A 144,179-nucleotide genomic window follows, 5' to 3' on the forward strand; every position below is an offset into this window, starting at 1 on the left:
CTTATGAGAAATTTCCAACATCATTGAACTTCCTGAGAAAATGAAAGAGGCAGTGGGTTTCAGTGGTGGCAGGTCGTCTCTCCTTCGAGTTTTAAGCAGTATAGGTTTCAAATATAAAAATGTAACGATAGACGTAAGATGTTAATGGAAGTCAGTGATATTGCTGCAGCTAGAACGGCATTTCTAAGGACCATTCATGACATAAGACAGGAGGGTTACCCAACTATATTTTATTTAGACGAGACTATCGTACACCAGAATCACACAAGGAAGTAATGTTGGGTAATGAGCAACGGGACCGGAGGGCTTATGTTTCCTGTGGGTAAGGGGGAACGGCTTATCCTGTGTCCTGTGGGATCAGCGTCCACAGAATTTGTACCGCAATGCAAATTAATTTTTCACTTCAAATCGGAAAACAGTTCCAGTGATTATCATTCGGACATGAATTCCGCAATGTTTAAAAAATGGTTCCTAAAACAGTTACTTCCTAATATCCCGCCGCATTCAGTAATTGTTATGGACAATGCATGCATTCCTTCGTTTCAATTAGATAAAGCACCAAACAATAGCACACGAAAGGGAGACATCGTATCCTAGTTGACTACGAATAAATATCCTCACAAAAATTCACAAACCCGAGCATAACTGTTACAGATTGCGAAAGCACAAAAACCCAGGTCTGTAACGTACGAATTGGATTCCATCGCCACAAAAAAGGTCATAGGGTTGTCCAACTGCTGCCCTACCATAGCCAGTACAATCCAATTGAACTGGTATGGGCTCAGGTAAAGACACACGTAGCAGATTAGAACAAGACTTTTAAGATCGCTGATGTTGAAAAGCTCACTCACGAAGCCATAGGCAGCATTTCAACAGAGGTGTGGAGTAACTGTGTTGCACATTCAGTGAAAGTAATTTTTCATTTGTAGAGTACAAAAACAAAAATTCAAGTAATGCATCTTCTCAGTGCAAGAGCGAATCAAGTGTCTCAGAGAACAAAACAGCTCACGAAAGGACCGACGTGAGTAACTTGTACCCAGGACCTTCAAGTACCGTTCTGATATATAATCTTAATCAAGAATAAATTTTACATTCATATTTTGATATGGCGACCGAGCCAACAGAGTACTTTCAACTAATTTTTGATACCGAAATTTTTACATAATTCACCAGGAAACAATAATTAAGGGAAACAATGTAAACAACAGGCAACAACTCCAGTGGAACATGTAGAATCAAAGACTGGTCATCTCCAACACTATTTGCTATAAGGGCTTTGATTGGTGTAATAACTTATTTGTGGAATGACTCTTATGCATTTTTATTTTTGCACTAACATGCTGCCGCAAAAAAAAAAAAAGATATCCTATGGACCTCTACAATGGAGTACATCCAATATTCAAGGTAAGTAATTATTATTACGTACATATGCATGTTTATAGGTAGTGTTCGATAATTCTGTATGAGTTTTAATTTGCCAAATTTTCAGTCCGCGTACAGACATAAAATGTTTCCGCCCACGTAGAGTTAATATCTGGTTTTTGGGACTCCATACCATAGAGTTGGTGGATGGTACACTGGAGGTGTCAGTGGCACCACCGTCTATGAGAGAATCAGTGTAGCGAGCGGAGGATGTTGAAATCACGGCTGTTTGGCAAAAAGCTCACTCCGCTGTACTCATCAATGTAAATAGGGGACTTTTAAAACTGAGTGGATATAGATAAGAATGGAAATACTTACATGTAAATATTCTCAGATACTACAGTATACTTGTGCGATGCTTCTCTCCAGTAAACAAGGAAAGACCAAAAAGCATGAATACAGGACTAAATCCGTGATTACTTCATTGGGGTAATCACATAAATATGATTGTAAATAAAGGGTACAGATCTCTGCACATGGTTATGAGAGTATTTAGGGGTTGTAGTAAGGATGTAAAGGGGAGAGCATATTTGTCTCTGGTGAGACTTCAACTTGAGTATGGGTCCAGTGTATGGGACCCTTACCAGGATTACTTGATTCAGGAACTGAAAAAAAAATCAAAGAAAAGCAGCTCGATTTGTTCTGGGTGATTTCCGACAAAAGAGTAGCGTTACAAAAATGTTACAAAGTTTGGGCTGGGAAGACTTGGTAGAAAGGAGACGAGCTGCTCGGCTAAGTGGTATGTTCCGAGCTGTCAGTGGAGAGATTGCGTGGGAGGACATCAGTAGACGAATAAGTTTGGATGGTGTCTTTAAAAGTAGGAAAGATCACAATATGAACATAAAGTTGGAATTCAAGAGAACAAATTGGGGCAAATATTCGTTTATAGGAAGGGGAGTTAGGGATTGGAATAACTTACCAAGGGAGATGTTCAATATATTTCCAATTTCTTTGCAATCATTTAAGAAAAGGCTATGAAAACAACAGATAGGGAATCTGCCACCTGGGCGACTGCCCTAAATGCAGATCAGTAGTGATTGATTGATTGATTGATTGATTGATTGATTGATTGATTGATTGATTGATTGATTGATTGATTGATTGATTGATTGATTGATTGAAATTACAGGAGGAGGATTTCGCAAGGGAGATTCCAATGGACAGCATAATGCAACCCTTCATTGAAAATCTTAAAGATTCTGAGTCCGAGTCCCAGGAATCCGACACGGAGAGTGATCGAGTGATTGGTTAATTGAGAATCTTCCCAATGGAACGCTTTTCACACATTTTCTTATGCGTATTCTTAATGTGTTATGGTTTTTGTATGTGGACTTAGTCTATATCTCGCACTTTTCTATCTTTACTGTACTGTACTGCAATAAATTGTATGATGTGCTGTTTTTACTGTTGTAGAATACAATTCCATTGAAGGTAGCATGTTTTATTTTTACTTTCGAAGTTCTAGTAATTATTAAGATATTATTACAACCTGGTGTAATGTTGCTATTATTATTATTATTATTATTATTATTATTATTATTATTATTATTATTATTATTATTATTATTATTATTATTATTATTATTATTATTCCCGCTCGCATGGAAAGTATTACCAGCTTAATAATTATGGTGATTTCTGTACCGAAGAATGCATTAAAACATCAATAATGGCTAAGATTAATCAGTCATTCTCCGCTCGCTGTAACTCTGCCTCTGGCCACCGTAACAGTTGCAACAGTGGACGTGTATCTCTGTCTCTCTCTCTCTCTCTCTCTCTCTCTCTGGGCTAACGCGGAGAGCCCTACCGCCTTCCCGGCTGGTCCGCTCTATACCTCGTTGCCCCATTCGCCTTGAACGACTATCGCGAATTCCTAGAAATTGTGATAAGCACCGAGTATCAGTTTTGCGCTGCACGCCTTCCCGGTTGGTGTGTAATATAGCTCGTTGCACCATTCGCATTGAACGACTATCGTGAATTGCTGGAACTAGTGAGCAGCACCGAGTATCAATTTCCCTGCATATTATTCCATGATATTCAAAGAGTTTCTACATAAGTGAGACTATCATTTGTTTTAAGCCTTTTACTTTATTGTTTTAACATTTATCAATATCGGTTCGTATTTTAAAACTGAAAACAATCCTTCGATTAATTTGATGCGTTTTTAGTGACGTACAGACTGATAATGAACTGAATTTTCATTTCATCTTGTGACATTCCTGGTTTTTTGACTAGGGTAGTTATTATACTATTGGAAAAAAAAAGTGGAAAAAAAACCGAAGAAGAACGAGGAGGAGGAAAAGGAAAAAATCATGTCGGTGTAAAATCAGGCTGTGATCACCGAGAAATGAATTCTTCTCCATGTTGTGGGCTGTGTGGAACATGCGGTAATTTACTCCGTTGTTCTAGGTGCAAATCTGTGTTCTACTGTTCGAAAGATCATCAAAAAGAGGACTGGAAGAAGCACAAAGTATTCTGTGGGAAAAATCGAGTTGACAAGAGGAAAGAAGTAGAGATACGGCATGGTGATTCTCCTGTAACTCCTGAAATTCGTGCTCCGGATTTGTCTTCTAATGTCAGTCGTGAGACAACTGTTAGTTGGAAGCGAGATCTCAAGGGAAAAGCCGAGGCATGGAGCACTAGTCCCATAACCTATGAAGGTAGTTCTGAAAGTGAAATTCTCAATTCAAGTGCTGAGATTCTCAGTCCTACATTTGAATTTAGGGACATTTCATCGTCTAGCTCATTAGACAATAATAAGACTAATGCGAGTGGTATGCCAAAGCAAGAGACAAATCGTGTGATGGCCCCAAACAGCACTAATGGTTTCAGAGAATTTCCCGAGATCAGTTTGGTTGGCGGTGACTCGCCACCTCCTTACTTACATCGAAATACACTAGACCAGCAAGGGTATATTGAAGACGTTTGTAGGATAGTTATTGAACACATGAATAAGTATGGTGTTTGTGTTGTGGACAGTTTTCTGGGTCCTGAGAAAGGCAAAGCAGTTTTGGAAGAAGTTACCAAAATGCATAGTGCAGGACTATTTAAGGATGGGCAGTTAGTAAGTGATAAAGCAAAAACTGATTTGAAGACAATTCGTGGAGACCAAATAATGTGGACTGATGGCAAAGAAAGTTCTTGTAGAAACATTGGTTTCCTGATTAGTAAGGTGGATGCTATTATCATCCGTGCCAATAAAATGAGTAACAATGGTAAGATGGGCGATTATACTATCAACGGTAGAACAAAGGTAAGATTCGTTTTGTTCTTACATAAATTGTAAGAAACACTCTTACTACCATTTGCCTTCATGTGGTTAGTGCACACCAAAGTTAATAAACAATGTTAATGAAAACATTTCTGAAGATGTTACAATAAACTTTTCGTTAACAAACTTCTTCAACATTGTGTCCACACCAAAATAGCTGTTTGTGAGGTTACAGTTGATATGGTCAGAAAGAAGAAAATACTTACAGCTGCAGATTTCATTATTTTAGTGAGGACAATTGGAGAAAAGCGCAGACGCAAAGTGTTGCAAAGAAAAATACTGGAAAGGCGGGTAGAATTAAGTTTGGAAAGAACCCTTATGTCTGAACCTTTAATTCATGATGCAGCAGGCTTTCAAAATTTTCTTGAGAGTGCCCCCACATGACTTTCAGTTCTTGTTGACAGTAATTGCGTCTGAAATTGCAAGTAATGATGCAAATTATCGGAAAGCCAGCTCCACTAATGACAGGCTATTTTTTATTTTATAGATAGGCTGCAACTTTAAAGATTCCTAGCAACTTGTGACATTTCACTTATATACCAATTTGTCTTGAGTATCAAAACAAGCAATTTCAGTTATGTCTGAGTTGTTTGAATATTTATACAACAATATCAAGGAATGTTGATGATATAGAAGTGATTTTGGGAGATCAGGTTATTCAGCGAGGTGCAAAGCTAGAAATGAAACTGCATTAGAACACGGCTAAAAGGATATCATACAGAATTAAAGGTACTGTAGGCCTATATTAGAACTTGCAATTTGATAGTCAATTCTTAAAAGTAGTAAGAAGTCATCGTATTCCGCGCTGTCATTCTGCGTGCTCTAAGTGCGTCCTTGCGCATCTGCGAACCAAAATGTTAACGAAAACATGAAATGTTAATAAAAAGTTTCATTCCCAAAAGTTAAAGAAATTTTGTTTATCATCTTCATCAATGTCCCACTCAAGTCGCCCGGGTGTGGTTGACAAGCCTCCTCCACTCCTTTCTGTCCTTCCACTTTTCCTGCTCCATTACTTCCGCCACATCCAATCCAGCTTTCATGGCCCAAAATAATAGACGTGGTATTCATTTGGGGTTATGCTAGGCCTATATGAAACAGTTCGCAGGCCATGGTTCTCATCTGAGGAACAGAATAAAGGCCTTGAGAAGTGATGTTTTTCTAAAGATTGTCTTGTTTCTCATTTTGTAGGAAATATTCTCATGTTGAAATTTGATTTATGAACTAATACTCGTATAGAGGGAAATGATGATTCGCATAGAAAAATAGAATAGTACGTGTCTTCTTGGCAAATGAGATATTTAGTTGTGTTCATTCTTAGAGGTCTTCAGAGTGAATGCCTGTTCTCAACAAAGTTATATGAAATTTCAATATTTAGGTCCACTTTTATAAAAGATAAAGGGAGATCAGAATAAAGTGGGGGAGAAGGAAGGTTTATTGTTTGAAAGAATTATTATTTAATAATGTGACATCTTTCTTAAGGTGTGCCCACACCAAGATGTTTTTGTTAATTTTATTAATAAACACTGCTAACCAACAATGTTCACGAACATTTTTGACTGTTAAACACAATAACGTGTTTGTTAACTTTTCAAGCATGTTGATAAACAAAATATCTTTAACTTTTGTAAATGAAACATTTCATATCTTTTCGTGTTTTCATTAACATTACGGCTTGCACATGCGCAAGGACACAATTAGAGCACGCAAAATCGTAGTGCAGAATACGATGTTTCCTTATTTCTTATAAACATTGACTACCAAATCGCAAGCTTAAGTTCTGATATACAGTATTTTTAATTCTGTATGATATTCTTTCAGCTGTGTTCTAATGTAGTTTTATTTCCCTGTCATTAATGGAGCCGGCTATCTGATAATCTGTATAATTGCTTGCAATTTCAGGCTCAATTACTGTCCACGAGAACTGAAAGTCGTGGGGGCAAATTCAAAAAAAATTTGAAAGCCTGCTGCTTCATGAATTAAAAGTTGTGATAAGTGTTATCTACAAACTTAATTCTGAACACCTTTCCAATATTTTTCGTTGCCACACTTTGCGTCTATTTTCTTCTTCCTGGCCCTATGCTTCGTAACCTCACAAACAGCTTTTCTAGTGTGGACATCATGTTGAAGTTCATTAATATTGTTTATTAACTTTGTTTTGTTAACGTTGTTTATTAACTTTGGTGTAGACTAGCCATTATACAGAGGAACTGTGTTTGAATGTGTCATCTGCCAACATTGAATCTAGATCATTCTTTGGATAGGCATGGAATGATTTGGTCATGCACTCAATCCACATGACCTAGTCTAATTCTATTTATTCTATGTGTATATGAGAAATGATTGTATGATAAAATGATACAATACCACTGGCCTAAGTTCTCGTAAAACTCTCAGATGGTGGGTGGCACTTCATTGTGGTGATGAAGTCTTCATAACGCAGTCATCAAAATTATGCATAAGGGTGTGCGTGCGTGTGCGCGTGCCTAGCATTGATCTGCTTGTTGCATGAAGAGTTTTACTTTGTTCAAGTTTGTTTATAAATTTATTTATTTATTCACAAAGCACAAGATACAGCTACACTGAGCAAATTTCACTTGCACTGCCAACAGACTATTTAACCAACGTAAACTTTCATAATAAAATATAACAAACATAACAAAATATAACAAGATCAGGTACACAGCCTACTAATAACTGTCCAAATTGAAAACCATAAGAATGTCCATATTGATAGCCAAGTCGTCGTGGGTCAAGATGGCGGTATAATCCCTTCACATCAACTTATCTTTAAGAGGCTATTTATACACCTCTCGAATACACTTTTATTTGATGCTATATCGAGTTCTTGTCTCCTGTTAATATTGTTAAAGAGTGTCGGGAGGCGGATTAGGAAAGATCGTTGAAGTATTGAGTGCTGAGTGTGGGGAATGTGGAGAAGGTCTTTGGTTCTGGTGGAGCGGGAAGGAACACGGAGAGAGAAGAGTGAGACAAGATGTTCCGAGCGGTCATGTCCATTGAAGATCCCGTGGAGGAAACTCAGGTCAGCTACCTGTTGCCTGATGTGCAGCGGTGACATATTAATTGCCATTAATACCTGCTGCGTAGACAGATTTCTGAGCTTGGGGTTTCTGTTCCTTACAATTGCAGCAAAGAAGGACACTGCTCTGTCTAACTGCTTAGTATTGGAGGGGGAGGCTGTTGTCCAAATAGGAGAGCAGTAGTTTAAGAGAGGTTGAATGATCGTGAGGAAGAAGTGACGAAGAGCAATGGGGTCAGAAATTTCTGTGAAGCGATAGAGAATGCCTAGTAATTTCATAGCCTTGGTTGTATATGTTTCTATGTGGGTCTTAAATTGTAATTTTGTATCAAATATTACACCTAGGTCACGCTGTTGCGTAACTACGGTGATGGGCTTGTCAAGTAGGTAATATGATGTCGGTAGAGGAGATTTACGTAGTGTTCGAGAGGGCATTAAGTGAGGACTGTAGCAGAGCTGCATCTCCTGGATTCCTGATCTCCCTAAATATCTTGCAGTCGTCAGCAAAGAGTAGGGTATTGGCTGTTTCGTTGAGTTCGGACGGCAGATCGTCCATAAACAAAGAAAACAGCAAGGGGCCAAGAGTACTGCCTTGTGGGACACCGGACGTGACTGGTAACCATGAGGATGAAGTGCCTGATATTACCACTCTCTGCCAACGGTTATGTAGGAAGCCAGAAAGAAGGGCCAGAAGACTGCCATGTATATTAAATCGTTCGGAGAGTTTATGAAGCAACAGAGTATGGTCTACAGAATCGAAAGCTTTCGAAATGTCTACGTAGCAGATATCCAGCTGCGATTTAGCTGCAATGGCGTGTGATGCAAAGCTATGCAGAGTGGCTAGGTTTGTTGGACAAGAGCCACCTGGTAGAAAACCATGCTGCTTGGTTGAGATATACGGCAACGTGAATGCGAGGAGACGCTGGTGTATAATTTTTTCAAAGATAAAGGATAGTGTGGGGAGAATGGAAATTGGTCGGTAAGATGAAACATTAAATTTGTTGCCTGATTTGAGAAGTGGAACAATATTTGCCTGTTTCCAGGTATTAGTAAAATAGCCCGCAGCAAAACATCTGTTAAATAATTTAGATAGAGGGACGCAAAGAGTACTGGCAGTATTTTTTAGGAAAAGAGGACCTATAGTGTCGGCACCGGTAGCTTTGTTGGTACGGAGAGTTTGAAGAAGGTCATGAACTTCACTTGGTGTGGTAGTTATGCTTGATAGGGTTCTGTTTGAGGCTGTACCAACGGATGGGAGCGGTTGGTTTTGTAAGGGAGGAGAGAAGTTGGAGAAGAAATACCTGTTGAACAGTTCATTGCGATCGGCGCCGTCTGCTGTTGTATCGTTGTGGTTCACGCTGACAGGAATCCGCTCCGTCCTTCTTCGTGTGTTGATGAGACTCCAGTAGCGCTTGGGATTGCTGCGGACGTTTTCAGTGACAGTGTCTACGTGTGTTTTGTAGTCTCTTCTGACCATAAACCTCGCGTGGCGGCGGATTTTAACGAAAGTATTGTGAGTGTGTGGGTTAGGGAAGTCTTTCCACAGGCGCCAAGCTCTCTTTTTATTAAATAGTATCAGTCTGGTCTCATGTGATATCCAGTGTTGATGTTTGCTGGTAGTAGCCCGTTGTGCAGGTACGAAGTCTTTAATTGCAGCTTGCAGCCAATCGTACAGCAGGTCAAGAGCCGATTCGATGTCAGCTATTTCGAGCAGACTCCAGGGAAGGCATTCCAGGGCGCGACACATTGCAGGCCAGTCGGCACGTCGCCAGATGTAGGTAGGGCGGTAGGATGTCCTGCTGTGAGGCTATGAGGAGGGGTGGGGAAGGAGGAGTGTAGCATCGAGAGACTGGTGGTCGTACAGGAAAAGGTTTCTGCCTGGGGTTATTGTTTTAAGTTCTAATGAGGAGAGTATGAAGTCCAGGGTGTTGGGTCCACGGGTTGGGTACATATTAAACTGTTTCAGTCCGAGTACTGATGTGTATTGTAGTTTAGAGAGGGTAAATCTGGCCAGCAAATGGATTAACCAACTGGTTTTGCATATCTTAACAAATAAGCTGCAGATATGTATGGTCGAAAATGTTGTCAAATATGTGGGGTATGTATAGTGATGCTCATTTACATATGTCCCTTTTACCAATCTGCTGTAACAGTATGTTTAGAGGTATGGTGGGTTATTCTGCTTATGATATAATTGCCTATAAATGATACATATCACATAGGCACTTCTGGTTAAAACTTGATACCATTCTTCACTTTTAGAGAGAACATAATTGAATATGAAATTGTCATTGTACCAGATTTCTCCAGAAGCTTCTACCTAAGTACCATTATGCTCTTGAATTTCTTGTAAGTAGATTATCATTAGTGCCTGGATAGTTTGGACTTGAGAACACATTTCTTGTCTTGTGTATTTATGTATGTACTAGCAAGATACCCGTGCTTCGCTACGGTATTATACTGAAATTTATAATCGAATGCTCAGCGTTTTACATATAATCCGCCAAAATTCGTTATCTGACATGTTTTCTGAGAGAATCCGCCAAAATTCGCAATTTGACTCGTTTTTTGAGAGATTATGGCAAAGTTCCTCCCATTTTTCAATCTTTCTAGCAATCGATTTCGTACTTCCCGGGCTAGGTCCAGGTATTCCACCCGAACAGTTGAGTCCCTAAATCTTTGCCATCATTTCCTATAAACACTTTTAATATGGATGAAATCTTTGAGGAGATCCGGCGTGGTGTCATCTTGGGTGCCTTGGCGGTACTGAACCTGCGGCCGGACTGCATTCGTAGTCATTACCCGGTCAGGACCCGTTTTCAGCGCGGTCCGCAAATTTTGACGACGGTCCAGAACATTATTATTATTAGGGTGGGCGATTTTAGTTGAATTTAGGTTATTATTATTATTATTATTATTATTATTATTATTATTATTATTATTATTATTATTATTATTTTATTATTATTATTATTTTATTATTATTATTATTATTATTATTATTATTATTATTGATGATCTGGACCCCACAGCAAGATGCAAGACCGCTACTTGGTGGTAAATTACATCTGCTGCCATTGTCATTGCTGACAATGTGACTAGCACCAAGTGCACCAACTGCAAGTGCGCAGGATTTCTAGCGATACGAATTATATACTTCCGTGCATTATTGACCTTATTATAGAGGTGAACAATTGCACAATCAACATCATTCCTATCGTTTATTTCAAATGTGTTTAAATTTTTATTTATATGCCAGGAGAATCTACTGTAATCTAACTTTAAGTTCTCCAAAGGAAAAATGGCTCTTGAAAAAGAACCCAGGAAAGGTGATCGGTTTATGATCAGAATAAGTACATTATGAACAGTAAAATCAATTGGTCTCAAGTCCTTTTTCACCCCACCACTGTTAACTTGATTTAACCCCCCCCCTCCCCCCAGGATAAAAAAGGCATGTTTCTTTATTTTTAAAGGAGATTCCACACCCCCCCTTAAGTGAATTTTCCAGCAAAAAACACTTGTTTCTTTAATAGTAAAGGATCTTCTAAATACCAATTATCACGACTCTAACATCTTCAGTTTTTGAGATATGTGTCCTCATAAAAGGAATTCAAGTCCTTTTCACCCCGCTCCCAGGATGATTTCCCCCAAAAAACATGTTTTTCTTTGTTTATAAAGGAGTTCCAAATACCAATTATTCACGTCTATAACAACTGTAGATTTTATTAGATGTAAGTATCCGCAAACAGTTAATTCAATTCTTCAATTCTTTCACCCCCCTCCCCTCTTTGGATTTTCCGAGAATACGTGTTTTTTACTTTTAAAGCAGATTCCAAATACCAATTTTCACGTCTGAAAAATCTTTCGTTTTTGATGATGATGATGCTTGTTGTTTCAAGGGGCCTAACATCGAAGGTAATCGGCCCCATTCGTTTTTGAGATAATAGTATCTTCATACAAATAATTCAACTTATTTTTCAATTTCCACCCCCCCACCTTTTAAGTGGATTTCCGAAAACAAAAAATATGGATTTCATTATTTTTAAAGGAGATTCCAAATAACAAATTTCACGTCTGTAACATCTTCAGTTTTTGAGATATCTGTATCCCAATTAAAAGTATACAACCCCATGTGTTTCTTTTGAAAACAAAACATACGTGTTTCTTTATTTTTAATAGAGATAGGCCTAAAGAAATACTGTTTTTCATTTCTGTAACATGTTAAGTTTTTGAGATATACTGTAGAAACGCTCATTTTAAAATTCCACCCCCTTTTTGGTTCCCCTTAAGTGGAGTTTCCAAAAACAAATCACCTATTTTTCTTTACATTTACAGGAGATTCCAAATACCAATTTTTAACGTCTGTAACGTTTTACGTTTCTGAGATATACTGCAGATATAGTCTTCCAAAAATTCACCCCAATTATTCACTCCTGTTTAACCCCCATTAATTGGATTTTCCAAAAACAAAAAAATACATTATTCTTTATTTTTAAAGGAGATCCCAAATACCAATTTTCAGATCTGTAATATCTTCAGTTTCTGAGATATAAGTATCCTCATTAAAGGCATTCAATCCCTTTTTCACCCTTTTCACCCCTCCTATTGGGATTTTCCAAAAACAAAAAATACGTGTTTATTTTTAAAAGAGATTCTAAATACCAATTTTTACCTCTGTAAACTTTTCAAGTTTCAAAAATTCTCCCTTAGCGAGCACCAACATTGTAATATAAATGTATCCTCAAAATTTAAGTTCTTTATGTCCAGTAGTTTTGGCTCGGCGATGATAAATCAGTCAGTCAGGACGTTCTTTTATATACCCAGATTGTACTTTTTGTCGTCTTTCCATCAGTATTGTAATTCTGCATGTAAAAGTCATGTGATAAATAAATACTAATCATTATGTAGCAGGACTTTTAATAGTCACTATTGTAAATTTTAATGTTCAGAGGGCTTGCTTGGGGTTTTGGACATGGTACTATTTACATTTTATCCAGTGTAGATTTTCAAGGCTAATATGCTATTTAGCCTGTTCATTTGATACATATGATTCAGACTGCTCTTTTTTTTGTGGCGAGGGATGAATTCATTTCATTTTGGGCTACTCAGATATCTTATTTTCAACCCATTACTACTTAGGAATGGCGGTATTGTAAGAAACATTGAATGAGAGGTTTAAGTTTTTAACCATTGCTGAAATGGATTTTACCATTAAGCTCATTTTAACAAAACTTGACCAATGAACAATATGTATGATACTGTCCTAAAAGTAGTTGCTGCTAAGAAGCAACATTTATCGGTACACACTGTGTCAGATACTCGCTACATAATCAACATAATAATCCCAGTGACCCTTACATTATCGGTAACTAAGGAATGAAAAAGTAAGAGTTCAGTAGAGACCCTAGTATGAGTATTTTCAGATATTATGCCATTGTTTATGAAAATATGCATTTTGTAATTCCTTATGAATTTGTCACCAGGGAAAATACCCCATTTGCAAAATAAATATTTACCTAACCCAACCTAACTTAACCTTACATAATCATGCAGTATTGATATTGCATCTTTCATTTTAGAAGTCAAATTATGATCATACTGTGAAAGGAAACAACCTAACACTTACTGCTGTGTAAGGTGCCATAACAGTTTCTTCTGTTAACCTCTGATTTACTGACTTGTGATTTTTGATGGATGTTCTTTCTTACATGGATCATCTGCTGAAAGGTATAAAATGCCAGGGAGGGATTCAGTTAGGTGGAAATGTAGTAAGCAGTCTGGCCTATGCTGACGACTTGGTCTTAATGGCAGATTGTGCCGAAAACCTGCAACTTGGAACTTGAAAATAGGTGCAATGAGTATGGTATGAAAATTAGCTTTTCGAAGACTAAATTGAGTCAGTAGGTAAGAAATTCAACAGAATTGAATGTCAGATTGGTGATACAAAGCTGGAACAGGTCTATAATTTCAAGTATTTAGGTTGTGTGTTCTCCCAGGATGGTAATATAGTAAGTGAGATTGAATCAAGGTGTAGTAAAGCTAATGCAGTGAGCTCGCAGTTGCGATCAACAGTATTCTGTAAGAAGGAAGTCAGCTCCCAGACGAAACTATCTTTACATCAGTTTGTTTTCAGACCAACTTTGCTTTACGGAAGCAAAAGCTAGGTGGACTCAGGATATCTTATTCATAAGTTAGACGTAACAGACATGAAAGTAGCGAGAATTATTGCTGGTACAAACAGGTGGGAACAATGGCAGGAGGGTACTCGGAATGAGGAGATAAAGGCTAATTTAGGAATGAACTCGATGGATAAAGCTGTACACATAAACAGGCTTCAGTGGTGGGGTCGTGTGAGGCGAATGGAGGAGGATAGTTTACCTAGGAGAATAATGGACTCTCTTATGGAGTGTAAGAGAAGTAGAGGTAGACCAGGACGACGATGGTTAGACTCAGTTTCTAACGATTTAAAGGTAAGAGGTATAGAACTAAATGAGGCCACAACACTAGTTGCAAATAGAGTATTGTGGCGACGTTTAGTAAATTCACAGAGGCTTGCAGACTGAACGCTGAAAGGCAGAACAGTCTATAATGATGATGTATGTATGTTCTTTCTAGAAACTCTTTGGGCCCATGTCTGATAACTTTGTAATCCAATTTTTTAATTGTATTAATCTTGTGTAAAATAATGTAGATCAAACTAGTTAGGAATTTAACCTTTGGTGAAACTTCGCTGTTTTATTCCTCCACAAATTTAAGTGAATGTGATATACCAGGTACGACTGATTCGTTTCACCTCTAGTGAGGTCCTCATCATCCTGTAAGTTAGTGGTGGCAGTGCTGATTATTGTTTTTAGGCAACCCATCTTCTATTAACATTAATCAGAGAAAGAAAAATGGAAGGGGTCCGACACTTCGAAAAATGAAGGTATCGGCCAAAGAAAGACAAGAACCATGAAGGGTGTGAAAATGGAAGATTCCCTACTGGTAAGCCTTGAATGCTTTAATCCCAGCGGGGTCGGAAAAGAACAAGAGTTGACTATGGCAGGTCAGATAGGATATATGAAAATGAGGAACCTGACACAAGTGGAAGCAATGCCAGAATTCAGCTAATTACCCTGTTGTTGCCAACCCACACCGCCAAGTAAAGAGCCCCTGGGGCCCCTTTTAGTCACCACATATGAGACAGGTAGGGGATACCGTGGCTGTATTCTGCTGCTCTCACCCACATGGGGATTCCTGTAAGTTACAGTATACTGATTGTTCATAGTGAAAGGTGATGTGTAAACAAAAAAACACAAAAAAAAGTCTGTCACCTGATCCCTGTCCTTGTAGTAATGGATAGGTAGGTTAATTAATTAATTTATTTATTTATTAACCACAAGTACCACACCCGGGAAACTGGAGATGGTTTAGGATGATTATTAACCACAAGGTTACTCTTCCATCTTTACATTCATGCCTTACCATTAGCTAGAGCCACCAAGTTTATCTATGTTGATGATGCTCTGGTGGCTTAAATCAGGTATATTGTAAATGGGGAGAATATTCTTTTGGTAGACTTGGTGAAAATGTCAACTTTCTTTTAAGTCTTGGAGGCTGATTTCAATTTCCATGAAGATTGAAGTCTCCTGCTTCCAATGCATTAAATGCCTTAAGAATGCAGAGTGCAAAGTAAGCATAATTCATTGTCTTGCTGGTTAACACTGAAATAATGTCGAGATTTTCCCTACAATTGTTTCGGATGTCGTGTGCAAATGTTGCTTGTAAACATATCTTTTCTTTTTACAATAACTTGTTTCAGATAAATATCATTGTTTTATGGAACATAAGGTAAATCTCTTTTCAGAACTTTCAGCAGCCCTACTGATCTCATTCCTCACAAGGGAGGGTCACGATATGTTGACACTCAATATATTAATATATAGTGCAGTTATTATGAAACATAATGTGTAAACAGCATATCAATTTTAGCTGCTATGGAATATTTCAACTTAAGATATCGGTCATCACACTGATGATGGAAATACTGTAACTATGGAGACATATTAATTGTTATGAAACAAGTGGATTATTTGCGATTAATAGTCAGTAATATATCAAACACTCAACAACATGGTTTTCAGACCTGACCGGACGAACAGAGACAAAAGTATTCAAGCCAACAACAAAAGCATGGTCTATGACTCCACATTTCTCGCAGTGTTCACATTTGATGAAAGCAGTTTGGTCACTTTCCTCACAGCAGTGCACTTCCGTTAATCCTCCTTTGAAGCAGTACTTCAAGGGTGTTTGAAATACACCATGAAAGTAACTGCATTGTAAAAAAGCAAATTTGATTAAGTTGGAGAAACTTGCTGCTAAGAACTGAAAATACACAAACAATTGAAGGCGTAAGAAGTGATCTCTGTGTCATTGTCAGACGATACCATGATTGTATCTGTGATAAATTTCACAATATTTTTTGTATGGAAAAAAAAAAAAAAAAAAAAATGTTGTCAGGCTGTATATTGCCTGTACACTTTGCTGGAATTAGTTTTAGATGAATTCAGTGCTTTCAGTAACTGATGAATAGTATAGTTCGTCATCTGTATTGGCTGCCCAGGAGTCAACCAAACAAGAACTTCAGTACGTGCCTGTATATCTGACCATATTGCGTATTCTAGGAAGACTTTTAAAATCTTTCTTGGTCATATTAGCAGATTTACTTGTACTTTACTTTGGTAAATTGATGGTCGTATTTGCAGGAAACTGGCCAGTGGGCTCCATTACAAGGATTTAAGAATGGGGCAGCAGCATTTCATCCATCACAATCCCTGGCATCCAACTGCACCAAAGATGTGCTTGCTTCCCTTCATTGCAAGCGTTCGTCCAGATCACAACTCTTTATCAAATCATGAATTAATGAGCTCTTTGTTCAGTATCTTGCTTGATGCTTGTTGTTTTAAGGGGCCTAACATCGTTGGTCATCGGCCCCATTGTTCAGTATCAATAGCTTGCTAACTTTGTTGGTTATTTTCCAACAAACGATCATATTATTATTTAAACTTTTTTACCCACGGTTTGGAAGGTCTCAGAAGTAGGGAATTGTGAGGTTCAATTCTCTTCTTAAATTTCATTGCCCACTGTCTCAATATGTGGTCAATATTGTCGTGGTTACCTGTCTTTTAGCTATAAAATGATTGTGCACTTCATGGTTTATAATATCCTACAGGCTGTTTTGGTCTGACGAGTGCCATTGTTTGAGCATGTTTTGAAGTTTTGTGACACAGTCCAACTCTTTTTCTTTTCTGTGCCAAGACTTTTGTAAGTTTTAGGCAAGGTGTCATATCAGTTGCTAATCCAGGATGACACAGATGGGAAGGATCAACATTTCCATCATTTCCTTGGGTCGTTTTGTCCTATATACAGATATACTTCTGGAAACTTTATTTTTCTCAGAGGTGATGGCTGATATGATGAACTTCTGCTGCTTTTCCTGACATCCACCACTGGTGACATTGTTTCATCTCTCATGATATCTTCCATGACTATCACTTGTTTCAACTGATGCATCCTCAACGATCACAAGTGAACTCACCTCTGATATTTCTGCCGAGTGAATTGGCCATGCGGTTAGGGGCATGCAACTCTGAGCTCGCATTCTGGAGGTAGTGGGTTCGAACCCCACTATCGGCAGCCCTGAAGATGGTTTTCCGTGGCTTCCCATTTTCAAACCAGGCAAATGCTGAGTTAATTGAGGTAAGACCACGGCTGCTTCCTTCCCACTCGTAGCCTTTTCCTATCTCATAATTGCTGTAAGACCTATCTGTGTCAGTGTGACATAAAGAAAATTGAAAAATTCTTCTTCCAACTGGTTCTTTATTTGTAACATGGTCTACACATTTTTCCTCAATGAGAGACCTGATTTCTCTTGTGAATTAATGAGTTCTGTATTCAGTATCAATAGCTTACAAACTTTGTTGGTTATTTTCCAACAAACCATTTCATTTAAACTATTTTACCAATGGACTGGAAGCTCTCAGAAGCAGGGAATTGTAAGGTTCAATTCCCTTCTTAAATTTCATTGCCTGGAATTTCAATGTATGGTCATATATTGTGGTGTTTACCTGTCTTCCTTTCTGCCTTTGTGGTCCTCTGAGATTGAACATGTTCTTGGTAAAACCAAGTATTTATCCAAGAAAGACTGGAAAATTCACCATAGTTGGGAACCACAAAGTAATGGGATTTCTGTAGCAAAATTTCTTCAAAGTAATCCACCAACAGTTTCACAATTACTGCCTGTCTCATTGCCAAGGGCGACTGTACTGTACTGTACTGTACTGTACTGTACTGTACTGATTTGCTCACTCTGTAAACACACTTCCACACCACATAGAAGTTGTGATCTACTGTAGCAGACAACACAGACCTGTCGTGTGAATTGTGACCATTACACCACTTGCAGATAGATAGGGGAAACCTACACCATCCTACCTATTCTTCCCTCTCCTGCCCACACTATTGCACCACAGCAGCTAAATTTTTGGATGGTATTTGTGTTCCTGATTATTAAAAAAGCAAAAACAGTTTTGTTCTATTTTTCAAAACAACTGCCATCACCCTTTCTTGTCAGAGCTGTCACTCTCTTCATCTTTTGTTTCTTTCATCTTTATCATTTAGCCCTTGACATATTCCATGTCTTTTTTCCTTCAGTTTATCTACATCCCTTCCTTGATATTCTTTAACTTCATGGGCATTTTATGATCCAAGTTGTGATTGGACTACTCGTGTGCTCCTGAGAATATTTTCCAAGTTGTTGTTTGGTTTCTGAATATTTGCTTAATGACAGTGTGAAGTCTTCCATTATTGCCAGGTCTTGTCCTTATATACAACTGTCTCTTGCAAATTTTGAAACAAGTGTTAAGTTAGCATGGGCTAAATTATGATGAGTGTACAATTGTACCACCAGCTTTCAATTTTTTCCACTATTCCAGTCCATATTACATTAGTACAGCCTATGGTCTGCAGTCCACTAGTGGTTTTCAATGTCTGCCTTTGTGGTTCTCTGAGGTTGAACATGTACTTGGTAAAACCAAGCATTTATCCAAGAAAGACTGGAAATTTCACCATAGTTCAGAACCACAAATAATGGGGATTAGGCTGCAAAATTTTTCGTTCATGAAATCATGGGCCCAGTTTATTCAACCTCAGTTGACATTTAACTGGATGTTAAAATAATTTAACAGTGAATTAACCAATTTAGCATTTAACCAACATTGGTTATTCTTATTTCTTAGCATATGACCCACATACTAGTGGGGTCTGCTTTTTTTTTTATTGCTTTGTGTCGCTACTTTACACGATTGTGTGCCATGTCAGCATGATTGCATGCAGTTCTTAGATCTTCATGTATGGTGTCAAGGCAGCACTGTCTCGGTTGTTCTACTGGACTTTTCCCATCAGTCAACAATGTCAATCCAGTCTTTGCAACTGTTGTTTCAGCAGCTTGAAGTATGTGCCCACACCAGCAGAGACAGCTTTCCCTCATCTTTTCACTGATTGGTGCCACTCCATATCGTTTGCAAACTTCATTGTTGCTGACATGATCGTGAAGTGTTAAGCCAGATGTGCATTGGACCATCTTAGTTTCCATTACTCCAAGTCAGTGTTCCATCTCCTGAGTGGAAAGCCAGCATTCTGCACCATACAGAGCAACTGGATGCACTACAGATTGATAAACTTAAGACATTAGCCAGTCTGGAATCTTCTTATCACATAGGACACCAGCCACTAAGCACCATTTAAGCCATGTGCTACTCACCCGATTTGATAATTTAGGATTGGGGGTTCCATCTGCAGTAATTGTCGTGCCAAGATATTTAAATGACATTGTCTTTGGAAGGACAGCACCATTAATTTGAATTGAATTCAGATCAGTTAGATCTGTTATATATTTAACCAAGATCGGTTAAGGCTAATAATCTACAATCTATAGGCATGATACTGTATAGGCTTTTGGGCTTATGCCGTGTCAAGAAAAGGTGAAATTCTTTACGTTTTGCAGAGAACTATGCTCTGCATCAAAAGAAAATCTCTACTGTCCATGAGAAAGATGTCATATTCCAAGATGCTCAAGTTCTTACCCACACTAGACACTACAGGTCCAGGATTATACGGGAAGCTGTGGAAATTTGCATACCGGTACAAATTTTTATTTTTCTATTCCAGCTATTCAATACAATTGATTTTGTGCTGTTAGAAATTCATTTGACTACAACATTACATTAAAAGGGACATGTTTTGCTCGGTTTCCAAGCATTCTCAGCCTTTGTAACTTGTCTCAAGGTTAAGACCTGTCATTGTTAATTTGCATTTAACTAACACACTGACGTCTAAAACACAGTAATATCCTCACAGCAATGAGATTTGGCTAAAATTCCCAAGTTCTTTGTTTTTAAAAACAATTATTCATTGATTTATGTTGAATACATTAAAATTTGAGTCATAAATCCTGTTGAATCTCAATAGTGTAATGTCTTAATATGCGTGTTAAAGGGGTTAGAAATATTCGGCATCATGTATTGGTTTGAGGCATGCTTCTGTAATTTATTAATGGTAAACAGTAAAATGCAACATGTTGGTAGTTTCCTCGAACTGGTCTTGATTTGACGAGCAGGCTTTACATTGGAAGCAGTTCATTTTTATGAGTGCTTTGTCAAAAGGGACGTCAATCTGAAAATCTTGAAATGTTGGTATATTATCCTTATTCACAATCTTTAAGTGATGGTGCATCCCTTTGCTGCTGCTGTAATGCCTCGCGCTGCTTGTTACATCACAGTGACTTACAAAGGCTGAGGATGCTAGGAAACCAAGCGAAACATGTCCCTTTTAATGTAATGTAGTAAAATAAATTTCTGACAGCACAAAATCAATTGTATAGAATAGGTGGAATAGAAAAATAAAAATTTGTATGCAAATTATAGCAAATTTCAATACGGGTTTAAACATGAGAATAGTTACATGTAAAGCTGTGGAAATACGTAGAAAATCCTAACAGTTTCAACAGGGACGCTGGCTATCAATTAAGTAATACCTGGTTGCCAGCCATTAAGGATTTAAATAGGTAGTTCCCTTCCCTGTTCCTTCACTGTTCTTATTTCGTCTCGGTGTTTTTCCAAATTCGTACGTTCCTTATTGCCAGATGTTTCATTTCAGGCTTGTGTCAATGTCATACACCTGTTACGTACACATGTTATGTGACTCTCTTAGACTGATTCTGATGGTTCGGTCAGCTTCCGCTTCGAATGCTAGAGCTGTGCCACGTCCGGAGAGCCATCTGGTGACGAATGAACATGCCATTTCCACTTCTATTATAACGTCTAAATTTCATAAAGTCATTGTTTAAGAAGCCTTTCTCGTGGACAGTAGAGATTTTCTTCTGATGACACAGAACACAGTTCTCTGCGAAACGTGAAGTATTTCACCTTATTTTCTTGACATGGCATAAGCCCAAAAGCCTATACAGTATCATGTCTATAAGTACGGGCTGTGAAAGCATCAATGGCAACAAATCTACAATCTGTTAAATTCTTAGTTAGCTAAACTGATTAGATTAAAGCAATTCAATCCTTCTTGTTAGCTCAGAAGTATTTAATATGGCAGGTGCATTAGATGCAGAACTTCTGTCTCTTGAATATTTGAAATAGATAAGCCTTTTCAAGAAGGAATTAAGAACAGAAGAATGATTTCAGTGATTTGACAGAACATCAGCTCATACGTCTCTTCCATATACCATCCATCCTTTCTACACAGTTACCAATTCTTATGTGAGTTCTATTGTGCCTTATTTCTGCTTTCTGTTCTTATTCTAGTACTTAATACTGGAGTTAATTGATACTTTCTCAAGGGGTAACCATTATCATGGAATACCTTCCAGTTTCAAATTGTGTTCTCCACGAACCTGCTACGCTGGCGTAGCAGGGGGAGAGGTGATACTCCCACGTGGCGCGTCCCAGGTGGCGGATAGGGGGGTCCTAACCGGCTTGCCGGCGGACTTGAGGGAAATAAAATACCTCTCGCGGACCAAACACACTACCCCCTGCGGGTGGGGGATGCTCATGTAGAATACACCCGCGGTATCCCCTGCCTGTCGTAAGAGGCGACTACAAGGGGCGACCAAGGGATGCTGGTATTAGAACCATGAAACAACTATTGATTAGTATCATCACGTGGGGAACACCATGGGTCGCCTTTACTTACGAGTAGTACCACTATATTTGGTACACAATAGGTTTGTGATTAGTAGAAGCAGAGAGTGGTTCCCCTGTGGGTTTCCAGTACCCGTGCATCGTACCCATGTGAGCAACACTGCGGGTCTGGGCGTAGCCTGTGAGTTGTACCACTATATGAGCGACACCGTGGGTCTGCGTTGCCTGTGATTAGTACCCCCTATGTGAGGAACACCACGGGGCCCGTGGGACCAGCACCCGTGACTAGTACACCTAGGTGAGGAAACTCATCGGTTTGCATTGGCTATGAGTGGCGCCATTGTGTGAGAAACACCGTAGGTCTGTGTTACCTGTATGAAGTACAATACTTGTGATTAGTACCATCTTGTGTGGAACACAGAGAGTCTTCGCTACTTTTGATTAGTACCCCAACATGACAAATAGCATGGTTCTACTTTACTCGTGCCGGGCTGAGTGGCTCAGACGGTTAAGGTGCTGGGCTTCTAACCCCAGCTTGGCAGGTTCGATCCTGGCTCAGTCCGGTGGTATTCGAAGGTGCTCAAATACGACAGCTCCGTGTCGGTAGATTTACTGGCATGTAAAAGAACTCCTGCGGGACTAAATTCCGGCACCTCGGCGTCTCCGAAGACCTTAAAAAGTAGTTAGTGGGACGTAAAGCAAATAACATTATTACTACTTTACTCGCGACATGTACCATTCTGTGGGGCCTTAGACATGGATTTTGCACCCTTTTCGACATCAAGCATCCTCGATTCATGATTCTGCCTTATGACTGGAACTTGGTCAGTAATAAATTATATATGATCTTTTTTTTTTTTTGAGTTGAATCCAATAATTCTTTTGTTTGCTCGTTTTTTGTTGTTTTTTTTGCTACATGTCCATCCATTCCTTCTTCATGACGATTTTTTTCTTCTTTTGGTCAGTTTATGATTTTCAATTTTTTGTTGGCATTTCATTTTGTACCATTAGGGGCCGATGACCTCGATGTTTGGCCCCTTTAAACAACAAGCATCATCATCATCATCAAATTGTGTTCTAACCTAGCAGTTATTCAGAATAGTGCTGCCATGTACAGAACCATGTCATTGTGCAATAACATGTCTAATACGTGTTTTGAATCAGAAACATTATTCATCATACGCCAAATAAATAAATAAATCAGAAACATTTAGTATATTTCATAGACTTTTCCGTTAATTTAGGCTGGTATGTTCCTCATGATGACACGGTGGAGAGGTGGGATTTCAAAGTTCTCCATACCGAGGTCGATAGCTGCAGTCGCTTAAGTGCAGCCAGTATCCAGTATTCGGGAGATAGTAGGTTCAAACCCCACTGTTGGCAGCCCTGAAAATGGTTTTCCGTGGTTTCCCATTTTCACACCAGGCAAATGCTGGGGCTGTACCTTAATTAAGGCCACGGCCGCTTCCTTCCCACTTCTAGCCCTTTCCTGTCCCATCGTCGCCGTAAGACCTATCTGTGTCGGTGCGACGTAAAACAACTAGCAGTCCACCGTGTCATCAGCATTTTCTTTCTTTGCGTTTCTTTTCATGTTTTCGTATAGTTTTTTTATTTGCTTAATTGTATATTGGTTGAACTCGGCTTGCGCATTAAGTTCATTACAGATTTTCTGACAAACCTCACTTTTGGCTTTCAGCACAGATCCATTGGTTTGCTTATTTTCTGTATTAGATATATATTTGGAAATAATTTCCAAAAGAAGAGAAATTTGAACCACACATTCTTGTACTTGCGACTTATTCATGTTCTGTTGGTCTAGTCAGCAAGAGCAAATTCACAGTCAAGACAATCTCTTTCAGTTGACTTCATGCTCCTTGGTTTGCAGCTGTATTCAAACAAAAGTGCATCACAGTGCACTCAAAAGCCACATGGTTCTACCACTGCTTTCTACATTCGCACTGATTGTGACTCGTAAGAGTTAACAGCATGTTGACTAACATTTCCTAGGAAATTCTTGGATAAACGCGAGAATCTTAACATCATGTTTAATTTTTAACACAGTGTTAACAAACAGCTTGTTAGACGTTCTTTTAACTGAGTTCGAATAAACTGGGCCATTGTGTTAATGGATGCATCTATCTCTTTCTCTTCCAGTATTTGGCATTTTGTGAAATTTATAATGGTACCTGTTTTACTGTCACCTACATCATCATCATCATCATTTCCTTTTATCCAGCTGTAGCCGGATAGGGGCAAATATGGTTCCTCTCCACTTTCTTCGGTCTTTCCACCACTCCTTCTCCAACACTGTGTCCCAGTTCAGGTTTCATTCCATAATACTGCATTGGATTGTATCCTTCCATCTCAACCGTTGTCGTCCATGGCCTCTCCTTCCTTGGATTTGCATTTCCATCACCTTTTTTGGCATTCTTTCATCACTCATTCGCTTTATGTGCCCAAACCATCTTAGTCGGCTCTTCTCTGTTCTATCATTCATTTTTTCCACTCCAATTTCTTCCTGGATTTTGTAATTCCTTATTTTGTCTCTTCTACTCTTCTGTATCATACTCATACTTCATTTCGGCTGTCTGTATTCGACTCTCATCCTTCTTTGTCATTGTCCAAGTTTCTGCTCCGTAAGTTATTATGGGTATGTAATACATCTTGTACATAGTATCCTTTGCTTCCATTGGCACATCTTTGTCCCATAACATGTTTCTTACACTATGATAGAAACAACTTCCAGCTTGAATCCTCTTATTAATCTCAGCATCCAGTCGAGCATTCTCCTTTAATTCACTCCCCAGGTATTTGAATGTTTCCACTACTTCGTGGGGCTTGTCTGTAAGTCTAATCTGACCTTTCCCTTCTTTCTCCCTTCTAGTCATAAGAGTTTTACTCTTTTCTTTTCTTTTCTACACTTATTTTCAATCCACATTCTTCGATCTTCCCATTCACCACATTCAACTGTTCTTGAACCTCCCTGTCGTCTTCTCCCCAAATCACAATATAATTTGCAAATAACATCATGTTCATTTCTCTGCCTCCATATGCTACATATGTCACCTACAATGAAAGGGAATTACCATTGCAACAGTTCCTTACATGTAAAAATGTGTTGGAGACAGTTAAATGTTTATTGGTGTGTCTCTTCTTGACTCGTCGACAAAGAATTTGTTAGTTGTATCTCTGTTTCCACCTCACTGAGAAAGGAAGGAGGTTGCTGTTGCAAATATTTTATTATTACATGAGAACATGTATTGTACACAGTTTAGAAATTAATGTTATTGTTGTCTCTCTTCTCAACTCAATAGGTTTCAGTTAGAAAATCTTATGTTATGGATGTTGGTAGTTCACTGTGACCTGTGTTAAATAGTGCACAATATATGTAATGGAAAACTTGCTATGAACAAGGTCATTGAAAAGAAAGATATGACCGAGCTCGATAGCTGCAGTCGCATAAGTGCGGCCATTGTCCAGTATTCGGGAGATAGTGGGTTCGAACCCCACTCTCGGCAGCCCTGAAGATGGTTTTCCATTTTCACACCAGGCAAATGCTGGGGCTGTACCTTAATTAAGGCCACGGACGCCTTCTTCCTACTCCTAGACCTTTCCTTTCCCATCGTCGCCATAAGACCTATCCGTGTCGGTGCGACGTAAAGCAGCTTGCAAAAAGAAAGATATGTGATCGTGATGCACTTCCATGTAGGCAGTGCTAATAGTGCAGAAGATGCAATTGAATTTGATATTAATATCAGCAGTATTAGTTCCATTAAAGAATAGCTAGTGATACTAGTTCGAAGAAAAATATTTTTGAAAATCAGTCGCTACTGATCTGCATTTAGGGCATTCGCCTAGGTGGCAGATTCCCTATCTGTTGTTTTTCTAGCTTCTAGCCTTTTCTTAAACAATTACAAAGGAATTGGAAATTTATTGAACATCCTCCCTTGGTAAGTTATTCCAATCCCTAACTCCCCTTCCTATAAACGAATATTTGCCCCAATTTGTCCCCTTGAATTCCAACTTTATCTTCATATTGTGATCTTTCCTACTTTTAAAGTCACCACTCAAACATACTCCGGTACTGGTCATTCCACACCATTTCTCCATTGACAGCTCAAAACATACCACTAAGTCGAGCAGCTTGTCTCCTTTCTCACAAGTCTTCCCAGCCCAAACTTTGCAACATTTTTGTAACGCTACTCTTTTGTTGGAAATCACTCAGAACAAATCGAGCTGCATTTCTTTGGATTTTTTCCAGTTCTAGAATCAAGTAATCGTGGTGTGGGTCCCATACACAGGAACCGTACTCTAATTGGGATCTTATCAGAGACTTATATGCCCTTTCCTTTATAGCCTTACTACAACCCCTGAATACCCTCATAATCATGTGCAGAGATCTGTACCCTTTATTTCCATCATTTATGTGATTGCCCCAATGAAGATCTTTCCTTGACTTATAATGATCCCCAAAGGGAACTTTCACCCCATCAACGCAGTAACTAAAACTGAGAAGACTTTCCCTATTTGTGAAACTCACAACCTGACTTTAACCCCGTTTATCATCATATCATTGCCTGTCCATCTCACAACGTTATTGAGGTCATTTTGCAGTTGCTCACAATCTTGTAACTTATTTATTACTCTGTACAGAACAACATCTGCAAAAAGTCTTATCTCTGATTCCACTTATACAATTTATTTTTAATTTGGATGTGGCAATGAAAGTGAACTGAACCTCAGTGCACTGTGTTATGAAGTGTTTTTGAATGCGTGTGTGAAATCCATGCAATTGAAATTATGCTCAGAAATACAACATGCAACTATGAAAAGTAAACCTGTTGACTTTCTTTATTGATGTTTGTACAAAGAAATGAAATATGTTTGTAATGCAGGCCTGACAGCTGAAAGACCTTCGAAAATTCATATAATTTTAGTGTTCATATCGCGAAGAGCGTCAAACTCCATTGTATAGACAGGGCCTTATTACTTCCAACTGTAAAAGTATTGTTAAAACAATTTTTTTTTTTGAAAATTTTTCAAAAGACAAAGGTTTAATACCTCTCTCAGATGTTACAGTTACTTTCCAAATTAATGACATGGCTAATAATATAGAATCTCAATAGAATAAGAAGGTTTGTTTTATTCACTTCAAAAAGACGAGTCAACAGGTTTTTCAAACAAACATCAGATACGAGTTTAACACATTGGGTGCGACATGCCGCCATATGGTGTTACGCTGGTCTTCAAATTTGAGATGGCGTGACGCCATATGGCGGCATGGCAGAGTTTTGGCCGATGCACTGTAGAAAATCAGCTGTGACATCTATGCACGTAAAATTGGTCTACTTGAAGAACGGACTACAGGGTCTATTCCAGCTATGTATTGCTACTGTGTGCCACCACATGGCACCACAGTATTCTTCCAAAATCACTGACTGGCCAGTGTTCATTCTCCCAAGTGAAAGCTCGCCAGGCATTATTTTTTCCTCATTTACGTGCAAATTATCATTCGGTTTGTATAGTTGTGCAAAAATATAAAGAAATGGAAGATATTGGTAATATTCTTGGTGGAAATGGTAAGCGACTTACCAAGAAGAGAATTAGTGAATTGGATATTTGTGAATTACTGATGGATTCTGATGGAGTGAAAGATGTGTTGATGACAGTGAATATAATGCTAGTGACAATAAGTGCATCCACAGCACGTGACGGATGTATTGAGTGATGCGGAAGACAATGGTGATACTGATAGTGATATTGTAGGTGGGGATGGTGCTGGTGCAAATGGTGTATACAATCATGTGAACAATGATGACTGGGGGGGTCCTTGTGTAGGGGCACAGAAAGATATTCCATTTACAAGCCAGGACCACCTAAATCTTCAAGTCGATACTTCTTCAGCCACAGGAGCACACACATCAAGAATTTTGAATCGGTCTACAACAAACCCTCAAAAAAATAAAGAGCAGACCGATGGCCACGTGACGCTTTTAGTTGCCTTATACGACAGGCAGGAATTACCTGGGGATGTATTCAACCCTTCCCATCAACAGGGGGTCGAACACATGGTACCAAACTATAATCCGTGTCTGCGCCTAGGTTGCCCCTCTTATTCGCCACTTATGACAGGTAGGATATACCGGGGGTGTATTCTTTATCTGGGTCCCCCACCCACAGGTGGTAACAATATGTAATGTAATATAAGTACTTGTTTTGCATTTCAGTAGGTTTTCATAAATATTGTGTTAGTTTGAATTAGCACATAAATTTGCCGTATTTGAAATTTGTGTTGTACATTCCGTATAAAGCATCAAAAAATTCTGTGACATCATATGGCGTTACACTATATTGTATGTTTTGTAAAAATTGATGTGACACTATATAGCCTTGGTATGATGAGATAAAGTTTACTTAGTACATCATATTAATATATCCCAAGATTATATAAACAGCTTACAAGGCGTACAATTGCTGTGGTACCAGCGGAATACTATTGAAATTCATGCCTGGCACCATTGGAATAGTGTGCTACAATCGGCTCGGCACTCAACGTGTTAATAATGACATTCATGTTGATGACCTATCATACTTTTATTGAGTGGTATATATGAACTCTGTTCATGACACCTCGATTACAAATATATCCCTTTTTATTTTTGCATTTTTGGGGTTTTACCTTTTAAGAGCATGTTTTAAATTATGGAGAATTGTTTGGTCATATTTTGGAGAATTTTGTCTTTTTAGGTCATTTTGTCCCGTTTGTTATGTTACCATATTTTATTTTATGAAATATCATCTGAAAGCCTTAAGTAGTAGTTAAACATTTCAATATAATATAATAATATTATTTTTCTAACGCTAACTGTTGGTGGAAATGTTTTACGGTGCAGAAGGTTAAGTTACAGTAGATGACTGCACAAGTACAGGCCTAAAATGTCTGTGGCGCAGCAATGAGGTGAGGGGAGCAATTATTTTGCACCCATGAGCGGATGATAGCTGTCAACATTCTTTTTTTCCATGATACAGACTTTATACACTCGTTTTCCCAGGAAGCAAAGTTATTTGGATGCTGGAATTTTACCTGGAGTTGCCAAGACTTCTCTGACACCTACAGCGCGAAGGGGAAGTTTTGGATTTTCCGTGAACAGTATTGCCTCAGTTTCACACAGTTCACAGTGTGCAGTACTTGCAAGCATCCAAGTATAAATTTAAAATTGCCTAAAATTAAACCACACGTGTCAGTTCATTTAAAAGAAATAGTAGCTAAGTGTGGTGATAGTGTGTTTTCTACTGATGGAAGCTGTGCGAAAACATGTTATCGTCTAAAAAAAGGGTTTGCTGTGATGCAGCATATTGGTTGTGAGAAGCATGTGCATGCTTTTGAGCGTTCATCAAAGAAAGCTGCAATTCAATGCTTGCTACCTACTGTTGCTTCGACACACACCAAGTCCTCACAATTTAGTAAGGAGTTGTGCGTTGTGTTAGCGTTAGCAAATATTCTACTATTTAAACTCCCTAATCCAAAATTACGTGCATTTGAAAAAAAAACCCATACAAACCAAGAAATACTAGACGAGTCGACTTTACACAAGAATTATTTACCACAGTGTTACAATGAAACATTAAATAAAATAAGGTACAGTACTCATGGGAGGAAGCTATGGGTTTCTACCAATGAGACAACTGATGCTGTGGGGCATTATGTAGCCAACGTTGTGATTGGAACATTGAAATGCAGTAGATGAGGTGAAATATTTTTATTGACTGCCAAAGTGTTAGAAAAGGCCATGTACTCATAGATATCCAAATTGTTTGACAGTGCTATGTTCCTTCTGTAGCCTGATGGCATAAAACATGATAGTGTGCTTTTATTTTTAAGTGACACAGCACCATACATGGTACGAGCAGGAAGGAAATGTACTCTAAAATGGTACATTAGGTGCCTAGCGCATGACCTACATGGAGTTTGTGAAGAAGTGCGAACAAATCACCCAACGTGATGAACGTTAAATAGGTTTCCTTAAAAAAACTCATGAGTTACACAATTCACAGCAGAAGTTCTGGACTTTGCATTACCACCACAACCTACAATCACACGCTGGGGCGTGTGGTTAAATGCGTGCTTATATTATGGTGAAAATTTCCAAGTAGTAAAAACGAATAGTACAGAGTTTTGATTGTGAAGAAGCTGCTTCAATACAGATTGCTCAAGATATGCTCTCTTAATCAAACATGGAGGGAAGTTTGGCATTTATTAAGTCAAACTTGCATTATTGTTGACATCTATCACTTCACTGGAAAAGGAAGGTGAGTCAGTGGTAGATTCCATTTCATTAATTAAAAAGCTGGATAGCCTGGCTGAGTGTTTCAGACAGTTGAGGTGCTGACCTGACCACGGCTTGGAAGGTTTGATCCTGGCTCAGTCCGGTGGTATTTAAAGGTGCTCAAATACGTCAGCCTCGTATAGGTAGATTTACTGTCATGTAAAAGAACTCCTGTCGAACAAAATTCCACCAACTAAAACTGTCAAAAAAGCAGTTAATATGATGTAAAAAAAAAACAATAACATCATTATTAAACAGCTGGAGTCTGATATTAACAGCTCTTGTGGTGAAATTGCTACAGCTGTTGCATTTCAACTGAAAAAGAAAAAAAATGCTGGACCAAAAATACTGGATATAAAACTTTGTGTCAAATGTCAGATATACTGTGTGGCAAAAAATACTCCATGGATGGGATTGAGGAAGATTTAACAGCCAGTGATCTTCTTCACTTCAAGTACGCTCCAGTCAGCTGGTGTAGAACACAGCTTTTCGAGGTATAGAAACTTGTTGGCAGATAACTGGGAGTCCTTCACTTTCCAGAACTTGAAAATTTTGTTTAATAGTTCAGTGTAACTCATATTAAGGTGAATTGAAAGAACATTGTCATATTCTTTTGAGTCATTTTTTCCAAATCATATTTATATTTTTAATTTTGTAGAAATAATTTATCAAGTACTGTAGTTTTGTATTATTTTTAATGTTTTGTAGACTTTAATTTCATAAATCATCTTTTATTATTTAGAGATCTTTTCAAACTACCGTATTTCTTTTTCAGTCAGTATTCATTGTATTTATTATTTGCCTTCAAGCAGCCTCCAGATTAATGTCCTATATTATGTACTTTGTGTTTAACCTATTATTTTTGGAAGGAATTTTAAGCCTCATTTTTTACATTTTATGATGCATTTTTTTAACATTTAGATCATTTAATAAAGTAATTTTTAACATTTTTAAGTGAAATTTTTAATATTCTTTACATCATTAACCTCAGGCCTTATTCCAAGACAGCCAACTCTTCCAGCTGGCGAGCATATGTTTAAAGGTCTCAGTGGGGAAATGCAGGAGTATGAAATTGTTTGGAAAAGATGTGTGGGGCTTTTTGCTCAGATAGTGTTCGTGTACTCACCAGTAGGCAAAGTGGCATTGTTGCTAAAGTCAGGAACATGCTCCTGATGTTACTTGGACGCACTGTTTCATTCACAGGAAAGCCTTGTTGGCCAAAGATATGTCATCTATATTGAAAGCTGTGTTAGAATAGAATTTGTCATTAAACAGTGTACATTGTAATGGACAAAAGTCTAACAATCCATAAAAAATATGATCTTAAAAATCATGACTATACATATACTACAGTATTAAGCATCGTTCATTCGTTCATATACTGTACTGTTAAAATGATCAACTTTGCTTTCTGCACCAACAACAGAAATATGGACATTCTCCACAATTCCAACCTGGTCAACAAATTGAACCCTTTCACTAAGTCAGGAGTTTACAGGTTTCAGTGCAGCGACTGTAGAAGTTCATATATAAGGCAAACTGGCAGGAGCTTCAAGATTAGATGTGCCGAACCTCTCAGTGTAATTGAATACAATAGGTTTTCCGCCGTTGGTCAGCATATGCAAGATTATAAACACAAATTTAATGGATTAGATCAAGATTTAACAATATTAGACATGTTGAACAAAGGCTCCCTATTAGATATCATGGAAGCCTGTTACATACATCTAGACCAATACTTCAATCCTAATTTCAACTTGAACGACATTTCTGAAAAGCCCAGAATTTTATTTGATTCTCTTATTTCAGTTCTTAACAGTGTTCAACTCCCTAAAAACAGCTTGTTTTTCAGATTATACGTCACGCATCACGTTATCCTTCCCTACCACGCCCACCTGACTCCATCCCCTACATCACCCCCCCCCTTTAACGATGTTCTACGCTTCCAGCAAACTCTAGCACTTGCTCCTTGCCACTCTCCACGCATACATCAGGCCGCTCAAGGTGAGTCTCCTACTTAACTTTATATTGTTTTGCCCTATTTCCAGTATTCATTTTAACTCTTAACTTTCTTTTCATACTTCAGGTTCCCAATTGGATCGAGAACTTTCTGCACCAGGCCTCTCCGGAGGCCACACGACATTATTATTATTATTATTATTATTATTATTATTATTATTATTATTATTATTATTATTATTATTATTATTATATAATTTGCTGGGGCCATCAAGGACCACGTTAAGTCTTGTTGCATTTGACATTATTATTTACTGTTTTTAAACAGAAAAATGAGTGAAGAGTTGTAAAAGGGTAGTGTGTGACTAAGCATAAAGCACTTCTTTGATCTAAGTGCACTTATTGATAATGTAAACAGCGATCAACATGATTTCTAGCATTGAATATATGTATTACACTCAGTTTTATACACCCATGTTGTTCCTTATAAAATTGAAACGAAACGTTATTGAAAATGATATTGTCTTATAAAAGCTCAAACATTGTTGAGGTTCAATAAAATGATTATTACCAGGACTTGTTTCCATTTCTTTAAAATATGACACTACCATACGCAAGGTTATTAGAACGTGGTGTGAGGAGGCAGGGTTGGAAAAACTTGTATCAATCTTAAGTATAAAATGAAGAAGAATGTAATGAATACAGTTTTAAAAGCTTATCCCTTTCAGACCTGAAAGAAAACTGGAGGTGTGAATTTTTGTTTGTACGTCAAGAACTGACTAAAATGCTCCTCAATACACATATTAATAGTTTATTTTACAAAATAAAAACTAACATCCGAAAAACAGGACCCACACAATTGTGCGTCTCAAAATTCAAAACCTCGTATCACGTACGATGGTGTAGCTTCAAAATTTACGTTCACTAACCAATGTACACACTTCATTGAATATATTCCGGTATTCAGTAAAGCTTCTAGATTAACATAAACGCAGTAAATAAATACTTACTTTCGGCACTACTGCTTCCTGCCATCTCGCCGATCAACTGTGCTTTTTAAACTCTTCTTCCTTCGCCCTGGCGGTCAAGCGCATACTAAAATCAATTGAAATACACGCCACGTGTCCTGCACAATCACTGCAGTCCGGTGTAGCGCCGAAAAAACATCAAATACGGTCAGGGATAACTAAAATACGAACCCGCACAATTGTGCGTACTCGGTCTGAAAGGGTTATAATAACTAACATATAACTAAAACAAGGGGAAAAAGATGATAAAGTTGTTTTGAAATGCCAAAAGTAGTGTGGTCTGCAGAACATTTTAATTTATGAAAGTAGTGTCCACTTGACAAAATGTCTGATAAATGCTGCCTTTATAAAATAGGTAGGTACCTTCTCTTCCTTGCCTACCACTGCATTACAGCCTCCCATTATAATTAGATTTTCATCTCATTTTATGTTACTGTATTAATATTTTCTCTCCTAACATACCCTCTGTGGGTGGGGGACGTAGACGAAGATTACACTCACGGTATCCCCTGCCTGTCATAAGAGGTGACTAAAAGGGGTGGCCAAGGGATGATGGACTTAGAAACATGAGACTACTTGTGATTAGTACCATTACATGAGGAACACCATGTGTCAATCAACGTTACTTGTGATCAGTACCACCATTTGATGAACACCACGGGTCTACGTTACCTAGGACTAGTACCATTATGTTCAGAACACCACAGGCCTGGGTGTTGCCTGTGATTAGTTATCGTGTGCATCCCACCAAGGCAGGGGAGTGGGCACTCGGATACACACTTTTGTCTAGCAGGAGGTGCCGAGCATTGCACTCGAATGTGTTGGTTCCACTGTGTTCAGAATGGGTCTGTGTTACCTATGAGTAGTACCACTATATGAGGAACACCACGAGTCTATGTTGCCTGTGATTAGTACCACTATGTGAGGAACACCACAGGTTTGCGCATTTCCCATGACTAGTACCACTGTCAGGAACACCATGGGTCTGCATTGCCTGAGAGTAGTACCATTATGTACGGAGCGCCATGGGTCTTTGTTGCCTGTGGGTTGTACCATAATGTATGACACACCATAGGTCTACATTGCATATGATTAGTACCAATATATGAGCAACACCATGAGTGTACATGGCCTGTGATTAGTACCTCTATGTGAGGAACCTCTTTAGGAGGAACACCATGATTCTGCTTTACCAGTGATTAGTACCATTATGAGGGACTGGCGACCTGGATTTTGGACCCCTTTCGACAGCAAGCATCATCTCAGAAACTAAGACATTGTGAGTTGGATCCACTGATTGTTTTGGATTCATGATCATTTCTTCATCATTCATTTTAGATTCTAGTCATTGGATATATTTTGAAGTTTTAATTATTGTTTCAATTCATAGCATCTTGTACCATTAGGAGCCAGTGACCTAACTGTTAGGCCCCTTTAAACAACAATCATCATCATCACATTATTTTGATTACGGTTCATGTTTGTGGGTTACTGTAGTCACGTCCTAGTTCGTGAGCCATGGGCAACGGCTGGGTGGCCTAGTAAGTGGTCCTGAGAGTCGGGATACCAGTTGCTATGGAATGGGAGTGGGCATCTCGGACATATTCTGAGTCCTGGCCCTCCTTGTGCTCAGGCGGCTAGGACTATACAATTCACCGGTGGTCCATAACCCGTTAGAGGAGAGATCCTCTCTTGGACTATGTGCAAGTAGGGTAACATCCTGCTTCATGAATTTACCGAGCTCAGAACATTTTAAGCAAGCCTCGGACCTATGGGAGTAATGGAGTCCCACTCCCATTTGACAGGCGAGGGACTCCTTGGAAACAACTTTGCGAACGAAATGGAATTCGATGGGGAGCTATCAATATTAATGGGGCTTATGGAAGAAAGAATGTAGAACTGGCTGAGTCAGCAAAGAGGATGCATCTGGATGTGCTAGGAGTAAGTGATATTCGGGTAAGGGGAGGTAATGAGGAAGAGAGAGGAGATTATAAAGTGTACTTCACGGGTGTTAGAAAGGGAAGGGCAGAGTCTGGGGTAGGGCTCTTTATCAGGAATACCATTGCACGCAACATAGTTTCTGTTAGGCACGTAAATGAGCGAATGATGTGGGTACATTTGTCAGTTGGAGGAATTAGGACAAGATCCGTGTATTCACCATGTGAGGGTGCAGATGAGGATGAAGTTGACAAGTATTATGAAGCATTGAGTGACATTGTGGTCAGGGTCAACAGCAAGGATAGAATAGTGCTAATGGGCGATTTCAATGCGAGAGTTGGGAATAGAACTGAAGGATGCGAAAGGGTGATTGGTAAATGTGGGGAAGATATGGAAGCTAACGGGAATGGGAAGCGTTTGCTGGACTTCTGTGCTAGTATGGGTTTAGCTGTTACAAATACATTCTTCAAGCATAAGGCTATTCACCGCTACACATGGGAGGCTAGGGGTACCAGATCCATAATAGACTATATCTTAACAGACTTTGAATTTAGGAAATCTGTTAGGAATGTGCAAGTTTTTCACGGATTTTTCGATGATGCAGACCACTATCTGATCTGTAGTGAAGTGCATATCTCTAGGCCTAGGGTAGATAAAGTGAAATCTGTCTGCAAACGAATAAGGGTAGAAAATCTCCAGAACGAGGAAATTAGACAGAAGTACATGGATATGATTAGTGAGAAGTTTCGAACAGTAGACAGTAAGCAGGTTCAGGATATAGAAAGTGAATGAGCGGCATACAGGGATGCTGTAGTAGAAACAGCAAGGGAATGTCTAGAAACAACTGTGTGTAAAGATGGGAAAAGGCGAACATCTTGGTGGAATGATAAAGTGAGAGCAGCCTGAAAACGTAAAAAGGCTTATCAGAAATGGCTCCAAACAAGGGCCGAGGCAGACAGGGATTTGTACGTAGATGAAAGAAACAGAGTGAAACAAATAGTTGTTGAATCCAAAAAGAAGTCATGGGAAGATTTTGGTAATAACCTGGAAAGGCTAGGTGAAGCAGCAGGGAAACCTTTCTGGACAGTAATAAAGAATCTTAGGAAGGGAGGGAAAATGGAAATGAACAGTGTTTTGAGTAATTCAGGTGAACTCATAGATCCCAGGGAATCACTGGAGAGGTGGAGGGAATATTTTGAACATCTTTTCAATGTAAAAGGAAATCATCCTGGTAGTGTTGCAAACAGCCTAGCTCACGGGGAGGAGGAAAATAATGATGGTGAAATTACGCTTGAGGAAGTGGAAAGGATGGTAAATAAACTCCATTGTCATAAGGCAGCAGGAATAGATGAAATTAGACCTGAAATGGTGAAGTATAGTGGGAAGGCAGGGATGAAATGGCTTCATAGAGTAGTAAAATTAGCGTGGAGTGTTGATAAGGTACCTTCAGATTGGACAAAAGCAGTAATTGCACCTATCTATAAGCAAGGGAACAGGAAGGACTGCAACAACTATCGAGGTATCTCATTGATTAGTATACCAGGCAAAGTATTCACTGGCAACTTGGAAGGGAGGGTGTGATCAGTCGTTGAGAGGAAGTTGGATGAAAACCAGTGTGGTTTCAGACCACAGAGAGGCTGTCAGGATCAGATTTTCAGTATGCGTCAGGTAATTGAAAAATGCTATGAGAGGAACAGGCAGGTGTGTTTGTTTCGTAGATCTAGAGAAAGCATATGACAGGGTACCGAGGGAAAAGATGTTCACTATACTGGAGGACTATGGAATTAAAGGTAGGTTATTAAAATCAATCGAAGGCATTTATGTTGACAATTAGGCTTCAGTGAGAATTGATGGTAGAACGAGTTCTTGGTTCAGGGTACTTACAGGGATTAGACAAGTCTGTAATCTTTCACCTTTGCTGTTCGTAGTTTACATGGATCATCTGCTGAAAGGTATAAAATAGCAGGGGGGGATTCAGTTAGGTGGAAATGTAATAAGCAGTTTGGCCTATGCTGACAACTTGGTCTTAATGGCAGACTGTGCCGAAAGCCTGCAGTCTAATATCTTGGAACTTGAAAATAGGTGCAATGAGTATGGTATGAAAATTAGCCTCTCAAAGACTAAATTGATGTCAGTAGGTAAGAAATTCAACAGAATTGAATGTCAGATAGGTGATACAAAGCTAGAACAGGTCGATAATTTCAAGTATTTAGGTTGTGTGTTCTCCCAGGATGGTAATATAATAAGTGAGATTGAATCAAGGTGTAGTAAAGCTAATGCAGTGACCTCGCAGTTGCGATCAGCAGTATTCTATAAGAAGGAAGTCAGCTCCCAGGCGAAACTATCTTTACATCGGTCTGTTTTCAGACCAACTTTGCTTTACGGGAGCGAAAGCTGGGTGGACTCATGGTATCTTTTACATAAGTTAGAAGTAACAGGCATGAAAGTAGCAAGAATGATTGCTGGTACAAACGGGTGGGAACAATGGCAGGAGAGTACTCGGAATGAGGAGATAAAGGCTAATTTAGGAATGAACTCGATGAATGAAGCTGTACGCATAAACTGGCTTCGGTGGTGGGGTCATGTGAGGCGAATGGAGGAGGATAGGTTACCTAGGAGAATAATGGACTCTGCTATGGAGGGTAAGAGAAGTAGAGGGAGACCAAGATGACGATGGTTAGACTCGGTTTCTAACAATTTAAAGATAAGAGGTATAGAGCTAAATGAGGCCACAACACTAGTTGCTAATCGAGGATTGTGGCGACGTTTAGTAAATTCTCAGAGGCTTGCAGACTGAACGCTGAAAAGCATAACAGTCTGTAATGATTATGTATGTATGTAATCATACACTAAACTGATACGCATGTTGATCTGTAGGCCCTACTATTGTGGCAGAAATTGACTTTATGTTTTATCTCTACAAAGACAATTGATTTTGCTGTGTTTTTATTTATAATCAATTGTTGCCATATATTCTTTATTAAATAAACTCCTGCATTACTTTTGCTCAATTGTGTTAATTTTGTTGGCAGCTGACCAGAAATCTTACTCTTCCTGCCAGTGTACCTCACTTTTACTGACTATGTCTAATATTAGCATATATGTTTCCCTCTACAGATTTTTTGGTACCAGTTTAGTAATAAAGTTGGTTTAACACCCCACTATCTAGTTGTGCGGTTTTTGCAGATGCCGAGGTGCTACAATTTTGCCCTACAGGTGTTCTTTAATGTCCCATTAAATCTACCGACACAAGGCTGACATATACCGGGCTGAGTTGGGATCGATCCTGCTAACTTGGGCTCAGAAGGCTAGCGCTCTACCATCTGAGCTACTCAGTCTTGTTTGTAGCAATTTAACATCACACTAACTCAGATAGCATTTTGGTGATGATGTGATAGAAAAGGGCTAGGTTTGGGAAGGAAGCAGCCATGGCCTTAATTAAGAAACATCGGGCAAGTTGGCCATGCCATTAGGGGCGCATGGCTGTGTGCTTGCATCCGGGAGATAGTGGGTTCAAATCCCACTGTCGGCAGCCCTGAAGATGGTTTTCTGTGGTTTCCTATTTTCACACCAGGCAAATGCTGGGGCTGTACCTTAATTAAGGCCATGGACACTTCCTTCCAACTCCTAGGCCTTTCCTATCCAATCATCACCATAAGACCTATCTGTGTTGGTGCAACATAAAGCCACTAGCAAAACAAAGAGAAAACCTAAGAAACAGCCCCAGCATTCACTTGACATGGAAATGGCAAACCACGGAAAACTATTTTTAGGGCTGCCAATGGTGAGGTTCGAGCCCACCATCTTCCAAATGCGAGCCTACAGCTATGCGGCCCATACCACACACCCAACTTGCTTGGTACTTTTGTTATTCTTTAACCAACCACATTGATCAAATTTCTAACATTTTACACTCTAAGTAGTCGAATGTTAGTATTCTTAAGCGATAGTGTTGTTTGCCCATATTTTGAAAGCACAGTGTTTTTTTTCCCTTGATTGACAAATGTAGAATTATTTTTTTCAAAACAAGCATAACATTGAAAATGACTCATCAAATGTATTATATTACTGCTCTGCTAATTTAAGTTAGAAGAAAGTAATGTATTACAGTTTATATAGTTTCTCTAATATTCTTAGTTGGAATGGGTGTGGAATATTTTTGGAAGATATGCCTTAATAATAACTGTTGGAAGTTGCTATGGTCCAGAATTAAACCATTTAGGTATGGTTTCTAATCATAGCATGCATGGATATAGTTAGAATAGGTGCTTTAAGTGGTCTTCTCAATTTGTCACATTTCTTGTGGCCAGACCTTTACCCATCTGCTGTTTGGAGGACATTCAGCAAGTGTCTGGCAGTAAAATTGGTTTTAACGTCCTACTAACTACTTTTATGGTTTTCAGAGACGCCAAGTTGCCGGAATTTTGTCCCACGCGAGTTCTTTTACATGCTGGTAAATCTACCAACACGGGGCGACGTATTTGAGGACCTTCAAATACCACCAGAATGAGTCAGGATTGATCCTGCCAACTTTGGCTCATAAAGCCAGCTCCTTAACTGTCTGAGCCTTTCAGCCCGGCTAAATGTAGGCCCATAAGTGATGTACCGGTATATTATCATCGTCTTCTACCGCTTTTCCCACACCTTGTGGGGTGCGAACTGTGTAGCACATGTGGATTTGCCCCGGTTTTACGGCCACATGCCCTTCCTGACGCCAGCCCTATGCAGAGGGATGTAATCACTGTTGCGTGTTTCTCTGGTGGTTGGTAGTGTGCTGTCTGAATGTGAAGAGAGTATTGGGACAAGCAGTTAAGACTATTATTATTCTAACGGTACAGTGTTTGGAGTGGAAATATGTAGATTTAAAATTGTCTATGCATCTGAAATATTCGGTAGAGTTTATGTAGGCCTGTACATGGAGGCACTTGCGTGTATGTGGGGCTTGCCCTTTCAACGTCTACCACTCCTAGATTGTACATGAACAGTTTAAGGAAAATTAATAATAATAATACATATATCTTAATAAAATACGCACTGCTGTCCATAGTTTTCAAGAAAAGCAAACAACGAACAACAAAGGGGATAAATAGCATTTTGAAATAAATTAAAGTACGGTAGTTATACAGGTTTCAAATAGATAGCGGATAACATCAATTTCGAATTAAGATGAACGGGGTATTTTCAATAATTCCATAATTATTTGCCGGTACTCGCTAATCTTATGCCTATAGGAAGTACCGGTCCATTACAGTTAATTTTGACATTTATAATGTGCATATCGGACGAGTGAGGTTTATCGTTGTTCGTGACGTGACTGTAAAGTGCAAATTAACGGATGTGTTACATGCTGCAACATTTCCGTCATTACACGAACTGGATTTCGGGCTAGCTGAATAAGCGGCTCACGCCACTGCTTGCTGAAGGGGGTAATCGTTAACCGCAATCATTTTTGTATGTGCTAAATTTATATGAAACTTCAGGTTAGTAATCGGTTTAAAATTAGATTACCGGGAACCAATGGCAAATCGAACTGGTGAATATGTGCTTGCTTTGCCCTGCTTTGCTAAATGCTAGTCATTGTGTGGTATCGTGCTACAGTGCACGTAGTCCACTTGCTCGATAAGAGATGCTATCACTCCCGAAAATTTATCACGTCCAGCCAGTGCCTGCCGTACGCCTGAACTGATCAACTGATTTATATAACATATTTCTGTAATCCTCAAAATGCGACAGCGAAATATCAGTATTGTGTTCAATGTTCTCGGAAATATGAGTACAGTTTCTAGAATGATCCAAGGTCAACGAATTAAAAGATGTTCGAAGTCAAAATGTTGCATTCCACCACCGTTAACTTTGCCTTCTCGGCATGGGATGTCACTTTTCACATCATGCAATTTTCTCATTGCCTTTGCGAGACTGAGCCTACGCCTTTCGAGAACTACTCATTTGAAGTATTTACCTCTCTGTCAGACAGCTGCGTAAATTTTAAGTGATCCTAAAATACACCAAGCTCTCCGAGGAAAATATTGTAGTCTCGGTAGTTTCACTGGTGGAACTAAGGTACAATATTCTGTATAATCTAAAGCAGTGTTCCGCAACTTTTTTCTACTCATGGCACAGTCACGACTCGGCACGGCACACCAAAATGCTATTCCTCTCAAAAACGTTACTACGAATATATATACACTTAGTATCAAATTATTATTATTATTATTATTATTATTATCATTATTATTATTATTATTATTATTATTATTTCTTCGTTATGTCCGATTAAAGAGTACGATTGAACTTATTTAGCTGATGTCGTTGCCTTTTTCTTCTCCTAATATCTCATCTTCTCACTGTGGCATTTCTTGCTATCTTCTGACCAGGATTTTGTTGGTGGTTGTGTAAAGCGGATTGTCGACTACATTTCTGAACTGTTTAACACAATGTTATCTGTGATGCCTCTTTCCTGAAGATCTTTTCCAGCTTCGATTAGCCAATTGTTATTTTAGGGAAAGTTTCAGAATTATTTTGTTCAATCTCTGATTACTCATTCTGAGAATATGTCCATAAAATTTCAAATGTATTTTCCTAAATGTGTCTGAGATTTCTCTGAGTGTTGGTACAGGTGGTACAGGTCATGAGACTTCCTTATAATCAAGATTACCCCTGCACTGACTGGTCCAAAAATTTCTGTAATAGTTTTCTTTCTTTCTTTCTTTCTTTCTTTCTTTCTTTCTTTCTACATCTTTAATCAATGATCTGTCCCCAGTGATCAGTGTTTCAGATACATATAGTGCTTCAGGCTTGATTACAGTGTTGTAATGCCTTAATTTTGCATTTCAGGACATGGATCTTTTATTATATCTGTTTCAAATGAGTCTGACACACTTTGTAGTTTAGAGATCCTTATTTTTTGTTTGCTTCACAATTCAGTCCTGAAGGTTGTTGGACTTCTCTCAGATATTTGAATTTAGACACTTGGGTTATTTTGCCATATTGGGTTTTTATTGGTTGTCCATCGAAGTACTAAAGAGATACTTCCATGTAGTTGGCTTTTACATGTGAGATCTGGAGTCCTATTCTGGATGCAGTTTCATGGAGTTTTTAATGGATGCAATTGGTTCCTGTTTGTTATTGGACAACGCTGCTAAGTCATCAGCAAATACCGTCCGACTCATTGGCTGAATGGTCAGCATACTGGCCTTCGGTTTTGAGGGTCCCGGGTTCGATTCTCGGCCGAGTCGGGGATTTTAACCTTCATTGGTTAATTCCAATGGCCCAGGGGCTGGATGTTTGTGCTGTCTTCAACATCCGTGCAACTCACACACCACACATAACACTGTCCTCTGCCACAATAACACGCAGTTGCCTACACATGGCAGATGCTGCCCACCCTCATCGGAGGGTCTGCCGTACAAAGGCTGCACTCGGCTAGAGATAGCCGCACATTATTATTATTATTATTATTATTATTATTATTATTATTATTATTATCATTATTACAAGCAAAAGCGGACTCCTGTTTTAATATCAAATTGTTCAGACAATTCTAAGGATTTAACCTTTGAAGTGCATGATTAATTCTCGCATTTTCCCGCGTGCTTTGAATTCTTGGAGTCCACAGACTGCTTTTACAAATTTGTAGGATGGTCTTGAGGTTAAGAATCTGTTCTGCACACGAACTGCCTTTCCTGAAACCTGCCTGATGTTCTCCTAACAAATGATCTGTTTGCACTTCAAGTCTCTTGAGTAGGAGTTTTGAAAGAATTTTGCAGGCGACTGCTAGTAGGGAAATACCTCTGTAGTTATTTATGTTGGTTTTATCCCCTTTCTTATGTAATGGCTGAATTATTGCACACTTCAAGTATTCAGGAATTGTTTCACTGGTCCAGATGATGTTGTGTTGTTTGCGTCATCAGTCCATAGACTAGTTTGATACAGCTCTCCCATGCCACACTATCCTGTGCTAATCTGTTCATTTCTATGTAACTACTACATCCTACATCTGCTCTAATCTGTTTGTCATATTCATATCTTGGTCTACCCCTACCGTTCTTACCACCTACATTTCCCTCAAAAACCAACTGTACAAGTCCTGGGTGTCTTTAAGATGTGCCCTATCATTCTGTCTCCTCTTCTAGTCAAATTTAGCAAAATCGATCTCCTCTCACCAATTCGATTCACTATCTCCTCATTAGTGATTTTATCTATCCATCTCACCTTCAGCATTGTTCTGTAACACCACATTTCTTTCTGACCTAGTTATCGTCCATGTTTCACTTCCATACAATGCCACGCTCCAGACGAAAGTCTTCAAAAACATCTTTCTAATTCCTATATCAATGTTCAGGGTGAACAAATTTCTTTTCTTAAGAAATGCCTTCCTTGCTTGTGCTAGTCTGCATTTTATGTCCTTACTACTACAATCATTAGTTACTTTACTACCCAAGTAACAGGACTTCATTTCCTAATCTAATCTAACATTTCCTCCATCACCTAACCTTGTTCGACTGCACTCCGTTACTTTTGTTTGGGACTTATTTATTTTCATCTTGTATGTCTTCTCCAAGACTCTTTCCAAACCATTCAGGAATTTCTCCAGATCTTTTGCAGAGCCAGATAAAATAACAATATCGTCAGCAAATCTCAGGGTTTTGATTTCCTCTCCTTGGATTTTGATTTCCTTTCCAAATTCCTCTTTGATTTCCCTTATCGCCTGTTCTGTGCAAACATTGAAAAGGAGAGGGGACAAACTGCAGCCTTGCCTCACTCCCTTCTGGATTTCTGCCACTTTTCCAAAGCGCACGGTTCTTATCACTGCAGACTGATTTTTGTATAGATTGTAGATAATTCTCCTTTCTCGGTCGATCACCTTCAGAATCTCAAACAGCTTGGTCCAATCAACATTGTCGAATGCCTTTTCTAGATCTACAAATTCCATATACGTGGTCTTGTCTTTCTTAATTCGGTCCTCTAAGATCAGACGTAAAGTCAGGATTGCTTCACGTGTTCCAACATCTCTTCTGAAGCCAAATTGATCTTCTCCCAATTCAGTTTCAACTTGTCTTTCCATTCTTCTGTAAATAATACGTGTTAAAATTTTGCAGGCGTGAGATATTACACTAATGGTGTGGTAGTTTTCTCACTTGTCAGCACCGGCTTTCTTGGGAATAGGTAAAACAACATTCTGCCAAAAATCGGATGGCACTTCTGTATCATACATCTTACACACTAAACGGAGTAACCTCTCCATGCTGGTTTCTCCTAAGGCAGGCAGTAATTCTGAGGGTATGTTATCACTTCTAGGTGCCTTGTTCCTATTTAGGTCTCTCTCAGCTCTGTCAAACTCTGACCACAAAATTGGGTCTCCCATTTCATGATCAACAACAGCCTCTTCTTGTTCCAGAACCAAATCATCTACATCTTTACCTTGATACAACTGTTGGATATGTTCCTGCCATCTTTCTGCTTTGTCTTCTTTCCCTAGAAGTGGTTTTCCATCTGAGCTTTTAATATTCATTACAAGATATTAGAATCATTCCATATTGACGGTTTTCACTTTACAAAGGAGTGTCGTCCTAATTCAATACATCATATAAAAATGTGAGTATCCTCCTAATTCAGTAATCATATGAATATATGAATATATGATGTATTGAATTAGGAGGATACTCTCATTTTTTCACCTTTGTAAAGTTTTAATATTCATTCACCTAGTTTTCCTTTCTCCAAAGGTTTCCTTGATTTTCCTGAATGCAGCATCTACTTTTCCTAGGACCATACAGCCTTCAACATCCTTGTAAAGCTTCCTTAGCTGTCCTGCACTTTCTATCTACTTCATTCTTTATTTGCCTGTATTCTTTTCTGCCCTTCTCATTTTTTTCATTATTGTACTTTCATCATTCGTCAATCAGGTCTAGTATCTCTTGAGTTATCCATTGTTTCTTTGTTGATCTTTCCTTTCTTCCTAACTTTTCTTCAGCAGCTTTACTGATCTCATTCTTCATGACTCATTTTTCCTCTACTGTGTTTCCTTCAGCCTTTTCATTTAGTCCTTGTGTTACATGTTCCTTGAAACAACCCCTCACATTGTTTTCTTTCAACTTGTATAGATCCTATCTCCTTGCATTCCATGCTTTCTTCAATTTCTTAAATTTCAGATGGCATTTCATGACCAACAGGTTGTGGTCAGTGTCCACATCTGCTCCTGGGAAAGTCTTGCAATCCATCACCGGGTTTTTGAATCATAATGAAGTCTGTTTGATACATTCCAGTGTCTTGTACATGTATACAGCCTTTGTTTGTGGTGTTTAAACCAAGTGTTATCAAGGACTAAATTATGATCGGTGCAGAATTAAACCAGCCGGCTCTCTCTTTCATTCCTTTTTCCCAGTCCAAATTCTCCTACTATGTTACCTTCTCTTCCTTGGCCTACAACTGCATTCCAGTCTCCCATCACTATTAGATTCTCGTCACCTTTTACATATTGTACTAAATTTTCTATCTCTTCATATATTATTTCGATTTCTTCATCTGGTGAACCAGTAGGCATATAGACCTGCGCTATTGTGGTGGGCATTGCCTTGGTGTTTATCTTGACAACAATAATCCTTTCACTATGCTGGTTGTAGTAGCTTACAAAGTAATGAAATGGAATAATAAAAGGATCCACCTATTCAATACTAAATTATGTGAGAGATTCTTAAATCACCACATAATCATTTATTTCATGGTACCTGTATTGGCAAAGTGATTGCCATCATCAGCCATAGGGAGTTTACAAAGACATAAAAAGTGACATTGACATGTTAGACCTTATAGTTAAAATATACTAAATAACTAAAATGGATATCCATATAATGGCTGAATAATGTTATTTACAAGTGTATGATTTGCTAGTCAATTAAGTACATTTTACAAGTTTACAACTTGAAAGTCATGTTGTTAAAAGAAAATTAACAATCTGTAATCCAATATTAAATGTTATAAAGTATTATGATTGCACGTTTTGGATAAAATGTGGTGTATTTTCCGTCTATAATTCACTAGTAGTATGATGAGTACAAGTGACTAAGAGTTTTTTCTTCGTTAGAATACAACTTTAGTCAATTATATGTAGTACATGGATATTGTAGTCATATTTCAGTAATAAAAGGCTGGTATAAAAATAACAGAAAGGTTCTTTATAAAAAAGTAGTTCCTCAAGTAACATAAGCTTGCGTAATAGTATAAAGCATTGGGCTCAAACTTCGTACTGTGGTGTGTTAACGTAACGGGAGAATGGATCTCGTAAAAAAGTTGGTTGTTACAGATGTTGTATTGGAATGTTCTCGATCCAAGACAGAACTTGCGAGGAGAATGTTCTCGAATTAGAGTTGTGAATAAAGAAATGGGGCAAGAAGGTTTTTTAGGTAGAAGGCTCACCTTGACAAGTTGTTGGTTGTAAAGTTGAAAAGGAACTAACCGGCTGATCATACAGGCAACGAACCGATGGAGAGAGCGGGAAGGGGTGGGGTGTACTAGGATGGAGGAGGGGAGAACGGGGTAGCGGAGAATGTGCAGTCAGGTGGGCGTGGGGAGCGGTAGGGGTAACATGCGAGCATGTTGTGTCTTATCTGAAAAATTGATTGGTTTTTAGGTAATTTAATATTGTTTAAAATTGTAATAAGCATGTCAAACAGAATTTTAGGTTTTTCAGGTAAATCGTTGAGATTTAGATTTGAATTGTAATATTGATCAAGTTGAATATAGCATTGTTTGGTAAAGTCAAGTAAGAGGACCTTGTTTATTATTTCAGTGATATCTATGCCGTAGAATTTGTGTTTGTAGTCATGTACATGTTGACCTGCCGCAGAGAATCTTTTATATTTGATTACATTCACATGTTCCATGTATCTAATTTTGAACGACCTACCATTTTGTCTGACGTATGTGCTGCTGCAGTCGTTGCAGCGGAATCTGTATACACCCGATTTTTCAAAAAGATTATAAGCATTAATTAAATTGGAGTTGTGTAAGATGTCTATATTTCTATTGTTTGTTCTAAAGGAAATGTTAACGTTCTGCTTCTTGAATAAATTTTTGTGACACTATAAATATTACTATTGAATGTGAATGTTGAGAGAATTTTGAATTTAGCTGTTTCTTTAATTAAATTTCATTTTGGGCGGTGTTTAAACTTGTTGATAATATGTTCTATAAAGATTTTATTGTAACTGTTATGATAAGCGATATTACGTATAATGTCTCTTTGTTAAGGTCCGACTTCGACATAGGGACATTAAACGTGTGGTTCATTAAGCTATTATAAGTGGCGTGTTTATGGTTAACAGGGTGTACAGAATCTTTTTTTTGTGTGTGTGTGGTTTTCCTGTAGATTTTATACTTAAAAGAAGAAGGGAGCGTGGTAATAGTTAAAGCTAGGAAATTGATGGAACTATTAACTTCGGATTCTAGTGTGAATTTGATGTCCGTATCATTCCTTTGCTGGCAGGACCTAGTGTTTACAGTGCACTATGTCTTCTCGTATGGGCTAGAGTAATTTTGTTACTTTCATTGATCTGTCTCTGTCATATACTTGCCTTTGACAATATGAAAGTGACTGAGGTATGAGCGGTGCTAGTAATGCCATTCCTTCTGCAGCCAGTCCCTGCTATGAATGGTGTGAAAATGTTGCTCATAGGATCGGTTGGTGCATGCATTTCAGTGGGCTTGGCAGACTGATATGTAATAGCAACTTCTGGCTCGGTGTGGAAGGCAACGGGAAATTACCTCACTCCTCATTTCCCTAGTACACCTCTTCAGTGATACCTAGGCCATCTATAACAGCTGATGGCGGAGCTGTTGAGGATCCAGCCAGCCTTAGGGCTGAAGACCGAGCATACATACACATCAATGTTATTGAGATATGTTAGAGTAGCAGCTGCGTCGGTAGAACGTTCATCTAAAATAATGAATGTATCGTCTACATATCAGGACCAGAAGTGTATATTATTGAATTTTGCATCTTTATTTTTGTATGTCTAGAAAGTCCAAATATATTTCAGTTAATATACTGGAAGCCGGTGACCCCATAGCTAGACCATCTTGTTTGTACACTGTCTTATCAAAGGTGAAGTAGTTATTGTTAATTAACAGCTTCAAAATGGATATAAAATCTGATATTTCTAGTTTACTTACTGGAGATGATGTGTATGAGTTTTCCTGTTTGTATACTCATATACATATTAGTAATATCAAAAGAACGTATGGAATGGTACGGTTGGTATTTGAAATTGTCTAATTGTTTAATAAGTTCTAAAGTATTCTAAATAGATTTGACTGGAAAGTATAACATTTTTTGAGAAATTGTTGGATGAATTGTGCTGTTTTATATAGGGGACTTGGTCTAAAGGTTACGATTCGGTGTATGGGAATGCTGGTTTTATGAATCTTAGGTTGTGCCTTAACAGTGGGTAGTCCTGGGTTCATGTAATGAGTTTGTGTTTTTCAATGTCCGTAGTACCTTACCCACTGCCCTTTTCTCTTATTCATATATCTGTAAGAATTTTATAGATTTTTGAGCAGGATTTCTGCCACTTAGTTTCCACATTTCGGCGATTATACCATCTACCCTTGGAGCTTGCTTGTTTTTTAACTCTTGTATTATTTATTCAGCTTCTTCTATTGTTGGAGTTTTTTAATCTTGATTTGGTTCCGATGTTTCAAAAGTGAGTTGGTCAGTAGAAGGTTCAAAATTTAGAATGTCTTTGAAATGATCTGCCAAAAGTTTACAGTTTTCTTCATTATTTGTTTCTAAAATCCCATCTGGTCCTTTAAAACTGAGAGTGGGTACGCAATAACTCATCGGTTCTCCTTTAAAGGTTCTGTAAAAGTTCCTAGTAATTTCTTGAACCTTTGCTCGGTTTCTGCCAGTCTGATGTGACCATGGTGACATTTTTGGAATCTTAAAATCTTTGATGTCCTCCATCTAAATTTTAATGAAGGCATACCACTTCTCAGTAGTTTTCCCGCGAATTCCAGTCTTGCCATGCTTTCATGCGGAGTTCTGACACCTTATCACAGGTATCGTTCACCACTTACATTTCCTCAGTACCATGTTAGTGCACTTGGCTGCTTTTACAAGTTTAAGTTTTAACCAACTAGTAGCATTTTGCTCAGAGATATTGGCTAAGAAAAAGCTTGAGTTTTGCTTCAGAATCTCTGGGTCGTTTTGTGGGTTTTGTCATGATCTACATTTGAGTCTTTTAGGTTGAAACTTCACTTTCATTAGATGTAGAGTGGATGATACCCTTCTTGACTTTACATTTATGATCCACTTTTGGTTTCTCTTTGGGATAGCCACATAGTCTATCTGAAATACTCCTAAATATATGTTCGGGAACCTCCAGGTTCTTTTTTTTTCTATGGGCATGCTTGAAAATGAGTTGACATTAGTTTCAGATCAGAAGTTTCGCAGAAGTTATTAATCTTTCTCCATTTCTATTTGTTTTGCGGGGAGGGTAGAGCCCTACAGTGGCTTTGACTTCTTTGTTGTTGGCTTTTTTTTTAAATCTCCCATCAAAATTTTGACATGATGTTTAGCAATTTGTGCTGCTATTTCTTCTAGTAGGTCCCAGAATTATTCCACCTTTTCTGGGTCTTTTTGGTTAATTATTTGTAGGTGCATGAGCATTGATTAGTGAATAGGCTTTGTTTTCTAATTCGATTGCTAGCACTAAAAAATGTTAATAATAATAATAATTATAATTATTAATAAACAGAAATCGACTCATGGATTTATGAAAATTTATGGATAGCTGCAATAGAACTGAAATAGTTGCAAGTTGCAAGACCTATACTCTTCAAAGGGAAATCTAACAATGGATCAGTGAATTGGTACAGAAAGAAATAAATAAAGTTGAAGCACTAGCAAACAGGGACATGCACCAAAAACAGCATAATAAAGTTATAAAGGTCAGGTGAAGTTTTGCTAATTCCAGCAGTTTTGGGAAAAGCACATATTCAGAACATGTGATCTCACATAGCACAGAGGTAGAGGCAAGAAATAAAAATATACCAATAAGCATAACTACTATATAGCAACTATGAGCAAATCATTTACATGTAATTTCTTGGAATACATACAAATTAGCAGCATGTAACGAAGAATAAACGTCATCTTATTTCATCAGTGCTGTGGCAGTGAATGAAATGAAAGCATATAAAACAAAACTTTTGTGATAAAATAAATAATACTCTATAATTAATATGTAAAAGTTCACGTCATACCTTTCACTTTGTGACGACACACCGGTGGTTGCAGAACACTGATCTAAAGCCTATTAAAGAAAACATATAGTAGCGTGCAAATTAATCTGACCAGGACACTGTTACAGAAAAGGAATTCTACAATAAACTTAATAAAAATTATATGAAATAATTTCTGCAACTACAGAAAAATCATACTTTTATCACATTATATCCCTTGTTTCTTAGAATAATACTGACATGTTTTGGCATGGATTTCACTAGTTTTGCACAAATATTCTTCATTTCTCTATCATGAAACTAATGTCAATAAGGGAACATATCATGTTCAGTTTTGTTCATTTGTCCAGTTTTGGCATACTTTTCTTACAATTGACCCATAAATTAGCCCACCTGGTTGCCATGATTGTTAAAGCATTAAGTCTTTTCTCGGGGACCCGTGAGAGAAATCTTGCATGTTCATAAAGTATGTGGTGGAGTAGCCAACTGGTGAACTAAGGAATACACAAATCAGTACAATATTAGACAGTCTTGCTTATCACTTAATGTAATCTTTGATTTTTTAACATTTATGGTATCCACTTCAATGAAGCAAATGCAAGTGCATTATTATACGGACGAATGTTCTGGAAGCAATTTTTGGTTTTACTATTATTCTTTTAACTGATAGTTACAGCATATTATAATGACATAAAACAGGCATCCCAGTGGCCAAAATGTGAAGTGGACAGCAACGATGGCGCGTATTTTCCTAGAGCAACGGTGTTTGAAAATTGCAAATGGTGTCTTCATTATTTGTTTCTAAAATCCCATCTGGTCCTTTAAAACTGAGAGTGGGTGCCCTATAACTCATCAGTTCTTCTTTAAAGGTTCTGTAAAAGTTCCTAGTATTTTCTTGAACCTTTGCTCGATTTCTGCCAGTCTGATCTGACCATGCTGACGTTTTTGGAATCTTAAAATCTTTGATGTCCTCCATCTGAATTTTAATGAAGGCATGCCACTTTTCATTTTTTAAAGAAATTATCGATATTTATGAAATGAGAGCGCAATTCGTCACTGCTAATGTCTATTCTCTTTCTTTTGGCCGTGCGATTAGGGGCGCGTGGTTGTGAGCTTGCATCCAGGAGATAGTGGGTTCTCGAGCGAAATAAAATAGCTCTCACAGACCAAACACACATCCCGCTGTGGGTGGGGGATGCAGGCGAAGAATACATCCACGGTATCCCTTGCCTGTCGTAAATAGCAACTAAAAGGGGCAACCAAGGGTTGATTGAATTAGAACCATGAGACTACTTGTAATTAGTACTACCACGCTGGGAACCCGATGGGTCGCTTTTACTTGTTCGTAGTACCACTATGTTGGGTACACAGTAGGTTTGTGATTTGTAGCGACAATGTGTGAATCAGGGTGAGTTTTATAGTACCTGTGATTAATACCACTCTGAGCGACACCATGGGTCTGCCTTGCCTATGATTAGTACCCACTATATGAGGAACACCACGGGATAGTACGAGTCCCTGTGATTAGTACACCTATGTGAGGAACATCATAGATTTGCATTGCCTGAAAATGGCGCCACAATGGGAGAAACACCATAGGTCTGTGTTACATGTGCGCATTACATTACCTGTGACTAGTACCATAATGTGTGGAATACAGCGAGTGTACGCTACTTTTGATTAGTTCCGCAACATAACAAATACCATGGTTCTACTTTACTAGTGATAAGTACCGTTATGAAGGACCGATGAACTGGATTTTGGACCCCTTTAGACTACAAGCATCATCGATTCAGGATTGTACTTTAGAAGCAGTCCCTTGGTGTGTAATACTATTGTTCAACGCTAGTTTCTGAGAATGTGGGGCATTATGTGTCGGATCCACTGATTAGTTTAAATTCATATCAATCCATTCATTCTACATCATGTTTTGAATTCTGTTCAGTGGATGATTTTGGACTTTTAAATTGTTATTTCTTTTAGTCTCATTTCAATCAATCAATCAATCAATCAATCAATACTGATCTGCATTTAGGGCAGTCGCCCAGGTGGCAGATTCCCTATCTGTTGCTTTCCTAGCCTTTTCCTAAATGATTTCAAAGAAATTGGAAATTTATTGAACGTCTCCCTTGGTAAGTTATTCCAATCCCTAACTACCCTTCCTATAAATGAATATTTGCCCCAGTTTGTCCTCTGGAATTCCAACTTTATCTTCATATTGTGATCTTTCCTACTTTTATAAACGCCATTCAAACTTATTCGTCTACTAATGTCATTCCACGCCATCTCTCCGCTGACAGCTCGGAACATACCACTTACAAGTAATAAATCTCATTGTACACCGTATTGGATATCAGATATGAACATTAAAACAAGAATTATTTTCGGCTGATGATGCTTACGACTGTTAAGCGAAACATGTCCCATCTTATAACGCCTGTTGTAATGTTTATTTCCTAAATATAAGGAAAGATAAGTATTGGAAAGGTGGTGTTAACTATTATTCTTGTTTTAATGTACATACCATTTAGTCGAGCAGCTCTTCTTCTTTCTCTCAATTCTTCCCAACCCATACTTTGCAACATTTTTGTAACGTTACTCTTTTGTCAGAAATCACCCAGAACAAATCAAGCTGCTTTTCTTTGGATCTTTTCCAGTTCTTGAATCAGGTAATCCTGGTGAGGGTCCCATACACTGGAACCATACTCTAGTTGGGGTCTTACCAGAGACTTATATGCCTTCTCCTTTACATCCTTACTACAACCCCTAAACACCCTCATAACCATGTGCAGAGATCTCTACCCTTTATTTACAATCATATTTATGTGATTACCCCAATGAAGATCTTTCCTTATATTAACAGCTAGATACTTACAATGATTTCCAAAAGGAATTTTCACCCCATCAACACAGTAATTAAAACCGAGAGGACTTTTCCTATTTGTGAAACTCACAACCTGACTTTTAACCCCGTTTATCAACATACCATTGCCTGCTGTTCATCTCACAACATTTTCGAGGTCACATTGCAGTTGCTCACAATCTTGTAACTTATTTATCACTCTATAGAGAATAACATCATCCGCAAAAAGCCTTACCTCCGATTCCACTCCTTGACTCATATCATTTATATATATAAGAAAACATAAAAGTCCAATAATACTGCCTTGAGGAATTCCCCTCTTAATTATTACAGGGTCAGATAAATCTTCACCTACTCTAATTCTCTGAGATCTATTTTCTAGAAATATAGCAACCCATTCAGTCACTCTTTTGTCTAGTCCAGTTGCACTCATTTTTACCAGTAGTCTCCCATGATCCACCCTATCAAATGCTTTCGACAGGTCAATTGCGATACAGTCCATTTGACCTCCAGAATCCAAGATATCTGCTATATCTTGCTGGAATCCTACAAGTTGAGCTTCAGTGGAATAACCTTTCCTAAAACCGAATTGCCTTCTATCGAACCGGTTATTAATTTCACAAACATGTCTAATATAATCAGAAACAATGCCTTCCCAAAGCTTACATACAATGCATGTCAAACTTACTGGCCTGTAATTTTCAGCTTTATGTCTATCACCCTTTCCTTTATATACAGGGGCTACTATAGCAACTCTCCATTCATCTGGTATAGCTCCTCTGACCAAACAATAATTAAATAAGTACTTCAGATATGGTACTATATCCCAGCCCATTGTCTTTAGTATATCCCCAGAAATCTGATCAATTCCAGCCGCTTTTCTAGTTTTCAACTTTTGTAACTTATTGTAACTGTCATTGTTATCATATGCAAATTTTATTACTTCTTTGGCCTTAGTCTTCTCTATCTTGTAACCAACAATCTTTACATGCTGCTGACTGAATACTTCTGCCTTTTGAAGATCCTCACATACACACTCCCCTTGTTCATTAATTATTCCTGGAATATCCTTCTTGGAACCTGTTTCTGCCTTAAAATACCTATACATACCCTTCAATTTTTCACTAAAATTTGTATGACTGCCAATTATGCTTGCCATCATGTTATCCTTAGCTGCCTTCTTTGTTAGATTCAATATTCTAGTAAGTTCCTTCAATTTCTCCTTACTTCCACAGCCATTTCTAACTCTATTTCTTTAGAAATACCATTAGGGGCCGATGTCCTAGATGTTGGGCCTCTTTAAACAACAAGCATCATCATGAAGGGATTACTGAGATGTTATTGTCATCAACAAATTGGATGTGTGACATGGTGCAAGGTCTTGTTGAATGACTCCATCACTGTCTGAAGGGAGCTTATTGTAACTCGCTATTCTTCTTTTAAGGATTTCCCTGTACTGGTCACCGTTCGGCACTCAGGGACAAAAGTTGTGGTCCCTTGCGGGTAAAACATCTCCTGAACATCACTTTTTGAGGATGTTTAACTGTTTGTTGAATATGGGCAAGTAATATTTTCTCTCATTATTCATTACATATGAATGAAATAAAGTGACCACTAGCTTTCATCAGAAAATACAACATTCCTCCATTGTTGTACAGTCCTATCTTCATGGAATTTAACCATTATTAGTGACCTTTTACATATTACGTACATCAGAATTTTTTTCTTTGCTGATCTAAACACTCATCTTTCAGCCTCCAACAGTCTGCAGAGAAACAGTTGTACCATGATAATTTTTTGCACTCCAACTTAAGTCTAGGTTTAGGTTGACAGCAGGAAGTCTCGGACTTGCTTTACTCTTCCTGTTGAATAAGCAATCTTCTTTCGGTATAGCCTAATCTTGCACTTCTGACCAACAGTTTCCTTCCTTCAGTGATAAAAGGGACCCAGTTTTTGGGAATTGCTTCAAAATTGAATTAACTGTAGCCACACCAAAACCATATTGTGAAGGAAATTTTTTTTCATGTCAGCGTTTTTCGGGCTTGTAGGCCGTTGTCCAGGAGCGAGTGAATGTCCTCACGTTTCACCGAAGACTGCGTTCGGCAGCCATTTGGAATTGCTAGGCGGGCATTAATTCCATTGTGGAGTTTTATCTCTTGTATGCAGTTATCAGACTGTGCCACATAAGAGGCTTCTGATAAGTTCACCTGCATACACCCCAGCATCAGTGGGTAGGGTCTGACACATCCCACTCTGACGAGTCTAGTGTCAGACCTAAGACGAAATGCTGGTTAATAGAACAAACGCCTGAAAAGCCAACCTCTAATTTTTGATCTGATTATTGTCAGGGGTTCCGACTGACTTCGATAGCAGCGAAGCTCTCAGTGGAGATTCACTCGTTCCTGGACCACGGCCTACAAGCCTGAAAAACGCTGATATGATTTGTAATGCCGGCCATGAAAGCCTCAATTGCTACACAAAAATTTCTATTTGCCGCACATGTATGTTCAGCTAAGTCATATTTTTAACATTTCCGTGGGCATTTACCGAATTGCAGTACAATAATAACCCAATACAATTCAACATGAGTGTATACATTTCATAGAATTTGCAGAATATCATTTAGATTTAATAATGTTATTGGTTTTATGTCCCACTAACTAAATTTTTAAGGCTTTCTCAGATGCAGAGGTACAGGAATTTTGTCCCGCAGGAGTTCTTTTACATGCCAGTAAATCTACGAACATAAGGCTGACATATTTAAGTACCTTCAAATATCATCAGAGTGAGCCAGAATTGATCCTGCCAAGTTGGACTCTGAATGCTAGTGGTCTACCGCCCAAGCTACTCACCTCGGCATGCCATTTGTATATAGTTTGTAAATGTTGGTCATTTCCTTCTCACCCCTTCTCTTTCTCTCTTAACACAAAAATGGTATAGTTTGAACCCTTCTTGGCATACCATCCTCTTTTCTGTCGCTTTTGTTGCTCCAATTAGTCCTATTACTTCAGTAGCAAAATGGCATAGGTCTTGCAGATTACAGGACTAGTCAGGATGTGCATAATCCAGTGGCAGCTGGTGGCTTTGACATATAGGGAGTCGCATATTTTCAGTTAAAATTATTTACATTAGGGACTTCCACTTTCATAAAAGTGCACAAATATTATTACTTTGCTAAGTGGTAGTTCAGCTACGATGCCTTTTGAGGTGAGAAATATGTTCAATAGTCTACTTTTAAGAACTCAGATATGTGACTCGCCTATTTGCAGAAAAAGTCAATTTCCCTCTCCCTGCTGGCAGCAAATTTATCAAAACATTTTAATTTGGCTAAATTTGACGAGAAGAAGAGAGAAAATGGTAGGACACATCTTAAGACACCCAGGACTAGTTCACTTGGTTTTTGAAGGAAGTATAGGTGGTAAGAACGGTAGGGGAAGACCAAGATATGAATATGACAAGCAGATTAGCAGATATAGGATGCAATTGTTACGTAGGAATGAAAAGGTTAGCGCATGATAGGGTGGCATGGAGAGCTGCATCAAACCAATGTATGGACTGATGACTCAAACAACAACAATATGAAAAACAAAACAGAGCATTCTTGACATTACTATTACACAACCAGTAATGTTCTTTGTACATAACAGTATTAAAATTACAATTGATCGTGAAAGTTTAGTAGCTGATGTTGGTCTTCCAAGGTTTTATAATCTCTCTTTTCTTCTGTAACGGCCATGATGAAATGTTTGCGATTGGAAACTAATTATCAAATTCTTCTATTCACTTGAAATAAAGTTTTCTGTTATAATAAGCACTGACAACAAGGAGTAAGACAAGAAAAATGCATTACCGCATAAGAATTTTAGAAGGTCTACTATCGTGCTGTAATATTGGCAAACAGTTTTACAGAACGTGATGCACAACAAGGTAGTTGAGCGCAGAGACCAAACAAATTTGATCTAGAAGGCAATGATTTTTTTGTGCAGAGCACGGGTGTAGGCAGTCATTGTGTATACTGTACACTTCCACAGTACTTAGTGCAAGCAAAGCCATGCCTCCAAAATCCCCTGCCCCCCCCCCCCGCACCTACACCTCATCTACCTAAAACTCCCGTATCACAAGAAATGCTAACAAGGCTGGCACAGTTGGACTTGTAAGTCTTCTGCAAAGGTAAAATAATTTATTAATAAGTTTGGACAGAATTTGTTTAGTTGTTAACAGTTATTGCACACAGTATTGGTTAAAAAATTAAATGGGAGTAGCACTAACTTCTAGAGCTGCCCCTACCAAAACCATATTTTAATAAATCCCACCAAGCTCAATAGCTGCAGTCACCTAAGTGCGGCCAGTATGCCATATTCGGGAGGTAGTGAACTCGAACCTCACTATCGGCAGCCCTGAAAATGGTTTCCCATTTTCACCTTAATTAAGGCCATGGCTACTTCCTTCACACTCCTAGCCCTTACCTGTCCCTTTGTCATCATAAGACCCATCTGTGTAAGTGTGATGTAAAGCAACTTGTAAAAAAAATGTATAAATTAAAAAAAACAAGTCCCATGCATGTTCAATAGAAATAATGTGTGGTCAGCAAGGGAGCCATTCTAGTTGAATGATATCATCATTGTTAAGAAAAACATTAAAATTGTTTCAGTTTCGGCAATAGATATGAGTTGTTATTTATTCAGAGACTGTGGTGAGACTTAGAAGTGATGTAAAAAAAAAAAAAATTTGTGTACATTTTACTATCTTTTACCACCTCTGATCAGTTCCCCACCTTTTCTGTTCAGATATATTCACACTATGGTAATTTCCTAACTGTTATCATAGTGGTGTTCTGCTTTTAATTGAAGGAAATAACCAATGAAAATTAGTAAAATAAATTTGTATCCTTAAAAAACAAGATGGACTATCAGACCTGGATCAAGGTTAAACTGTTAAAATCTGGAAAAGTAACTGTATGAGCCCAGCATAGAAGAAATCCATGTTCTGAAATTCAGCAGTGGATGGTGAAATTAAAGAAGCCAATTTTGAAAAATCAAGAGAATATTTTTCTGATATCATCAGCATATACAAGAGAGTAGTTCGATTATAGGGTCAGTCTTCTTCTTCTTCATCATCCATTCCCATTTCTAGATTCTCTCTGGGTAGGATAGTGTACCAAAGCCCACCTTACTCAATCTTTCCATCATTCCTCTTCTAGTACTTTATTGCTATCGATTCCTCTATTTGCAATACAGTCCACAACAGAGCTCCTCCATCTCATTCTAGGCCGTCCCCTAGGCCTCTTTCCAGTCTCTGTATCCATTAATGTTCTCTTTGGTATTCTCTCTCCTGGCATTCTCATCATGTGTCCAAAGCATTTTAGCTTTGCTATATCAATCTCTTCTTGACGTTTACACACTCCCATGCTTCTCTTTATTTCCTCATTTCGTATTCTATCTCATCTTGTCTTTCCCTGTATGCTCCTCAAGAACTTCATTTCAGCTGCTTGTACCTTACTTTGGTTCCGCTTAGTCAACGTCCAGGCTGCTGAAGTATAGGTCAGTATAGGTTTATAATAGGACGAGTATAAAATCTTCTTGTACTTCATTGGCACATCTTTGTTCCATACAATGTCTCTCACACACTGGTAGAAACTTTGCAGACTGCTGTATTCTGTATTCTGCCGTAGTCAATTTCTCCATCCAAATTTCCATCTTGTGACATCACGCTGCCTAAATATTTGAAATTTTTCACTACTTCAAGAGGTTCACTTCCTATTTTTATCACTCCTCTTCATTTTCTGTTACCTCTTGTCATGATCAAAGCTTGCTTTTCTCAGTACTAATCTTCATTCCAAAATTTCTGATCTCTTCATTCCATAAATCAACTTGTGTCTATACTTCCTCGTCATTATCTCCCCAAACTACAATGTCTTTAGCAAAGAGCATAGAGTATACTTGCTCGCCCATCATCTTCTCCTTGATATTATGTAGAATTCTATCCATGATGATGATGAATGAAGATTAATGATAATGAAGAGTAAGGGGGACAATACACTTCCCAATCTTAAGCCTGTCTCAACTCTGAACCATACAGTTTGAGCCACTTTGGTTCTAACATGGCTTTCACAATTTTGATACAATGCTATTACCATCTGCATTGTTTCTTGGGACATTGTCAATGTTTTTCATACCAAATTCCTTGGGACACTATCATATGCCTTTTCAATATCTAGAAACATTACTACCATGTCCTTTCCATATTCTCAATACCTTTCCATCATTTGATGCAGTGTAAATATTGGGTCAAATGTGGACCTGACTCTTCTGAATCCATACTGGTGTTCTGCCAATTTTCCCTCTACTCTGTCTCTTATTTGTTTATCCAAGATTCTTTCAAGGATCTTAGCTGTATGAGGTATCAGTGTCACTTCTCTGTAATTTCTGCATTGCTTCCTGTCTCCTTTCTTGAAAATTGGTATAATGACCCTTTTCGTCCACCTTTTTGGACCGTTCTTTTCTCTCCATATCACTGAAGAATCTGTACAACAATTGTAGACCAACTGGTACTGCTGTTATGATTCTATGACGACGTTGTCAATTCCAGCTGCCTTGCCTTGTTTCAGTCTTTTAGTAGCCCACTCAGTCTCTGCCATGGACACTTCGTTTTCCTTATCTTCCATCTGCACTAAATCTGGTTCTTTGATTTCTCCTTGTACCAAGGTATTTTGCACATTGTAAAGCTGTTCAAAGTATTTTCCCCACCTCTGCAATATATCCTGCTTCTGTGTCATCACTTCCTCCTGTTCACTTTTAATAAAGTTAGTACCTTCACCTGGGTTTTTCTTCTTTTTAACCCACTGGAATCTTTTTGCTTCCGGTTGTATCTTCTTGCAGAGATTCAGTGAATTTTTGCCAGCTTTTTCTCTTCTTGAACCACCTTGGAGCACTCCTTCTTGCAGTTTCTGTGTTCTGTTTGGCATTCTGTTGTTCTGTTTCTCAGCCATCTTTTCCAAGCTTGTTTCTTCCTTTTAACTATATCTTTTACCCAGTCATTCCACCAGGGCGTTTCTTCCTTCCTGATACTCTTCCACAGGTCTTTTCTGCAGACTCCACCATGACTGTTTTAAAGTATGCCCATTCTTCTTCGACCCTTCCAAGTCTTCCTTCAGTACACTTGTTTTAATGTGTGTCTGGAACTCTTCACTTATTTCTTTCTCCTACAATTTCCAACCCTCAGCTTTCTCTGCCTAATCTGTCATCTTTTGTATCTTTCCCATCTTTAACTTAGCTATCACAACTCTGTGATCTCCTTCGAAAGATTCACTTGGGAGCGCTGTTAGATCTACCAACATTTTTCTGTTACCTTTCTTGATCAAAATGTAATCTATCAGAGTTTTGATTTTGTTATCCCAACTATATCTTGTTATCTTCTGACTGTTTTTCTTTGAAAACCATGTGTTACCAATGATCAGCTCATTTCTTCTACAAAAGTCTACCAAAATATCTCCAGCCGTGTTTCTCTTCCCATATCCCAATGGACCTAAAATCTCTTAATTTCCTTTTCATTCCTGACCTACTTGGGCATTCATGTCTCCTATGATCACAACTTGTCTGTCCTGTATATGGCCTTCCAGATATTCAAGGTATTCCTCAAGATCCGTATCTGTATTTCCTGTTTGTGGAGCATACCCTTGAATTATATCTGTAACACCAGTTTCAAGTCTCAATTTGACCTTAATCAATCTGTCATTTATGTTTTCCACCAATTCTAGGTATTCCTGTAGGTCTTTTCTAATTATGAGACCTGCACCATTTTTGGCTTCTCTTCCTCCACTATAGTATAAGGTGTATCCTTTCTTTAACTTCCTTTCACCTTTTTGTTTCCATTTGGTCTCACTGATTCCCAGCAATGCTATATCTTTGTCAACCATAAAATTTACAACGTCTTCCACTTTCCCTGTTAGTGTTACTACATTGATGGTCGCTATCTTGATGTATTTGGTTGCTGGTCGCCCATTTCTCACATTTCTCCCAGCATCACAAGAATTGCACGTTGCTTGTGGGGAATGCCCTAGCATTTTCTGAGGCTTCAGTACACTGGTCATCATATAGGCTTTTATTACGATGGGTTCGCCATTCTCAAAGGCATTTTAGAGCTACTGCCAACCGAAACTTGTAGGCTGCTCCTAGCATGGAGAACCGACGCCTTTTGTAGCTGCTCCTCTGGAGTACAGGCGCTACAGTTGATATGGGGTTTCAGTGGCATTTCCTCCACTGAGGGCCCATTTCCCTTCTATAAGGACTCCTCCACCCTTAGCCGTTGGTCCCTATAGTGGGTCAGGCTATTTACCGCCGCGTAACACTCGGCATGGAGATACTGGGTCAGGGTCAGTGCTCCAGAAAATATATATATTTTTAGTAATGAAGGCAGGTAAGATTTTTCTTCAAATATTGGATTGCCTTATCGTGGAAAAAATTGTGTATAGTATGCAACTAAGCATAGTGATAAAATGCATTATGTCAACGATGGCTCTGCTGAGCCATTTTGTAAGAAATCCAATGAATTCTACAACTGCGGGGAAGAAATCGTCCATTTGGCAGATTTATTGCATAGGGACTTATAAATGTATTCAAGTAAACTCTTCCTGCTATTTACAAAAATTCAGTATTCGGGAGATAGTGGGTACGAACCCCACTGTCAGCAGCCCTGAAGATTGCATTCTGTGGTTTCTCATTTTCACACCAGGCAAATGCTGGCGCTGTGACTTAATTACGGCCACAGGCACTTCCTTCCCACTCCTGGCACTTTCCTGACCCCATCGTTGCCATAAGACCTATCTGTGTCACTGTGACGTAAAGCAACTTGTAGAAAGAAAAAAAAATCATAAGTGGTATACATAAATGGATACATTTTTAAGATGTGGTTCTTTGATAATTTTCTTTCAGGGATAAAAATTTTTAGAACCATCACAAAACTATGGCATACATTCTTGCCTCAGCCGGGTTTCGCAGTTCAGACAGGAGAGCTCTGGTCTTCTGAACTCCACTTGCCAGGTTTCATCCTGACTCATTCCTGTGGTATTTGAATGTGCTCATATATGACAGACTCATCAGTAGATTTACTAGAACATAAAGGAACTCCTGTGGGGCAAAATTCCTGCACATAGGCATTTCCAAAACCTTTAATGTTGTTAGTGAGACTTTAAACTAGTAATATTATTCTTGCTGCAGGTTGACTGAAGTTTATTGAACAGATCAAGTGTGAGAATTTGGTTGAAATACACAAATTTCATTGATAGTGAAATAATTCATTTGATGTCCCCTTGCAGTGCGTAGGATTGTAGTATGAAACCACCTTTATAAGAATTTCCACTGATGAACTTTGGCAAAGTATTGCAACCAAAAAACATAATCATATTCATAGTTGGAGGTTCTTGGATAGCATTTTTTTTTTGTAAAATTGTATTGCACACAACAGGCAACTTTAATTAATTAATTCATACATACATAAATACATACATACATACATACGTTCATTGTGCAGCTTTTAGTGCCATGAGTGTCCAAGGACATGTTTGGCTCACGCAAGTCTTTCTGTTTGACAATGCTCGTGGGTGACCTGCACATCTGCATGCAAGATATAATGGTAATTAGGTAGGGGGAGGATGAGACTTGAATCTTGTCAGCACATAGCCTGTTCTTCTCGAATAACACCAAGGTGTGTATGTGAGGCTTAACATCGCCATCCTTTGACAAATCACCATCAAGAGCATCATATGCTCTCACCCCATATGAATGCTGCAAAGAGGTTTGGGGCTGAGTCTATGCTTTTGTCACGCAATTTAGTGACTAGAAATTTTGTACTACCACCTCTCCTACCCTGCTGGCCAACATTCTGGTGGTGAAAATTATTTTTCCCTTATGGATCTGTCAGACCAGAGAGACTTAATGCCTTAACAATGATGGCATCCAAGTGAAATTGTATAGGCTTATACAAAATTGGGCATTAGACATAAAGTTGGGTTACATTATGCATGAAGATGTGTTGCATGTGTTACATCTGTTGGTCTACTGCTGTTATTGACCTATCGGTGTTCCTCAATCTTTTTTTGTTTTGGTTTGGTTTGGTTTTGGTTTGGTTTGGTTTGGTTTGGTTTTGTTTTGGGTTTTGGTTTTGGTTTTGGTTTTGTTTGGTTTGGCAATCCCTAGAAGTATTTAACTTACCCTTGGGGAAACCTGGCTGCCTAACATCTATTTTAGCCTGGGTCAGAATACAAAATAGCCTGATATTGTACAGTAGGCAAGCCAAATAGCGATATATATATATATATATATATATATATATATATATATATATATATTTCCAATAAAATCTTAGAACAGCATTTGTTTAATACTCTTCATAAACAGGCATTCACTTTAATTTTATTACTTAACAAAAAGGGTCGATGACCTAAATGTTAGGCCCCTTTAAACAACAAGCATCATCACCACTTAACAAAAACTTTTTATTAACAGAAGCAGGATTTTAATATTTATGTGGAAGCATTTCTGGTAAAATGATTTATATGAACACTGCCTCTGCCAAGTATTTTGTAAAGATTAATTCTCCGTTGAGATCTCGGAAAACAGTAATATAGGCTGTACGGCTTGTTCACACAAATAAGATGTGCAGAATTGGAATAACATGTTTAAGCTTTCTTTGACATTGCAGGGAACTTTTTTTTCGCCGATGGCTGAAAGTCCATAGATCGGGGTTCACCTGCAGCGTCCACTACAGAAGGTCAATGGTCGAGTTGTGCGATGTTCGTAAAATGTTTTATGTCACTTTACAGAACCATACTTGGAAATCACCAACATCTATAATAAGACGATTATCTTGCGTAGGCTCAAGTGTACAAAATTTGGTTGGCAAAGAAATATTTAATTTTATACATTCTCGAAACTCAATGGTATTCGTAAAATATGGATAGCTATATGGACATGGGTCTGGGAATGCTTTATTTCCACATTACAACTCATTTTCTCATCATGGGGAACACACAGGAACAGAACATTCAGTTACAACATGAAACTCTTTCCTACATAAAAGTTCAAAATGCCCTCCAATAGCGTCGACATGTGCATCAGCCCACTACATTAGTGCACCCGGCATTCAGTGCAATGGTGGGTTGATACATATATTGGCAGTCATATAAATTTTAGGGAAAAATGGAAACATATGCATAGGTTCTTTAAGGCACATACTGTGTCGAAAATGACAGGTTCGATTTTTGCTCAGTATTTGAAGGAGCTCAAATACGTCAGCCTCATGTCAGTAGATTTACCAACACGTAAAAGAAGTCCTGTGGGCCAAAATTCCGGCTCTGCATCTCCAAAACTGTAAATGTAGTTTGATGTAAAATAAGTTGTATTATTATTTACTAAATATCCTGTGTGAATTTAAGAAAGAGGAGTTTGTATATATGTCTGTTATTTAGCTGAATACCATCTGCACCTCAGGAATTTGAGAAAATGAACATCACTTGAGCTAATCTTTTTGTTTTTCAATAGTAGGTATAGTGTTCTCAAATTATACTTCCCCACTGCCGGCAGCCCTGAAAATGGTTTTCCGTGGTTTCCCAGTTTCACACCAAGCAAATGCTGGGGCTGTACCTTAAGGCCACGGCCGCTTCCTTCCCACTCCTAGCCATTTCCCGTCCCATTGTCTCCATAAGACCTATCTGTGTCGGTGCGACGTAAAACAACTTGCAAAAAAAAAAGTAACTGTACTTATTGGGTGGATCTTGTCATGCTTGATGTCGTTTTTACAGGCAATGGTGGCATGTTAATTTATATTAACAAACACTTGAACATACAGTATAGAATAAGTACGTAAAATTTATAATTTTTATCTTCGGATAAGAAAACAATTTTTATTGTACCAGTACACTATTTGTTCCCTCGATATCCTAATGTTGTTAATATTCATTATTCTTGGGAACTTCACCTCCATCTCTACCCAGACATTCAGAATTCGTATAATTAGTTTGTGTGCTTGGTAATATGTGCTTGCAATTGATTATTATGTTTAAATAATTCATGCTCATTATTATGTCTGTTGCTATATACTGCACCAAGTCTTATTTTCTGTTTATATAATATACCTGTTCCTTTTTTTTTTTTTTTCAGTTGTACACTTGAATTTCTGTTTTCTTGATTGATCTTGTCATGCTTGATGTAATTTTTACAGGCAATGGTGGCATGTTACCCTGGACATGGTTCACACTATGTAAAACATGTAGATAATCCTAACCGTGATGGACGCTGCATTACAGCAATATATTATCTTAATCAAGATTGGGATGTGCAGGTAAATTTGCTACCAATTTTATTTTTACCAGCGGTTACCTGCAGGCTCTACCCATAATGTAGGCTATATCATGTTGTTCATTAATCTCCCCACGGATGTACTTGCAAAGTTTCAAGGTAATGGCATAATACACATGAACTATTATGGTAATAAAACTAATTCATGTTCATTATTATGTCTGTTGCTGTATACTTCACCAAGTCTTATTTTCTGTTATGTGTTATACCTGTTCCTTTCTTTCAGTTGTACACTTGAATTTTGTTTTCTTGATTGATCTTGTCATGCTTAATGTCATTTTTACAGGCATGTTAATCTATATCAACAAACACTTGAACATACAGTACATTACAAATAGAAATTGAATTAAAAAATAGTTTTTCTACAATTTAGTAACTCTTTGAACTTACTGCAAATTATTATCAATTTGTTAACTTTGTACATCTTTTCCCAATGCAAAATCAGTAATCCAGTGCTGTAGGATAAACAGTATTATTTGTCACACTATTAAGTGCATAAATGTGTAAATTCCTCTGAGTTCCAACCCTAGACCAAGGTAAATAAAACTGACCATGAGAGAAGCAGAAAAACAGTGTTTCCAAATTAGCAATTTCAGCAAATTAGGTGGGGCAGGGGTAGCGTGCCTGCCTCTTACCCGAAGGCTCTGGGTTCGATTCCCGACCAGGTCAGGGATTTTTACCTGGATCTGAGGGCTGGTTCGAGGTCCGCTCACCCTACGTGGTTACAATTGAGGAGCTATCTGATGGTGAGCTGGCAGCTCTGCTCTAGAAAGCCAAAAATAATGGCCGTGAGGATTTGTTGTGCTGACCACATGACACCTCATAATCTGCAGGCCTTCGGGCTGAGCAGCAGTCACTTGGTAGATCATGGCCCTTTAGGGCTGTTGCTCCATGGGGTTTGGTTTGGCTTCTGGATTTCAGCAATTGTCCTTGAGTGTTGTTTACCGTCGTCATGAAAACTGTGTTACGCTAATGTAGTACAATCTAATAAACCAGGGGCGAGTTGGCCGTGCGGTCAGAGGCACGCGGCTGTGTGCTTGCATCAGGGAGACAGTGCGTTCGAATCCCACTGTCAGCAGCCCTGTAGATGGTTTTCTGTGGTTTCCCATTTTCACACCAGGCAAATGCTGGGGCTGTACCTTAATTAAGGCCACAGCAGCTTCCTTCCAACTTATAGGCCTTTCCTGTCCCATTGTCGCCATAAGACCTATCTGTGTCGGTGCAATGTAAAGCAACTAGCAACAAAAAAAAAAAAAAAAAAAAGACTGGGTGAGTTGAGTTGTGAGTTGTGCAGCTGTGAGCTTGCATCCAGGTGATAGTGGGTTCGACCCCCACTGTCGGTAGCCCTGAAAATGGTTTTCTGTGGCTTCTCATTTTCACACCAGGCAAATGATGTACCTTAATTGAGGCCACAGCCACTTCCTTCCCATTCCGCGTCCTTTCCTATCCCATCATCGCCATATGTCAGTGCGACATAAAGCCAATTAAAAAAAAAAAGAGAAAGTTGAGATGAAAGATAAGGTGCAGACTTTCCAATTGTTGCACTCGACAACTAAAACAAAGTCTCCACAGATTGGAATGAAGAGAGTCAAGTAAACATATAATACAGGCATTAATTAAGGCAGGAATCAAAAACAAAGAGGAATGCAAAACAATGGTACATACAATTGAAGCAAGTAATCTGCACCTGAAAGCAATCATTCCATACTCATTCATGGAATTGAGGTTGATTTTCCAGAGAATGTATTTCTAAAGGCATAGTTTTAGAATTAAGAAATAGAGGATTTCAAAACTGTGATACATACAATCGAAGCAAGTAATCCACACCTGATAGATCGTTCCATACTCATTCTTGTAATTGAGGTTTATTTTCCAGAGAATGAATTGCTAAATTGTATCATAGAGCAAAATCCAGCTGTAAAAGTAAGCTATCATAGCAGGCCTTGAAGACTTAAAGGAGCATTTTCTGAGGACATAGAAGGATGGCACCAAAAAATATGTGGTTGTTGAATTTAGCACTGCCATTTTTGGACACTGCTTCTTACAGTGCTAGAGGAAAAGTTTGGATGAGACATCTTGAGCTGGCTTTACCATGGTTATGGCTGGTTGTTCCTTGATCATTTTCCAAGAGTGGGGAGGTTTGTCTTGATATATCTCGGAAACTGTTGATTTTAGGGCTTTAAAATTTTGTTTTCAGGATCTCTTTGGGACTTGCCGAGTATTGTGCTTCACAGTACGGGTCATAAAATGAGCTGTGTTCGGTCCTTTTACAACTTTGGTATTTGTTTATGCCTCCTTACAACATGGGAGTTCAAATTTGAATTAACAATATAACTACCTCTTTGTCCCGTCCGAGTGCGTCATGCGGATTGGTGTAAAATTTGGTACTGATCAGTTGAGGTGTGTAGATTTGTATAATAAAATAAACAAACTTACTTTTGATTTTATATATATATAATTATTGTATATAGTAAGGTTTGCATATATTGCCACAGAAGAAAAAATCATAGTTTAAGTTACGAAGAACTGGTTATTGGTGTCGGTCAAGCAGGAGGAGATTGTTAATAAAATATTGCTAGAATTTTGCACAGGAGTTGTTCAACCAAAACAGACTGGTGTCTAGAAACTTAACGCTGTATTGGACAACATACACTATATCAAAATGGCAGCATACTAGTGATGGTTTGAGAGATTCTACAGATAATCACTGCTAACTATGCAGGCATCTGTCCCAACACTCAACAAGTTTCTCTATACCCTCCATAATGAAGAATGCTAGTTGCTGGTTGAATCACTCTTCTACTGTGTTGAGACCCGCTTGATCGGTGGTGAAACGTTTATTCTTTAGGGCTTTCTTCAGCAGACCAAAGACGTGATTCTCAGGAGGGAAGAGACCTTGCCTGTAAATCAGGTCATCCATTAGACCCCAGCAAAAATAGTGCTGACTGTCCATTGTGTTGGCAGCATGTTGATGTTTGTTACAAAGTGACATGAGTACGTTTCTTGACATTTTCTCTGTTCATATCTCTTTCTTTGCTCAAGAATTTGATCATGCTATGTTGTATTAATTTGGAATGTAACCATTAAACCAGGCATGAAAATGAGCAGTTGCCCACATGCCCCGGGCATCTAAATTATTTCAGTGGGTCCCTAAGATTCCAGTAACATGGCTGGTCGGATTTAAAAGAAAAAATTGTCAAAAAATATGTACAACAAATGTTTTGAATACTTGAAGCTTTGTACTATCTTGCGATGTCTATAATGTACAGTAGTTGTAATTCTACAAGTTACACGTAATCTTTCTGATACCCATGTGTGAAATGTTACGTCATTTCTCCCACCAGGAGTCTTGGTTCACCAGTGTGTCCTAGACTAAGCAAGCAGTCAACATTGTGTCCAATGTATACAGTCTTCTTCCATCTCTCATTTGCAAGCTTTGTTTAATAAATAAAGTTTAACAAGTTCATTTCAATATCACAATTTTGTCCATCTTTGGGAAGATATGAAAGATCTCCTATCAAATAGAAATCATTGACTGTAGTAGTAGTAGTAGTAGTAGTAGTAGTAGTAGTACATGAAAAGTAAATGTGCGATGTGATGTTCTTTGTGTTAGTGTTTCCGATAAGACAAGTTTCTTTTTTTTTTTTCTTTTCATCGCTCCAACACTGATAGATCTTATGATGACAGGATAGGAAAGGGCTAAAAATAGGATGGATGTGTCTGTGTCCTTATTTAAGGTACAATGTGCCTGATGTGAAAATGATAAACCATGGAAAACCATCTTCATGACTGCCATCAATGGGTTCCGAACCCATTATCTCCCAAATGCAACCTGACAATTACATTACTCAAATCCTGCAGCCACTCGCTCGATAAGCAGTGTTCACAAATTGTTAATGAACAGATGGAAAGCATACTGGTAACTCCAGTCAAAAGTACTCCACAAGTAACACGGGTAGGCCTAACAAGGGTGGAAGGAATTTTAGGCCTAGACAGGTGCAAGAAATTTGGTTCGAGAAAATTGATTGGCTTGAAAACGATTCGTTCAAAACTGCTTCTCAAGAAATCATGCTGGCCTACAAAATAAAAGGCATTGACTGTGGTAGTAGAGCATGAAAAGTTAATGTGCAGTGTATGTTCTTTGTGTTAGTGTTTCTGATAAGCCGAGTTGTTTTTTTTGCACCCGCACAACTTACAACTTTTTCCTCAGAGTGACCCTGTTGTTAGCTGTTCATCATCATCATCATCATCATCATCATCATCATCATTAATGACCCACTCCAGTCGCACGGGTGTGGTTAACAAGCCTCCTCCACTCCTTTCTGTCCTTCCACTTTTCCTGCTCCATTACTTCCACCACATCCAATCCAGCTTCTCTAATGTCCTTCCAGATCTGATCCATCCACCTTCTTCTCGGTCTTCCAACTGGTCTTTTTCTCCCTTAATTTCTCTTTCCAATTCCCTTCTTGCTACCCGTTCCTTTCCCATTCTTTTTACATGTCCGAACCACCTGAATCTTGATTTCTGTATCTTCTGTACCAATGGTTCCATATTTGATTTGATTTTATTATTTTCTGATTTTATTATTTTGAATTCTATCTCTTCTTGTCTTTTTAACTGATGTTCTTAAAAATTTCATTTCTACTGCTTGGATCTTATTATCTTGTCTCTTATCAGTTACCAGCTTTTCTAGTCCGTGTGGTTTTTTTTTTTTTTTTTTTTTTTTTTTTTAAGCTGTTAATACAGACACCAAACCCTGCAGTACTGCAATGTCTTCACTGTCTTGTCAGTTATTTCCAATGTTGCCAGCTCTGTATATGTTGAACAATTCTTATAATATGACAATGAAACTGGGCTTACTCATGTTGTTTAGAGAACTCCTTATCTGCCTAAATTAAGCCATGCAATAGAAGATTACTGTTAGACTTCACCCAGAATAAAAATTGTTGAATCTTAAATGGGATTTGAAAAGCCTGGCCATTGAGGAGCACTAGATTATGAAATTTCCACCATAAATATTCCTTTAATCTCACATGGAGATGACTCTACAATGATGTGGTCCTTACAATTATGAACTATATAATTCTTCAACGAAAATATTCATAATAGAACTCAGCCTCCATTTACAATTTACACATAGAAATACTTTGAACTGGATGGGGGGTGGGAAGGACTAAGTGAGTAGTTGCTACACGTTTTGCTTATTGTTCTCTAGTTATTCATACAGGATGATCTGAGATGGATATAAAAGACTGGGTAACTCTTACTCTGAAGGAACAGCCACTCTTTTTTTTGTGAAATGGGGTTAGGTAAAAGCCATATTTCTTGAATGTATGTTGAAAGTTGTTGCTTTTGAGATCTTTATTTTGTTTTACAAATGGGATCATCCTTCTCTGGAATGTAAGTATGGGTGAAAGTTGTTCGATAACCTGCTTTTTAAAAAAAATTTCTTGTGTTTTACTGCAGTGAGCATAATACGCAATAATTTGGGGCTGGAGACCTTTTCCAGTGTTGAAATGAAGTTACTGTGAAAAATTCATTCTCATTGTTGACAGAAGTTTCTGACTGTGGATAAAACCACTGAACTGAAGCATCCTGATCCTATTCATATGTGTGTGCAGTGTTAAATTAATAGGTGTACGTATTCATATTGTATTTTCATGAGTGTCATTGCATTCTCAGTGGTCATTGTTTCATTGGGGGGCTGCTGGCTTATGAATCATATTGGTTAGGTGTTTCTCTGCTGTGTTTGAGTTTGCTTACCATCCCTGCATAGTTGGCATTTAAGAGTGTTTAAATGAAATCTAGTGTTGTAGATTTCTTCATACATAAAGGGGATCACAAGTAAAGTTGGCACAAGTTATTGAATGCCACAAGAATGATAGTACCGTAAAACCAGAGTACTGTCAGTTTTCCCACGTGGGATGTTCTAAATAGTAATGAAGTATGCCAAATGGAGCATACCTACAGTGTATTACTGTGACACGAAACTGACGTGACTCCTAACCGAACAAAGGAAATTTGTAGTCTGGACAATGTGAAAAGTTTTTATTTTCTTGACATAAAGCTTTCTGGATAGGAGGTGTTGTAAATCTATTTTAAATCATGTCTCTGTCTTTGAAAACCGCTACTCTGTTGATTATTACAACATATGATGCAACAGAGATGAGCTTATTCGGTGACAACCATCAGTATTATGACCATCTTCAGAATACCCAACTCAGAACACTTGGAGAGTTATCCCCTTTTATAGCTGAGGTTTATTCATCTGTCCTATTCACATTGTTTGCTTAGTTTCTGACAAGGACTTGGGCATGTTCAAATCCAGCTCTTGTTGGACTGAGTGGTTCAGACAGGTGAGGCGCTGGCCTTCTGACCCCAACTTGGCAGGTTTGATCCTGGCTCAGTCCGGTGGTATTTGAAGGTGCTCAGATATGTCATCCTTGTGTCTGTAGATTTACTGTCACGTAAAAAACTCCTGCGAGACTAAATTCCGGAACCTCTGTGTCTCCGAAAACTGTAAAAAAAAAGTAGTTAGTGGGACCTAAATCAAATAACATTATTATTTATTATGATCCAGCTCTGTAAATTACAGGCATCCAGCCTTCTTTTGTCGCCTGCTATACCTTTCTGCATGAATGCTTTCAGATATAATAAACTGAAGTCCTGAAGTTTAGAAATGGTGTCACTTTATCTCATATTGCCATCTGTTGCCCTAGTTTCAATTTAATATTAACGAGAGTTACAGCCATTCTTGCTTATTAAGCTTCGCAACCATTTGGCAGAATTCCAAGCATTCGTGAGCAGTGGACAAAAGAATCTACATTAGGAAGTTAGTGGTAACTCACGTCTGATACTTGGGGATTCAAGTTCTTGAAAGTAGACTTTACTTTGCTCACTCTTGAAATAATTTTCAAGGTCATTTTCTATTATCTTGAAACATTGCAATTGGCATGTTCAGTGGTGCTTCTCATTTGTAGTAGAAAGTACCTCTAAAGGCAACTTTCCTTTTTAACAAGCATCATGACTCGGAAGATATTACACACACACACACACACACACACACACACACACACTGTGTATGTATTGTACCAGGAAATGCCCGTACTATTGTGCGAGCTTGATGAGCATGTGATATTGACGCAGGGCGTGTACGGTACATTAATTGGAGTGGATACAGGGAGAGAGGATTTTAGTAAATTGAATTATTTTTAAAGTTCTTGCTTTATTTTTCAAATTCCATTTTATATCACCTTTACAAGGAGTGCTGTTCTGGTGTGATGACTTCTCACATGACTGCTGGATCTCCATAGAACCACATCCTCGAACCGTCCTTACCATGGAACTCGTGTCATCACCATGGAACCCTGTCCACGTCCTGCTGTCATCCCCATGGTACCGCGTCCTGGGTCTCTCGATGGAAGCTTTAGATTTTCCTGAAGTTCTCAAAGCTCTCAATGTGGGGTTAACACTCGCTCGAAGTTGACTATACGTGTTTGAAAGAACAAGTCACCCGAATATAGCCAGAACAGATGTACTATTTGTGATGCAAATCCTAAGTTCATTCTCATGAAGAAATTAATTTTCACTGATATTATCACTGGAAATAGCTGCCTCTGTGGATCATCAGTAGAGCGATGGCTTCTAGATCCCAAGATTGCGGGTTCAAACCCGGCAGAGGTAGTCGGAATTTTTGAAGGGAGGTAAAAAGTCCATTCGACGCTTCATGTCACACGATTTTGGCATGTAAAAGATCTTTCTTTGGTGACACATTTGGTGTTTACCTGACAAAATTAATTAAATCTCGGCCATAGATGCCCAAGAGAGTTTCGGTTTACTCCGTCTGCCATCTAGTGGCCCTAGAGTAAAACGGAATGTCAAAATTGACGAGCAAACAGCCAGATGGCGTCAAATTGAAATGTCTGAACACGGTAGCTGAGGCCATACGATTATTATTATTATTATTATTATTATTATTATTATTATTATTATTATTATTATTATTATTGTTACGGGGTTACCCGTGGATCAGCAGTGGTGAAAGAAGGTGCCGGGATGAATGGGTCTAACTACAAAGTTAATTTAAAATTTTAACAAAGGTTATATTTTCTTGAAACAACAAAATTTAAACAACTTAGTGAAATAACAATGACACAGCAATTTAGAAACAAGACTTAGAAAGATCCAAGACTTAAGAACTTTAACACTTTTGGGCTACAAGCCCTTAGTTTTACACTTTTTGAGATCCTAGCTCAACTTTACCAAAGCACAAATTTTTTCAAAGGGCAGAAAACCCCGAATACATGGAGCACTTGCTCCCAATTTTCAATATCAAGCCTCCCAGAGGCATTCTTACAATACTAGAAAAGAGCTGACGTGCTCTCAGTGTTCCCAGCCTACTCAAGGCAACGCAGTGTGAAAATCTAGTAATCACTGTCCTTACAAGGCACTACTTACAAATAACCCTGTTATTACACAGGGGTATCTAGTACCCAACCTACGGGGCTTTAGTAAAAAAGAACAGGTTCAATAAACGGCCCGAGTACAACAGGAATGGAGTCGGAGATTGAGCTCCGCAAAAAGATTTAAAGACCTGGCCAACGGAACAGGGGCTAATCCCAATCTACTGAGGTAGCGCGAATTGAGATAACTTGAATACATTACAGAAACAAATGCGGTACCTAAAACCAAGATGAAGGGGAGCTCGAGAGGTTATATCACTCCCTATCCCTGATTTACAGTTAAAGATTTATAAAATTTTACATGAGCCGAAATGAGATTTACATTTTAGAAGGTTTGTTACATAGTTAAGGTTTTGAACCTTTCCCTCGGATTAAACTGCAGAGCTAGCAAGAAATAAAGATGTTAAACGACCATTACCTTGCTGTAGAACTGCTGCGTGAAGAAAGAGGCACCTCCCGCCCCCTGTTTGACACACACACTTAGTTAGATGTTGATCAAATGGCCAGGAGACGTGAAAATCCACAGTTTATAAACCCTCGGGGAACATTCGCGACCTTTCATGAATAATCAAGACACACCCACAGAGTTTTATTGGTTAAAATCAAAAGTTACACTCAAAATCCAAGAAGAAATATGGGATTGGTTGAGAATTAATTACAGAAATTCTTGATTGGCTAAATTCAAAATTGGCAGAAAGAACAGATAAATATTGCCAACCAAAAGAAGAATGAACAAAATTTAGTAAGGAGAAAACTTATGAATACAAAATTTCTTCAAAAGGGTTCCTTCACTTCGCACCAGGGTGCATGATCAAAGTTTGTTAGTAGTGACATCTATGAGAGAATGTTCAAGCTTCTTGATGAAATGAAAACAAAAACAAGTGGAAATTCGCACAGTTCACAATAACAAATTTTAGTGGTGCCATCTTCATTGAATATTTATAAGTTGGTCCAGTTTCAAGTTCACGGTTTCTCCTGTAGAGGAGTACTTTAAGGCGCAAGATATAAATGTGTGGCGTAGAGGTGTACCCCCGGTACAATTATTATCATTATTATTATTGTTACGGGGTTACCCATGGAATGCAGAGCTGAAAGAAGGTGCGGGCTGGAATGGGTCTCTAACTACAAAGCCGAGAAATGAATTAAAATTTCATTAAAGGTTATATTTTCAAAACAGCCAAACTTAACAGTTTTGATATAGAATTTCCAACTTTAACCAGTAACAACAAGTAATAAGGTACCAGTAACAAAATTTAAGTCTAGGAACGACAAGATTTGGTGGTATAACAGAACTTAGGCTTCAAGCCTTCACTTTACATTTCCTGAGCTCTCAGCTCCCAATCACATATTTACCAAAGGGCAGAAAACTCCTAATAACATGGAGCACTTGCTCCCACCTTCGAATATCAAGCCTCTCTGAGGCACTTTTACCACAAATAAAAGAGCTAACCCTCTCTCAATTTTTCAAGCTTATAAAGGTAATACCAGACTTTTACACATGATTGCCATCAAGGCACAACTTACAATGAAACAGGGGTATCTTGTACCCAACCTATTGGGCCTTTGTTGGAAAAGAATAAGTTAAGTAATTGGCCCAAAATGCAAAACTGAATGGAGGCATAAATTTGCACTCCTACACAAAACCTTTTTAAAACCTAAGAGGCACTAGGCTGAAGAAACAGGGGCTAATCCCAAACTATGGAGGTGACTCGTATGAAAAAACTTTAAGACATTACAGAAGGGAAGAAACAGTTACAAAACGTAGTCACCTCAAACCAAAAATGAAGGGGAGCTCAAGAGGGTAAAGTACTCTCTATCCCCTTGTTACAGTTAAAGATATGTGAAGTTTTACAAAAGCGACGGCAAATTACATGTTTCAAGATAGGTTACATAGTAAAGGTTTCGGACCTTCCCCGTGGTTTAAGACTGCTGAGCTAGCGAGAAATAAAGAAGTTAAGTGGCCATTACCTTGTTGAAGAGCTGCTGCCGGATGAAAGAGGCGCTTCCCGCCTCCTGCTTCACTTCCATACACTAGGCTAGATGTTGTTCGAGTGGCGGAGAGACAGGAAAATCAGCAGTTTTTATACTCTTGAGGAAGATTCGAGACCTTTCATGAATAATTAAGACACACCCACAGTTGTTTATTGGCTGGCTAAAAGTTACACATCAAAATTGAAGAAGAAATACACGATTGGTCAAAAATTAATTACAGAAATGATTGGCTAACTTCAAAACTGGCGGAAAGAAAAGATTTATATTGCCAATCCACAAATGAAAGAACGAAATTTAGTAAAGAACAAACTTATGAATACAAAATTTCTTCAAATAAAGTTCTTCCACTTCGCACCAGGGTACATAGTCATAGTTTTTTGTAGAGACATCTATCAGAGAATGTCCACACTTCTTGATCAATAGAAAACAAAACAAGTTGAACTCCACACAGTACTGACAACTTCGTAATCACAAAATTTACTGTAGTGACATCTTCTGAGATAACTTATAAGTTGATACAGTTGTTAAAGTTCAGAGTTTCTCCTGTAGAGGAGTACTTAAAGGCGGAAAATTCAAATGTGCGGCGTATAGGTGTACCAGCCGGTACAATTATTATTATTATTATTATTATTATTATTATTATTATTATTATTATTATTATTATTATTATTATTAGATGCGAAAATGACCAGAAAACTGATCACCCAAAGCTCACTTAGAAGTTGTGCATTTCCTTCTTTGCCAAGCGGCCTTCAATTTTTGTCTCATCGTGGTTCTCGTTCTTCTGTCCACTTGGCTCCTGTCTTCTTTTTGTGGTTTCTCTCTGACTCTACTTCCAACTTGCTGATTTTCATTCTGTAGCAGTTTCGGTCTGCAATGTCGGCCACTTTGATTCCTGATTTTTCCAGGTCTTGGTGGATTTCCGATATCCATCTATTTGTTTTGATGTTTTCTGTTGCCTCTATTAAGATTCTTGTCAGTCTGTTTTCTGGAAGGTGATTGATGTGTCCGTAAAATTTCAGGTGTCTTTTTCTGATGTCGGCCACAAGGTTTGAGAGCTCCTCGGTTTTTGAACAAGATTGCAGTCAGCATCCTTCGTCAGGCAGTTTTGGGCCGAGAATTTTTCCGATGATTCCTCTTTCAGGATGTCTTCGAGTACTGTTTCTCTGTGGAGATCCAGTGTTTCACTCGCGTATAATATTTCAGGTTTGATCACAGTGTTGTAATGTTGAATTTTTGTGAAGATTGAGAGGCATTTTTTGTTGTAAATGTTTTTCGTTCGCCCGAGGGCTCTCTTCATTTTCTGGATGCGGACCTCGAGGGTCTTCTATTCTTTTCCTTGTTGGTACTACAATTTCTCCAAGATATCAGAACTCAGTTACTTTTTCGATTGTGGCAAATTTCGTGTTCAAAGTCTGGAGGCTGCAGTGGTTGCACATGACCTTGGTTTTTGAGAAGATTTGCAGGCCGAATTTTTCTGAGCATTTCTTGAGGGTTTCGATCTGGCTGATTGCCTGTTGTTTGTTTGTTGCGAGGATCGCGAGATCATCTGCGAAAGCGAGACAGGAGATTTTTACATGTTTTCTTGTCATAATGGTTGCCAATTCCCTTGAGCTTTTAGAGCTTGTTTCCATTCTCTCATGATTTTGTCCAGGGCTATGTTAAAGATTAGTGGGGAAAGTCCATCTCCTTGTTGGAGACCAGTTTTTATCTGAAATTTTTCAGATATATTTCCCATGAATTTTACTTGGAAGGTTATGTTGATGAGAGTCTGATGATATTTTGAGTCTTATTGTCCAGTCCGTATTCACTCAGTGTTTGGAAAAGGGATTGTCGGTCAATTGAGTCGTATGCTTTCTGGAAGTCCACGAAGGTGCAGATTGTGGGTTGTTTTTTGGTGTGTCGTAGTTTCAAGATGGTTTTCAGATTATCTGTTCTGTTCAGGATCTGTGGGGCCTGAAGCCTGCTTGGTATTCGCCCATGAGTGGTTCTAGTTCTTCCTGTGTTCTTTGGAGGAGGGCTGCAGAGAGGATTTTGTATGTGACTGCTTGCTTGCTTGCTTGTTGTTTAAAGGGGCCTAACATCTAGGTCATCGACTTGCACCAGGGAAATTCCCCTGTAATTGTTCACATCTGTTCGGTCACCGTTTTTGTGAAGTGGAACGAGGAGGGCGTTTGTCCAGTTTTCTGGTAGTTTTTCGGTTCAAATTTCTTATATGATTTGTGTGAGTTCGTGGAGTGAATTTTTTTTTCATAGATGTTTAAGAAGCTCTGCTATGATGCCATCGTCTCAGGATGCCTTCTTGTTTTTCAGTTGTATGTGTCAGTGTATTTCCTCTTGTGTAGGTGGGGATGAGTCTGGGTTTGGGTTCGGGTGGGGTTTATGTGGAAACCTTTCTGTTGGTTCTGGGCAGTTGAGTAGTGATTTGAAGTATCACGCGAGTTCCTATGTGTTTTCGTCATCCAATTTTATGTTTTGTTTTCTAAAGCAGAGGTTCTTGGGTGTGTACCTATTTAATCTGTTGCGGAAGATGCTGTAAAAATCTCTAGTGTTGTAGTTGCGGAAGTCCTGTTCGCCTGATTTCAGTTGGTTTTCCAGGTATTTCCTCTTTGTTTGTTTTTAGGTCTGTCTGTGGACTTCGGAATTTTTCCTCGTTTTCAGGTGTATGGTTGTTGATGAATGTCTGGTATGCTTTGTTTTCTATTTACTATGGCTTGGTCACATTTGGTGTTCCAAAAATGGTGTCTGCACTTTTTCTGCAGTGGGATTTGCTCTGATGCACTCTTCATGATTTTGTCGTGGAATTCATTCCAAGTTTTGGCTGGGATTTTTTCCCACATTTCCCTGAAATTGAATGTTTTTATTTGTGTTACGTCCAATGTTTTGTTTGCCTTGGATTTCTAGTAGAAGCAATTTGGGGTAAATTTCACTTTGATTCTGATTAATTGATGGTCCGAGTCAATGTAGGCTCCCCTGCGGATTTGTACTTGTGTACTTCTTTTTGTGCTGGGAAGGAGATGGCGACGTGATCGATCTGGTGTTTGCCGCAGCAGGTGTTCGGTGATTCCCATGTGAAGCGCTTATTTGGGTTTTTCCATAGGGATGTTGACATGATTTTCAGGTCGTGTTGTTGACAGAGCTCGATGAGGCGTTTGCCGTTTTTGTTAGTCTTTTCGTGAGCTGAGAATCTTCCTGTGGTTTTTCTGTAGCACTTTTCTTTATCAATTTTTCCGTTGAAATCATCCAGGAGAATGATTGTGTCTTTCGCAGGGATTTTGATGAGTGTGGTTTCAAGTTTGTTCCAGAAGTTTTCTGTTTGTTTCTGATCTTTGTAGTTGTTAGTGGGTGTGTGGGCATTTACGAAGGTGTAGTGGCGATTTGCACAGCAAAGTCGCAAGGTCATTAGTCTGTTGTTTATGGGTGTGATCTCTTCTACGGATTTCACGATCTTTTTGTGTACGAAAAAGGCAATGCCTAACATTGGTGTGGCTTTTCCTACTGTTCGTGTAGTTTTGCTCTTGAAAATGCTGTAGTTGCCCTATTCTGATGTCTCCGACTCAGTGAGTCTGGTGTCTTGCACAGCGAGTAGCTGGATTTTTTGCTGATCTAATTCTGATGTTAATCTGAGAAGTTTGCCTACGTGCAGGAGTGTGTTTATGTTTAGCGTGCCAATGTAGAAGGGCGTTTTGGTGGGAAGTTTGCCGGAGAGCTCCGACTCTCTCCTTCATGTAAGCCCGCCTCCTCCAGAATCCGAGTGGCCGGTAGCCGCCTTCGTTTTCAGTTGGCGGGTGGATTGGTTACAACCTGGAGTAATGTTGTTCTTACTTGCATGACTCATGGTGTGCTTGTTCTCAAGCGACTGGGTTGATCCCAAGGGAACGGAGTACAATCAGGTGAGTGAGTTCCTGAAGGTTTTCTGAGGCAGCCGTTCCGACTTGGAGTACAGACGCTGACCAGTCGCCGCACCAAATAGGTGAACAGACGCTATTGGATTTATTATCATCCTATGCCAATGGCCACTAGTGGCTCTTCCGCCTTTAGGGGCAGTTTCCCCACCCCAGGGGCAGGAGAGTGCTCTGAACCTCTACCCGCTCATCCGCCCTCCAAAGAGGCCATTGGCACTTGGTAGAGGAGGACCACCTACATCGGTGGTCACTCGGTTTGTGGACGCAGTTTAACATCATGCCCGGGACATTATTATTTTTTTTTTTTTTTTATAGTTCCGTTTGGGCCTGCTATGGATCATGTGGTTATTATCTCTAGCAGCTTTCTTCTTTGACCAGTACTCCATCATTCTTGCAATGTAAATATCTTTCCGCTCCTGAGTCCCTTTCACACCTCCTCCCGGGCCTCCCGGGCGTACTGTTTTTTCTGTTAGTGTCTGGAGAGAGCTTGATGTTCTGCTCAATGTTCTGCACCTATTCCTGTCATAGGTTTCACTGACAGCAATGTCCAATTCTTGAAGGTCTTTTCTGACAAGTTTTGCCCACTTTGCATTAGTCGCTTTCCCTCTAGAGATGGTGTGGAAGATTCTGGAGGTGAGCCTCTGATTGTCCATTCTCATGACATGTCCATAGAAGTTCAATCTCCTCTTCCTCATAGATGTTGTAATGCTCTCCAATTGTTGGTACATTCCATTGTTATGCCTGATTCTGTACTTGCCTTCTTCTTTAATAGGGCCCATGATTTTTCTCAGGATCTTCCTTTCCTTCAGCTCCAGTTTCTAAGTTGCCCTTTTCTTACCTTGTTTAGGCATTCTGAGGCATATTGTACTGATGGTCTCGCTACAGTAGTGTAATGCCTGATTTTGAGGTTAAGGGAGAGGGATTTGGATTTGTACATACTCTTACATAGGTGGTAGGCGCTTTCCAATTTGATGCATCTGCTGTTCATGGTCTGATCTTCATTCATGTTTGGGGTTATCCATTCTCCTAGGTATTTGAAGGAGTTAGTCCTTTGTATTGCTTTGTCCCCCAGTGGGATTGATTTGGGTGCATCTCTGATGTTGGTGATAAACTGTGTTTTGTTGATGGTGATCTTCAACCCTACTTTAGCTGCTATGTGGTCGAGAGAGCATAGTTGATGAATAGCTTCCTCCACACTGGATGCCAGGAGTGTAAGGTCGTCTGCGAAGGCTAAACAGTTGACCGTTAACTTGTCTTTCTTGTAGCCTATTCTCAATCCAGTGTCATCCTTTAGCATTTTCATCCACTCACGAATTACTTTTTCGAGTAGGCAATTAAAGAGGATTGGAGATAAGCCATAAGCCAGTTTCCCTCTGAATTAGATTCTGGCTGTAGTGTTGGTAAGAGTTGCTTTCACAAGATTCAAGGTTTTCTTATCTAGTCCCAGTTCAGCAAGTTCCTGGAAGAGCGACTCTCTATCTGCTGAATCATAGGCCTTATAAAAGTCGACAAATGTCCAACACATCAGAGGCTGATGCAGTTGGCAAGAAAGTGGATGCAGCTTCCAGCTGCCATTGCGCTCATAACATGTGCTAGCATATTCTGAGCCACCCACATTGCTCTTCTGCACTGCAGTTTCGCTGGGTTCCATTGCTTAACAGCACCTTAATCAAGTCCACAGCCGCTACCTTCCCATTCCTAGGCCATTTCCCATCCCTCCATCACCGAAAACCTTTGATGCGCTAGTGCAATGTTAAACAAGTAGCAAAAAAAAAAGTACTGGAGCATTTTGTAGACAAAATTATGCCGTCAGTTCGGTTCTTCCGTCTGATCCGCCATTGAGATACTAGACTTATATCCGCTATCTGAACCATTGAGTAGTTTTTGCCTGTTACCTAAAGCACGGGCCCTTACGTTGGTACTATTAGTTGGATCAACCAAACCCTGTGTTCCTTTTCTACAGGGTTGGCTGTATTATTGTTTATATAAAGTACAGTTTTTCAGAAATGTAATTTATTTGTACATTTTATTCCAGTTATATGTCATTATTCTGTATGTATAAACTTCTTGTTCTTTTAGTTGTAGCCTTAAATAACTTTTTTAAAGAAGTATCCATTTATCTTCTTTATAGAGAAATGGTGGTTTGTTACGGATTTTCCCTGAAAGTGCTGATAACTGGCAGAAGCAAGTGGCAGATATAGAACCACTTTTTGATCGTATTCTTTTCTTCTGGTCTGATCGAAGAAATCCCCATGAAGTACAGCCTGCATTTACGACAAGGTATTTATGGAATCATTGTGTTTTGGTGGTGGTGGTTGTTGTTGTTGTTGTTATTATTATTATTATTATTATTATTATTATTATCTGGTGTGTAACAGTAGTATCACATCAGAATGGAAGTACTGACCTCTTCCTTACATTTCTTTTTTCTTTCTATATTGTGGATGGTTATATCTTGAAGAATTTTGTGCAAACTTCATAAGATGAACTGATCTTCATCACTTTGCTGTTTTTATGTATAATACCTTCATTTAATGACTAAATCATGTGGAGCCTATCCAGCTTTCACTCCTGTACAGCAGAGGCAACCTGAACACCATTATGTTAATTTGGTCTGTGAACTCTTTTTCTTCCTATAAAACATCAGTGATCACAACTGGAAATTCCTTATGTTTGCCATTCTGTAACTTGATTCAATTTCAATGTAGGATATTTTTGAATTATTGAAAATTCCTCCTCCCCCCTCCCCCTCTCGATAGGAGGGTAAAACACAGGACACATTCAGAAAAATGAGGACGTCTGGTCATCCCTTATTCTGGGTTAAAAGAAGTCGTAATACTAAACTGTTTGGACTCCTGTTTTGAAACAATTATGTTATAAATATCATTTGCTTCACCTTGCACTTAATTTCCTTTGATGTTGCACCTCAGTTTAAAAATACTAAGCCTGTCAAATGATGCATTGAACTCTTATTTATAAGGGACAGTTGAGTGGAAACCAAACATCCACCGTAACATACATTCTACACAGAAGGTGGCAACACTGTTATTACGTATCGATACTGCCATCACTGTGGTAGGAGAACTGCATAGTGACAACTGACAGGTGCATAGACTGGTTTAGAGTGTTCGAACTTCATAGTTACAACTGACAGGTGCACGTGGTTGTTGGGTTATTTCTTTGTTGGTGTGCGGACTGGTTTAGTCTTCATCCAGCTGTAGAAGTGGAGGCAAGCAAAAAAGAGCAGAGAAGTGTGGTTCATTCTCTGGTGGCTGAGACTTCTGGAGTACGCGAAACTCATTGTCGCATTTCTGCTGTGTATGGCGAACACAGCACGTCCATGACGAGTGTGCGCAAGTGGCATAGGAGATTCCGAGAAGAACGCACGTCTCTGCAAGACAATGCGTGCCCAGGACAGGCCCATTGTGTCATTACTCCTGATGGCCTTATCTGGAAAAACAGACTAATCATGGAGGAAGGAATTCTTGTTCAGGTCGGCATTAGCCACGGCTCCGTACATGCAATTATCAAAGATCACTTGTATTTCCACAAAATTTGTGCGCAGTGGGTTCCGCATCAAATTATGGAGGGGCAAAAGATTGACAGAATGGTGTAATGTCTGAGTTATCTGCAGTGGTACCACAAGGAAGACTATGAGTTTTTGTCCCATATCATCACAGTGAACAAAACATGGTGCCACCATTTTAAGCCTGAGAGCAAACGGCAAAGCCAGTAATGAAAACATCGGAATTCACCCCCACCAAAGATATCCAAAGCTGTTCACACAAGTTCTGGTAAGGTCATGATGACCTTCTTTGACTTCAGGGGCCCTCTGCTTGTCGATTTCCTAGAGCGCAGCACCATGATCAGTGCGCATCGCTATGAAGACACTTTGCAGAAAGTGCAATGTGCCATAGAGTCAAAACGGCCTGGAATGCTGTCGGATGGAGTCATCCTGTTAAATGATAATGCTCGAAGGCTACGCTTCAGTGATTTGATTGGGAAACACTTCAACATCCTCTGTACAACACGGATCTCTCACCTAGTGATTATCACATTTTTGACGACCTGAAGAAAGACATTCTTGGGCGTTTGGACGAGGAACTGCAAGAGTGGGTGAGGTGGTGGATCCGTCAGCGACCTACCTCTTCCTACAAAACTGAAATTGATGATCTCCTCTCGCGGTGGGATAACTGTATTAATGCTTTTGGTTATTACTTTTGAATAAAACCATTCCAGGGTCACGTTATAGCGGGAGTTCGGTTTTTATTTCACTGCCCCTTGTACTTTAGATTTTGTCATAAAATGTACTTGGCTTTCTAGAGTAAGGTTCCGTCAGTTTTACTGCACTTCAAGCTTACTTTGATATGTTATACTTGTCACCCACTCAAATTACTTCCACTTTGTTGTTCATTGTGAGTGTCTTAATATTTCTTGTCCATGTTGACAGACACCTCATTAACACAGCTGAGAATTGTTATATTTTAGCAACATGTAACACCACTGACGGTTGACTGAGGGAGCATGATGGCTGAGTGACATTGTCAATTGGTTTCTCACCAAGGTGACTGCTGTTTGTTGCTTGTTTCTCCCTTTGTTTATCTTCTCCAACAGGCTTTCTCTTTATTCATTATTACCTTTCCACCAGCCTCTCTCCATTTACTTGGACTAAATATTTTTCTAAATATCATAAATTTTCTGTCCAGTTTCACATTGTAGAGATTCCACTTTTATGAATGGTATATACTGTAATACTTATAAATACTGTAACTTATCCAAATCTGGTCAATGGCAATCTAGTCAGTACCTCTAGCTATCCAAAGGAACCACTGTTCTGGCATCTTCAGGCTGAGTCTACTTGCATCAGTGCAGTAATTTCCTTTCGTTTTCTCAGTCTGCAGCTTGTGGACTAACTATCCAGATAGTTAACCTTGCCCGCAGCTACTTGATTTCAGAGACCTCGCAGGTTCCGGTTTCAAATTGGGACAAGTTGAACATAAACCATATAGATTTGATTAAGACTCCATTCTTTTTTTCCCACCCGCTGTGGGTAGGGGACACAGACGAAGAATACACCCATGATATCCCCTGCCTTCACAAGAGGTGACTAAAAGGGGCAACCAACGGATGATCGAATTAGAACCATGAGACTACTTGTAATTAATGCCACCACGTGGGGAACAACATGGGTCGCTTTTACTTGCGCGTAGTACCACTATGTTAGGTACATAATAGGTTTGTGATTAGTAGTGACGATGTGTGCTTTCCGCTTTTACAGTACCTGTGATTAGTACCACTATATAAGCGACACCATGGGTGAGCGACACCATGGTTCTGCCTTGAATATGATTAGTACCCACTGTGTGAAGAACACCACGGGATAGTACGAGTCCCTGTGGTTAGTACACTTATGTGATGAACACCATAGGTTTGTGTTGCCTGTAAATGGCTCCACAATGTGAGAAACACCATAGGTCTGTGTTACACGTGCGCATTACATTACCTGTGAGAAGTACTATAATGTGTGGAATACTGCGAGTCTATGCTACTTTCGATTAGTACCGCAACAGGTCAGATACCATGGTTCTACTTTCCTAGCAATATGTACCATTATGAGGGGCTGATGACTTAGATTTTGGACCCCTTTAGACTACAAGCATCATCGATTCAGTATTGTGCTTTAGAAGCAGTCCCTTGGTCAGTAATACTACTGTTTAACGTTAGTTTCTGGAAAAGTGGGGCATTGCGGGTCGGATCCACTAATTGTTTTAAATTCATATCCATCCATTCATTCTTTGTCCTCACGTTTTGAATTCTGGTCAGTGGAGGATTTTGGACTTTTAAATTGTAATTACATCTTGTCTCATTTCGTACCATTAGGGGCCGATGACCTAGACGCTAGGCCCCATTAAACAACAAGCATCATAATCATCATCATCATCTTTTTTCCCGGATGTTTTTGGTGTATGCCAAAAGTGTTTGGCTAGAAGCCAGTACCACTTTTGTACAGTTTTATTGCTTATTTAATTATTTTATCAGTTCACATTCTCTTTCAAATTGCCTGAACTCCTATTCATTCTCTATTGACTTGCAGTTGTCTTACATTTTGTACATTTTATTATGTTGTGTATATTTGGTTTATGTTCAAATTGAGCCCCTATTGACTGTGTGTTAACAATCAACCTCACTTCAGTATTTAGATCTCGTTTGTCTGCTGGCCTTGACTTTCTGCCAGTATTTCTTGAGACCATCTATTATTGCCTTTGGATCTTTTTTCCAATTGAGCCTCTGTGGACTGCGTGTTAACAGTCAATCTCCTTTTCAGTGTGTCTGTGTCTTGTTTGTCTGCCGGCTTTGACATCCTTCCAGTATCTCTTAGACCATCGTTCAGAGCTTTATTCTGCTCCTCTGGTAAAGGAATTCTGGATTCTGTCTCCGCCATAAAATATTATTATATTATATTGTTCATGAGATAATGATAATTGTGATTAGTAAATAGGAATTTTTATGTTCTCTGTTGCAGATATGCCATCACACTTTGGTATTTTGATGCTACTGAAAGGGAAGAGGCTTGTCGACGACATCAGAAAGAACACAAAGATAAATTCAGCATTTAATTCTTCAGCAACACTGACTAGGAATACATCCTGCTGGTCTAGGCATGTATAACTTGCAGCTGATGTTCAGAATTGTGGTCAGTATTGCATTATTCCTAAGTGAATATGCAATTTCAATTTATAATAATATAATCCCTTCCACCTCCTTACCCAATTTCATTCACCGTCATTAATTTTTCATCTTCATTAGCTCCTCAACTGAGATCAGTTTCAGGAAGGCCATCTGGCTGTAAAAACGTGCCATGTAAATTCATCTCACCTCATCCCCGAGCCTGTATCAGGGAAACAGGACTAAGGGGTAGACAAACAATATGAAATGTCATAATCTAAATCAAGCTTTCTCCCATTCCACAGATCTCTACTCATATGATTTAGTGAAAGTTACTGTGTTATCTCAAAACTAAGATTTTTAAAGATTTTTAATCTGTTACAACCACCTGTGATTGGCTGGCACAAACTGTTTTAAACATAATCCTGAGGGATTTCCATCTGTAACAAATCATCAATCGCTCACTCATTTTTATTTATTCTATATACCAGCAACAATTAACTCAATGTTTGTTTACATAAATTATTTTGAAGCCACGTGTGTTAACTAGTCCAACTAGAATTCATGTGGAAATTATTGGTCAAGATGCAAGAAAGATTTGTGGAGCATTTCAGTTACACTTCTTTTTATAGACAGCTCAGCAACACATGTGACTGGATGAGTAGCACAGTAAATTCAGTGCTCTCCTCCTTTGCTCTAGGTTTGGAGGCCGAAACCGAGCACAGTTATTTGGCATTTAAGAATCTCTCAATGCAAAAGACTCGTGTGGATCAGTTTACCTGCTGAATTGCAGCTTTCTATCGTTTCCCATTTTTTTAGATTGTATTAGGTAAAAAAAAAAACAGGAAACATACAGAATTGTGTTTTAATTCATTATCAATGAACTGTACATACATGCTGTGAAGTTAATAGTGCTGAAGGATTGACATTCCTCATTCTCTGTTTGCTCATCATTACTGCATTTGGCCTACCTGCTTTCTAGCGTATGCTGAAAATATTCTCAGAGCTATAATTTGTAAACATAAGGCTTGATGATTTTTTTAAACTGTTTTTCTAGTTAACACTGCTAACTTATTCCCATCAGAGATTTTTATTTTTCTTATTATTTTTGTAATAAAATGATGGTTAGATATGACTGGAAGTGACCCATTCATTGCTAACATGGTCTTAGAATGTCCAACAGATTGAAATGTAAAAATAGGGGCATGGACAGTAGTAAAATGTTATCTGTGCAGAACTGTTACTGAATAAGTACGACTGTGCTGAGGTACATCTTTTAAATTGTATTTTTATAGATTTTACCACTTGTTCCTAATCATTAGCATACAGTCAAAAGAGAATGTAAATTTCATCTACATAGCGTTCTTCTACTTCAGAGTCAGATAATTAACTTATTTGATGATCATTTACACATAATTTATGAGCCTGAAGACTTGGTACGCAGAAATTGCAGCCAAGCGTATCACAATTTGTAATGTTGAACAAACTCCCCCTGCTACCAAGGAACCAAATAGAATTAATTTATTCAATTCTTTCACTTCCAAGTGAACCTTTATTCCTGTTGTGGAATTATCATATTCATCATCACATCAATGCCACTGAATGTCATTCAGTGTCTTCTTCGCTTTATAGGAGGAAACATTACATAATCTTCACACATCATTCTCACTCTTCATCACTATTGTTCTCTATGGCTAAATGGTTAGCGTGCCGACCTTTGGTCACAGGGGTCCTGGGTTCGATTCCCGGCAGGGCCGGGAAATTTAACCATCATTGGTTAATTTTACTGGCATGGGGGCTGGGTATATGTGGCGGCTTCTTCATCATTTCATCCCCATCACGAGGCGCAGGTCACCTGAGGGAGTTAAATCAAAAGACCTGCATCTGGCAAGCCAAACTTGTCCTCAGATACTCCTGGCACTAAAAGCCATGCGCAATTTCAATATCAATCACTATTGTTAGAAGTTCTCATCCTTATTTACACTGACATCAGAGCCCAGACCCCGTTATACTCACTAAGCCCATAATTGGGTTATTTGAGAAACTTTCTTGGAGAATAATATGCATTCCATGCTTGGATCAGCCTTGCATGTTTACCTCTGAAGCCCTTACTGAAGATAGCTGATAAACAAGTTCATACAATTGGATTATTTATAATTTTTCAGTTACTAAGCCACCTAAGGCTCCAGATCAGTTGTTAAAAGTCTCACTGGATATCAAATTAACAATACTTCTAGGTGACTGGAAACAAAAGATGTTAACTTATCCTGGGTGGTATAGAGTTTTCATTATTCTCATTACTTTCCTTCTCAAAGGTGGTATGGATTAGGAAAGTCGAAAAATAATCTTTCCTTGACAATCAGTTGCATGCGCTATCAAAAGTAGCCTAATATTCTATATTACCAGCTGGCTCTTTCGAGAGCAAAATTCAGGTTCCACTGTGATTCCCTTAGAGAAATTTTTATGGCAGTTGTTTCAGTGTTGACGAGAGATATTGCTGTGATGAACTCATTTTAGTAAAAGATGTAATGTAATTTTGTGGTATCATTTTCTGTTTCTAAGGAGAGGCATTAAAAAAAAATGGTAACATGCAACAATAGTAGATGGTACCAAACATCTTTAACCCATTGGCTTCTAATATTTTTATGGAGGAAGGATATCGACAATTATATTTTCTTTTCATGTTGTGTTCAGTTAATACCTATATTACAAATGTGGCATGCTTAATAATGTTGAAAATTTTTTAAAAGTCAACAAATATTATAGAGAAAATGTTGTCGCTCAGTTACTAAATGGCATTTAATTCATTCAGTTGTACACTGACTGAGCAAATGTCGTGGGATAGCGGAGCACTGATGTGCAGGTGTGTTGTCTGCGCACCACGCGCCCCCTGTGCCAGCAGTAGTTGTCTAGGAGACCTTGTGAGCAGTGGCTGTGCATGTGATAGGTGTAACATGGAACATCGTCGTGAGCTGACACCGTTCGAACGGGTTATGGTGCCCGAGGGGTGGGAAGTGCGATTTCGGAAGTGGTGCGGGAATTCAGCTTCTCACGATCAACCGTGTCCAGAGTGTATCGTGAATGGTTGAATGCGGGTGTCACCGTCCTCAACAGACGAACGACCGGCCGTCCAGCCACCCTCGATTACTGTGACCAGCGACATCTGAGACGGATTGTCAATAGTGACAGACGGGCAACCGTGCAACAAATCACGGCTCAGTTCAACACAGGCCGTGATAGACACGTCTCCCATTGGACAATCTGTAGGAACATGGGTTCTATGGGGTATGGGAGCCGGCGCCGCGCACGGGTGTCACTGTTAACCCAACGTCATCGGGCACAACGACGCGCGTTTGTCGCCAGTCACCAGGGATGGACACTGGAACAATGGAGTAACGTGATATGGTCAGATGAATCACGATTTCAACTGCACTATGCTGATGGGAGGCACCGTGTATGGCGCAGACCACATGAAGCGATGGATCCCGCCTGCCTCGAAGGTGTAGTCCAGGGCGCTGGTGTATTTGTTATAGTCTGGGGTACATTTTCCTGGTATGGAATGGGCCCCCCTAGTTGTTCTGGAAGAGACTTTGAATGGTACGCGGTATGTTGAGCTGCTCGGAGACCATCTCCACCCATTTTGGGCCTTCCAGCGCCCAGATGGTTCTGCGATATTTCAAGATGACAACGCACCGCCACATCGCTCCCACGTCGCCCGGGAATGGTTCCAGGAACATGCAGCGGAGGTCCAACGACTTGTTGCAAGTGACTAATCTCATGTTTTAATCCGTATTGAAATCTGTTGATATACAATAATAAAGTTTTATTATGAATCCACCTGTTCAATACATTATAATGTGGTCACATTTAAAATAACTTCACTAGTTAAAAAGTTATATATGGGACATGTTTCACTCCCTTATAGAGCATCATCAGCCAAATCTGAATCTCGAATAATTGTTATTTGCGTAAATAAATAATGAAATAGCCAACCAGGCTAATACAAACAAAAAGAATAGATATCTGAATCTCAAAATCAGTAAGAAATCCAAAGATATTTGGTTCTTGAAAGAATGTTTGAAATGTAAATTAGTACCTAGGTTTTTAAAATCTATACAAAGAAAAAACGTAACTAATTCAAAGATAGCAGATACTCAAAACAAAATAAATGAGATCTGGCTGAAAAGTGAAATTAAAGCTCTCTATAGGAAGAAATCATTTTTGAACTTGCAATAATATCGTACACACTTGGAAATTGCACAAGAATTATCTCCCTTAGAATGGAACTCTATCCAAAATCATGTAACAGAGAAACTTGCAAACGTTTTAGACAAGAAACAAAAAACCCTAGATAAGAAACTTACACTCTTAAAAGAAAATAAAACCAAATCATAACAAATCTAACAATAGAGCAAATAATTCTAATTCTAACCTTAAAAACATTCCCACCACTATCAATCTCTCAAACACAAACTTCACTGATAATGAAGTGAACCTATTAGACAAAGGTTCAAAATTTAATTGGCCTAACTCTCAAAAAGTAGAAGACGTAATCAATATAGTAGCAGAAGTTGAATCAAACTTGAATAAATTAACACCAGATATACGAAACGACATCAGATTTGAAGTTAAAAAGAAGCTCCCGGCTTTCGTAAGGGAAATTAACAAAAGTTCTAATCCCACTCTCATAACAGAAATAATGTCACTAAAAACAAAACTAAACAAAAATAATGTAGTTGTTACCAAAGCAGACAAAGGTGAAACCACAGTCCTCTTAAATAAAAATGACTATATTGATAAAACAGAAGAATTCTTTTCAGACAAAACCTACACTGTTGTAAACCAGGATCCCATAAATAAGATTCAACGGAATCTAAAAATTATCCTCAAGAATTCTACTTTTTTATTTAATGAACAAGAACACCAAAAAATGATAAATATGAATCCAAAGTTACCAACAGCTAGGGCATTGCCCAAATTACATAAACCCAACGTACCCGTACATCCTATAATAAACAGTAGAAATAGTCCCACGTATAAAACATCCAAATTTATACACTATTTCCTCAAAAGACATTACAAATTTAATAACGAATCGACAATCAAAAATTCAATAGAATTTTGTAATAAACTAGGAAAATTCAATTTACAACCACAACATAAAATGGTTTCATTCGACGTAACCAACATGTATCCAAATATACCGGTTAAAGAAACCATCAATATCATCAAACACAATCTCCTTACATACAGTAAATTAAGTAGATGTGAAATAGATGAATTCGTAAACCTACTGAAATTTGTATTAAGCAATAATTACTTCACATTTAATAAAAAGATTTACCATCGAACATGCCCAGCAATGGGAGACCCCACGTCGGGCATACTGGCAGACATATATATGGATCATTTGGAGCACAACAAAATAAACACGAAAATAAATGTACTTTGCCTTTGGATCAGGTATGTAGACGACACCTTTGTCATAATAGATAGCCAAAAAAATTATAGTGAAAAAATCCTAAATTTCTTAAATAATATTGACCCAAATATAAAATTCACGAAAGAAGATGAAACTAACAACTCAATAAAGTTCCTGGATATTAATGTAATACGAATAAGAGATAGATTTGAATTTCAAATATTTAGAAAACCATCATACGCTCCTCTAACGATAAAAAATGATTCTCTTCACCCAAAATCACATAAACAGGCGGCTTTTTACAGTTTAGTTTATAGAGCTTTCAAAATCCCCCTTTCAGAGAGTAACTTAAAAAAGGAACTCAATTTTATAAAAGATCTGGCCTCAATTAATGGATATAAAATAAATATAGTCAATCGGATCATCAATAAAGTAAAACAAAAGTTAGTAACTAATCTTACTCCCGAAAAAACTAGGCAGTCCAAATTCGCAACATTTACATTCACCAATCCAGCCATTTTTCAAATAACTAGTCCTATCAAAAAACGAGATGTGAATGTAGCATTCAAAACACAAAATACAAACAGAAACATTTTTTTCAACCACAATAGTATAAATTCTAACAATAACCCTAATCTAAGTTCTGGCATCTATAGATTAACATGTTTAAATGTAAATGTTCATATGTTGGCCAAACTGGCCGTAACTTTCTCACAAGATACTTAGAACATGTTAATGCTACAAAGCATAACAAACATTCTGCGATGAGTGCTCACATGAGAGAGTCAGGCCACCAATTTACAACCATAGAGAAAGACCTAAAAATTATAAAGAAGATAGAAAAAGGTAAACTAATGACAGAATTAGAAAATATTTATATCCACTTAGACCAATATTTCAATAAAGAAAAAAAATTTAAATGACGAAATTGAAATAAGAAATCCGTAACACGAACAATTACTGAAACTATTAAAGACGCTTAATCTAGAAAAAAGTAATTTTGCCAAAGTTTTCATTCCCAAAACAACTAATAATCATCCAACATTAAAGAACTCAACCCCTCCCTGCGCTCCTACTAGACATTCCCCTTCCAAAACCACACCCACAAACATTTCTCCTCCTACCCCTACTCCCTCCCCTCAACCCCCACCACCTCACTCTTACAACACAAAGAGTAGACACAGAACAGTCAGTCACCACATAACCTCGGACAACACCAAACCGACAAACAGCAATTTGAGGGGTAAGTGAAGTTTCTAGAAGCACACTCGTAACTAGCAACACAAATTCCGATTACTTACAAGATTCCTTTTACCGGGCGAGTTGGCCGTGCGTGTAGAGGCGCGCGGCTGTGAGCTTGCATCCGGGAGATAGTAGGTTCGAATCCCACTATCGGCAGCCTTGAAAATGGTTTTCCGTGGTTTCCCATTTTCACACCAGGCAAATGCAGGGGCTGTACCTTAATTAAGGCCACGGCCGCTTCCTTCCAACTCCTAAGCCTTTCCTATCCCATCGTCGCCATAAGACCTATCTGTGTCGGTGCGACGGAAAGCCCCTAGCAAAAAAAAAAATTCCTTTTCTTGTTACAGACATTCAACAAGATAAACCAAGCAGCAGCTTTCAATACGAACGTTGATTTACGTCCTTTCAATCATCCTTATCAAATCCATTAGTTCAACGAATGGTCGTTGACATCTATAAGAACATATCTTTTCAACAGCATTCGCCGAGGTCATATGACAACAAGCATTTAAATTTCTTGAAGACCAACATTTATCCTGTTACAAGTTCAATCATCAAATTGACGATAAATTTGAATCTTTATAGACTCTTATCCACAAGGGATAAATAACTTTTTTACCAGATCTAATTGCCAAGTAAATCCTCAAATTTAGCTCCTAAGATTGATTTTCACGTCTTTCTAAGATTTTGGACATGATATATATATTTTTATTTTATTTAATATTTTAGTACTCTCTCTTCCATAATTTTAATGTATCTTCCTATTAAGCACATGTAATTAAGCCATGTATACAAAGATTTTATATTTTATGATATTCTAACAGAGTAAGTTTTAAGTTTGTCAAAAATGTTCTAATAGTTCTTAAGTCATTATTTACGCAAATAACAATTATTCGAGATTCAGATTTGGCTGATGATGCTCTATAAGGGAGCGAAACATGTCCCACATATAACTTTTTAACTAATGAAGTTATTTTAAATGTGACCACATTATAATGTATTGAACAGGTGGATTCATAATAAAACTTTATTATTGGTCCAACGACTGCCATGGCCACCCAGGAGCCCCGATATGAGCCCTATCGAGCATATCTGGGATGTCCTGGAACGCAGCCTCCGTGCCATGGATCCTGCACCCACGAACAGACCAGCATTGGCGGCCGCTATGCAAACGATTTGGTGTCAGCTGCGTCCAGAGGACTACCAGGGACTTGTCGACTCAATTCCACGGCGTCTCACTGCAGTTCGCAGGGCCAGAGGAGGCCCCACACACTATTAGGTGACTATTAGAGGTCTGCATTATCTCTGATTTTTACCGGCGAGTACCGCTCGCCTCTCTGGCTCTCGGGAGTATGCGGCCAAGCGTCCTGTGCAGCCGGTTGCGGGCTACCGATCATCAGCGACTGGCCGAGCGCGCCAAACGCTCGGTCGGTCGCCAGTAACCGGCGGGCTCAGTGCTAGCCAGCCAGCGAGCTGCGCTTCGCCGGACTCGAGATCATAGGCCACTACTTTACATTAATCCTCACCTATTTCTTTTACAAATGTCTTTCGTTTTTTACTATCAGTTCTATAACCTAAATATTACAATTGTATATGTTACATTTGAAGTGTGTTAATATGTTGCAGACTATTGGGAACATGCATCATTTTCAAAAATATTTTTTTTGAAAAGTACACCAATGAAATAGTACGTAAACGTATTACATTGTGGTATGTTGCCTTGTTTTTTACCATTAAAAAATATTTAATAGTGCCTTTCCGCAAGGCGAGTGAAACGGCCTCTGACGTAAGCGGCGCGCTGTGACGTCACGATCCAGTACCGCATGGAGCTCTACCAGCCGTTGTGCATCAGCCGTTGCTAAAAGCCGATTGTTTATTATTCATGATCGCGAATAACTTCGAAATGACAGAAGAAAGGTTCAAAACAGCACAGTCAGACAATCTACCATGTGTAGATGTCATCATTCTTGAAAAATGTGACTTTTGTGGCCGCAGAAATTAGCGGATAACAAGCAAGTTTGTAAGTGGCGTCTTTTATATATGTGCAATGTACTGTAACCCATAGTATTAGGATAACAACGAACCTGGATAGATATCACATCACTTTCAATATTTCCTTCTAGACTGATTCCCCTATTAAAGAATAACATTACATTTTCGGGCTTTCAGCATTAGTAAAGTAAGAAATCGGATTTCAGCACTAACATAAACATACAGGTAGCATTATAGTACTAGTCCGCTTCTGTGGTGTAGTGGTTAATGTGTGCCACTTCCGGAGGCCCGGTTTCGATTCCCGGCTCTGCCATGAAAGTTGAAAACAAATAGTACGATGGCTGGAACGGGGTCTACTCAGCCTCGGGAGGTCAACTGAGTAGAAGGGTTTCGAATCCCACCTCAGCCATCCTCGAAGTGGTTTTTCGTATTTTCCTACTTCTCCTCCAGGCACCTAAGGCCACGGCCGTTTCCTTCCCTCTTCCTTGTCTATCCCTTCCGATCCTCCCATCCTGTTGAGCATAACAGGTGAGGCCGCCTGGGCGAGGTAATGGCCCTCCTCACCAGTTTCATCACCATACTCAGGACACTGCCCTTGAAGTGGTAGAGGTGAAATCCCTCGCTGAGTCCGAGAGAAAACCAACCCTGAAGGATAAACTAATTAAGAAAGAAAGAAAGAAAGAAAGAAAGAAAGAAAGAAAGAAGGAAAGAAAGAAAGATCATAGTACTGTAGGTCTTATAACCTATCATTTCAAAAAAATATATATTTATGGTTGGGGCAACTGGCCTACCCACTTCCGGGCCCCATGAAAGAGAATTAAATATCTTTGTGGAGGGGAAAAGTTAAACATGATAAAGATAAATATGACTTCATCTAGTTTTCACAAGTTGGGCTGAGTGGTTCAGACGGTTGAGGTGCTGGCCTTCTGACCCCAACTTGGCAGGTTCGATCCTGGTTCAGTCCGGTGGTAGTTGAATGTGCTCAAATACATCAGCCTCGTGTCGGTAGATTTACTGGCACGTAAAAGAACTCCTGCAGGACTAAATTCCTGCACATCGGCGTCTCCGAAAATCGTAGAAGTAGTTAGCGAGGCGTGAAGCCAATAACATTAATTACATTTGGCTTTTAACAAGCTAAGCATATCAGGAAAGAAAAGTGTCCTGGTGACATTTTAGTCGCTCAATACAGGAATGTCTTTGGGTGCTGTGATTTTTACTTTTTTTTTTTGTTTTTGCTGTTTTTGCTTTACGTCACACCGTCACATATAGGTCTTATGGCGACGATGGGACAGGAAAGGCCCAGGAATGGGAACAAAGCGGCCGTGGCCTTAGGTACAGCCTCAGCATTTGCCTGGTGTGAAAATGGGAAACCACGGAAAACCATCTTCAGGGCTGCCAGCAGTGGGGTTCAAAACCTTCTATCTCCCGGATGCGAGCTCACAGCTGCACGCTCCTAACCGCACGGCCAACTCGCGCGGTATTTTTACCCTTCGGTTTATTGACTTGGCTTGTATAACCTAAAACTTAGGCTAAGTTGGATAATATTTTAAACACCTACATCACTATTTTCACCTGTGTGCAGTTATGTTATTTATTTCATTAATATTATGATAATTATTATAATTGTGCATTGTTAACTTATAAGACCCCAACAAACAAGCATTGGTTTTGTGTAGAGTTATACATTTGTTAAATTCACGTTGTTTCCTTTCATGGTGTACACGCCTATTCTTTGTTACATTATAGAGTATTTAGATATAGCCTAAATTACTTTACCAATTAAGCTCTTCAATAAAGACATACAGTCCGGCTCCATGGTTAGCGTGCTGGCCTTTGGCCACAGGGGTCCCGGGTTCGATTCCCGGTACGGTCGGGAATTTTAACCATCATTGGTTAATTTCGCTGGCACGAGGGCTGGGTGTATGTGTCGTCTTCATCATCATTTCATCTTCATCACGACGCGCAGGTCGCCTACGGGTGTCAAATCAAAATACCTGCACCTGGCGAGCCGAACATGTCCTCGGACACTCCCGGCACTAAAAGCCATACGCCATTTAATTTAAAGACATACATAAATGTCCCATGCCAAGATATATTGGTAGAAATAGAGCTGTCAAAATGGTTCATAACCCCTTTGATTTATTATCTTGACATGGATCACCCAAAACATAGGTTAGGTTTGGAGAATACTTTAATAATCAGCATTATTTAATGCACTGTTTATTACTTTCATATTCCAAGATGTAATTGAAGCATTTAAATAAAGCATCATACATCAAAATTTAAAGTTTTACCACTAGAACAGCTGACATGGAAAAATTATTTGAAAATTCAAACAAATTCATCTTACGTTAAAATCTTAAAAAAATAAACTGTAGACTTTTCCGATATATCACCAGCATTTTTCCGGCTCCCCAAAATCCATTTCTCCCTAGTTTTAGAGTCTTTGGAACATGTATAAACAATTTGTTTGGTATGGTATGCGATGTGCTATTGCACATCGGAACTCTACACCATTTATAAGTTTTCTGCCTCACTGTCTGCGCAGGATTCATTTTAAGTCTAAAATATACCACTCAGATTATTATCCGATGTATAGACCTCGAATTTAATCATACTAGACACTAACGTAAAGTAGAAATACGCGAAGTGTATCCAGCTTCTCACAGCGCACTATGTGTTATTTCGTCTGCTAATTCAGTCAACCTGTACGATGACGTCAGACCAATGAGATCGCGTACTTGCGTGACGTGACATTTTCGTAGATTTTTATCATGTTTGGAGTTATTATTTGTACATTCTGATCACATTTTTGAATTCTACACGAAATTTTGAATCAGATTAGCATATTTTTAATTAAAACCCCGGAGCATGCATGTTCCCTATTGGATTTTCGTCTTTGAGGTGATAATGTATCTAATAATTGTAACGTTATGAACTGTAATGTCTTCATATAGTATTTTGTTCCGTTCACTAGATAAACGGGGACACAGTAATAGTGGGCTATGTGTAGCCTATCTCCAGACTCGGCCACATATACACTGTACTAATATCAAATGCAGGATCAGGAAGAAATGCAGGATTGTTTCTAAACAAATACTCATCAGTTTCCTTTTTACAAGCATTAATTTACAAACAAAGTGAAAGTGGTACTGTAAATAAAGTTATATGTGAATCATAACTATAATTCGTTTTTCGTCATTGGTGCTGCCTGATGCACAGGATTCATTTGTGTTCCTAGAGCTACTACTACAGCTGGCGGCTTGCACTTCTTCCTGTGAAGTAGATGAAAGTAGAATCATACATTCATAGTGTTTGAGGAATGTTTCCTTTCTTGTGATTACGTGGTATGTTCAGAATCCTTACGAAATTGTGATGGATCAGTAAGAGATCATCCACCTTGTCTGATTCCAAGCACGATCTTTTGCTGGACAACAGGTGACCGGCCTGGCTAAAATTTCTCTCGCTGGCAACACTAGTGGCAGGAATGCAGAGAACTCTTCTGACTACTACCGACAGCCTTGGAAATAACTCTGCATGCGTTTTTCACCACTTCAGAATGTGGCATTCGGCACAGCTACAGTCAGATTTGGAGAGCGAAAGGTACCTGTTGAGATCATTAGTAGTATTTGTGTGTCCATCTTCGTCGTCCTCATCCGAACTCCAGTCCACCTTGGACTTTTTCATGGGAAGAACTTGGTCACTGTTTGCTTGAATGGGCTCTAAAAATGAACAAAACATCCGTAATGCATTCATGTCACCTTTAAATATGTATAAAAGTTAGGATACTGGTTACTAAAAGCTATATTTCCAGTGAATTCCTATACATATCGCAAAAATTACATCAAAACGCATTGTGGAATATTTAGGTTGCGAAACCCTTCCGAAATATTAAACATTTTAGACGGCATAATTGCTGATCTAACGAAAGGTGGAAGATTAGACAAACAAACATTCGTTTTGTTGTCATTAATGATTTCCCGGGCCGTACTTAAAGACATGATACTGTATAGGCTTTTGGGCTTATGCCTTATTTTCTTGACACGGCATAAGCCCAAAAGCCTATACAGAAACATTCGTTTACTATATTTTTTCACTGATTCGACCTTACTATTTACAGGCACATTTACGAGCACAATCGTCGAACTTCAGCATACGCGACCTGCTTTTCTTCTGCTGTGACTTTCTTCAAATGATGTCGTGATGGCCATAGAACCGTGGCTTTGTAACGGATAGCCTCCAATTTGCACTTCTCTCTGTTGAAATATGCTGCTCTCGTTTTTATTTTCGTCATGCACTGAAAATGATAAACAATATATCGTCCCTGTTCTGCCAAAACAGCGAATGTAACAATGCTCTTCCTATCCATTATTTCCCTTAAGACTGGTCACGCCTTCCAGCTATATATTGATATATCGTCCATCAGAACAATTTTCTTTGAGTTCATTTTCCTATGCACGTATGTAAAGGAAAATGAACCTTAAATACATCACACTCTAGGAGTGAGTAAATGTCATGTAAACATGCATTCCTTCAGTATGGTACAGTAAGGTTCATTTTCCTTTACACACGCACATAGGAAAATTAACTTAACGGAAATTGTTCTGATGGACCGAATATCAATATGTGGCTGGAAGGCGTGACCAGTCTTAAGGGAAATAATGGATAGGAAGAGCATTGTAACATTCGCCGTTTTGGCAGAACAGGGACGATATACATAATTAAATTCCGATAATTCAGCAGGTTTATAAACGATCGTAACTTATAAAAAAAATTCTTACTTCGTTGTCACTCCCTTCTGGTTCACAATGATGTAACAGACGCGTGTACCAAGGCAGCACACGTTCCAGCCTTGTTACACTTTCCAAATCCAAACTCGCTTCTTTAATGGGGGTTAGAAAAGCGATAACTTCTCGTATGCACTCTTCAAGGAAAGTTTCTAAGAGTTTCGATTGCCCGCGGGATTCTAATAGATCTCAAATATCGTCAGTTAAACTTATGATCAAATTTAGCATTAACAGTATACTGTTCCACCGCGTTACAGCTTCTTGCTTCATAGAGTGCTGCAGACGCCCCGAGTGACCCGATCTCGTAATCTATAATCTTCATTTCCGTATTGACGAATTACACAATTAAAAATAGGAAAGAATTTCCACCAATCAATACTTGTTTATTGCTTATATTAAGCTACAGGACCGGTTTCGACCCCACATGCAAGGTCATCTTCAGCTGAACCGTGAATACATATTTATATGATGAAGCTTTGATTAAATTGCATTGTCAAGGGAATGTCATATGATGATGTGCATTTAGTCACATACAAATGGGGCATGTCTGAACGTGAATTGGCATATGTCAGTGTGTACAGTGTTGCAACTGTATGTCTAAAATATTATGTTGAGGTCCTAAAATTAGTGTATAAAACATATCTTCACTTAAACTAACTTATATATATATGTACATGATAAAATACAATATATAAAAAACATTTCGTGCACATGAACAATCGTATCTTGCTTGTTGGTCAATTCATCAACTTTCGTATTTAAGTCCCATTATCAGTTGTACACTCAGCTGCTGTTCTTGGAGTTTAAAAGATATGGTTGTAAAATTGCATGAGTAAAAGATTTAGTCTTCATGTGGGATAAAACACTTTCCAATTTTTAAAAAGTTGCCAGATGTATGGATAAAATTCGGCTAAAATATGTTCAGCTCTGCTATGTATGTTGCCTTATGTTAGAATCAAATCTTGTTGTCCTGTGGCGTCCGTAAAATTGACCCGATCTCTTCAAATAGCCTACTATAGCTCTTGCTGATAGCAGACACGACAGGATTTCTTGAGCTTCAGCTTCTAAAAACGTCTCTTAACATGTGTGACGAAGCGCAGTCATCAGGCAGTGATCAAAGCAAGGCAAACGGTCTTAAGATTCAAGTGCCTTCTTCATATTAGCTCCTTGGTCGGTGACAAAGTAACATTTTGTAAGATCATTCTTGTTAATTGCTAACTCAAGCAACCGCTCTTAAATTTCGTGCCGAATGTTCTCTCCTGTCTTAGGTATGTCCGCAAACTCAGTTGTTAGCAAAACAAGCGTTTCTAGCTGCCACTCATCGTTAACATAATGCAATGTCAGTCAAAAAATTTCTCTTCTTGTAGTTATCAGACCACAGATCAGCGTCTAAAGCGCACATTTTGTTCTTTATGGCACATATTAGCTTGGGCACCATTGTCGCCCGTATTTTTTCGGCCTTTTCTTTAATATGCTGTGATACAGTGGTAGGGTGCGGAAGAACATCTTCTATTATTGACTTTGCCATAAGTGGCGCCAACATTGATGAGCTCCTGCGAATAATTCTTGAAGCCAATCTTACTACAAGTATTTAATGGTAGCAAATCTATTCCACTCATATCGACCAACTTATCAACACCAACCTTCTTTATGCTGCTTGGTACTGCACGTGTTCGGTGGAATACTGATCCTCAGTTACTTTTGCAGCGCCAAATCATACCTGTTTTGCTTGGCTGGTAAGAAAGTACAATATCGCATGTGGCACACTGCACGAACCCAGAAGAAGCCTGCGTGACAGGATCCACTACAAGTGCAAAAGATTTCCAAGCTTCACTCTTCGCCACCTCTTCCGACATATCTTTCTTCTTCAGGACTAACGACCCGCTCCTAATTCTCTCCAGAATACTTCTCTTCGTTTCTTGAATGCAGCGTTTAAGACTTATACTTGGTTGATCCATAACGCTGTCTGCACTGCTCAAAGCCCAGTCACCAACTGGTTTCACACACAATGTCTAATGCATTCTGCACTGTAGAGTGCACGACGGTTTTACTGTCACCGACCGGGATTATGATTACGCTCGAGCGCCCGGCAGTGCTCGACAGTTCCACTGATCACCGAGAGGTGAAGGACGACCGGCCACATGGTGTATTAGACGGCCACAGCCTTATTGCAGCGTGGGCTTTTCCCAGCCGTCGAGCAGCGGCACGAAGTGGGCAATGCTCGAGCGGTTGTTTCCTTCCAAATGCAGAGCTCTAGTGACTATCCCATGACATTTGCTAAGTCAGTGTACATTCAGAATATCAAACATCATCTGAACTTCTTCACTTACACCACTCTCAACAATGAATGGAATGTTTTGAACCACATTGGTCGTACTCGTCCATCACCATGAGTTATTACCATAGGCCTACTTGCAGTTTTCATTCCACTCATGGCATCTTTATTATTACTGCTGTTTCTTTCACTGTGATATGAATATACACTCTGATATTCATATGTAGTATCACTACAACCATCCAACAGGCAGTCTTTGGTTTGTTTTAGATTCCATCAGGGTGAGCTTGCAACCAGGGATAGTGGGTTTGAACCCCACTGTCGGCAGCCCTGAAGATGTTTTTCCGTGGTCTCCCATTTTCACGTCAGACAAATGCTGGTGCTATACCTTAAGGCCACAGGTGCTTTCTTCCCATTCCAAGGCTTTTCCTATCCCATCGTCACCATAAGACCTACATGTATTACAAACTATCTACTTCATGGCCTTATCAATGATATAATCTAATGCTTTCGTAAGAAAATATTTTCCACCTAATCGATACCTTTTTGTTTTGTTTTGACAATTTATGATATCATTAAAAATAACAGTACATGTTTCGATCGCTTTGCGATCATCATCGGCTGTTTAGCTTGTTGCACGATCTGTAACCGGCAGAAAAATATGTGCCAGTTAGTTGAAATCATCTCCGGGAGTGTTGTCTACGGAATTGTTTTGTGTTAAAATAATGGAAATTGATTGAGAAATTTTTAGCTTACCCCTGTCCGATTCACTTTCTCTCTCCCCGTGGTTACGAGTGTGGGTCTGTATCTACTGTCCTCAACCTGGTGTAATAGTGGTGTGATGTGGTCTGCTTGCTAGCGTGATTCAGAGGGGAGAGGGGAAGCAAGGTCATGTCATCTGTTATTTCTCGTGAGGAGGGTGTTTCTGGCTGCTTGTTACACTTGTTGGGAGTGTTTGTTTCCTACCTAATAAATCCCTATATCTTAGCATATGTTCTTATGAGGAATTTCTCTGTTCATTTGTCTCATTTAAGTTCTTATCCATATTTGTTAGCTTATCAAGAAAAATATGGATATTTTCTAAACTGTTCATCAGTCTTCCTTTATTTATTCTATTAATAATTTCAAGGTCTTGTTTGATGTCTGTAAATTTATGAGCCGTCTCTTTCATTGCGGAAAACCATCCATATTTTTCCGTATTAACGTGTTCTTGGTACCTTATTGCAAAATTCCCTCCAGATTGACTTACATATGTGGCCTTGCATTGGTTGCAAATCAACTTGTAAATTCCTGAATCTTGGAATCTTTCTTCTTTGTACTTGTTAACTGTGTAATGGTTGAAAAACCTGTGCCTAGTATTATTATTTGTTAAAAACGCTACCTTGATGTTGTATTTCTTAAATAAATTTGTAATTACCTCGGGCATACTAGGTAATATATATTTGGACCGCTTAGAATACTCTCGCATTGTAAGCCACACTAACCGTAGAACTGCTGCAGTCATTTTCCTCAGTATACACCATGAAAATGATATTGTGCCTGTAATCACATATTAATCCTAATAAATCCATATTATACACCAATAGAAAGCTGAAAGACTGTTCTACAGGAAGTTGACGAAATAATAAGAGATATTGTTATGATTTCTAACTGTTATAAAATAAAGTAATAATTTTTTTGAACAAAGAACATTGTTGAAATATTTTGCTCTAAGAAAATAATTTGTGATAAATAATTTATTCCTGAAACATGATATTCTGAAAAACACAAGTATGTTCTTACATATTCCCCCACAGTTCTTCACTTTTCATTTCGAATGCTAAGTAAAATGCAGTTTTTCTCAAAACAGATTTTGAGTATTTTTCACGGATTTCGAACCTATAGCTTATCTTAGTTTTCTTAGATCAATTTCTTTGTTCCTGTCTTGTGATTAAACTCCTTACAACAATCTACAAAAATATCAACAGTTCACACTTATCCCTTCACTGCTTTCTTAAAATATTGACATACTGGCAATACTAACATCACCTGCTCCCACTTGAACATCATTTCGGTTATCGGAATTTCCCATTACTTCCAAGGCAACTTGTAATTCGCTGTCAGTTTCACTACTTCCAGGAATAATTTCCTCCTCAGAATTAACATAATAATCACTCTCACAATCAGTACTGTCACTAAGATCTTCGAAAATCAAGTGCTTGATTTCAGAATCTTCAGCAAAGCGGGCTACCATCTTGATTCTAAGAACTTATGAAAGTACTTTCATTTCTACAGCTAAATAAACTTCTCCAGACTGTGACTTGTTTTCTAATGACTTTCAAAAAGTGAAGATAAAAGTATCAGTATTCAGCTGGTATCTATATTAGTGCCTTCTGGTGTCCATTTCAAAAACTAAGTCTGAAAAACGACGCCGTCTCTCAGAAAGACGATCACACTTGACGAAACATCTTCCAGAAAGACGGTCTGCAGTTCTAGGGTTAAAGGGCTTGATTTGTGGGTACGCTATGTAGATGACTCATACGCTATAATTAACTAGCAGTTACCCGCGGCTTCGCTTGCGTGGATTTCGTAATTTGAACAAAGTAATCGTTCCTCGGCATTGTACTAAGACATTATCTGAAAATTCCTGAAGCATAAAATCTCACCGAAAAATTGAGTTTCAATTACCCCAGTAATTTGTTGTAAACCACGTTTGTGGTATTACCTTTTGGGGCTAATACGACCATGTGACATAGAACTGTACATGTGAGAAACAGTCTTCTCTCAAGTCAAAAAAATAAATACATATTCTTTATTTTTAAAGGAGATTCCAAATACCTATTTCCACATCTGTAACATCTTCAGTTTTTAAGATATAACTATCCTCATAAAAATAATTCAACTATTTTTCACTTTTTTAACCTCCGTTAAGTGCCTTCTCCAAAAAACAAAAGGTACATGTTCCTGTATTTTTAAAGGAGTTTCCAAATACCAAGTTTCTTGTCTATAATGTGTTAAGTTATCGACATATAACATAGATATACCGGTACTCATTTTAAAAAATGCACCTCCTTTTCCAGTTGTTTTCAACCCTTTAAGTGGATTTTCCAAAAACAAAAGAATTCATGTTTCATTATTTTTAAAGGAGATTTGGAATATTTGTATTTGGAATATTCTTTGGAATATTATTTGAACACTGAATACTTGCTGCCTGCTGTTCTATTCCCATATATTTTGACGTAACCGATCACCGCAAGTTTGTATGATGCAGGTAAGAAACGTGTTCTTTTGTCTGCAGAAAATCCACTTAAAGGAGGGGAATGAATTGAAAGAATATTCCAAATACAAATGTTCATGCCTCTACAATCTTCAGTTTTTGATATAAGTATCCTCATAAAAAGAATTAAACTCCTTTCTCACCCCAGCCCATTAAGTTGATTCCCCACCTCTCCAAAAAAATGCGTGTTTCTTTATTTTTAAAAGAGATTTGAAATACAAATTTTCACGTGTGTAACCTTAAGTTTTTGAGATATAAGTTTCTCCATAAAAAGAATGAAATATTTTCACTTCCTTTCACTCTCCCCCCTTAAGTGAATTTTCCAAAAACCAAAAATACTTATTTATACAGGAGCTTCCAAATACCAATTATCATGACTGTAACATCTTCAGTTTTCAGATATATGTATCCTCATAAAAAGAATTGAACTCCTTATTCACCCCCCCCCCCCCCAAGTTGATTTCCCACCAAAAATGCAAGTTTATTTTTAAAGGAGATTCCAAATACTAATTTTTACGTCTGTAACATCTTTAGTTTTTGAGATATAAGTATCTTCATACAAAGAATTAAACTAATTTTTCAATTAATTTACCCCGCTTAGGTGGATTTTCCAAAGACAAAAGAATACGTTAAACGTAAGGAACTTCATCTTTTGGTCCATATTGAACTGAGATCACAATTAAATTAGAATCTAGCGGGTTCCACCTTTTCAATACAAAATACAATGTTGTTAGATGGTATTCACAACATTATTTATTACAGAACATGTTTCGGTGTTCAATTTTTGACACCATCATCAGCTGCTCAGAAAGTGCAAAAAAACTTGGCAATCTAAACATTAAACAACATATTGTCATACGTAACCCCTTAATGTACATATATACAAACAACAGAATATTGCACTATTTAAATGCTAAAACATCTAGAGTAAATTATGCTATATTAAAACTCTAATATGTAACAAGAGAATTCTTGTAAGTCATAAATATAAAATTTCTCGTCTGCTTTGATGAGTTATCTTCACATTCCTTAATGTCTGTGATTTTGTGCTATCGTACTATCGAATTCAAATGCGAACTTAAGCTTGAGGATTTAAAATTGTATCCAGTCCATTTGATGTTAAAATGTTCATTTCATGTATATAATAACCACTTAGATGGATTAAAAGCTCGTTATATACAATATGATTGTTAAAACTGGGTCGTCTTCTTAAATTTATTAAGTACAAAAACTTCGTATTTTTAATGCTGTATGCGTGGTTGGAACTGTAATTTCATTTGTCCTACAGTTGTTAGGCGGACATGTCTTCTCAGTTCAGTAGAACCCTGCAATAATGAAACCCAATGTTAAGAGAAAAGCAGGAATATTGATAAAGAAAACTAATTGAATCTAACTGTTGATACGGCTGACTCACCTCTAAAGCTGTGTAATTCGCGTGACGGCTGCGCCGCGATGAGTGTGTCTGCTAGTATCTTGTGCTCTGTGATGAAGCGCAGGGAAGGAGAAGTAGGGGCAGCTGTAAAATCTGTAAAATCTTCAGTTTTTAAGATATATGTATCCTCGTAAAAGGAATTTATCTACATTTTCATCCTGCCCCTACCAAGTTGATCCCCCACCCCCCAAATGCGTGTTTCTTTATTTTTAAAGGGGATTCCAAATACCAATTTTCTCGTATGCAATATGTTAAGGTTTGCGATATACAGTCCTGTAGATATACTAATTTTAAAAATTCACCCCCTTTTTCAGTTCCCCTTAAGTGGATTTTCCAAAAAAAATTTAGGTTTCTTAACTTTTATGGAAAATACCAAAATTTCAAAAGATAACTTGCAGATGTAGCCCCTTTTTTTTTAATTCACCCCGTTTGTCACTTCTGTTCACCCCTATTCATTGGATTATCCAAAAACACAAAAATTCATGTTTATTTTCAAAGGAGATACCAAATACCAATTTTCATGTCTGTAACATCTTCAGATTTTGAGATGAAGTCTCTTCAGAAAAGGTTTTCTACCCCTTTACCCTTTTTTCACCCCCTTAATGGGATTTTCTAAAAACAAAGAAAAATACGTGTTTCTTTATTTTTATAGGAGATTCCAAATACCAATTTTTCATCTGTAAACTTTTAAGTTTTTGAGATATAGATCCTCATTTTTTAATTCACCCCCCCCCCCCCCCTCCTTTTTGTACCCTGTTAGCGACGGAATATCCAAAAATCCTCCCTTATTGAGCACCTATTCCCTAATATAAATGTATCCCCAAAATTTCATTTCTCTATGTCCAGTAGTTTTGGCTCAGCGATGATGGAATCAGTCAGTCAGTCAGTCGGGACATGTTATTTCATATATGTAGATAAGGATTTGAATGATAGTCTTAATATTTTGAATGTCCTGAACATCTTTGACCCAAATATACAGTTTACTATCAAATGTTAAGACAACTAGGAAAAGAAATCAATATGACTTTGGAATACATAGGAAGCCTATATTCACTCCAACCACGATTAATAACTCTTTGCATCCCGACTCACAGAAGAAATCTGTGTATTATAGCTTTATTAATAGGGCCTTTGTCCGACTTGTTGGCTGAACAGTCAGTGTACTGGCCTTCGGTTCAGAGGGTCCCAGGTTCGATTCCTGGTCGGGTCGGGGATTTTAACCTTAATTGGTTAATTCCTACGGCACGGGGGCTGGGTGTATGTGTTGTCTTCATCATCATGTCATCCTCATCACGACGCGCAGGTCGCCTACGGGAGTCAAATAGAAAGACCTGCGCCTGGCGAGCCGAACCCGTCCTGGGATATCCTGGCACTAAAAGCCATACGACATTTCAATAGGGCCTTTGAGGTTTCATTAACCAACAAAGAGAGAAATAAAGAACTTTCTTTTATCTGACAACAGATCTTGATTAATGGCTTTAGCCTTAAAGTTATTAACGGGTTAATCACCAAACGTAAATATAAACAACAAATAAATTTAGTAAAACAGTCAGAGAAAAAAAAAGTACGTGAAGTTCACGTACAAGAATCATAACATTTACGCAATTAGAAATTTATTTAAGAAATACAACATCAAGGTAACGTTTTCAACAAATAATACTGTAATACTAGGCACAGGTTTTTCAACCATTACACAGTTAACAAGTACAAAGAAGAAAGATTCCAAGATTCAGGATTTATAAGTTGATTTGCAACCAATGCAAAGCCTCGTATGTAGGTCAGTCTGGTTGGAACTTTGCAATGAAGTATCAAAAACACGTCAATGCGAAAAAATATAGGTTTTCCACAATGGGAGTACACATGAAAGAGACTGGTCATAAATTTACAGACATCAAACAAGACCTTGTAATTATTAATAGAATAAATAAAGGAAGACTGATGAACAGTTTAGAAAATATCCATATTTTTCTTGATAAGCTAACAAATAAGGACAAGAACTTAAATGAGACGAATGAACAGAGAAATCCCTTATAGGAACATATGCTAAGATATATGGATTTATTAGGTAGGAAACAAACACTCCCAACAAGTGTAACAAGCAGGCACCAGTGCTCTTTGTCGCAGCCAGAAGGCCGCTCCTCGCGAGAAACAACAGATGATGACACGACCTTGCTTTCCCTCTCCCTTCTGAATCACGCTAGCAAGCAGACCGCATCACACCACTATTACACCAGGTCGAGGACAGTAGATACAGACCCACACCCGTAACCACGGGGAGAGAGAAAGTGAATCGGTCAGGGGTAAGTTAAAAATTTCTCAATCAATTTCCATTATTTTAACACAAAACAATTCCTTAGACAACATTCCTGGAGGCTATTTTAACTAACTGGCGCATATTTTTCTGCCGGTTACAGATCTTGCAACGAGCTATCCAACCTGAAATGTATGTGAACACAACTCTTAACTCAAACCAACAGTGAATCCACCTTTTGAACTTAGAAAAGGACAAACAAGTGGATCAACCTTTTCTAAACATTTTTCAGCACAGTACAATGCGACTAGGAAGAAGACTAGAATTCAATGAAAGAAGAAGCACATGCTAGTTAAAAACATGTCTTCAAGATTACAACACCCACTTCTAGTATGAAAACAATAAGTGATTTTAATTACGCCTTTTGGACTTAAATAGATACTAAAAACATTTTTGCTCAATAAGATAGAAGTTTTTATTTTAGATTAACTTCCTTGTAACACACGTCCCCTTCTCTCCACAACACCCTCCTCCCCCCCTCCAACCCATACGTCCTTTACTAACAATAGTTTTAAATTCAACAAGGATTTTATTGTGTGTTTACTTTGATGCTTTTTCATCTAAGCTTTTGTATAAACAGCTGATGATCATCGAAAAGCGATCGAAACATGTACTGTTATTTTTAATGATATAAATTGCCAAAGGCAAAATAAAAAGGTATCGATTAGGTGGAAAATATTTTCTTACGAAACCATTAGACCTACGTGTGTCGGTGCAGCGTAAAGCAAAAAAGAAAAAACCCTCAGGAAATTAGCATGAACACCTGCCATGCTTAGACTTTGCCACCACTCATTATGCAGACTATTGAATGCGCAGAATGATATGCAGACTAATGGGCACACATGGGTTTGAAACCAGAATAATTATTTATGAAGGAGGCTGTGCTTCTACAAATGTAAGTTCCACTATTGAACATTTCAGTAACTACTCCCACCTTCTGGTGGTAGTTCGAGTCATTTAAAGGTAAAAAAAATTAATGACAGAGGACTTTGCGAGTTCCGTTTGTCAATGTATCTTAGGGCTCGGAAAATGATGTGTGAGTGGCACTTGTCCAAGTAAGCCAATGGGTTAAAGGATTTAAAGGATTAAATGGAAACAACCATAGTAATATATTTCAACATTCATAAATTCACAAGATAATCAGTAGCAGTGATTAAGGTAATACACTGTTTATAAATCACATTTTAAAGGGTTTGTTCTGATAGCTGAGTGGTGACATTACTTGCTTCTCACCTGGCCATCCAAAGTTAGAATTACCGGGCGAGTTGGCCATGCGGTCAGGGGCACGCGGCTGTGAGCTTGCATCCAGGGGATAGTGGGTTTGAATCCCACTGTCGGCAGCCCTGAAAATGGTTTTCCGTGGTTTCCCATTTTCACACCAGGCACCTGTACCTTAATTAAGGCCACGGCCGCTTCCTTCCAATTTCCTAGGCCTTTCTTATCCTATCGTCCCCATAAGACCTATCTGTGTCGGTGCGACGTAAAGCAGCTAGCAACTAGCAAAAAAGTAAGAATCTGACCAAAGCCTTCAAAATATTTAAAATGGAAAATTATATGATTTTTTATTATTTATTTTTTTCCACATATAATTGGAGGTCCTGCGGTTATGATCACAATATCAACAGTGACAGTTGTCTTTCTTCTCTATAGACAAATAACTTGTGTGCCTTCTTTTAAGACTTTGCTACATTTTGCACATGCATACTGCAAGTAGAATTATGTTTTTAAGCAGGTAGTATTTTAGCTTCCTACAGAATTATTTGCGTTGACATTCAATTTTTTTGAATACAGTATTCTACACACATACCATATTATCTCGAATGCCACCCCCCACTGTTTTTTCGAAAATATCGCTTACAAAATTGGGTGCAGGTCTTATTTAAAATTTTGGGAAATTTTTCTTTCCGAATGCGCTTAAATCGTGCATCACCGCCGGCATGGCTTGGCAACAATGCTCTCTCCGCTCTCAGTATACACTACTTCCGCACTTGGCGTCAGTTTCGCGCACGTTCTCGGAGTATCAACATGAATTCCACAAAGCATTTGCGGTCTTTTACTGCGAGTGAGAAACTGAAAGTAGTTCGGAAAGTAAAAATTATTGGAAATCGTGCCGCCAGTATTAAATACGATATTGACGAGTCGTGTATTCGCGATTGGAGAAAGAAGAAAAATGTGCTAATAGCATGTAGTGGTGATCGTAGAGCTTTTCGTGGACTGAGTGTACAGTTTCTACAAATTGAGAAAAAAACTTTATAAATATGTGACTAAAAGGCGGGAATTGGGATGTGGTGTGTCAATTGAAATGTGTCAGCTAAAGGCATTAGAGATCGCAAAGGAACTTTCATCAGAAGGGTTTAAGGCAAGCCGAGGATGGGTTTGTAATTTTTATAAAGGAAATGGGTTGAGCGTATTCACAGCGTCTTCCTGGTGTCTATGATGAGAAGTTATTGTCGTTTCAGCGTCACATAATTTGGTTGCGGAAGGAAAATGCATATTTGCTTTCCCAAATTGGCAGTACAGATCAGACGCCAGTCTACTTTGAAATGCCAGTGGGCAGGACTGTGAATGTTAAGGGTGCGAAAAGTGTTACCATTAGAACAGGTCGTAATGAAAAACAACGGTGTACGATAATGTTGTGTATTCTTGCCGATGGAACCAAATTGTCGCCGTACATTGTTCTCAAGCAAAAAACACTTCCTAAAAATCTACCCACTGGTGTTATCATCAGATCTCAGAATTCCGGCTGGATGGACAGTTCGCTTGTGGAAGACTGGGTAAAGTATGTCTGGCAACGTCGCCCTGGTGCATTATTGAGACAAAAGAGCTTGCTTGTTCTCGACAGTTACCATGGCCACACAACAGACGCTGTGAAGAAACATATCGAGGATGGGAAAACCGACCTAGCAGTCATTCCGGGCGGGATGACATCTATGCTACACCCTCTGGATGTCTTTGTGAACCGTCCATTTAAAGCAGCTTTGAAACAGCTCGATACAGACTGGATGGCAGCTGAAAATCACGCACTGACGCCAACTGGTCGCATTCAGCGCCCAGAAGTTCAGCTGCTGTGTTCGTGGATTTTGACGGCATGGAATCGTAACCCTGGAGACCTCATACGGAAGAGCTTCAGGAAATGTAGCATTTCTAATGCTATGGATAGCAGCTATGACTACAATATGTGGGAAGGTGATGCTGATGAAATGGCCGGCCCCGTGGTGTAAGGGTAGCATGCCTGCCTCTTACCCGGATGCTCCGGGTTCGATTCCTGGCCAGGTCAGGGATTTTTACCTGGACCTGAGGGCTGGTTCGAGGTCCACTCAGCCTACGTGATTAGAATTGAGGAGCTATCTGACGGTGAGATAGCGGCCCCGGTCTAGAAAGTTAAGAATAACAACCGAGGGGATTCGTCGTGCTGATCACACGACACCTCGTAATCTGCAGGCCTTCAGGCTGAGCAGCGGTCGCTTGGTAGGCCAAGGCCCTTCAAGGGCAGTAGTGCCATGGGGTTTGTTTGTTTGATGGCGATGAAAGTTCTGAAGTTGGTACTGATGAAGATGAATGAATGAATGAACTCATTGAATATCGTTCTGGAAATGTTTGTTTACTTTTATTTATATTTTCTAATCATTTGATGCGTGTTAGTAAAGATTGTAAAGAATTTTGACTTCCCTTTTATTAAAAATTTTGTTCTTTCAAAATAAAGGTGCGAGTCTTATTCGGTGGCGGGTGGTATTCGCGATTATACGGTATTTATTCATGGGGTTGATTATCAAATATGTTGCAGGTCCGGAGTGTGAGTCAACAGAACATGCAGTTTTTTCATTTGAGCCACATAAATATTATATAAACGTTTCTTATTTGACCTTCTGATTTTAGAAGTCAGCATTTCTCATTATCTGTTAATATAATTTTGGTACTTGGGAAAAATCATCTGAGAGTGGAAAATGTTTGTGTAAGAGTGTCATTAAAACATTCTCATCTTTGTTGAAACATGAAGGAAATTAATAAGGAAGCTAAATTTCGTTTAGTTCTGTTTTTATGTTCATTATTTGGACATAAGTTATATCTTCACAGTGATTATGGATTATGTATGTTTTCCTTTTTACTATTTGAACCCCATTGTAGAGTTTGGTTTAAATAATCTAGTGGTGTTTTTCTTTCTTTTTTTTTCCTGCAGGAGAACACAATCACCAAATGGTACAGAAGTTACTTGCTGATGTGCCTGCATTGTAAATAGGACTTGTGTATTTGTATGTAATGTAATGTATTAATGTATATTGAGCCACATTCTGTTTTATGCCTATTCTGTGAAAAAAGTGCTTTAATGTAGAGAATAAATTTCAGTCTAATGAAATGTAAAGCATTATATTTGGTGCTCAGTTTGAAAGGATTATATTTAAAATATCCTATGCTCAGGTGGGTGCTCATTTTGATAACACTAAGGCCTTGCCCCTTTGCCATAGCAAAGAATGTATTATTACTCTTTGCCATAGTAAAACTTATGTTGTAATATTATTTTTGTATTATTTGTAGGTAAAGGCCATATCATGCATCACAAGTTGTCATGTTTTTGAGAATGTAATTGTTTGTTTTTTCTTGGTCATAAAACAAAGGGAAAGTCCATAAAGTAAAGAGAGAGTCCATAAAGCAAAGAGAAAGTCCATAATGGTCATGTTTTTGAGGATGTAATTATTTGTGTTGTCTTGGTCTATAAAGCAAAGAGAAAGTCCATAATGCTGCATGATACCTTTTATTTCCCAATATGTATCTAATGTATTATATTATACAGATGTTGATTGAATAGAATTCTGTTCAAAAGTGTTGTTTTCTTGTAATTATGCTTCCCAAACCCTTAAGATCATTCTTTTCCTAGGACCCCAATCTATCACATATTTCCTTTCTTAAATTTGTATGAGTGATTTTTCACATTTTGTGCTATACCGTAACATACTTTGAACATGAAAGGAGTTAACAAGATGACTCATGTTCATGTATACAGGGTGTCTGAAAATAAATTACAGAAATTGGAAGTGGACATAATGTTCTGAAGCAAAAATCTATCTCAAGAGTATTTTATTTCCTCCTCGTGAAAGCCTACCATAAAGTCTACAAAGAAGTGTGAGTTCAGTCGTGAGCAACTTCTTAGTCAGCCTATGCAGCATGTGGCCGGCTGAGCTCCCTTGCTTCATAACCTTGGGCGGTGCTCTGCCATAGCACATTGACATCAAAGTTTATAATTTTCATGTTCTATATTGGTGACAGTATATTTATTGTAGATAAATGAGGTAATCCACCTAATCTATATATATATATATATATATATAACTAGCAGTTACCCGCGGCTTCGCTCGCGTGGATTTCGTAATGTGATCAAAGTGATCGTTCCTCGGTATTGTACTAAGACATTATCTAAAATTTCCTAAAGTATAAAAACTCACCCAAAAACTGAACTTCATTTACCCCAGAAATTCTTTGGAAACCATGTTTGTGGTATTACCTTTCGGGGCTAAGGCGACCATGCGACATAGAAGTGTATATGTGAGAAACGGTCTTCTCTCAAGTCCAAAAAATAAATACATAAATACATCCCCCTATTCCCACATCTGTAACATCTTCAGTTTTTGAGATATACATAAGTATCCCCATAAAAAGAATTCAACCCCTTGATCAGTCCTTCCCCCACCCTACCCCCATTTAAGTGTATTTCCAAAAACACAAATACATTTTTCTTTATTTTTAAAGGAGATTCCAAATACCAATTTTCACATCTGTAACATATTTAGTTTTTAATAATATATAAGTATCCTTATAAAAAATAATTCAACTATTTTTCACTTCTTTTCACCCCCTTCCCCCCCTCCCCCCCCCCCCCCCCCCCCGTTAAGTGCCTTCTCCGAAAACAAAAAGGTACATGTTAGTGCATTTTTAAAGGACTTTCCAAATACCAAAAATTTTGTCTCTTAACATGTTAAGTTTTGGACATATAATGTAGGTATACTGGTACACATTTTAAAAATTCAACCGCTTTTCCAATTCCTTTCAGCCCCTTAACTGGATTTTCTGAAAACAACAAAATACGTGTTTCATTATTTTTAAAGGACATTCCAAATACCAGGAAAACCATCTTCAGGGCTGCCGATAGTGGGATTCGAACCTACTATCTCCCGGATGCAAGCTCACAGCCGCGCGCCTCTACGCGCACGGCCAACTCGCCCGGTGGTTTCCCATTTTCACACCAGGCAAATGCTGGGGCTGTACCTTAATTAAGGCCATGGCCGCTTCCTTCCCACTCCTAGCCCTTTCCTGTCCCATCGGCGCCATAAGACCTATTTGTGTCAGTGCGACGTAAAGCAACTAGCAAAAAAAAAAAATATAGATTACGGCAAGTTTCCTCCCATTTTTCAATCTTTTCAGCAATCGATTTCGTACATCCCGGGCTAGGTCCAGGTATTCCACCCAGTCAGTTGGGTCCCTAAATCTTTGCCATCTTTTCCTATAAGCCTTTTTAATATCGATCAAATCCTTCAGGAGATCCGGCGTAGTGTCGTCTTGGGTGCCTTGGCGGTAATGAACCCGCGGCCGGACTACATTCTTACCCGACCAGGACCCGTTTCCAGCCCGGTCTGCACATTTGACGACGGTCCAGAACATTATTATTATTATTATTATTATTATTATTATTATTATTATTATTATTATTATTATAGATTTTCTGGACCCCACAGCAAGGTGCAAGACCGCTACTTGGCGGTAAATTACATCTGCTGCCATTTGTCATTGTTGACAATGTGACCAGCACCATTGTCGCGCGTAGGCAAGTGTGCGGGATTTCTGGCGATACAAATGACATACTTGCGTGCATTATTGACCGTATCATAGAGGTGAATAATTGGACGGTCAATCTCATTCCTATCGTTTATTTCAAATGTGTTTAAATTTTTAATTATATCAATCAATCAGTCAATCAATACTAATCTGCATTTAGGGCAGTCGCCCAGGTGGCACATTCCCTATCTGTTGCTTTCCTAGCCTTTTCCGCGATGATTTCAAAGAAATTGGAAATTTATTGAACATCTCCCTTGGTAAGTTATTCCAATCCCTAACTCCCCTTCCTATAAATGAACATTTGCCCCAGTTTGTCCTCTTGAATTCCAACTTTATCTTCATATTGTGATCTTTCCTACTTTTATAAACGCCATTCAAACTTATTCGTCTACTAATGTCATTCCACGCCATTTCTCCGCTGACAGCTCGGAACATACCACTTACAATACCAATATAATGGTCCGTTATTGGACATTATAAATTTTCCAGCTAACTCATTCTTGGTTGCCTGCGTTTCGCCCTCGTGTGCTAAGTTGGGCTCGTCAGTTGGGACTTAGCACACCTCCCAAGACGCAAGGCTAGTGCATACCGTGGAGGCCACTGCATAGGCTACTTGAAGCCACCAGCAGTGCCAATGCACTATGAGAGTTATGTCTCATTTCCAAAAATTGATGCCTGCCTGGCCATCAGATGATGTAGATGTTGATTCCCATAGGGAACTTAAAATATCCTGAATGAGTAAATTTATAATTTTAACTTAAAATATTTGTCCTGAATGAGTAAATTTATAATTTATAATTAATAATGTTATTATAAATTTACTCATTCAGGACAAATATTTAAAGTTCCCTATGGGAATCAACATCTACACATACCACTTAGTCGAGCAGCTCTTCTTCTTTCTCTCAGTTCCTCCCAACCCAAACATTGCAACATTTTTGTAACGCTACTCTTTTGTCGGAAATCACTCAGAACAAATCGAGCTGCTATTCTTTGGATTTCTTCCAGTTCTTGAATCAGGTAATCCTGGTGAGGGTCCCATACACTGGAACCATACTCTAGTTGGGGTCTTTCCAGAGACTTATATGCACTCTCCTTTACATCCTTACTACAACCCCTAAACACCCTCATAACCATGTGCAGAGATCGGTACCCTTTATTTACAATCCCATTTATGTGATTACCCCAATGAAGATCTTTCCTTGTATTAACACCTAGATACTTACAATGATCCCCAAAAGGAACTTTCACCCCATCAACGCAGTAATTAAAACTGAGAGGACTTTTCCTATTTGTGAAACTCACAACCTGACTTTTAACCCCGTTTATCAACATACCATTGCCTGCTGTCCATCTCACAACATTTTCGAGGTCACGTTGCAGTTGCTCACAATCTTGTAACTTATTTATCACTCTATGGAGAATAACATCATCCGCAAAAAGCCTTACCTCCAATTCCACTCCTTTACTCATATCATTTATATATATAAGAAAACATAAAGGTCCGATAACACTGCCCTGAGGAACTCCCCTCTCAACTATTACAGGGTCAGACAAAACTTCACCTACTCTAACTCTCTGAGATCTATTTTCTAGAAATATAGCAACCCATTCAGTCACTCTTTTGTCTAGTCCAATTGCACTCATTTTTGCCAGTAGTCTCCCATGATCCACCCTATCAAATGCTTTAGACAGGTCAATCGCGATACAGTCCATTTGACCTCCAGAATCCAAGATATCTGCTATATCTTGCTGGAATCCTACAAGTTGAGCTTCAGTCGAATAATCTTTCCTAAAACCGAATTGCCTTCTATCGAACCGGTTATTAATTTCACAAACATGTCTAATATAATCAGAAAGAATGCCTTCCCAAAGCTTACATACAATGCATGTCAAACTTACTGGCCTGTAATTTTCAGCTTTATGCCTATCACCCTTTCCTTTATACACAGGGGTTACTATAGCAACTTTCCATTCATCTGGTATAGCTCCTCCGACCAAACAATAATCAAATAAGTACTTCAGATATGGTACTATATCCCAACCCATTGTCTTTAGTATATCCCCAGAAATCTGATCAATTCCAGCCGCTTTTCTAGTTTTCAACTTTTGTATCTTATTGTAAATGTCATTGTTATCATATGTAAATTTTATTACTTCTTTGGCCTTAGTCTCCTCCTCTATCTCGACATTATCCTTGAAACCAACAATCTTTACATACTGCTGACTGAATACTTCTGCTTTTTGAAGATCTTCACATACACACTCCCCTTGTTCATTAATTATTCCTGGAATGTCCTCCTTGGAACCTGTTTCTGCCTTAAAATACCTATACATACCCTTCCATTTTTCCCTAAAATTTGTATGACTGCCAATTATGCTTGCCATCATGTTATCCTTAGCTGCCTTCTTTGCTAGATTCAATTTTCTAGTAAGTTCCTTCAATTTCTCCTTACTTCCACAGCCGTTTCTAACTCTATTTCTTTCCAGTCTGCACCTCCTTCTTAGTCTCTTTATTTCTCTATTATAATAAGGTGGGTCTTTACCATTCCTTACCACCCTTAAAGGTACAAACCTGTTTTCGCATTCCTCAACAATTTCTTTAAACCCATCCCAGAGTCTGTTTACATTTTTATTTACCGTTTTCCACCGATCATAATTACTTTTTAGATACTGCCTCATGCCTGCTTTATCAGCCATATGGTACTGCCTAACAGTCCTACTTTTAAGACCTTCCTTTCTATCACATTTATTTTTAACTACCACAAAAACAGCTTCATGATCACTAATACCATCTATTACTTCAGTTTCCCTATAGAGCTCATCTGGTTTTATCAGCACCACATCCAGGATATTTTTCCCTCTGGTTGGTTCCATCACTTTCTGAATCGGCTGTCCTTCCCATATTAACTTATTTGCCATTTGTTGGTCATGCTTCCTGTCATTCGCATTTCCTTCCCAATTTACATCTGGTAAATTCAGATCTCCCGCTACAATCACACTTCTTTCCATGTCGTTTCCCACATAGCTGACTATCCTATCAAATAATTCCGAATCCGCGTCAGTGCTACCCTTTCCCGATCTGTACACTCCAAATATATCAAGTTGCCTATTATCTTTAGAAATGAGCCTTACACCTAGAATTTAATGTGTCTCATCTTTAACTTTTTCGTAGCTTACAAATTCTTCTTTCACCAGAATGAACACTCCCCCTCCCACCATTCCTATCCTATCTCTACGATACACACTCCAGTGCCGTGAGAAAATTTCTGCTTCCATTATATCATTTCTCAGCCGTGATTCAACTCCTATTACAATATCTGGTAAATATATATCTATTAAATTACTTAATTCTATTCCTTTCTTTACAATACTTCTACAGTTCAACACTAACAATTTTATGTCATCCCTACCTGATTTCCAGTTCCCTGTTCCCTTATCACTGCTCCCTAGGCCATCCCGTTTCCCTGAATGTACCTCCCTATTACCCTTCCAAACAAATTCCCTAACTTATATGTACCACTGCGGTTTAAATGAAGGCCATCTGAGCACAGATCCCTATCTCCTACCCACCCATTAGGATCTAGAAATTTCACTCCCAGTTTCCCACATACCCACTCCATAGTCTCATTTAAATCCCCAATCACCCTCCAGTCAGTATCCCTCCTACACAGTATTCCACTAATAACAATCTCCGCTTTCTTAAACTTTACCCGTGCTGCATTTACTAGATCCCACACATCTCCAACTATGTTGGTACTTATATCAGCTTGCCTTACGTTGTTGGTACCAACGTGAAACACTACCACCTTCTCCTTCCCCTCCTCCCTCTCTTCTACTTTCCTCAACATCTGCCTCAACCTAATTCCTGGATAACATTCTACCCTGGTTCCTTTTCCTCCACACACTTTCCCCACGTGTCTAACGATGGAATCCCCCATGACCAGAGCCTCAACCCTCCCCACCTCATCTGATCCCCTCCTCTCCTGGTCAGCCCTATCTTCTCTCACTGCTGCAGAAGCTACTTCCTCCTCCCTTTTCTCCTTCCCATGACCCTGTTCCACCTGTCTTTTCCTATCCACTACTCTACATTTCCCTTTCCTACCTTTTCCCTTCCTCCTACTTCCACGCATCTCAGCAACAGTTCCCTGTCCCTCATCTTCCCTCTGTTGTTCTACCTGGAGTGACTCGTACTGATTTCGCACAGACACCTGTCCTGAATTCTGATCCTGAATAGAGCCCTTAGCCTGCAATCTCCTTCCCCTTAGAACATTAGACCACCTGTCTTCTACAACTCCTCCCTTTCCTTCCCCTCCCTCTTGTACACCTACTGTAACCTGTAGATTGTTTGAGGGAGTCCTATCTTCCTTCCTGTCTTCTGTGAGAATCCTAATTATCTCCCTCAAACTTTCCAACTCCTCCCTCATACCCCTCAATGCCTCACCATACCCACAATAACTAGGCCTACACTCGCGCTCCTTAGCCATTCTTTACGGGGGGGAAAAATTAAATTAAAAAATAAAATAACTTATTTGCAAAAAATAAATGAACAAAGGGATATATTGTCTGGGATAGTACACAACAATTAGGTAATTAATATACGACTGCACTACAATACTACTTAGTCGTGCTCTATTTTTTTTATATTCTACAACCCCTAACAGGATAAAAACTGCTGTTAATTACTGAATATCGAAAGTAATACACAAGAACTACACAATTCCAAACTGCAATTAAGCCTATCCTAATTACAACAACAGTATTTTAGTAAGAGTTTCTACGGATACCTCTACTACACCAGTACTACACAAATATTTTACAATAATAAAATAAGCACACTCAATTCTAATAGGATATTACTCGTATACTACTGTACAGTACACTACAGTAATTTTTAAACTACTTTCAGACGTATCCTTATTACGATACCGTTACCGTATGTCACTACTAAGCACAACAGAAATGAAATTTGCAAGAACTACTGTACTCAAAGATTACCAACGAAGCTAAATGCTTAGACAAATTATTATTAGTATTACGGTCTAATAGATACACACGAAAGATAACACACGAATATGGCAGGCAAGATACGGCACTATCTAAATGTACTGTATCTATACTACAATGCATCTACACTACACTACACTGCGTTTGGTTAAATGCTTAAGAATCAAAAGGTTTGCTGTACACGAAGAAAAACACGAATATAACTGGCAAGATACTATCTAATATATTATACCTTATCTTCACTACAATTTTACTGAAATGTGGTTGTGTGATTATTACAGCTGGTGGATTACCGGTACTATTATTTTCCCTACTCCACGGGACGGAGAAAAAAAAAGTGTCCTTAATTAGGCCTGCTGAAAAATACGAGGTTGTCTACAATAATTTCTCAAATATTTCTATCAAAACTACTACTCCAGGGACTTGAACTGCAATTACTGGGATATGTGAACTTTATTATTATTATTAGCTAACCGCTCATAAATACTGAAAGATCGAGGGAGCCAGGAGAATCTACTGTATTCTAAGAACTTTCTCCGAAGGAAAATATGGCTCTGGAAAACGAATCAAGGAAAGATTAAAAATGATCAGTTTATGATCAGAATAAGTACATCGAAAATCTACAGCCTGTTTCCAGTCATTCGACAGGGTCAGGAATGCAATGAATAAAGCCCCCATCTAGCGGCGACAATAGGAATTGTGCCGGCTGCCGAAGCCAGTCGCACTCTGGGGCAATGATTAATGAATGACAAATGAAATGATAGTAGACAGTGTTGCTGGAATGAATGACAGGGAAATCCGGAATATCCGGAGAAAAAACTGTCCCGCTTCCGTTTTGTCCAGCATGAATGTCACATGGGGTGACCGGGATTTGAACCACGGAACCCAGCTGTGAGAGGCCGGAGTGCTGCCGCCTGAGCAACAGAGGCTCCTTATAAGTACATTATGAACAGTAAAATCAATTGGTCTCACCTCCTTTTACACCCTACCACCGTTAAGTTTGTATACCCCCACCCCAAAAAATTAAAAGAAGGCGTGTTTCTTTATGTTTAAAGGAAATACCAATGCTCACGTCTATTACCTTCAGTTTTGAGATATAAGTATCCCCATAAAAATAATTCACTTTCATTCACACTCCCCCCCCCCCCCAAGTGAATTTTCCGGCAAAATATACTTGTTTCTTTTATAGTAAATGATCTTCTAAATACCAATTATCACGACTCTAACCCCTTCAGATTTTGATTTATGTGTCCTCATGAAAAGAATTCAACTCCTTGGCACCCCCGCCCCCAACCAATGTGTTTTTCTTTGTTTTTAAAGGAGATCCAAATGCCATTTTCACGTCTGTAACAACTTTAGTTTTTATTAGATGTAAGTATTCTCATACAATTAAGTGAATTAATTTTTCGATTCTTGCACCTACCCCCCCCCCCCCCCCACCTTCATTGGATTTTCCGATAATACGTGTTTCTTTACTTTTAAAGCAGATTCCAAATATCAAATTTCACGTCTGTAACATCTTCAGTTTTGAAATATCAGTAGCCTAATTAAAAGAATTAAACACCATTTTCAGTCACTTTTACCCCTCCACCCAAGTGGTATTTCCGAAAACTACAAATACACGTTTCTTTATTTTTAATATAGATAAAAATACATTTTTTTCACTTCTGTAACATGTTAAGTTTTTCAGATATACTGTAGAAATTCTTGCTTTAAAATTTCACCCCATTTTAGTTCCCCTTAAGTGGAGTTTCCAAAAACAAATCACCTATGTTTCTTTACATTTACAGGAGATTCCAAATACCACTTTTTACACTGTAACATTTTAAGTTTCTCAGATATTTGTAGATATAGTCTTTAAAAAAATTCACCCCAATTTGTCACTTCTGTTTAACCGTCATTACTTGGATTTTCCAAAAGCAAAAAATTACGTGTTTATTTTTAAAGGAGACACCATATACACATTTTCAGTTCTGTAATATCTTCAGTTTCTGAGATATATGTATCTTCATTAAAGGCATTCAACCCATTATTCACCCTTTTACCCCCCTCCTATTGGGATTTCCAAAAAAACAAAAAAATACGTGTTCCTTTATTTTTTGGAGATTCTAAACATAAATTTTTCATGTGAAAACTTTTAAAGTTTTGAGATATACTGTATATACACTCATTTTAAAAATCCACCCCCTTTTCACCCCCCTTTATTTGGATTTTCCAAAAGGAAAAAAATTTTTAAAGGAGATCCCAAATACCAGTTTTCAGGTCTGTAATATCTTCAGTTTCTGAGATATAAGTATCCCCATTGAAGGCATTCAACCCCTTTTTCACCCCCTCCCTTTTGGGATTTTCCGAAAACAGCAAATACATGTTTCTTTATTTTTAAAGGAGATTCTAAATACCAATTTTTACATCTGTAAACTTTAAAAGTTTTTAAAAATTCAATCCCCCTTCCCCCCCATTGTTTGGATTTTCCAAAAACAAAAAAATACCTGCTTATTTTTTAAGTAAATTCCAAATACCAATTTTCATGTCTGTAATGTCTTAAGGTTCTGAAATATAAGTAACCTCATTAAAGGCATTCAACTCATTTTTCACCCTTTTGCACCCTTCCTATTGGGTTTTTCCGAAAACAAAAAAGCATGTTTTTTATTTTTAAAAGAGATTCTAAATACCAATTTTCCATCTATAAACTAAAAGTTTTGAGATATAGATACACTCATTTTAAAAATTCACCCCTTTTTCACCTCTCCATTCATTGGATTTTCCAAAAACAAAAAATACGTGTTTCCTTATTTTTAAAAGAGATTCTAAATCCCAATTTTTACATCTGTAAACTTTTAAAGTTTTGAGATATAGATACACTCATTTTAAAATGTCCCTCCCCCTTTTCACCCCCTTAGCGACGGTATATCCAAAAATCCTCTTCTAGCTTTACGTTTTATATATAATCCGACGAAATTCGCGATCTGGCTCGTTTTCTGAGAGAATCCATCAAAATTAACGATGTGACTCGTTTTCTGAGAGATTACGGCAAAATTCCTCCCATTTTTCATTCTTTCTTTCCAGCAATCGATTTCGTACATCCCGGGCTAGGTCCAGGTATTCTACCCGGTCAGTTGGGCACCTAAATCTTTGCCATATTTTCCTATAAGCATTTTGAATATGGATGAAATCCTTGAGGAGATCCGGCATGGTGACGTCATGGGCGCCGTGGCGGTACTGAACCTAAGGCCGGACTGCATTCGTAGTCATTACCCAGCCAGGACCCGTTTCCAGCGCTGCCCGCACATTTTGACGACGGTCCAGAACATTATTATTATTATTATTATTATTAGGGTGGGTTATATTAGTTGAATTTAGGTTGTTGTTATTATTATTATTATTATTATTATTATTATTATTATTATTATTATTATTATTATTATTGATGTTCTGGACCCCACAGCAAGATGCAAGACCGCTACTTGGCGGTAAATTACATCTGCTGCCATTGTCATTGCTGACAATGTGACCAGCACCATCGTCGCGCGTAGGCAAGTGCGCGAGATTTCTGGCGACACGAATGATATACATGCGTGCATTATTGACCTTATTATAGAGGCGAACAATTGCACAATTCCTATCGTTTATTTCAAATGTGTTTAAATTTTTATTTGTATGCCAGGAGAATCTACTGTAATCTAACTTTATGTTCTCCAAAGGAAAATATGGCTCTTGAAAACGAACACAGGAAAGATTAAAAATGATAAGTTTATGATCAGAATAAGTACATTATGAACAGTAAAATCAATTGAACTCCTTTTTCACCCCACTGCCGTTAAATTGATTTCCCCCCCAAAAAAAACAATAAGGCGTGTTCCTTATGTTTAAAGGAGATTCCAAATACCAATGTTCACATCTGTTACCTTCAGTTCTGAGATATAAGTATCCCCATAAAGAGAATTAACTTTTTTCACTTCCTTTCACACTCACCCCCCCCCCCCCCCCTTCAAGAGAATTTTCCGTTAAAAATACGTGTCTCTTTAATCGTAAAGGATCTTCTAAATACCAATAATCACGACTCTAACATCTTTAGTTTTTGAGAAATGTGTCCTCATAAAAGGAATTCAACTCCTTTCCACGTCCGCCCCCCAAGATAATTTCCCCCCGAAAATGCTTTTTTCTTTGTTTTCAAAGGAGACTGAAATGCCAATTTTCACGTCTGTAACAACTCCTTCATACAATTAATTCCATTAATTTTTCAATTCTTTCACCTCCCCCCCCCCCCATTTCATCGGATTTTCGAAGAATACGTGTTTTTTTTAATTTTAAAGCAGATTCCAAATACTAATTTTCACGTCTGCAAAATCTTTCGTTTTTGAGATAATAGTATCATCATACGAATAAGTCATCTAAATTTTCAATTTCCCCCCCCCCCCCACTTAGGTGGATTTCCGAAAAAATCGTATTTCTTTATTTTTAAAGAAGATTCCAAATACCAAATTTCACTTCCGTAACATCTTCAGCTTTTGAGATATCAGTATCCTAATTAAAATAATTCAACCCCATTTTCAGTCATTTTTACCCCTCCACCCTAGTGTTTTTTTCAGAAAACAAAAAATGCATGTTTCTTTATTTTAATAGAGATAAACTATACTATTTTTTACTTCGGTAACATGTTAAGTTTTTGAGATATACTGTGGAAATGCTCATTTTAAAATTTCACCCCCTTTTTAGTTCCCCTTAATTGGAGTTTCCGAAAACAAATCACCCATGTTTCTTTACTTTTACAGGAGATTCCAAATACCAATTTTTACGTCTGTAAAATTTTACGTTTCTGAGATATACTGTAGATATAGCCTTTCTAAAAATTCACCCCAAATTGTCAGTCCTGTTTGACCCCCATTAATTAGATTCCCCCCCCAAAAATCGTGTTTCTTTATTTAATAAGGAGTTTTCAAATACTAATTTTCACGTCTGTAATATCTTCTGTTTCTGAGATATAAGGCATTCAACCCCTTTTTCACTCCTCCTATTGGGATTTTCCGAAAACAAAAAATATTTATTTCTTTATTTTAAAGGGGATCATTAATACCAATTTTTACATCTGTAAACTTTAAACGTTTTGAGATATAGATACACTCATCTTAAAAATTCACCCCCTTTCCACCCCCTCCCATTATTTGTATTTTCCAAAACAAACAACACGTTTTCTTTATTTTCAAAAGAGATCCCAAATACCAATTTTCAGGTCTGTAATATCTTCAGTTTCTGAGATATAAGTGTCCTCATTAAAGGTATTCAACTCCTTTTTCACCCCTCGTATTGGGATTTTCCAAAAACAAAAAATATGTGTTTCTTTATTTTCAGAGGAGATCCCAAAGTACCAATTTTCAGGTAAGTAATATCTTCTGTTTCTGAGATCCTCATTTAAGGCATTCAACCCCTTTTTCACCCCATTTTCACCCCTCGTATTGGGATTTTCCAAAAACAAAAAATACGTGTTTCTTTATTTTTAAATGGGATTCTATATACCAATTTTTACATCTGTAAACTTTAAAGGTTTTGGGATATAGATACACTCATTTTAAAAATTCGCCCGCTGTTTACCCTCCCATTAATTGGATTTTCCAAAAACAATAAATACGTGTTTCTTTATTTTTAAAGGAGATCCCAAATATCAATTTTCAGGTTTGTAACATCTTCAGTTTCTGAGAAATATGTATTGTCATTAAAGGCATTGAACCCCTTTTTCACCCCCTTTTCACCCTTCCTATTGGGATTATCCTAAACCAAGAAAATACGTGTTTATTTTTAAAGGAGGTTCTAAATACCAATTTTCACATCTGTAAACTTTGAAAGTTTTGAGATATAGATACACTCATTTTAAAATTTCACCCCCATTTTCACCCCTTAGCGAAGGAATACCCAAAAATCCTCCCTTAGCGAGCACCTACATTGTAATTATAAATGTATCCTCAAAATTTCATTTCTTTATGTGCAGTAGTTTTGGCTCGGCGATGATGAATCAGTCAGTCAGGACAGTTTATTTTATATAGATAGATAGATAACATGTCCTGACTGACTGATTCATCACCGCTGAGCCAAAACTACTGGTCATAAAGAAATGAAATTTTGAGGATACATTAAATGTTACAATGTAGGTGCTCGCTAAGGGAGAATTTTTGGATATTCCGTCGATAGGGGGTGAAAAGGGGGGTGAATTTTTGAAAGGAGGGTATCTATATCTCAAAACTTTAAAAGATTACAGATGTAAAAATTGGTATTTAGAATCTCCTCTAAAAATAAAGAAACACGTACTTTTTGTTTTTGGAAAATCCCAGTAGGAGGGTTGAAGGGTGAAAAAGGGGTTGAATGTCTTTAATGAGGATACTTACATCTCAGAAGCTGAAGATATTACAGACCTTGAAATTTGTATTTTGGATCTCCTTTAAAAATAAACACGAGTTTTTTTTGTTTCTGGAAAATCCTGTTATGGGGGGTGTAAGGGGGGGGGGTGAATTTTTAAAATGAGTGTATCTATATCTCAAAATTTTAAATGTTTACAGATTTAAAAATTGGTGTTTGGAAACTACTTTAAAAAGAAACACTTATTTTTTGTTTTCGGAAAATCCCAATAGGAGGGGAGAAAGGGTGAATAATGGGTTGAGTGCCTTTAATGAGGATACTTATATCTCAGAAACTGAAGATATTACAGACCTGAAAATTTGTATGGAAACTCCTTTAAAAGTAAGGAAACATATTTTTGGTTTTGCAAAAACCCATTAATGGGGGTGGGTGAAAACGGGGGTGATTTTTTAAATGGGTGTATCTGTATCTCAAAACTTTAAAAGTTTACAGATATAAAAAATTGATACTTAGAATCTCCTTTAAAAATAAAGAAACATGTATTTTTGTTTTTGGAAAATCCCAATAGGAGGGGTGAAAAAACGGTTGAGTGCTTTTAATGGGGATACTTATATCTGAGAAACTGAAGATATTACACACCTGATAATTGGTATTTGGATCTCATTTAAAAATAAAGAAACACGTATTTTTTTATTTTTGGAAAATCCAATTAATGGGGGTTAAACGGAAGTGACAAATTGGGGTGAATTTTTAAAAAGATTATAACTATAGTATATCTCAGAAACATAAAATTTTACAGACATAAAAATTGGTATTTGGAATCTGTAAAAGTAAAGAAACATAGGTAATTTGTTTTTGAAAACTCCACTTAAGGCGAACTAAAAAGTCGGTGAAATTTTAAAATGAACATTTCTACAGTATATATCAAAAACATAACATGTTACAGAAGTGAAAAATAACATTTTTTATCTCTATTACAAATAAAGAAACATGTATTTTTTTGTTTCTGGAAAAACCACTTGGGTGGGGGTAAAAGTGATTGAAAATGGGGTTGAATTCTTTTAATTAGGATACTGATATCTCGAAAACTGAAGATGTTACAGGCGTGAAATTTGGTATTTGAAATCACCTTTAAAAATAAAGAAATACATAGTTTTTGTTTTCGGAAATCCACTTAAATGGGAGGCAGGGAAATTGAAAAATTAGTTGAAATATTTGTATGAAGATCCTGTTATCTCAAAAACGAAAGATTTAGCAGAGGTGAAAATTGGTATTTGGAATCTGCTTTAAAAGTAAAAAAACACGTATTCTTTTGATTTAGGAAAATCCAGTGAAGGTGTGGGGGTGAAAAAAAATTGAAAAATTAATTGAATTAATTATACGAGCATACTTCCATCTAATAAAAAGTAAAGTTGTTACAGACGTGGAAACTGTATTTGAATCTTCTTTAAAAACAAAGAAAAACGCATTTTCTGGGGGGAAATCATCTTGGGGGCGAAAATGAGTTGAATTCGATTTTTTTTTTTTTTTTTTTTTTTTTTTTTTTTGCAAGTTGCTTTACGTAGCACCGACACAGATAGGTCTTATGGCGACGATGGGACAGGAAAGGCTAGGAATGGGAAGGAAGCGGCCGTGCCCTTAATTAAGGTACAGACCCAGCATTTGCCTGGTGTGAAAACTATAAACCATGGAAAACCATCTTCAGGGCTGCCGACAGTGGGGTTCGAACCCAATATCTCCCGAATATTGGATACTGGCCGCACTTATGCGACTGCATAATTCGTTTTATCAGGATACATATCTCATAAACTGAAGATTTTACTGTCATGATAATTGGTGTTTAGAAGATCCCTTACTATTAAAGAATCAAGTATTTTTTGCAGGAAAATTCACTTGGGGGGGGGGTGAAAGGAAGTGAATAAAAGTGAATTATTTTATCGGGATACTCATATCTCAAAACTGAAGGTAACAGGCATGAACATTGGTATTTGGATTCTCCTTTAAACATAAAGAAACATGCCTTCTTTATTCCTGAAGGGAGCGGGGGATCAACTTAATGGCGATGAGGTGAAAAAGGAGTTGAGACCAATTGATTTTACTGTTCATAATGTGCTTATTCTGATCATAAACCGATCGTTTTTAATCTTTCCTGGGTTCGTTATCAAGAGCCATCTTTTCCTTTGGAGAACTTACAAAAGTTAGATTACAGTAGATTCTCGTGGCATATAAATAAAAAATTAAACACATTTGAAATAAACGATAGGAATTATATTGACCGTGCAATTGTTCACGTCTATAATAAGGTCAATAATGCACGGAAGTATTCGCACCGCCAGAAATCCCGCGCCCTTGCCTACGCTCAACAGTGGTGCTGGTCACATTGTCAATAGATGTAATTTACCCCCAAGTAGCGGTCTTGCATCTTGCTGTGGGGTCCAGAACATCAATAATAATAATAATAATAACAACCTAAATTCCATTAATATCACCCACCCTAATAATAATAATGTTCTGGACCGTCGTCAAAATGTGTGGGCCACGCTGGAAACGGGTCTTGTTCGGGTAATGACTACGAATGCAGTCCGCCCGCGGGTTCAGTACCGCCAAGACGCCCAAGACGAAAACATACCGGATCGTCTCAAGGATTTGATCCATATTAAAAATGCTTATAGGAAAAGATGGCAAAGATTTAGAGATCCGAATGGCCGGGTGGAATACCTGGACCTAGCCCGGGAAGTACGAAATCGATTGCTGGAAAGAAAGATTGAAAAATGGGAGGATCTTTGCCGTAATCTCTCAGTAAACGAGTCAGATCGCCAATTTTGGCGGATTCTCTCAGAAAACGAGTCAGATCGCAAATTCCGGCGGATTATATAGGCCTATAAAATGTTAAACATTCAATTATAAATTTCATTACAATACCATAGCGAATCACGGATATTTTGCTAGTCAATTTAATATAAAATTAGTACTTCAATTTATTTTAATTATGGTACTAGTTTCAGCCTATTGATATTAGGTCTCATCAAACATAAGGTCATAAAACTCTTAATAATCTAATAGGCCATACATATAGCAAACATAGATAGCATAACACTTGAAAATAGTCCTGATCTAATATTCAATATACCGGTACACTAAAATAAGTCGCATAAATAGATGTTAAATTAGATCTTAGTTGATCTATTCCATTGTGATTTTACTCCAATTGCTTTTAATTTTATACAAGTGTTCAACAAATTATTTATTGATTTTCAAGACAGTGATTTATATATATTGAACTATGCCAACAGATCATAAGAATTTTCAAGCATTTTGTTACATCCTCAAGACAGTGACTTATTTTAGTGTACAGTATATTGAATATTAGATCAGAACTATTTTCGGGTACAGCCAAAACTGGTTAGGACATTTTTGGGGGAACTGAAAAAAAAAGTCATAAAGAGGGAATGTGCTAAAAAATGAAAAGCAATTTTGCTGGTAAATGTAAGGTTAGGTTTGAATGTAAAAATAATTACTATGAAAACAAAGAAACAAGTGTTTACAATTATAATTAATGATATAAATAATACATTTTAAGAACACCAACACAGTAAAACATCAAGGAATAGTGTTCTTAGAAACATGAACTATACACATCGCTTACAATTATGTTTAAAGTTGACATAAGAAAGTCTAGCATCCACTTTCTCAATAAACTTTTATTTTTTATCATCTATAAACTGTCCGACTCGGCTGAATGGTCAGCGTACTGGCCTTCGGTTCAGAGGGTCCCGGGTTCGATTCCCGGCCGGGTTGGGGATTTTAATCTTAATTGGTTAATTCCAATGGCTCGGGGGGCTGGGTGTGTGTGGCGTATTCAGCATTAGATATCATCCTAGGTAGGGCCCTCATCTTCACAGACATGCAGGTCGCCTAATAGGCCGTCTACGAGGAAAAGACCTGCACCAGGCCTCCCCGGAGGCCATATGTGCCATTATTTATTATTATCTGTAAACTGTCTAGCTTTCTTCTTCTCTATAACGGAATGTCCTGCAAACCACTACGCGTAAGTACAATAGGCCTAATTTGTGTACGTTGTTACATAATTCACTTACGAACGTAAAAGTAAGCTCCAGCATGTCAGCTGTATACGTAAATACAGTAGGCCTAATTTGCGTACGACCGGGCGAGTTGGCCATGCAGTTAGGGCTGCGCAGCTGTGAGCTTGCATCCGGGAGATAGTGGGTTCGAACCCCACTCAAGGCAGACCTGAAGATGTTTTTCAGTGGTTTCCCATTTTCACACCAGTCAAATACTGGGGCTGTACCTTAATTCAGGCCATGGCCACTTTCCTCCCACTCCTATGCCTTTCCTATCCCATTGTCGCCATAAGACCTATCTGTGTCGGTGTGACATAAATCCAGTTGTAAAAAAAAAATGCGTACATTGATACACAGTCACTCAGACCTCTTTCAGACGGCGCGGAAGTAAAATACGCCTGTCTGATTGCGCGGGTGCACCCGTTTCCACTGACTCTTACACACACAGCGGGTCAAGTGGTGCAAAACTCCCCGCGCTCCAGCGGATCTTTTTCAACACACTCTTCAGTGTAGGTAATAAATATGGACCATCATAGTCTTCGTTTACCTTCTACACCTAAAGAAATACAAAAATAGTTCAAGCATGCTGTTTTTCACATTTCGTTACAGAAGATGATGGGTACAATTTTGAGGATACTCTCTCAATAACGGGTCTAAATGATACCACACTTTCCCAAACAGAACGAGGCCACTGGTATTTCTGACATTAATGTCTATTTCAGGTCGCATAACAACTGCTGTAAATCACACAGGAAAAGAAAAAAAACCCACGCAAATATCTTTTCAGTTGATGCTGAAAAGGGGGAGGGGGGGGGGGGGGAATATGCCAAGTGGGTGAGTGCAGGCCTACATATTTTTATCATCTAAATCCATTTCTACTTTCTTATAGGTACACTGTCAGATTCTGATACAGGTCACAGTGCAGTACTGATGTCGCGAGCCTGGTCAAATCGCTGTGTATGATGATGACATTCATAAAAGTAGTAATGTCCAATAACAAGTAACTGCAGGCACAGGAACACGACTCACTACGGACTGATCGCTCAAATCATTTCTCCCACACATGGTCCCCCTCTGCCTCCGCATCATCTGAAAGATTCTATTTGAACAATCAGTTTTTAGTTTAGGCCTCGGCGGTTAAGCGCAGAAGCGGGTTGAACCCGCGCAGTCTTAAGAGGCTTCACGAACATAAAATTAAGCAAGTGTTTTAAGACCTTATGGCTGATGATGGCCAAATAGGCCAAAACTAGTACCACGATTAAAATAAAATGAAGTACTAATTTTATATTGTGTTGATTGGATTACCTCATTCATCTACAATAAGCACATTGACATGTCGCTCGCTCACATGCAACCTTGCTAGAAATGGTTGTGTATTGCAGAACAGCAGCTGATCATAATGCCTAGATTCTGATTATCATGCGCTAAGGTATTCTGAACCGACTGGCATACAAAACTTAAATCCTAGTAGTAAAACTCCCCCTGCTGGCTTGGGACTGACGTTCCCTGCAGCTGTAGGCCGACATGCAACACAGTACATTTCATGCATGTCAGAGTTTGCTTCACTGTAAAATAATTACTGAAATATACCCACGTAACATAATTGCACGTTATAAACTTCATATTAGAGCCCGTATTGTCAAAGTATCAACTTATGAAAATTTGAATTTTTAATTCCACCTTTACAATACTGTAATTGTCTCTATAAAAAAGACTACATTAAATTATACTCGTGAAAAATGTTTCGTCCTCTTATGGGACATCTTCAGTCACAAATACAAAACATAAAAAGTAAGCCAAGGACACGTTGAAATTAGTAAATAAAACGTCTTTGTATCCTGTGACGCGGCATGATGGCGTCTTGTCAATCTTCAATGTTAAAATGGTGCGGCGTGAACATGATATGAAGCATGAAGTCCGATTAAAATCATAAGTTAAAATTGTTGTTCAAAACAACAAATTGTCAATTATAAAACAACGTAAGTGGCTGTGCGAATAAAATTATGTGCATATTGTATATAAAACAGCGTTGTGGTAATGCCACGTTAAAATAGCTTTCTTGATTAGGAGATGGAGTTATACTGATGATGCAAGTTGAATTTGATTGTGTGTTGACAATAGGGGCCTCCTTGCCCGTCCTACATTGACCACTCCACCTCAAGTGCTAAAGCTAACTAGACTAGTTTGCTGACAAGGCAAAAACCTGTGCACACATATGGGAGGGGATGGAAGAGAAGCTGCCGGAGCTGGGAATATATCCTGAACATATGAAGAAAGTAAGTTTCATGATCGATAAAGGAAAAAGTATTGTAAAACTCCTCAGCCCTACCCCCTTAGATAGATAGATAGATAGACAGATAGATAGATAGATAGATAGATAGATAGATAGATAGATAGATAGATAAGGAATGGATGAGCCCTGCCTTTGCAGGGCTCCACATGTAGGTCTATGAAGATCCTTTGTGTCCCTTAAACGGGTTTGCCTAGTCCAGCCCTAGTGCTCCTATAAAGGATACCAGTGTCCAGATGTTGGCATTCCTGATGTCTTCCAGGTTCACAAAGTATGAGCCAAGATATCCATGTCTAGTTCTTGCAAGAGCCTCGCATTGACACAACGCATGTGCGGAGGTCTCTTCCTTCCTACCGCATCTTCTACACATCGGATCTTGACTGATTTTCATGATGTGTAGGTGTCTCTGTAAGGTATTGTGGCCTGTCAACAGTCCAACTACAATTCGTATTCTGGTCCTATTAAAATTTATTAGGACCTTTTTATATCATTGGCTGGGCCCTTCGATAAGTTCACGTGCCTGCCTTGCCGTAGTTAACCTCTTCCAAATCTCTGTGAGACTGGTTTGTCAACTGGGATATTATCAATTTCACACTTTGGAGTGAGACTCCCAGGAAGGGCTCTGGTCCTATGAAAGGACCTTTGGAGTCTTGTTTCGCTAGTTTGTCAGCTTCTTCATTTCCACTGATTCCTGTGTGCCCAGGAACCCATAACAGGGTAACTGGGCTAAATTCACACAGCTTATCTAACATCCTTTGGCACTCCCATACCATTTAGGATGTTGTTCTAACTGCACATAGTGCTTTTAACGCTGCCTGGCTGTCGCTGCAAATGGTGATGCATCTTCTACGCCCAGGCATGTTCCATACATGTACAGCACAGGCCAGTATTGCATATACTTCGGCCTGGAAAACAGTAGCGTATTTACCCATGGGAAGGGAGAGCCTTATCTTAGGCCCCCAGACCCCGCACCCGTCTCCGTCCACGAGTGATCTGTGTACCATCTACAGCCCACAGACCTAAGACGGGCCCCAGCATCCGTGACCCACTCCTCCCTTGTTGGTATCACCACTGTGAACTTGTAGTTCAGATTAAAACTGGGCTTCATCAGGTACCCGATCATCATTGTCGTAGGCCAAGTCTGGTAAAGCCTTGTAAGAAGAGAAGCATGACATCTGTTCAGATTCTTGAAAGAAACTCAGAGTGACCAGAGGTAGTAAGCACTCATTCTCGCTATCCCCTTAACATATAAATGTAAGGGGGGAAGACACAGGATGGCCTCCATTGCACATAATGGTGTAGTATCCAGTGACCCTGTTATTCCTAGACACGCAAGTCTTTGGACACTGTTTAACTTGGTGGTCACAGTTTTACTCTCAGAACCTGGCCACCAGACTAAAGATGCGTAGGTGATCGTGGGCCGTACAATAGAAATATAAAGCCATTGGACCACCCTAGGTCCTAGGCCCCAAGTCTTTCCGACCGCCCTGCGTCAGGCCCACATAATCTTGCGAGCCTTATCCACCTTATGGTCTATATGTTTTCTCCAACTCAGTCTTGCCTCGAGGATTACCCCTAAGTACTTAACTGAGGTTGTCTTAACTAATTTTTTCCCAAATAGGAGTGGCTCTGACAGTCCGTCTAGCCTCCTCCTCCTGGTAAACACCACGAGCTCCATCTTGTCAGGATTGACTGACAAGTCCATATCGTGGCACCATCTTTCCACCCTGTGTAGGGAGCTCTGTATGAGCTCCAAAACCGTACTGGGGAAATTTCCTACCGCCATCAGGCTAATGTCGTCTGCATTGCCTTGGACATAAATTCCTCCAACATTTAACCTGGTAAGTAGTAGTTTATCCACTACCAAGCACCATAATGTTGGTGATAATACTCCTAAGGAGCTCTCAACATTACTGCATTGAGGGTAAACAGAACTTGACGGCCCTGCAGTGAGGCCATAATCCATCTTATGAGCATCCTACTCACGCCTCTTCTCTCTAGACTAAGTACTATGGAGCCCAAAGATGTGTAGTTGAAGGCCCCTTCTTTGTCTAGGAATACCACCATAGCAAGTTGTTGCTGATCCAAGGTGCTCTCCAGCCTGGAAACAAGCTGATCTAGTGCCGTCTCAGCCAACTTCCCTGGTTGGTATGCATGTTGATGAGATGCAGGGGACAATCTCTTAATACTTTCTCCCTGATATGTCTATCCACCAGTCTTTCCAAAGTCTTAAGAAGAAAAGACGTTAGACTAATGGGTATAATCCTTAGGTCTAGCATATGATGACCTTCCGGGTTTAGGTATATACACTACCTTCACCTGACGCTGCAAGGAGTACACGTACCCCATGCTGAGACAGGCTCTAAAAATTCTGACCATGTATGGTATAAGGACCACTCCCGCTTCCTGAAGAAGCACTGGGAAGTTCTCATCCATTCCTGGACTTTTATAAGGAGCAAAAGATTCCAATGCCCACTAACTTGTACTTTCTTTGTGATTCTTTGTAAGAATCTAGACTTTCTTGGTCTTGAAGGTACCTGTATTTGTTCCAGAGCCTTCGTGTATTTCTCCTCAGGTGTTCCAGATAACTGTTCCACTTGAAGCTTCCTGTTGTTCTTTTTGCCTTAACTGGGCAGTTTAACTCATAAGAGCTAACTAGTGTCTGTGTGAGAAAACTCATACTGAGCTCTAGCTCCTCGTTATTCTTAATTATATTTGAGGATCCTCCTTCCAGTCCCCTCCTCACATCCTCCCTAAAATACGCCCAATCAGTTCGTCTAGGATTTCTATAAGATGGGATCTCGAAGGAGCCCTCTATATGAAATACAATGCGTCTGTGGTCTGACAAGGAAGGCTCCAAAGAAACTTTCCAGTCTTTAAATTCCTGTATGATTTCCATAGAACCCAGGGTAAGGTCTATGATCCCCTCACTCCTATTATTGATGAAGGTTGGCGTATCACCTATGTTCATGTTCTCAAGATCGGTTGTACATAGAAATTCTATGAAATTCTCTCCCCTTTGGTTTGTATGTTTGCTTCCCCTAATGCTGTGGTGAGCATTGGTGTCACATCCTACTATGAGGTTAAGTCCTTTTTTCCTACAGTATGTCACCAGTCTCTTGAACTCCGGCAGGGGTGGAGATTCAGAGTCTCCTTGGGAAATATGCAGAGCAGACAACCAAATCTCTTGGCTGTCTGCTAATGAATCCCGGTACAGCCCAGGCGTTATGATCCTTAACTAGAATACATGTTCTAGGCTTCTCCTCCGCTACTCCACTGAGGAGAGTGACGCCTGCACATTTTAGCCCCATGATATGGCCCTGTCTGAGCCAGGGTTCTTGTATCAAGGCAACTGAATACCCACCTTTCTGGATACTTCTTATAAGTACCCTAGAGGCTGCTATACAATGTTGTATGTTTGATTGTATGAAAGTAATAATTTCTTACGTTCATGCAATGCTTTACCTTATGCAGTCTCCGGAACCTGCAGCTCCGACTCCCGCGATTAATCTTGAGGCTTGGCTGGCCCAGGCTCCTGCTCCTTGCCCCTATTGGTCTCGGTATTGTCTGTGGTGGCATTGGTCCTCTGCTAGTCGCGTTTGCCCTCCACCAGGGTGAAGGTGGCAACATGCACCCCGCAGAAGATCTTCCCCACCAATTTTTCCACATCCCTGGAGTCCATGCTGACCACAAGGCAGACACCTTTCTTCTCTTCCTTGCGGTCGTGGATTCTCCAGCTACTGGGATTTAGACCATGGTTCTGGCATGCCATTTTTCTCAAAAGGACATTTTTGTCCTTTGGTTGTCCTGGTATCCAGACCATGACCCACTTGTAGGAGAGGAGTTTATCCATGCCCACAGTTGTTAGCCTGGCTCCTTCCCACGGCTGCATATCTGTAACAAGTCTAGAGAGCCATGCTACAGTCTCGTCATTTTCTGCAATAATGATGAGCACACCTCTCGACAAATAGCAGTCCAGGAACTGAGGCTTAATGTGTCCCTGCTCCGGAAGCTCATCTATCAGATTGATGATAGCCTCCTCTACAGACTCCGCCAGTTTTTCAGTTAGCTGCTGTTCAGGATATTCTTCAGGCACTATGGCCTTCCTGATCCCAGCTTTACCTATTCTGGCATACTCCTTCTTAGGTCTTTTGTGGGCTTGCCGATCTTCCGCGGTTGCCCCCGACAGGAGTCGTTTTCCCACTGGTGTCTTGGTGGGAGGAGTCCTCTGTGCCCTGGAAGCAGAACCCGTTTTAGGATTCCGCCTCTTGTGCCCATTGGATCCCCCTGCACTCATCGTTGCCATGGAGGTAGAAGGCCTCTCAGCTCCAGGAGTTAGGCTCTCTTTGGTCTGCTCCCGGACCATTAAAGCCTTCTTATACCTTCTTTTCTCAGATCTGGAGCGCTGTTTCTTCTTCTTCTTCCTCTGAACTAAAAGATTGCCCACCTCTAGAGTGAGCTCTCTTACGGTCGATGTCGTGCTGTCCAAGGGTATCTCCAAAGAGTCCCCATCGGTTGTCGAACTAGTGTTTCTCCCAGAGGCCCCAGAGGAGTTCTCTGGTTTTTGGGTTGCTACAGTACTCATGTAGGTCCACGAGTAGCTAGGGAAATATGATGTCTGCCGAGGCAGAGCCCGCATACCCGGGTAAGGCTGTTTACTTCGAGAGGGCGCCAGGTATCACGAAGGCTCCGTTCAAGACACATCTCCCATGTGCCATGCACCCCATCGGCACGGGTCGCGTTACACCTTAGGGTTGAGTGGTGCTTTAGCTTCCTCCTCCTTGTATACCAAATGGTTACCCAACAGGCCTCCATTCGGCATCTCAAGAAAGGAGCTACTAGTCCCCCTCACCATGCAGAGGATCTTCAATTGAAGAGGGTAACCAGGATTAGCCCCCTACAATTGTAGAAGCACACACGAGGGGGCCTACCCCCCTTATCAGTGCATCGTGCACTGTCTAAACACAGTGCTTAGATTTATTTTCCAAAAGAAATTCACTAAAGAGGAATTGCCAGCATATCAACAACCATCGACACTGCCAGACTCAGGAAACAAGGTGTATGGATTTATTAGAGGTTACATTGAAACAGGAGGTTGAAACAAAGTTGAACAGCCTCTACTTTATGCTAAATTCATTCTTTGTTTAATTTTATAGAGTAGCCAACTTATTTCATATCTACAAGGAATGCTGAGACAAACTGGAAGGTTAGAACAACATTGGCTTGAGACAACTACTTAAAGGGTTATGAATTTCATGTTGTTGGTCCGTATTGAACTGAGAATAACATATGAATAATAACACAGTAAAGGTTTCCACCTATTCAATACTAATATGTATTTACAATATTTTAAATTACATGGAACTAGTTTCGACCCACCTAGGGGTCATCATCAGCCATATTAAAGCATAAACAACTCTTGTCGAATCCTAAAACATGTTATTTTAACGTTAAGAATCTTATGGATTTATAATTTATAATGTGAAGTGTGGTAATGAAATGAGAAATGTTAGTATGGTACAGGTGAGTAATAATTAATAATTATACGAGGAATATACATACTAAGAAGTTTGGAACAAAGTATAAATGGGGTGCTTAGTGTTGTAAAAATTATACACTCATGGATATCAGTAGTCCTCGTACTAAAGAATACAATGTAAAATGACACATATAAAAATATATACAAGTATGTACAAAATCTGGAGAGTAAAAGGTGATACTCTTTATATGCCGAGTCGGCTTGACACTGATCAGCTTAAGCAGGGAAATTAGGCGTTTGGTGTATGAAAGCTGTGTTGACCAGCAGCATTGTTGATTGCTGGACTTGAAGTTATTTTTGAATTTCTGGTTAAGAAGAAGGTGGATACTGCGCGTGAAGATATTAATTCTCAGTTCTTAGCGGAAACCAAATCGAACCTGTTAAAATGGAGAAAAGCCGGTAAAAAACAAAGAGCACGGAGAGAGGAAAAGGTTACCATAAAGTGAAAGGACCATAAAGTGAAGCGTCCTTTCACTTTATACTTTGTTCCAAACTTCTTAGTATGTATATTCCTCGTATAATTATTACTCACCTCTACCATACTAACATTTCATTACCACACTTCACTTTATAAATTATAAATCCATAAGATTCTTACCGTTAAAATAACAAGTTTTCGGATTCGACAAGTCTTGTTTATGCTTTAATATGGCTGATGATGACCCCTAGGTGGGTCGAAACTAGTTCCATGTAATTTAAAATATTGTAAATACATATTAGTATTGAAAAGGTGGAAACCTTTACTGTATTATTATTCATATGTTACAACTACTTAAGTTCTTACAAATATTTAAAATGTGCCCTTGAAGAAGACAAATATCCAGTTTTACAGCTTGGACTTCTTTGGTTTTGCAGACTGAACTCACATTGCAGGCCAATAAATCAAGATACAAATGAGATTCAGAAACTCAAAGAACATTCTCTCTCATTTTCTGGCAGAAAGGCTACAGATTAACGAGGTGGACAAGATCAGTATTTTCCTACGGTCCATGTTTTGGAAACTTAAACTTTTTTGAGTCCAGAAGAGAGAGAGGGGAAGTATTCTCCACTATGTAACACTTGTGTTCTGAATACTCATAGAACACACGTGAATTTGCCAACCAAGGAAATGAAGTCGTATATATATAATTTATTTATTTCCAGAATGGCATGATGATACGGATATGAGAAACTGTCTTTGATTAATGAAGTTGATATTTGAAGGGCTGGGGGGAAAACGATGAGAGTCGGAAAGAATTAGTTTCTCAGTAGAACGATTTTAAAGTTCAAAACGTTCTGTTCTGAAACAGCCGTTAACAATGAGTAATGTAAGAGTGCAAATGAACAATAAAAGTACTTGACCACACTATTCTAAAACAACATTGTAATTTCCTTAACATTTTTGAAAACATTGCAGTATTCTTTTTCAAGGCGACTGAAATACCCCTATTATTATTTATAAGTTTCATATTCCGTATTGATTGGATTCAATGTAATAGACAAGAAAAATGTTCCACCGATCAATACTATTTATTGTGAATGAATTATTGCACTAGTACCGGTTTCGGCCTTTCTTGGCCATCATCAGCTAGCACACAAATATACAGTCATTAGACAAAATTACAAAGATGTTACGTTAGAGCATCCGGATGTCTAATGAAAAATAGAAGTAAAATATATTGCAGTATGTTGCGTTAAAATATCTCCGATTAAAAGTGGTGATGGTTATAATAAACTAAAACCTGACGTGTGTTCTAGGTAGTCGATGTATATTTCTGCTAATATTCCGGAAGCAGGAGATCCCATAGGTAATCCTTGTTGCTGATATATGGTATCATGAAATCTGAAGTAGTTATTGTTTAAGGCGAATTTAAGCAGAATCACAATTCTTCTATTTCTAAGGCGTTCAAGTTGCTATGGCTTTTTAGGTTAGATTCAATTATTTTGACTGTTTGTTTAATAGAAATGTTAGGGTACATGTTTGTTATATCAAATGAAGTAAGGGTATGATGTTTTTCGATCTTTAGTTCTTTGGTTCTGTTGCAAAAATCTATTGAGTTTTGTATTGTTTTGTTTGCTAAAAATGAATAATGCTTTTTCAAGAATTTTTGAACGAATTGTGATAACTTATAGGTTGGACTGTCTTTATAGTTTATAATCGGTCTCATGGGTACATTTTCTTTGTGTATTTTAGGGTAGATTTTTGGTGTAGATTTGTCGACGATATCTTCGTAATTATAGATAATAGATTCACTGATGCAGATACTATACTAGAAAAACTTAACAATTTAGACCCCCAAATTAAATTCACAAAAAAAACAGAAAATAACCATACACTAAATTACTTGGACTTGACAATAACCAGGCACGACACTCACTTATCTTACAAGATCTATAGGAAACCCACACACACTTTAAATACCGGTACCATAAAAAATGACTCCGTTCATCCTAACACACATAAAAGAGCAGCCTATTATAGTATGATACATAGAGCTTTCAATATCCCAATGACAATAGAAGATCGAAATAATGAATTAAAATTAATCCACGATATAGCCAAATACAATGGGTACAGCAAAGAAATGGTCAACAAAATCATTCACAAAATAAAATCCCAACCTAAAACTAAATTAATCAAAACAGCCAAACCCAAAAAAGATTATGTCCTATTTACCTTCAACAACACCAATATATATACTATAACTAATATCTTTAAGAAGCACAACCTGAAAATAGCATTCAAAACCACACACAACAGCACCAACACTATACACAACATTAAAACAGTCAATAATAATAATAATAAATACAACCAATCAGGTGTCTACCGTATCAAATGTAACAACTGTGACACAAGGTACATTGGACGTACAGGCAGAAACTTCACCGTCCGTTATAATGAACATATAAATGCAGTAAAGCACAACCATTTCTCATCAATAGGCCAACATGTAGAAGAATCTAAGCACAATTTCACAGACATCAATAATGACATGATGATATTAAACATAAACTCTAAGGGGCCCCCTGCTCAACATAACCGAAGATTTATACATTTCTTTGGATCAATACGCTAACCCCAGTCGTAACATTAACGACATTACAGAGAAAACCAGTATCATCTTTGACAAAGCCATTCCTGCAATAAAAAATGACTATCTCAAATTAGTAAACACACGTCATAACAAACCGACGAATCACAAACCTAACCCCGCCCCTACCTCCACAATAGCCACTCCTCCATTCCCGCCACCAACATCCCTCCACACAGCTAACATGAGCCCCAGACGTACTCGTAGCAGAACACAACAAATCTCCAAACATATCGGTACACAACCTCCACAACAACAACAGTAAGTACTCTTTTCATTTCACACATACGTCCAGGCATTCCTTCATACACACGCTATACTCATATCATCTTTTCTTTACAGATAACAACCATATAACGTGCATAGACGAGAGAGGTGTCACCACCAACTGCTCTAAAATCAAACCCTATCTCGCTGTATATATAAATCTTACTGGACTACATCAACAGTTGAATTGCACAGTACTTAATTTTCAAATTTTAATGACAAGAGTTCTTATAACATACCAATACAAAGTATATCAGCCATAGAACATTCTCGATGATCACCTAATACACACAAGAACTACAAGAGGATTGAAGAATGAATGCAACGCAACATGAACTCAGATTTTAATAGACGTTTTTAAAATATACCATGTTTTAATGTGTTTAATGTGCTATATTTTTTAGTGTCTTATGATGTGACCTACATATTTTAATGTGTTTATGTACTCATGTCCATGCTCAATCAATAGGTTTTAGTTTATTATAACCATCACCACTTTTAATCGGAGATATTTTAACGCAACATACTGCAATATATTTTACTTCTATTTTTCATTAGACATCCGGATGCTCTAACGTAACATCTTTGTAATTTTGTCTAAGGACTGTATATTTGTGTGCTAGCTGATGATGGCCAAGAAAGGCCGAAACCAGTACTAGTGCAATAATTCATTCACAATAAATAGTATTGATCGGTGGAACATTTTTCTTGTCTATTACATAGAAACACCCCTACTCGATCCGAGGTAGTCAGTTCCCAGGCAGCAGTCATACTAGTCGAAACGTCAGCAAACTGTACGTAATGTACAGATAACAACAACACGGTTCAACCCAGAAAATAAACTATATAATTGGTACCGGTTGTTTTTGAAATGCTGTCATAGAAGTGTTGCGCCTCGGTAGAAATAAACTTAAGCTGCTGAAAATCCTCAAACTTGGCATTGGATGCAGGTAAGCAGCTTCTATACAGATCTTCAGGTCGAATATCAAGGGCTGGTGTCATTTCAATGGGTTTGCAGGGAGGTTTGGATGGTTTCCTTCCTTTAGGTTTGTAGTTTGGATCATGTTTTGCTTCAATGAAGTTATTTTTTGAAAATGCCCCGTTGTACGACTCTCTAACTGAGATGAATTGAGGCTCATCCTTGTTCACGTGCATTTCCCTAACAGGTCTGGATTTGAAAGGGCACTTATTTTCAAAGTTAAGCTTCGAAAAAAAATTTGTAAACCCTTTAAAAATGTTTTCATTGCATTTTACAACCTCAAAAGGACTTGGTTTGGTTCTAGCACTCACAATAACACTATCCCAATCATCAGGCACTGCAACATAGGACTTTTGGTTTATTAATCCCATATTATGGTCGCACTCCATGTAGGAGTGTCTG

At 38.5% G+C, this 144,179-nt stretch overlaps 1 protein-coding gene across 2 annotated transcripts; it reads left to right on the forward strand.

The window, feature by feature from the left end:
- The first annotated feature begins 3,399 nt into the window (after positions 1 to 3,399).
- On the forward strand, positions 3,400 to 114,184 carry Hph (HIF prolyl hydroxylase). Of its 2 annotated transcripts, none has more exons than XM_067140401.2 (5): positions 3,400 to 4,675; positions 65,488 to 65,607; positions 82,115 to 82,263; positions 86,507 to 86,642; positions 113,544 to 114,184. In XM_067140401.2, the coding sequence occupies exons 1-4, from the start codon at positions 3,770 to 3,772 to the stop codon at positions 86,598 to 86,600; spliced, it is 1,269 nt and encodes a 422-aa protein (XP_066996502.1). In that variant the 5' UTR covers positions 3,400 to 3,769; the 3' UTR covers positions 86,601 to 86,642; positions 113,544 to 114,184. The 2 variants fall into 2 exon arrangements, 1 of the variants encoding a protein (XP_066996502.1); XR_010859231.2 differs by having other exon boundaries at positions 3,403 to 4,675; positions 86,507 to 86,677.
- The last annotated feature ends 29,995 nt before the right edge of the window (positions 114,185 to 144,179 follow it).

The sequence above is a fragment of the Anabrus simplex genome, chromosome 2 (genome assembly GCF_040414725.1).
Source record: "Anabrus simplex isolate iqAnaSimp1 chromosome 2, ASM4041472v1, whole genome shotgun sequence".
NCBI lineage: Eukaryota > Metazoa > Arthropoda > Insecta > Orthoptera > Tettigoniidae > Anabrus > Anabrus simplex.

What these genes read in the sequence shown, in the direction of transcription:
- Hph (XM_067140401.2), top strand. Translation starts at nt 3,770, where the DNA reads ATGAATTCTTCTCCATGTTGTGGGCTGTGTGGAACATGCGGTAATTTA. An exon ending in ATCAAGATTGGGATGTGCAG is followed by an intron (nt 65,608 to 82,114) that starts GTAAATTTGCTA and finishes TCTTCTTTATAG; the next exon opens with AGAAATGGTGGTTTGTTACG. An exon ending in CAGCCTGCATTTACGACAAG is followed by an intron (nt 82,264 to 86,506) that starts GTATTTATGGAA and finishes TCTCTGTTGCAG; the next exon opens with ATATGCCATCACACTTTGGT.